The sequence below is a fragment of the Rhinolophus sinicus genome, linkage group LG11, assembly GCF_036562045.2.
Source record: "Rhinolophus sinicus isolate RSC01 linkage group LG11, ASM3656204v1, whole genome shotgun sequence".
Classification (NCBI taxonomy): domain Eukaryota; kingdom Metazoa; phylum Chordata; class Mammalia; order Chiroptera; family Rhinolophidae; genus Rhinolophus; species Rhinolophus sinicus.
In genome coordinates, this window is record NC_133760.1 from 62,226,346 (window position 1) to 62,348,241 (window position 121,896).

Sequence of the window (121,896 nt, forward strand, 5' to 3'; positions counted from 1 at the left end):
GATGATTTCTACTGGAAGGGCCATGCTGAGAGCAGAGTGTGATATATAGGAACGCTCTTTGTTTCCTGGTGAGGCAGGGGGATAACCTGAGGGGAGCTGATTAAAGTAAAGGGATTGGGGAACAGCACAAGAAATGCCCTGGAGCTGAGGAAAGTGGGAGCTGAGAGATGGGAATGGCTTCCAGGGAGGACTCAGAGAAGCGGAGTAAGAGACTGAGGGGCCTCCATCAGCAGGGAGTCAGCAAGCCAATACTGTCAGTGACCGCCGGAAGGGACACTGGCCTCCAGGAGCGCTGTTCCAGCCTGAGTCGGAGAGGGAGAGCTGGCATCTGCGACCAAGATGGGCCAGAGGAAAAAGCTTGGCCTCAGCCTGGGGGGTTGAAGTGTGGCGGACTGCCATGGAGAACAGGAATTCCAGGGCCTGTGAATTAGCCACGATGATGAGATGACTGAAAGTAGGAGGAGATGACAGGGAGTAACTGACGAGGACCTGTCAGTGCCTACATCTGTGCCAAGCTGGAAGAGTGACAAGGGACCGTGTCTGTAATTTACTTCATCTAAGCAACATTTGTTCCCTCGAATCCCTGCAGCTTGCAGTGGGATTTAATTGTGGGCGCAAACTGGGGCTGTGCAGAGGCTAGGAGAGTAGATCAGGGGAACAGGAGGAAACCACAAATTCAGAAGCGGGGTCTACAGAGGGCTCTCTAACACCTTCTTTGTCTTCTGATTGGAGGCAGAGGAGCCCTTTGGTTAATTATCCGAAGTAGGGGATCAGTTATAATTTCCTCTCCGTCTATGAATGTAAGACTCACCAGCAATAGGGCTTGCCTTATGGATGGGTTTTTTTTTTACTCCCCCCCTCAGGGGTGGAAATAATTAATGCTGACTCATGTGATCACAGAGAGACATTTGTAAGGCAATGGGCCAGTGACTTTGACCTTGATGTTTCTCAGCTCAAACCAATTGCCCTAATGCGATAGATTCCCACTTGCCGAGGAGTCCAACTCTGGCTGCTGGTTCAGCAATTAGCATTTTTCCAATTGTCCCCTTGTCTAAGAAGACAGCGCCATCTTGTGTAGAAACACTGACGTTTTCAGGCTATGCCAACTCATTTTTTTTCTTTTAGTTTCCCAGGTATTCTACCAGGCCTGTGCTCTCCTGTTTCATTTCCAGACTTCACAGAGATGTTGCATCATAAGGTGTCCCTGAGTATGTTAAGCCGTTGCCAGGTACAGGAGGCAACACTTAAGATGTACCTTGTCCCTCGAGGATAACCTTCAGCATCGTTTTGGTGGCCTGTTACTTGCCTTCCTCAATGTGGTGCTAATAGTAGCAGGAAATCTGCCTACCTGAAATTCTCCACTCAAAGCGTGTCTGTGAATTAAAGGTTTTCTAAAGCTCCTCCATTCAAGTTTAAAACACCTTGCTGAGCTTTTCTCTGCAAGTGTGTGGGTCAGCCACTATGCTGCTGGGAGCAGTGGGATGGTGGCTAACCAGCTCCCAGGGAGGGGGAGGGTGGTCCTGCTTTGTAGCATCTTCTGGTTTCCCTGCTGCAAATACCTCCATTAAGGCTGATTTCAAGGGGCTGTACGCCATCACTGCTGCTAAGCTGGGGAAAGATGCACACCATTGGCTCCCATCAGCGGATGCAAGCTGGCTCCCGCAAACCCCCAGCTCACAGACCCACATCTTGGGCACATCTGTGAAGAATATCTCCCTCTCATGCTCAGAGGTAAGTACCAGATCAAAAGGGACAGAAGGGCTGATGGAAATGGGCCAGATTTGGGGACCCAAGAGAACCAGGCAACGCCAGGAAGGGGACTGGGGAGCAAAGTTATCTTCTCACCTTTGTACACAGACACAGAGACAGGCTCTGGGATGCTGTGTCCAAGAAGAGTTGATTTTTACCAGAGCAATATGCCATGGAGGTGCTTAAAACAGTGCCTAACATATGGCACATGCTCAGTAAGTTGTTGTGGTTGTTAAGACTGTGACTTTCTGGGATGCACGACGGGCCACATAGCTTGATAAATTTGTTATTTTCTTCAGTTAAGGTCCAAAAGGAATAATTGTATCTTTTTCAGGCTCCAACAGATATACCCTCAGCATCTCTGGAAAGCCCTGAATATTTTCCCTTGAAAGAGGCCAATAGTGAAATTGGCAAACACTCCTTCAACCAGCACAACACTCCTGGGAAAATGGTATTTATTGAGCACCTAATACGTGCCAGACAATTAATACAAGGTCTCAGTTTTCTCTTGCAGCAACTCTGTAAAGGAGTTGCTTTATTCCTTTCATAAATAAGGAAAACGGGGTTCTAAGATGTTAAGACAGTCGTCCAGGGCCATTCTGTGAGACAGTGACAAAACTACTGTGACTCAAATTGGTCTTTGGGGCTCAAAGCCTATCACTCTCTCTATACATCCATGCCATCTTGAATGCGAGAAAGCAGAGCTCAAAGAAAGCATTTTCATCAAGTTGCAAACCCCATTTTACAAATCATCACTGTCCATGTGAATGGGACCCTGGATTTGTGCAGTGCACAGCCTGTGCACCCTTACGTGGCCATGTGTGTATTTCCCTCCCCTCCTTTCTGTTACTTTACCTCAGGGCCATTTTCTCTTCCCTAGGTGACACCAAAGCAGAATCAAAAGTCCTAAGAAAATGCTCAACTTCCACTTACGTGAAAGACAAAGACTTTCTCCTCAAAGACCTGAGGAAGAGGAGAGAAAAGATGGTGGCCACTGAAAACAGGAATGGAGGATGGTCTTGGCTCCATATGGATGAGGAGTACTCCAAATGGAAGAAAGAGGACCCTACTGTCAGAGAGGTCCAGAAAGGAGGATGAGCCTCCCCAGGGGGAAAGTCCCTGCCAAGTTCTCCAGTGAACAACATCTGGACTCTCTGGCTTCTGAAGAAACAGCTGTGGCCACATCTGGGCAGCTGAGGTGTGGGCCAGAGACACATCCAGAGACTTGGGGGCCTGGAGGCTCCAGGGGCCCTGACTACATCAGCCTCTCTCCACCCCTGGAATTTGAAGAAACTGGAAGTTCGTGCTCAGCTTAGCTATATAGAATATGGTACTGTGAAGCCCCCGCAGATATCTGGCTCACACAAGTTTAGACGACAAAAGGAAAAAACACATTCCAGCATGGGCAGATCCAGGGAACACTTCATAGAGCACGTGTTTGACTTAGTATTTGAGCTTTCTGGGCTGAGAGCTTCCCTGGCTGTACTGCACATGCTCAGAGGCCCTTCTCCCCAGTTAGAGGTCACCTTGCCACTTTCCTGTGGAGCAGGTCAGGTGCAAGAGGGAGAGAAAGTCAGATTTCTCCCTGGTTCTTCTGAAAGTGTGGAAGCACCCAGGGAGAAATGTGGGGTAGGGAAGAGAGAAAGATGTTCCCCACCTTAAAAAAAAAAAAAAAAAAAAAAAGTCTGGCTCGGTATGTTTGCCCTCAGTCAAATGTCCTCTACATATTGCACAGGGAGAGAGGACTATTTATTAATATTTTGCCATTTACAAACGATCACACACAAAAAATCCTTATTTAAATTTTGAAGATGCAGGGACACAGAATTTACTCTTATGCTATTGGAGTAATTTTACTCTTTTTGGCAACATCTAAATATAAATGCTTTAAGACACGCCTCTGCCTAAGGCTGATAAAATCGTGTGGCATAACCAGCATTTGATCCATTAACCCAGAAATGCAACTCCAACCAGCCGGCTGATTGCAAGGTTAGCACATGGTTGGCCCACACCAAATGTTTATAGAGGAAGGGAGGGAGTCCTCATGAGCTGAGATAGACAGCAGTCAGGAACTTTGGAACTATGGAAGAAAAGGAAAGGGCTTTTGAAGGCAGGGGGCAGTGTCCTGTAGGAGGAAGGGAGATGCTTGCCCTAAGAGCTCCTGTTAGCCTGCTGAAACTGGAATGAAGGGCTCACATCCAAGCATTCCAGAGGCAACCAAGATCGTCCCAGCTCGCACACAGGATGGGTTTCTTTGGTTTGCTTGTTTGCTTTCCTTTGATTCTGCTGTTCAAAGGAAATAGGGTGTGTTGATGTTTTGGATAAAGAATGTGCTTTCTGGGGGATCTTACGCATCTTGCCATAGGAAGGAAAGGAAACCAGGGGGCAGAAGGAGGCAAGGCACGCGGAATACCTCAGTAGAAGGAAAACATGTGAGATTTTCATCTAGTATAATATAAACATGGATGTGACATTCTGCTGTGATGTGTCTTCCATCTTTCACCCTCTAAACTATGGATAACAAAAACATAACTGGTGTGAAGAATAAATGTTACATGGGGCAGGGCTGAAGGGTGGGTACCAGGGGGTACAGAAAGGAACAAACTACACACATTATCTCATTGAATCCTCACAACAGCCCAAAAGGAACTAGTATCTAAAAAAATAAAAATAAATAAAAAAAACAAAACAGGGTCACGGGGAAAAGTCACATAGCTGGAAACTGTTAGACCCAAGACTTGAGTCCCGGTCAGTGTAATGCCCAAGTCCCTTCACTTCCCACAGCCTCCTAAAAACAATGAAGACTGTGAAAATCACAAAGCTGCATAGCCATTAGCCATGAACAGAAGTTCCTTACCCATCGAACTTAGGCAAAAGGTACTTACTCCTGGAAATCACCAGCTTACTGGAGGTCTCCGTTTTTTAGGTAGATGCCGTATAGGTGAGATATTTTTAGCCAGCTTACTTGTATCAGGCTATTAGGCTATACTCTTTCCAGTATAATAATGGACAGGGTGAGTAACGGGATTTTGTTCTTAAGAAGGTTAAATGCCCACATCTAAGCAGCTGTGGTATGTTGGGATAAGGGAGTTGTTGTGCCTTCTAAGACAGGCCAGAGTTAAGAAATCGGGTTACCGAGGCTGTACAAGTCAACACATGCCCCTGAGCCCAGAAGCTGGAAGAAGTGGGCAGAGTGGCTGGTATTAGACTCTGCTCCTCTATTCCATTTCATTTGACTTGGATTGGTCTTTAATCAGAGTCTGTATTGACGGAAGAAATGCTGAGGCTCTGTCCACACCAGCCTGAAACAACTTGAAGACCAGTCAGCCATTCAATTCTTCTCTTTACAACTGCCAAGGGTCCCTGGTAGTTGCTGAGTTTTTCATTCTTCATCCAAATGTTTGTGTGTCCATATGTTTAGTGCACATAGGTTCCTTTAGAGCCAAACATTTGGATTGCAAAACATTGAGAATATACACATAGTTGACTTTTCATTCAGATATTTGGCATCGTATAAAGACAATTAAGTTTTAATAATAAAGTCCAAGAATGGATAGGGCTGGCCAGTGCTAGGAGGGAACAATGTTTCAGCTAGGTCAGTGTGTATTTTAAGAGCTAGTGAATATTTTTATTGAGCTAAAGTTCTACTTGGTCTGAAGCCCCCCCCATCACAGAGGGCCAAAGGAGGTCCCACCATGTGGCCAGGATGACATCACAGCTGCCAGTGCTGAGCTGAACTCAAATTTTACCCAATGCAGCCAAGAACAGGAAGACCACAGGGCAAGGAAAACTGTGCTCCAAGGAGGTTTTTGAACCAGGCTGGAGAAGTCAAATTCTACTGCCAGAAACAAAGCCAAGGGGTAAGGAAGCAAGAAATAATCAAAGATTAGAAGGAGAAGGAAAGAGGTCCAAGACCATCTCTGAGACTGAGGCTTGTCCAGATCAGCTTCAAGCTAAGTACTCGTTTGAAGGAGCAGGTCTGCTGAGGAGCGTCTTGTAGACCACAGATTTTCTGGGTCTGTTCAGGAATGACTGTCTCGGGGGACTTCCCTGGTCACTAAGTATTACAGTTCACAGCCCTTCCCAGGCAATGCTCTTCAGGCCAGTTTCAGCCTGCCAAGGACAGATGGGTTCCTTTGGTGTCATCCAGGCCAGTGCACAAAACCCCGGACCACGTGGATGGAAAGGGTATAAAGAATGTAAGTCAGCACCCAAGAATGTAACCTCCATTAAGCTGAAAGTCGTGGAGGAGGTACGGAAGGAAATGTAGTCTAAGCTGGAAAAAGCAAGGCTAATAGTTAATACCCTGCACCTCAGGTTCAGACAGGCCAGCATCCAAATCCCAATTCTGCAACTTAGTAAGTGTTTGGGAACAGAGGACTAACTTGTGGAAAATCTCAGGTGCCCCACCTGTGAAGCAAGCATAAAAATGGCACCTGCTCCACTGAGATGTTATGGGGCTTGAAGGGTATGGCGACTGCTAAGGTGTATTGAGTTCTTATAGTGGGCTGAGCATCTTGCAAGTATCATCACTTGCCTGAAAATGGTAAGAATGCAAATGTTTCCTATAATAACCATCCATGTTCTAAAATACTCACACAGGAAATATAAAACATTTTAATCAAGCGACACAAAAGGCAAGTGTTTAAACTCAAGTCACTACTCATGGCCTATTAACAAAACATTTCTTGAGGGGTTTGTAGTCTCGCAGAGAAGACGAGATGAACACAAAAAGAACTGCTAACTACCGTATAAGAGAGTAAGTGTGTGCTGAAATCAAGATATAAAGAGTACGTTAAGAGCAGGGGAAAGGGCTCCTTGCGTCTAGATGAGACAGTGGCATCTCCTGAAGGAGGGGAAAGGAGGGTGTGGCAAACAGTGACAGTGAGCACACCAACAGCCAATCCCACCTCCCTTCCCTCTTGCTCACTTCCCAGCTAAATACTCACTTTCCCAGCCTCCCTTGCAGCTAGAGTAAGGGCAACCACATGATACAATGTTGGACATGAAGCTTTACAGGAAGATTATGGAGGTTTCTGAAAATGGTTTTATTATTTGATAAAAGGGTAATCCATCACTGGCGATACTCTGGCCCTTCTTCTTACCTTAGCAGACACTTTGCAACCATATTGTGACAAGCCAATATACCAAGATGACAGAAAAGAAGGATCAACTGGGTCTTCGGTGACCTGGTTGAGCTGCTGCAGCAGCCCTGAACTGCCCACCTCTTGATTTGTTGTTATGTGAATAACTGAATGTTTTTCTTGTTTAAGTCACTGTTGGTTAGGATTTATGTTACTTGCAGCTAAATGCACTCCTCAGTGAAGCAGAATTGCAGAGGGCAAAAGCACAGAGGTGGGGACACACAGGGCACTGTCAAGGAAAAGTGAATAAGCCTGATTTGTTGGAGCATAAGAAACAGAAGAGGGAACACAGAAAACCAGGCTGGAAATGCAGGCTGGGGCCTTATGCAAAATGGCAAGGATTTTAGATTTGGTGGTAGGGAAAGTAATGAAGTTTTTGCATGGGAGAATGATGTGGTAGGAACTGTACTTCTGGAAGATTAAATTGTGGGTAGTTCAGTTTGGAAGGCAGAGGTGCTACAAGCTAGGAGAGCTGTTGGTTAGCATGCTACTGCAGCCATTCAGGGGAAAGGTGGGGGGTACCTGGCTAGGGTGACCGAAGTGGGAAAGGAGACGATGTTGGTGCAGACTGACTTCCTTTTTAACTTTTCCTCAAATATGGAGAAGTTCAGCTCGCAAAGCACAACTTAAAAGGGCTGTTTTTATGCACTACCTATATTTCACACCGGAAAGTACTCTTAGGACTTAGGACTATAGCTCTTAATATACAAAAATGCTTTAAATTGGGCTGACAACTATGTTCCAGGGTAATTGAAGAGACTTGTTAGGGCCATCGTCTCACAGATGCCTTCACTTGCCATGTATTTCAAATGTATGTGCTGAGGAAAATAAGACGTAGAAAGCACTAGAGACGTGAGGGAACAAAAATACAAATTGTTAGCTCTGATTTTGTGCCAAACACAGTTCTAGAAATGTTTACATACTTTACCTCACGTTTACTGATTTTCAAGACTGGTATTACTCTCTTCCTTTTACAGCTGAGAAAACTAAGGTTTAGAAAAGTTGTGTCCCTTATCCATGTTTATATACCATTAATTGGCAGGCCTGAAACTAGATTTCATACTCAACATACTGGGACAAGCCTCACATCATCTGTTATGGGCTGAATGGTGTCTCCCCAAAATTCCTATGTTGAAGTCCTGACCCCAATACCTCAGAATGTGACTATGTTTGAAGATAAGGCCTTTAGAGAAAAATTAAGGTAAAATGAGGTCAAATGGGTGGGTCCTACTCCAATATGACTGTGTCCTTAGAATAAGAGATTAGGACACAGACAAACACAGAGGGAAGACCATCTAAAGACAGAGGGAGAAGATGAACATCGACAAGGAGAGCGGTCTCAGAAGAAACAACCCTGCTGACGCCTTGATCTCAGACGTCCGGCCTCCAGACTGTGAGCAAACAAATTTCTGTTGTTTAAGCCACCCACTCTGGTACTGTGTTATGTCAGCCTGAGCAACCTAGCACAGCATCTTGGCTTTCTTCCCCAGCCCAGTCACTTTTCCTGCCACCCCTGAAGGCAGGGAGGCCAAAGGACTGGCTCTAGGTGAGGAAGGAGGCAGGACTCAGCATTTTCTGTACTGTCTGCATGTCCCAGTCTTCTTAGAGTAAGGAGAGCCCTACTCTGCTCAAAAGTGCTAGAAATCTCCTCAAAAATTTAAATATAGAATTACCATATGACACAGCAATTCCACCCAAAAGCATTGAAAGCAGGTACTCAAACAAATATTTGTACACAAAGGTTCATAGAAGCATTATTCACCATGGACAAAAGGTGGAAGCAACCCACGTGTCCACCAACAGATGAACAGATAAACAAAATGTGGTATCTCCACACAATGGAATTTTATTCCGCCATAAAAAAGAATGAAGTACTGATACATGTCACAACATGGATGAACTTTGAAAACATTATGTGAACTAAAAGAAAGCAGACACAAAAAGCCATATATTGCATGATTCTGTTTGAAATGTCCAGAAGAGGCCAATCTATAGAAACAGAAAGTGAGTAGTGGTTGCTGGGGACGGAGGAAGTGACTGCCTAATGGGTACAGGGTTTCCTTTTAGAATGATGGAAAAATAGAATGTTCTAGAACTAGAACTAGAATGTTCTAGAATGTTCTAGAACTAGCTAGAGGTGATGATTGCACAACATTGTGAGTGTTCTAAATGCCACTGAATTGTACACATTCAAATGCGCACATTAATTTTATGTCACGTGAACTTAGCCTCAATTTTGCTGTAAGTGCCGGGAGCATAGAGTAGGGAACAGAGGATAAAGAAGACCTACGAAGACGTCTGAGGAAGCAGCAGAGCCGTGAGAAAAGCACTACACCAAGATCGAGAGGACACAACTCTGCTACAACCAGCTGTGTGACCGTGGGTGAGTCACCACCCACGCAGGGCCTCCGTTTTCTCCTCTGTGAAATGGAAAAGGCTCAAACAGCCAGCTCTGAGTTATCACTGTTCAGATGTCAGTCATTGTTGTCGATGTATCGTTAATTTTATGGATATATACATTCTTTTCTAATGACCTTCTCCTAGATGCATCCTGGTTTTTAAATCAGTTCACTAGTTCAGTCATTGCCAACTTCCAAGACGAAAGGCAGTGTCGGAGAGGCCAGAAGGGCCTGCTGTTCTAATAAATATTCTATGTTGAAGAGAGGAGGTGAAAGGCAGAACAGAGCCAACGATTAGTAAGTTGAGGGAACAGATGACAGAGAGGCTTCTGGCCAAGATTGTTAAAGAAACATGCTTTTTGACTTCACCACCCTGCAAAGCTAATAAACAACCCACTGTGCATGATTAAATAGGACACTGTCTGTAAATATGATTTGTGAACTCAAAGGCCACCTACTCCGAGGAAGATCTGATTTGTAACGATGGGAGCATCTAAGAGGCAGGAAGTAGCTGTGAAGCCGATGCCCCACTCCTTCCAGGGAACACCCAAGATGAAAGCCATGGTGGTGATGGGCTGCTTGACTGTTCTCTCCATGACTGCAGTCCAGACTGGAAGGGCTTCAAGCTGTGGGGGGGCCCCCAGGACACAGCCCCAGATTCACCCACAAGGCTGTGATCTCCAGGGCACCGAAGAGCTGTAGTGTTGTGCCCTGTTCCACCTTCTAGAGAACAAAGCACCAGTCTCTCTTCCTGCTTCTCTGGGTGAGGCTGATGGGGGTTAGGGATGGGGTGAGGGGGACGGCTCCAGCTCCAGCTCCCCTGAGGCCGTGACAAGCAATGCTGGCAGCAGCAACGCTGCAGGGCAGGGCAGGCCACACTGGATGGGAGGGTCCGTGGAGGATGAATTCTGCTCCAAAGTGCTCCCCTCCTTGCCTGCCAACAGCTCCCGCGGGAGCTCCCATGCACAGGAAGAAAAACACACAGATTCACCTAAGTGTATCTTCTAGATACCGTGCATTTTGTTGCTGTGTACAGAAGCTTTGCCTTGGCCAGAAACACCCATAAAAGGAAAAAACCCAAGCAATGTGACCTGGGGTCCACACTGCACTCAGCCTTCTCAATGTGCCAACCAACTTCTGTACTGGCAAAAATGACAGGTACATGTCTGTTCCACATTCAGACACTTCTTAGGTTTGGCTGTGTCACCAGCACTTCTGCTGGGCACAGTGAGAGAGTCATAGTAAACAGAAGGTGTGTTCTCTGCCTTCAGGACTTAATTTCTTCATTCATTGATGCATTCACTTATTGAGCCATCTGTCACGTGCCAGGCACTGATGCCAGTAGTTTGAAGTCAACATAGGGAGAAAAAGTGCTCATACCTCAAACAGCTAAAGAGTAATCTCAAACTGACATAACATGTAGGCAAATCATGACAATTACTGATACTCATGAGTTTAGTCATTTGGGTTCACGTTATATATGAATTCAGGCAATCTCAGGCAGCTAGAAGGAGCTAGAGTCACCAGTAAGTCTGATGTCCCTACCCAGGGCCTGTACCAGAATCTCCTGGGGAGCTTCTTAAAAATACAGGTGCCTCACGCCCATCAGGATTGCTGAGGATGTGGAGAAATTGGAATCCTTCTGCACTATTAGTGGGAATATAAAATGGTACGATGACTGTGGAAAACAGTACAGTGGTCCCTCAAAAAAATAAAAATAGAATTATCATCTGACCCAGCAGTTCCTTTTCTGGGTATACACCTAAAAGAATTGAAAGCAGGACCTCAAAGAAATATTTGTACACCTGCGTTCATAGCAGCATTACTCATAATAGCTAAAATGTGAAAGCAATCCAAGTGTCCATGGATAAATGGACAAGTAAAATGTGGTGTATGCATACAATGAAATATTATTCAGCCTTGAAAAGGAAAGATATTCTGCAATATGTTACAATATAGATGAAGCTTGAGGACATTATGCTAAGTGAAATAAGCCTGTCACAAGAAGACAAGTACTTTATAAATCCAGTAATTCTGAGGCACCTAGAGCAGTCAAATTCATAGAGACAGAAAGTAGAATAGTGGTTGCCAGGGGCTGGGGAGAGAAGAGAATGGGGAATTGTGCTTTAATGGGTAGAAAGTTTCGGTTTTGCAAATGAAAAAGTTCTGGAGATTGGGTATATTCACGACAATGTGAATATACTTAACACTACTGAACTGTATGATTAAAAATAGTCAAAATGGTCAAATTTAAATTTTTCAATTTAAAAAATACAGGCTCCTAGGCCCTGGTCCCAGAGATTCAGACGCAGGAATCTGTATTTCTAAAGCTTCATGCGAGTTACTGATTTGCAGCCAGATTTAGAGACCTCCAATCATTCTTATTTTAGAGATGAGGCAGCTACAGTCCGGAGAAGTAAAGTGATTGCCAAAGGTCACCCAGCTCCTTAGTGACTGTACTGGGGAAAGCCTAGGTTGCTGGTTTCTCACCTGGGCAGGACATCTGAGCCATTCACTGAGCCCCAACCCAGCCCCACTGAATCAAGATTTCTGGGGGAAGAGGCCTGAGCAATGGGAACTTGGAAATGCTCCATGACCTCTTAAAATTCTGATATGTGGTCAGAATTGAAAACTCCTGACCAAGTCTTCCAGTTCTTTTCACACTCACACACTAGACACCAGTTTCTGGCTGAGAATCAGAGATTGTACATCTGCTGTTTGAGAGGGCTGCTACCAGAAGAGTTTCCAGCCAGTTTTGGTGGTTTAGCAACCATGGTTCTCACCCTCTTGAAAAATAAAGTGTTTGCAATATCAGAAGACATCACTACTACGTATTTTGGGGTCTAGTACATTGCCTCCTTAATGCAACTGAGACCACAGTACCAAGAGAGATACACAGGGAAGAAAGGGCCAGATGGAACCGCTGTATTCCACTTCACGAGCCTGGCCTGCAAAAGGAAGCCAGAGTTTCATCACGTCTCTAAGCCCTCGGATGCCCAAGTTAGCAAGGAGCCAAGACTTACTTCCAGAACTTCCTTCCAAACAATATTCCACAAAATCCTGGGGTTGCTTATGCACCATCAATGGGATGTGATCCAACCGTGTGAAACTTGAATGCCTCTTTGGGTGATGTGTGTCCTCTGGGGCAGTCTTCTCTAGAATAGGCCAATGTGACTGTCATCAAAAAGACAAGAGACAACAAATGTTGGCAAAGGTGTAGAGAAAAGGCAGCTGGTGCAGCCACCATAGAAAACAGTATGGAGGTTCCTAAAAAAATTAAAACCAGAACTACCTTATAATCCAGTGATTCCTCTTCTGACTATATATCCAGAGGAAATGAAATCAGTCTCTCGAAGAGAATCTGCACCCCCATGTTCGTTGAAGCATTAGTCCCAACAGCCAAGATATGGAAACAACCTAAGTGCCCACCAACAGATAAATGGATAAAGAAGATGTGATACACACACATTGAATATTATTCAACTACAAGAATTTGCTAAGCAATCCTGTATTTGCTATCATTTGAATGAATCTTGAGGACATTATACTAAATGAAATAAGTTCAGACAGAGAAAGACAAATGCTGTATGATTATCATTCACATGTGGCATCTAAAAAAGCCAAACTCAGAGATATAAAGAGTAGAGTGGTGGTTTCCAGGAGGTAGGGATGGGGCAAATGGGAAGATATTGGTCAAAGGGTACAAACTTCCAGTTATGAGATCAACAAGTTCTGGATATATATATATATATATATATATATATATATATATATATGTATAAATTTTAAATATATGAGTTATATATGTGTATATATATATGTGTGTGTGTGTGTGTATACATATATATATATATATATATATGCATACATATATCTCACATCTTCTTTATCCATTCATCTATCAATGGGTGGTTGTTTCCATGTCATGGCTATTGTGAATAATGCTGCAATGAACATGGGGGTGCAGATATCACTTTGAGACAATGATTCTGTTTCCTTTGAATAAATACCCAGAAGTAGAATTGCTGGGTCATATGGTAGCTCTACTTTTAATTTTTGAGTAGCCGCCATACTGTTTTCCATATTGCCTATATTAATTTACATTCCCTCCTAAATTTTCTAAAGAAGGGATTAGAGTCCCAATGCAGTCCCTCCCTGGACACACCTGTGCCCAAACTCTATTACAGGGAATTTGCTTTGCATGTGTATAAGGCATTCCATTAACTTTCCTAGAACAAGATAAAAGTAAGTAGTTAAAGATGTAACAATTGGAAAGGAATAAATAAAACAGCACTATTTATGCATTCTATGATAATATACCAGACAACCCAAGAAAGAGGACAGAAAAACTACCTCAAAAATATGAATATTCAGGGATGGCTGTTTAGCTCAGTTGATTAGAGCGTGGTGCTAATAACACCAAGGTTGCCAGTTTGATCCCCATATGGGCCAATGTGAGCTGAGCCCTCCTTAAAAAAACAACAACAACAACAACATAAAACACAATATTTAGGAAAGTAACAGGCTACAGAATTAAGAAACTATAACCAGTCAGAAGACATAATGGGGAAAAGGCCCCATTTACAATAGGAACCAGAGAGAAGAAAAAGAGAATAAACTTAACCAAAAAAGTTCAAGGCCTGCAGGAAGAAAAACTGTAAACAGTTCTGAAGAAAACAAAAGAAGATTTGAACAAATAGAAAGATATATACTATGTTGTGATATGTCAATATTCTCTAAATAAATTCATAAATTTAACATTATATCGGGTGGTGAACACACAATGGGATTTATAGATGATGTAATACAGAATTGTACACCTGAAATCTATGTAATTTTACTAACAATTGTCACCCCAATAAATTAAAAAAAAAACACATTATATCAACATAAATACCGACAGACTTTTTTTCTGGAGCTAGACAAGGTGATTCTAAAGGCCTTGATAAAAAATACAGTAGGAAAAGCAAGCGCCACGAGTGGTATTTACATGTATTATTAAGCCTCAAAATTTTTAATTGCATGGTACTAGTGTATAAGTAAGAAGACAGGCTAATGTAACAACAGAGAGTCCAGAAATAGTCTCAAATCCATAAAGAAATTTGGTATATAATAAATTTGGGAAATCAGTGGGAAAAACATGGACTTGTAAATAAAAAGTATTATTACAACTGGGTAGTCCATCTGGAAAAAGTTTGTAAGCCATACCTTATGCCATATGCCAGGATAATTTTCAAACAGATCAAAAATTTAAATATAATGACCAAAAAGAAGAAAATCTATCAGAAAATATGGAAGAATTATATATATATATATATATATATATATATATATATATTAGCATTTATAACCTCAGAATCATTTTCTAAAATAATTCAAAATCCAGATGTTATGAAAAAAAGATAACAATTGTTCACTTTGTAAAAAATTGAAACTTCTACATAGATAAAAAGAAACAGCCAAATGAACTATTATGAACAAAGACAAATGACAAATAGAAAAACATTTGCAACTCACGTCCCACATATATAAAAAGCTCTTACGAATTGACAAGTGAAAACATCAGTGGCTCAAAGAAAAATGGGCAAGGATAGCCCACTGAACAGGAAATACAAATGCTCTACCTCACTCTTTATAAAAGATGCAAATTAAAGCCACTGAGACAGTATTTTTCTACTTAAAAAATTGGCAAGAATCTAAATGTTTACTAAGACAGACGCCTGTAGAGGACACAGATCCTCTCATTCATGGCTAGTGGGAGTGTGAACTGATACAATCTGTTTGGAAGCAATTTGGTAATATCTATTAAATCACAAAGGCATGTTCCCTTTGGAACTATTCCACTTCCAGGGATTTATCTGACAGTTATTTTTTTGCACATGCAAAATGAACTACGTACAAAATTATTTATTAAAGCATTATATGCAATAGCAAAATATTGGAACCAACCTAGATGGACGACTACATGAATAAGACACTGATTAAATAAATTATGGTACAGCCACAAAATGGAATACCACACAGTTCTAAAAAGGTATGAGGAACTTCTTAAAGAACTGATATGGGAAGTTCTCCAAGATAAGATATTAAGAGGTAAAAGTAAGGTACAGAATACAGGGAACCCTGTTAGTGGTTTTTTTAAAGTTAGAAGATGAAAGACTATATTCATACTTATTTGTACCTGTTTTAATAATACCTCTTAAAGGATACCCCAAGAAACTAAATACCTGCTAGATACCTGCTAGAGGAATAGAAACTGGGGGGATTGGGGACAGATTTGGAAAGGAGCCATTTTCTGTATCTAGGTATAGTTTTCATTTTTGAACTATGTACATGTATTAGCTTTTTTTTTTTAATGGTAACTGTTTAAAAAGAATATGCTGAACAAGGGAATTAAATGGTATTTCCCTTGCTTCACACCAGTTGTTAAAGCCACTCTTACAAAACATCCTTTCATAAACATAAATTAGGCTGCTCTTTGCATCCTACACAGGAGGCCACTGTGCTGGCATTCCACCTCCCAACCCATGAGTGTCAGCCCCAGAACAAGGGACAGTGAACTGTCATCTCACATACCCTGCTTTGGAGCTCCACTCCAACCATCCTGGATTGATTTTTTAAACAAAACAAAACAAAACAAAACAAAAAAAACAATGCAAAAATAGACAGCCTGGCCCAAGAAAGTCTTTCTTTGGGAAACTAAAGCTTATCTCCCAAACCCTATGGTAAATTTTTAATGAGTTTATGCAAACTCAATACTCATTATGGAGATACAACTAAATAATTTGGAGTTTCTTATTTTAAGATAAAAATTCATATTTTAAGATAAAAATGCCTTTTGGAAAAAAGAACACAAAAGAAAAAAAAAGCCTATATGCCTCTGACCTCTCCCACCAGTTCTCCATAATTTGTAGTTTCAAACATGACGGTGCTGTCCTACATTTCCTTCAGAAGCAAAATTTCATGCTCCACCACTTGCTAGCTTGCCATTGGATGCGTGATGGTTAGTTCTTATGTCTTAGATATCACAGACATAGACAAATTTATGAAGTACTTTCTTTCCGTAAGAACGGTGGCTATATAAGCCCCTGCAGCCACAAACTATCTTGACTTGGGCTGTCACTCTCTGAGGTAAAATGGGGACATGGAGACCCTGTATCACTACCCACTGCTGACTTATCTACTCTCTCAGCTTGTGTGCTAAGCAAGCGCTTGTTTGGAAAGGAGAGTTTTGCTGTCTTTCTGGGTGGCTTAGCTCCTGCTCTAATAGTTCCTGTATTCCAGCCAGGTGTCCCAAGATAGCAGGGACAAAGTAGAGAACTGGGGAGGGGCACGAAGGAAGCAGCACTCCTCCATCTGCGGAATCACCGTCCACCCCCACCCCACTGCACTACTGTCCCTTCTTTGTCTTCCCAAGCCACACTCATTCTTCAAGACAAGTTAGGTGTCACCTCTTCCAAGAAGCCTTCTCTGACTCTCCTCCTGCACTGAGTACCCATCGTTCTTTCTTCATCAATTTCCTGGCCCTATCTTATCAAAACACTAATAATACCCCACTATAATTGTCTTACTCCATGGCTATTTTCTCCTAATCTGTAAGCTCTCTGAAGCCAGGAGCTGTGCTTTATTCATCTGAACCCTCAAAGGCTAAAATGGGTCACCCAGCATACAGTAGGTGCTCAGCAAAGATTTGATAAATGAATGATGAGGTCAAAGAGAGGAAATTTGACCTACCAATGGTTAAGAGCCAGCCGAGTGCAAGCCTTTCCTTCTACCATCAGTTAGAAAATTCAGTAGGAGATGCCCAGCGATAGGAGCTATCCACGCAATTCAATCTCTGGCAGCAAATCTTTAACTGGATCCTTTTAACTTTCCCTGGACACTGGGCATGACCAGTAGGAGAACAATTGAACGAGCATGTTTCCCCATAAAGTACCTGAGTCATAGAAACTGTGCCCACAGGGGTTGAAGGAGCTCAGAAGACAAGGGAGTGTGGTGTTCCCAATGGGGAAGGCCCCAGTGGAAGGCTGAGCCTCAAAGAAAGGAAGTCTAAGACCTGGATTGTTGGAGAAAAGGGGAGAACAGCAGGCAGAGGTAATGGCGGGATGGCTAGGGCAAGCCAACCACAGGGTGGAAGTGAGCGCCTCTCTTTCCCTACCACCTTCCTTCCCCTTTCCCTGCTGCTGGGTTATGAGCTAGAAGGGGAACGTAAAGTTGAGTAATAAAGCCCAAATTATGAGAACGGTAGTCAGAATGCAGGGAGGGAGAAGGAGGAAGAACAATTAGTTCGTGTCAGGGCAGGAGGTATTCGGTGTGATCAAATTCCTACCTGATGAGAACAGGAAGTACACAGTGAGTAACTGCAAAAATAAATCAATAGATAATTTTTTAAAAAGGTTGAACAGGTAAAGCGAGAGCTATCCAAGGAAAAGCAGGTGGAGGTGGCAATAGGAAGCAAATGACATATAATGAAGCCAACCTGACTATCGGCTAATTGATATAAACACAAGTTAAGATCTACAGCTACCCATCAACATACCATGTTTCCCCGAAAATAAGACCGGGTCTTATATTAAGTTTTGCTCTAAAAGATGCTTTAGGGCTTATGTTCAGGGGATGTCCTCCTGAAAAATCATGCTAGGGCTTATTTTCCAGGTTAGGTCTTATTTTCAGGGAAACACAGTAATACAATGACATTATTTGGGGACCTGCTGCACATTTTTCATATTCTAACTCAATGGTTGCTTATATGTTATATGATTTTTAAGTCTGTTGCCTATAAACTCGGAAAAGGTTTAAAGGTTTACGGTTTTTCTGGGCTCACTCTTTTTGAACTCAAAGTGTCACTGACTTTGCCGAACATCAGAAGTACAAGCTCTGAATGAACCGCTCTCAGGCAGCTCTGCCCAGTAATTTGCAGGTGGGCCCATTCTTAGCTTCCAGCTGTCATAGAATGGTGTGTGTTTGTACGTCTCACTTCACCCCACTGATGGGAACTTGGCCTCTGATTGAGTTCGGTTTTTGAATCAGGTGTTCAAACGTCATAGGAATCACATCTTTTCCTACGGAATGAATGTTTCATTGAAGACAAGTGCTTTCAAGTTGCCTTGCTTGGAAGAAAAAAGCAGCCAGGATAGAAACATTTTCTTCCAGAAATACCCTCCCTGTCCCAGACCAAGTTAACATGGGGAGGGAGTCCCTGGAAAGCGTAGGCCCAGGAAGGGTGGGGGTAAGGCGGGGACTATTTTTAGCCCTGATATCACCTCCTGACAGCCACTGGCGTCAGTGGGCATAGGGCCTGCCCATTGGACCGCGTTCCTTAGCCTGAGTTCCAGAAGCTGCTGGCTGATGAATGGTTCTTTTCTGCAGGGAAAAATGCACTGTCCAGATGAATGGTGGGATTGTCTGGGGACTTGCTGGGAAAAGGTTCGGCATATTGCAAAAGAAATCTTGGATCAGCCAGTGAAGAGCTTCGTTTCCAGGCCTGCCCAGGTCCCCACCCTTCACTCTGCCCTCACCTCTCACCTCCTTACTTGTCCTCCTTTGCCTTCTCTTGTCACCAGCCCCCCTCCCCTTCAGTATCCCACCAGACAGTGGCCTCAGCAAGGAAGGAAGAGAGGCAGATGTGGGGAGCCCCTCAGCGGGAAGGAGGGGTACCCACAGCCTACCAGTCACGGGATCCCTGCCCAGATGTGACACTGCCAGAAACTGTCTTGCAGTGGCTACAGACACTGGGTTTCACTTTGGTTGTACCCAAATCCTGGTGTCCCTCTCAGCTTGCACCCTACTGTGTGAAAATGAAAACTAGTGTCACGTCGGTCTGATGTAGATGCAAGCAAGAGAAAATAACACTAGAACCAGGGTGATGGGTTTGAACAAGACTAATTCCACATCAAGTCATCTTATTTGGAATTTAGGAATCCATACATTTTCTTACCTGAAATAGGGCCTGGCTTAACCCCAGAGCCCAGCCGAGGACTGAGAGTAAAGATAGAGACTGTTCACCAGGACCCTCTGGCAGGGTGGTAGAATTCAGACAGCCGGACTGGTCTTCATGGAGTTAGTATTGGAAACTACCCAGGTATATAGCAAGGAACACAGGCGGGCTGTGGTCCCGACTCGGTACCCTCATCTCTCCAAGAAGTAGGTAAGGGTCCTCTTGCCAAAAATGGTAGGCAGCCAGCAGACTGTCCTATAGAATGTGCCTATTATAAGGCTTTTGCCTCAAAACTATCTCAAGCATGTCTGTCTAACCCTGAATGAATCCTCGTTTGGTTTTCTTCATGTTTGTAAACCTACAAATAGAGTCATTAGGTATGTGTTCATTTGTGAATGGGTCCTTTCACTGGCTCCATCACACTGTTTCTGTGGTTCCCCCCCACACCAGGTTAATGCATGAGCTGTCATTTATTTTTCACTGTGTGTAGCACAATTTATATATTCATTTTCTCCTGGGTGGATGTGTATGTTTTTTCCAGTTTTTTGTTATTAGCAACAGTTCTGCTGTGGAAATTCTTTTTTTGGTTGTTGTTTAATGAAAATGCTTCCACCTCTCTCCTAATGCTCATAGGGAAGAATTTCTCTCGGGGGAACAGAGTGGACTTTCTGGGCCATTGTGCTATTGTACATCTTTAGCTTTTTTAGATAATGCCAATTTTTTCCCCCCAAAGTACCACCAGTAGTACTTTGCTCTATATACATGGTATTGTCTGAATTGTTCATTTTTGCCAGTCCAGTGACATAAAACAGTATCTCCTCCTTGTTTTAATTTGCATTCCATGATTAATAATGAAGTTGAGCAGTTTTCATATGTTCTTACCCGTGTTTCCTTTTCTACAATGTTCCTGTTCTTATGTCTTCTCTACCTGTAGATTATGTGGTTTATCGGTTTCTTAGCGGTTTTTCGGAGTTACAGATAATAATCTTGTTTGTTCACATGTACTACAAATGTCTTCTCCCGTTTTGGAGCTTTTATTCTCACTCTTTTTCTGGAGGCGTATAAGAGTTCTTAGTTAAGGGAGCAGAATTATCAGTCTTGCCCTGATACTTGTACTTTTGTTTAAGAAATCCTTCCCTACCCTCAAGTCTTAAAGATGGTCTATGATTTTTCTAAAAGTTTCAAAGTTTTACTTTCTCTCTTTAAGTCGTTATTCAATCCAGACTTGGTTTTTGCACATGGGATGACAGGGCTCCAATTTCATTGATTTTTCCACATGGACAGCTATCGACTACTCTAGCACTCCCCCACTTTTCTGTAAGGCCACTTCTGTTATTTTATCAAGTTTCTAAATATGCTTCGGTCTGTGTCTGGACCCTCTCTGTCTTTTTCCAGTGGTCTTTTTGTATGTCCCTGTGCTAATACCTCACTGACTTAATTATTATTGCTTTATAATGAGGCATGATAGCTTGTAGGGCAAATCCCTCCCCTGTCCTTTTTTCCTTCTAGACTGTGTTGGCTAGTCTTGGACTTTTGCCCTTCCACATAACTATTAGAATCAGCTTGCCAACTTCCATGAAAAACCATGTTGGTATTTTTATTGGAAATGCTTTAAATCTCAAGCTCCAATTTGGAAAAAATGGACATAATTTCCTTATATTTTATTGCTATTGTAAATGATACCTTTATCTAATTAAATTTTCCAATTGTTACTGGTACATAAAAATGCAATTGACTTGTTTATATTGGGTTTATAATTGGCAATCTTGCTAAGCTCTCTTATTAATTCTAACAATTTCCTGTGATTCTATGCAAACAATCATATCATCTATGAAAAATAAGAGTTTTGTTTCTTCCTTTCTAATTCTTATACCTTATAAATCTTTTTTTTTTTTTTCTTTCTGCCTTATTGTACTGGCTAGGAACTGGCAAAAGCAGAAATCCTGTGTTATTTCTTCTTGCTAAAGGATCTTCTTTTGCTATTTCATCATTAAGTGGAGTATTTGCTGTAAGTTATTTTTTATGTATCGATGTCCTTTATAAGGTTCAGAAAACTCCCTTCTTTTCCTGGTTTGCTAAATAAGCGTCTATATCATAAGTTGATGTTGGATTTTATCTAGCAGTTTTTCTGCTTTTATTGAGAGAACGGCATGTGAATTTTCGCATTTGATCTGTGAATGTGGTAAATTATATCAGGCAATTTCAAATGTTGAACCAGTCTTGCATTTCTTGTTTATAAACAACCCTCTTTCCAATTTTGTTATGATTTGTTGTCTCTTTATATACTATTCATTTAGTTTACTAATATTTTCTTTAGGATATTTTGTTCATGAGGAAAATCAGCTTATAATTTTCCTTTCTCATATTGCCCTCATCTGCTTTTGCTATGAAAAGCTTTTACTAGTTTCATAAACTGAACTGGGGAGTGTTTCCTCTTTTTCTATTCTCTGTAAGGTTTGTGCAATATTTTAATAATGTTTCTTAAAGTCTGTTGAAACCTACTTATAAAACTACCAAGGCCTGGCATTTTCCTAATGAGAATATTTTGTACTGCTATTTCAATGTATTTGATTCAATGATTATGGAACTATTTAATTTTTCTTTCACTTTTAAGTCAGTTTTGATAACATATTTCCCATTGATTTGCCCATTTCACCTAAGTTTCTGTGTTATTGGCATAAATTTGCTCATAGTAATCTCTTACCTTTGTAATCTCCACTGTATCTGTTAAATGTTCCCTTTTTTTCCTCCTCATATTGATTATTTCTGTCTTCTCTCTTTATGTCTTTATCAGCCTTGCTGGAAGTTTGTTAATTTAATTAGTCACATCAAAGAACAAACTCTTTGTACTGAGTATCATTTTTTTAATTCTCTATTTTATCCTATATTTGTTTACTACTTCATTAATTTCTTCTCAGATCTTTGTCATTTTATTCATTCTACTTTCTTTAGGCTATTTTAATGGGTTTGTTTTTTTTTACTAACTTCTTAAATTGGAAACTCACTTTTTTTATTTTAGCCATTCTTATTTCATAATATAAGCTTTTCAGGTTATAAAACTCCCTTCAAACACAACCTTAGCTGCATATCATGAATTTAGATACCGTGTTTCCCTGAAAATAAGACCGGGTCTTATACTAAGATTTGCTCCAAAAGATGCATTAGGACTTGTGTTCAGGGGATGTCATCCTGAAAAAATCATGCTAGGGCTTATTTTCTGGTTAGGTCTTATTATCGGGGAAACACAGTATGTGGCATTTTAGTTACATTACTAAAACATTTTATTTTCCACAAGACAGCATATAGCTCCATGATTTATTACAAAATGAATACTCAAGTAACCACCAACTAGGTGAGAAAAAAAAAAAAGAATATTACTTGTGTCCCACAAAACCCCTGAGTGTGCCTTCCTGGTCACTACATTATGCCACCCTCTCCAAAGCTAACCATTATCCTGACTTTTATGGCTATCTTTTCCTGTTTTAATAGTTTTTAACTCCTAAGTGTTTGCCCTTAAACACAAGCTTAGTTTTGAAAAATTTTTTGGTTTCGTTTTTTTGTTTGTAAATGGACTCATACAAAATACATTCTTCTGAATTTGGTTTTGTTCACACAACCTTAGGCTTGTGAGATGCAGCTACATCATTTATAGGTAGTTTATTCACTTTAATTGCTTATAGTTTGCCATTGTATGAACATATATTGATTTATTTAACATTCTACTCTTAATGGATATTTGAGTTGTTTCCAGTTTGGATTCGTTATGAATAATGTTGCTATGAACAATCTTGTAAGTCCCTTAGAGTATGTGTGCTTCCTCTACTTCTGTTAATTATATATCTATTAGTGCATAATTAACTAACTCAAAGGGTATGAAAATCTTCAACATTAGTAAATAGTAACAATTGTTTTCTAAAACAGTTATATCAAATTACACTCCTACCAGCAGTGTAACTACTACTCCACAGTCTTACCAACACTTGGAATTGTCTTTCTTTTCAATTTTGGCCTTTTTGATAGGAATGTAATCATTTCTATTTGCATTTTGCTGGTTATAACGATGTTGAACATCTTTTCATATGTTTATTGGGTAGAAGAGAATACTAACTACTGCTGAAGGAAGAATTAATAAACTGGAAAGTAGATTTGGAGAAATTACCCAGAACCTAGCACAGAGGGAATAAAAATGATGATGACATAAAAAATTAAGTGACATGAATGATAGAGTAAGAATATTTAACATAGAACTACTTGGAATTCAGGGAAAAGATAATATAAATAATAGGAAGGAGTCATATTTGAAGCAATATTAACTGAATTGCTCCAAGAATTGATGAAAAACACAAATCCTCAGAATCAGGAAGCCCCATGAATTCCAAGAAGTTCAAATAAAAAAAAATCCATATTAAGATTCTTATGTCAAAATATAGCATACCAAAGGGCAAAAGAAGATCTTAAAAACAGCCAGAGAGAAAAGAATAATTACCTATCATGGAATAACTATTAGATTAATTTCTGACTTCTCAACAGCAACAAATGAAGCCAGAAGACAGTAGAATAATATTTTCAAAATGCTAATAGTCAACTTATAATGTATATTAAATGATAGTTTCTTTCAGGAACACAGATGAAATAAACATATTTCAGACCAACAAAAACTGAGAAAAATTACTAACAAGCAGACCTTCCCTAAAGCAAAAGACCAGCCCATTGGATTCAGAGGAACAAAAAAGGAAGACAGGGAACACCTTTCAGGTGTCACACCAAGCCTCCTTCCCTTTTCCTAAGAACTGAAAATATAATTTCCAAAAAGTTAAAAACACAACTCTCGTACAAATACAAAATAAACATATGTTAAGAACTGTCCAACTTATTTATGAGGAAATCAACTGGCCAAAGGAGCTGATTCAAAGCAGGAGTATAAGATGAAGGATTATAGAGTCATTAAAGAAAGAAGATGTTGGAATAAGATTGCTAGGTTAAGTACAAAACAAGTTAATGTGCTATGGCCAATAAAACTATAACCTTTAATCATATTTTCCATCAGCTAGAAATCCTTTTAATATCTACTAGAGAAACATCTATAAATTATCCTGCTGCTTCACAGAGTGTGGGCCTTTAATCAGTAGTAGAAAGTGAGTCCAATATAGGTATGTTCCCTAGGTAATTAAAGAACCCTTCTTTACACAATGCTCAAGTATGACATTGAAAGGACATGCTGTTCTTTTGTCTCAGATTTGAGATAATTTTTAACAGAACAAATCCCCACATAATGAAATGAAAGATGGCAGCATTGTTGGTGACACGCAGATATGGCCATAGCCAAGGTCGAAAGTGACCCAACCTAGCCTACTCATCTTCTCTGCTATTGGGAATTGGGACATCCTCGAGGCTCCCACTGGAACTAAGGAGCAAAGTCTGCCATTTTGTGGCAACCATGTTTGTCCATGCTCATACCAAAGAAGTAAAAGCTGGTCTACAGAGAAAAAGAATCATAGATCAAACAAAGAAGCAACGAGTCCAGGTGACCCCAAATGAGAGGAAAGTGAGGATGAAATAACCAACTAGCTTCTTGATGACTTTCTACCCACTTCCTTGTTCCCGGCCTTCATGAAACTCAGGCTGCAGTTCTTGGCCTTAGGTTCTGTGAGGTAGTCCAGTATTCTTCCAATAAATTCCCTTTTGTATTTAGAGGGAGTTAAGCGAGTTTAAAAAACCCAGAGAATCAAGACAGAGCTATGAGAGACTTTGTTCAATCAATGCAACTCCAAGGCTCTGAGTGCAAGACCCCCTTGATATGCCAGAAGATATCAGTTCTTGTGTGTTTCCTGTTAACCCCAGGTAAGGATACCCTGCTATGCAGTCAAGAGCCACACAGTGGACAGTTAATTAGGACTTTGAGCCAAGAGCTTCCCTGGGCTAAGCCCATGAACTCATTTCCACAACACATGCAATCACATCTTTCCTCTTTCTAGCTTTGTGTTGTTCATTCAGTGAGCTCACAGCCTGTAGTATGTTCTCTGTTGTCTATATTGATATAAACAAAAACACAAGGAAAACTCCGCAGCCCTTTCGTTTGATTTACCAGGTCAATTTGGGGGTCTAATTTTAAAGCTAAAATACCCACATCTCGAATGGGTATTTTCGCTTTTATATTGAAAATTTTTTTTTACATGTTCAAGCTTCCACACAAATACTAGACACTAGGACATCTCTTTAAAGAACCAAAGGAAAAAGGAGAGAGAACCACAGGGTGGCGGGGAAGACAGAGCTGTGATGAATGAATAGGAAGATGGCTGGGGAGGGATCGGTCCATGTGAGAGAGACAAGGAGGGGCCAAGATGACATGAATTGAATCTGATCATCTATGGCAAACATGGGAAAACCAGATATTACCAACTATTTGCCCTGTATAAATCGGTCTGCAATTACTCTGGTGCATGTGACAGCAAATAAGAAACTAGAAAGGGGCTTTCATGAAAAGCTTTCCAGAATGTGTGAAATAACAAAAGGTTGAGTTTTCCATCTCAGCTCTTTTGTGCAATCACATCAAATAGAAACTCAGCAGGCCCGAGGGCCACTGCTGCTTCTAATTACGGCCCCAAGGTAAGGCAGCACGACAGGCGGTATCATCCCAGCAAAACATAAATTCCACCTCTGTCTCTAGCAGCAGCAGGCTGATTTGGGCTCTGTATGCTGTGTTTGTTCTCAGCTTGCATTAAAAGTGGCAGGCTGCACCTGCCTTCCAGACACCCTGCAAGCAAGTTTATTCTAACGCTGGTTCTCTTGTTCAAACAACTCAAAGCATGGCTAACAGATGTTAAGTAGAAGAGAAATGAGAAGCAAAGCAGTTTTCTCCTTTATGTGTATTTGTGTGTGTGTGTGTGTGTGTGTGTGTGTGTGTGTGTGTGTGTGTAGGAAGGGTATTGAATATAAAAGAATTACTACCCTGTTTCCCCGAAAATAAGACCTAGTTGGACAATCAGCTCTAATGCGTCTTTTGGAGTAAAAATTTAATGTGACCCGGTATTATATTATATTATATTATATTATATTATATTATATTATATTATATTACATTACATTACATTACATTACATTATATAAGACCCGGTCTTATAGCAAAATAAGACCGGGTCTTATATTAATTTTTGCTCCAAAAGATGTTCTAGAGCTGATTTCCAGCTAGCTCTTATTTTCAGGGAAACACAGTATTGCTTTCTTTTGCAAAAATGATATCCCATCCAACACATACGTGTCAACTCTGAAAGTTTGGGTTCTGGTCAAGGGCCTTCCTTCAGCCATGTGTCTAAGGAGAGTGATTCTCACACTTTAGTGATCATTAGAGTCACGCAGGAGGCCTTGCTAAAATGCAGATTACCAACCTCACCCCCAGAGTTTCTGATTCAGTAGGTCTGGGGTGGAGTCAAAGAATTAGCATCTCTACCAGGTAGTCCTGATGCTCCCGGTTCAGGAACCACATTCTGAGAATCACTGTTTTAGGACGTAAAGAGAAAGAGAAAAGGTGAAGAATCATCAGTTAGGTAACTTCCGATCCAGCCTGTTGGATGTTTTGAGACACAGCTGGTTGACAAAGAAGAAAGAGCTGGATTTAGATCTGAGCAGGTATGTGAAAGAACAAGCTGAGAGCAGGCAGAAGAGCGTTTTAAAAATGATTTCCAAGTAAGGGACAGTTCGTTAGGAGGAGGCGCCACTGGCCAGAGAGAGTTGGATTCACATTTGCACAGGAGGGGCTGCCCCAGCTTCCTAGGTCACTATCAAGTCCATGAGCAGGGCCCTCCCTCTTCATTTCTTCCCTCTCTTAGAAGCTGTGGGAGCCTGCTCCCCACCTTCCACCCCAGTTATTGCCACCACTCTTTCTCCTCACTGCCCCATAGCATCTCCTCTTGTAGGAAAACCTGGCTGTGGCAGAGAAAGGAGCTTCCTCAGCTTGATTCCTAGTGAAGGAGGGATGAAAGTCAGCACATTTTGGTTTTTGTTGTTTTAGGCCTGAGCTGCAGGACACTGTCTGCCTCCAATCTGTTCTTAGCCAGGCAGCCCTCATGCCCAGTCAATTCTGCCAGAGGTGGGTCATTTTTTCTATTGTGGGGTGTGGGGAAGGGGGTCTGTCTTATAGAGGTTGTCAAATTAATTAAACAAGGAGGAATTTAGATTGAGGTGTCTCTAATGCCATGGCAGCCTGTGCAAGAAAACCAAAACCTAAGCTTGTAAATAAGTCAAGGTTATGAAATCAAAACACTAAGGACAACCAATCACAAACAGCCAGCTGGTCTGTAAGCCAATCAATTTAGTTCCTTTCTTTGCTTCTGCACCTTCTCTATAGAAGCCTTTCCCCTGGCTCCTGTCAGCAGAATGCTGCTATTAACTACTTCCTATTTTTGTGCTGTCCCATTCAAATGAATTTTTGTGCAAATAAACTCATAAAAATGTTAATAGCCTTGAGTTTCTCTTTTAACAAGGGAAACAGGAATACAGCATTCATTTTTCCGTATGGATTTTCCTTCCTCGCTGACCCCACCTCCCCACTGGCTCTCAGTGAGCTAGTTTAGGCTGTAGTAATGAAACAGCCGTGGCTCCTGGTCTCAACTACACACAGTATGAGTCGTGGGCAGGACCAGCTCTATACTTCTCAAGGTCCAGTGTCAAATGAAAATGCAGAGTCCTTTGTTCCAGGACTACTAAGAATTTCAAGATGGCAACAGCACAGCATTAAATGAAGCATGGGCTCCCCTACGTATGGGGCCGTGAGGAACCACACTGGTCGTAGGTCCCTGGGACTGGACCTAGTCATGGGATTATCTACAGGAGCCTTAGCATTCAGACAGGAAGCTGTGAGCTGTCCCTACTCTGGGATGCTGCCCCACTGGCCTGGAGGGAGCCTCTCCATTGTAGGCTCTGTGGAAGGAAAGAAAGGGAAGTGACGTCGGAAGAACAGGAAATGCAGTTTCTGACCTCAGAGACTCTCCGGGGCCTGGGGGAGGCAGACAGACACCAATCACTGAAGAACGGATTCTTTGAACAACTTTACAGGACGGGATGATGTGGCTGACCATCCATGCATCTAACTCTGCTTGCTGGCACTTTTCCAGCAAGGTTATCCAGGAAAGGTAAACAGAGGAGACCCGTGACGTTCGAGGACAAGAAAAGTGAAATTGAATAAAGAGGCCCAGGCACCTTCTGTTTGATCACAGAAGTTTCTGTCAGTTTCTGGAGATCTCAGAATTATGTGCAAGTCAGAAAGTAAACTACCTGATCTCCAGGTCTCTCCCAGCCCTATGCATATGTGTCCACCCCAATTTACAGCAAAGTTCCCAGGTATCGGCTACATAACAAACTATCCTGAAACTCAGTGGCTTAAAACAACTACCAGTGTTTTAAATCTCACAATTTTGTGGGTTAGGAATTCAGACAGGGCTCAGCCATTAGATTTTTCTGTTCTACATGGTCTCAACGAAGGAGGACCCAAGGCAGCGTCACTCACATGTCTTACACCGTCACGGTGGTGCCTGGAAGGCTGAGCTCAGTGGGAACTGTCCTCTGGGACACCTATATGTGACCTTTCAAGGCTTGGGAATGCATGATAGTGAATTCTCACATAGTAGCTCCCATGAGCCTCAGGGAGCTCTGAGCTCCCAGAGGGTAGGTATTCCAAAGAGTCCAGCAGGGAATTTCAAGTCCAGCCATGGAAACCCCAGAATGTCACTTCTGCTGCCTTCTACTGGTCAAGAAAATCACTAACGCAAGCCCAGATTCAAGTAGAAGAAAATTGGACTCAACCTCTCAATGGGAAGAACAGAAAACAATTTATGGTCATTATTGATAATTATGCATGTGGTTCATACAAGAGACAAAATAGGGAATTCCAATCAGCATATCCACAGTCAAAGAAAAAGCCTAGACTCAACGTTAAAATACTAGGGAACGAATGTACGTTTAATGGTTTTAAATAAAATGTTTAAGCGATACAGGCACTATTTTTATATTGATTTCTCAACACTTTTTTCTTTATTTTGACCAATTGTTTGGGGTAAGAATCTCTCTATTGTAAGTTAAAAAACATTCAAGAATTTAGATTCATGACCATTCCTTATTTGTCTTTAAGGATTCAAAGCACAGCATGTGTTTGCTGATTCAGTGCAAAAACAAAAACAAAAAACTGGGTGCTCACTCTTTTTGGCCCCAGGACTTCCTGCTACAGCCTCTGCGGTTTGTATTGTGAAGTTCTGATTCCTAGAGCTAAATTGTCTTTTTTACCTCTCCTCTCCACGGTCACCTTGGCCAAACCTGCCATTTTCTCAGCCCCATTTCTCTCAAAGATGGAGACTCTATCCTCTGACTGCTTCTAACTTAAGCTGGGTAATGCTCCTCCATCCAGAAAACTAATGTTTTCCTTACTCTGATTTTGAAATGCCCACCATCCACTAACCACTCTCATGAAATCATTATTACTCGGCACCCGCCAGCTTCACTAATGATCCAACCCCAAGTACCATCACACCCTCAGTTCCTACAGACCCTATCAATGGCCCATCAAACCCATCCCCTCAGAGTCGTCTCATCCTTTGTTGCCATGGTAACCCTCATCTCTGGTAACCATCCTCTTCTACACACTTATCCTCATGCCTAGGGTGACTTCTCCAATAGTCTCTGGCAAAATAGTACCTACACTTTCAGACTGTCCTTCCCCTTGAACCTTTTTCCATTAACCTCATCCATGGCTGTCTTTGCCTCAGTGTTCCGTCCGCCTCCTCTCCATGCCACCTCTGTCCCTGTAGCCAACGAATCACAGGGGAACTGCTTCTAGCTTGTCACCCATATGTGTCTGTCGTTCCTCACTAAAATGCAAACTCTTTGCGAGCAGAGACCATGGTTTATGCATGCATTTTTGTTTTTGTTTTTTCTCACATGGTATAGACCACAGGAGTGGATTTCACAACCCATGCTCTAAAGATGTGTCTTGAAAAATTAAATGTCTAAAATATATATATTAATTGTGCCAGGCACTGGACGAAGCCCTTTATGTTATTTAATTATCATCCTATATTACCTCCTCTCACGTCAATTTTAACAAAATGCAACCAAAGGGAAAGAATTTGGATGTCCCCACATAGTTCATTATAATAGGATTTGGCGTCTGGTACAAGCACAGCTCAGAAAGCCAAATAAAGGCATGAACATCGTCAGGTGGGGTCAGTGGCAATGAGCTCCTGGCAGGTGAGCTTGAGTTGCATTCGGAGGGACATGGCTCTGACTCCAGGCCGAGAATGGAACAGATAAGCCTTAGCGATGGAAACCAGCCATGTGTGAGTGAGGGACAAGAAGTAAGTTTCCTGCTCTAGAAAAGAGGAACTGGGTAGGAGTTGTGAGGAATGAAGTTGTGGAAGTGATGGGCGGATCCAAAATCCCACACCCTCAAAACAGTCAGACTTTCATTGTTTTACTATATATTTTTACAAATACTGGAACCAGGGACAAAAGGAACAAGCCACAGAAACTCGTTCTTGGCTTGTGTCAAGCGACAGAGCCCCGCACCATGATCTGAAAGTCTGTTTGCTATTGAACGGGGGATTCAGAGACACAAAGGCACTGGCGTGTCTAGTGGGCTCACTGGCTCTGATGCCAAGCGGGAAGGTTGGGAGTATTTGCCAGCAGTCTGCTCTGGTACACTCTGTCCCTGCCCAAATCTACTGTAGTAATTAGCTTTGCTCATTAGTTTCAAGCAAATAATCTCCTTGTCACAGCTGGGATCCTTTATCAGAACAGTGGACATGAGGGTTTGCAGAAGCAAACGACTTTTTTCCCCTGGAATTCCCAGAGATCTGAATGAGGCAAGGAAACTTCCAAAGTTGACTAAAATGTCTAAGGAATAGCTCCACCTAAAAGGGAGAAGAGTCAGGTATTAAAAATACGAAAAACAACAACAACAAAGAAAAAAGAAAAAGTTTTGGAATGAACATTGATCTCTTTTTTAACTCAGTTTAATGGTTTAGATCAACAAGCACACACAGTAGCTGCTACGTACCAGGAAATGTAGCCCCTGCCCTGGAGGGGTGTCCAGTCCAGGGAGAGACTGACCAGTAAACTGGTAATAAATGCACTAATAGCACCGATGCACTGTGATAGCAGAATGTACAGGGGGAGGGCACCCTAACCCAGCCTGAGTCTTTAGGAAGACTTCCTGGTGACGTGACTCCAGCACTGATTTAAGATGAGAAGGAGCTGCCAGGAGCATCAACGCAAGGTTTGTGGGGTGAGGAGGGGATTCAGAGGCTTTTAAGATAATTTACAAAGTACCTGTTCTCATTCTTTCATCCCTTGAACTCCCATCATTAAGCCCATTTTGAAGGAGAAAGTGAGAAGAGAGACTTGGCTGCCTGAGGGGTTGGGGTTGGGGGACAGTGCTGGCAAGGTGAGGCAGGACCCCCGCCAGCTTCAGGGAGTACCCCGTGGAGGCAGAACATCCTGTCCCTGACCCTTTAAGCTCTGCCAGGGGCACCTGCAGTGCCCTTAGTGCCAGGGGGCATCATCATTGCCAGGAAGGGTGCCAGCCTGCTTATTTATTGTTTCAAGGCCTGACTGGGCCAGAGCTCAACACCCAATCCCCTTCTCCCTCCACAGTGAACCTCACTGTGGAATTTAACCCAGGGCTGCCCAATAGAGGAAAGGTGACAAGGGTAAGTAGAAGGCAAAGGGGATATGTTTTCTCTTAGATTGACTGGAAATCATAAGGTGGGGAGAAAAATGAGGCAAAGATGTAAATAATTGCGTGGTGGCTAAGAGCGTGGACTTTGGAATTAGACAGTACTGGGTTTAAGTCCCAGCCCTGCTACTTCCTAGCTGTACGAATATGTTCCCTGGGCTCCCTGCCCCTCAGTGTTCTCATCTAGAAAGTGGGTGCAATAACAGTATTACCCCAATGGGCCATTGTGAGAATTAGATGCAGTAATATGTGTAAACACTTCATGTAGTGTATGGCACACAGTAACTACGTGATATATATTAGCCATTGTATTTCCCTGTCCAATCAACGCACAGGATGCCTGAATCCAGCAAGAGTGTCGCCTGATTCATCTAGACAGTTGCCTTTGTTTGATCATTTTGAAGATAACCAATGATTTTTTTTTTACACAAATACTGTTTGTTTTTTTAACCAGAAATTGAAAAGATGCTTTCTAGTAGCAAAGAAGAGTTCCCGGGAAAGATCAAAACTAGAACTAACACAGGTTCTCACGTCCTTTGGGGCAGAAGGGGTTTATTTAACGGGACTTTGCCTTATGGCTGCCCAGCCCCTGCTCATGGGCACATTTACTGATGTGTGATGTCTCAGAATGGACAGTCCCTTTGAACAGCCTACCTGGGCCACAGCATCCTGAGTCCTGAAGTAGAAATGAAAGGACCATTGCTGTTTGTTCATTTGGACTAATTCATGTCACTTTTACTTTGATTAGCAGCTACTACGTTCAAGGCATTGCTTTAGAAATCACTGTCTTACCCAGGGACAATGAATGGGCTGTCCCTTGATTACAAAATCGACTCTTCGTCCACAGTCGTGATCACAATTGGCAAACTTACAGCTTTGTAACAGCTCAGCGTTTGAAGCCCACGTTCACAGCCACGACCTCCCTGGAAGCAGGCAATCGAGGATTTTTACCCGTCGTAGAGTCTGTGAGAGTTTAAGTACCTGTACAGCACCATTTGACGACACAAAGCAGGCAGGCGACCAGAGCTGGCCTCCTGATTCCAAAGCGCTTCTTGTTACTAAATCAGGCGACTTTTGTCACAAGGAGAGGACACGCTGCATGCACATTCTTTATCCTTTGAAACCTAGAGGACACGCTTCTAGGACAGTTGGCTCGCGTCAGGGTATGATTTCACGTCCTGGAGCTGGAACCCCTAACCTTTATTTATGCCATGATCCAGTCATCCAAAGAGAGAATTTTGCAACTGGCTTGACCACAGTCCAAATTCTTCTGTTATCTGAATTAGAAATATTCAGTCCGTTGGCCAACACTGAGCGGAGGAAACCTCTGGGGCTCGTAGGCCATCTAAGGGAAAACGACGGCAGGACCCACTCTCTGGAAAACCGCACGTACTGCTCCAAGTAGTCCAAGCTTTCTGACCTCCAGGCCACATACTGTATCTTTTCTCAGGCTTTAATGTTCAGAAATAAAACGAAACTGAACTGACAGTGGCATAAGAATTCTTTGTGTAGGGGGATCAAGGGTTGTGGCCACTGCCCTCTTGTAAAGTAGGTTTTGGGTAGAGGGCTCAGAGGGAAAAAGAGGTCATCCTGTGCCCACAGAATCTACTGAGGTCAATGCACTCAACTGGACCTCTCAGTGTACATCGTCCCCTCCCAAATAGAGGGGAAGCCATAGGTGGGTCCTAGACAGGGTCACGTATCTGTGGGGGCACATGAAACATTCAACCACTCATTATGGCAGAAGGCACTGGAAACCACAACAGAATGTTGAACTTTTCTTCAGGTGGCAAAAAGACAGGCCCAAGATGCCAGGACTATCTTAAATATATTCTCCTGATTTTCTTCCGGGGCACTGCCATTTACTGAACACTGACTATAAGCCCCTTGCCCTCCTCAACCGAGGTCAGACAACTAAGTTCGCGATCTCATCCTAGCAAAAGTGCTACATCCCTCAATGATGAATATCACCAGGGTCACCTTCGACGTACTCGCCTTGGGAAGCTAGGCACGGATGCAACAAGTTCGTGAACTTAATTGTTGACCTCGTATGTTGTCTATATTCCGATGACACGCTTGACCTCTAAGTCAGCCTGCACTGACAATTCTGGACTTGCTGTCCCACAAAAAAAAGAAACCCCTAAAGGTTCAAGCCACTGTCCTGGGTTTTGTCTTCCCTGCAGCCTATTCCATTTCCCCAGCCAGAGCCATGCCCTTCTCTATGAAGGGCATTCCCCCAGCATAGAGCCTCGCTTCTCTGTGCTGTCATTTGTCTCCCAGCATTTGGGAGGAGGGGACAGGAGGACTGCGCAGACGTGATGGGCTCCCACTGACCCAGGAGAACAACACAGGAACGCAGATGCCCTGACCTCAGCAATGCCCAACCCAAAATTATGCGGAAAGTTGGGGACATTTCCGCTCAGGGGAGCCCCAGCAGAGGTGGTGGTGAGTGAGAATTTCCTGTCCTAGGATTCAATAACCCCAAGACCCTGCTCTCAGCCAAATGTGGAGTTAGAAAGACTCTAAAGACAATTCATTCTAAAGGGAGAATGGCTTGATTTATGGTGTTTCTCAGGAATGTGTGTGTGTGTTTAAAGAGAAGGTCATTGACCTGAAGACTGAAGGCAGATCTTTGGACATTCTGACAGGTGGTGGGGACTTACTTTGCAGCAAGGGGCTGTACCACGTAGAGCGTCCACTCCCCTATGTGGTAGATTCTCCCTCCCCCTGTGCCCAATGGGGTCAGCCCTAGGTCACTGCTTTCCTTCTGAAATCAGAATCTCCTCATCCAGCTGCTGGGAAGAGAGAACAAAGCTGCCAGCTGATTATTATTCGAGAACAAAGCAGACCATTTATTTTCGCAGGTTCAGAGCCATTTATCTCCCCAGGACACACGCTGCAGTGTGTGCTCGCTTCCTTCAGTCCTCACATCCTTAAAGAGTGTGTTGTTCCTCTTGCGGAAGCAAGACAAAAGGGAACTGGAGAAAGAAATGTGTCGCGGCAATGACCTACTGAAGCTTCGCTCTCCTTCCTTTGCTGCCTGGACTTCTCAAAGGCATCACGATTTCCTGTCTCTTCTAGAAACCACAGGCGGGTGAGGGAAGGTAGGAGAGAGGAGAACTTGGGTGGCAAGCCCCACTTGAAATCGAGGCAGCCCAATGCCCTCAACACAACTATCCTCATCAAGGATTTGGGCTTCTTTGCTGCTGAGAATCTTAAGAAAGGATTGTCAGCTAAAACACAGGAAGTCGAGTTAGATTTGAATTTCAGATGAACAGGGAATTTTTTACTATATAAATATAGTCCATGCAATATTTGAGACATACGTAAAAAAGGCGTTCGTTCTTCATCTGAAATTTAAACGGAACTGAGCGTCCTGTATTTTATGTGCTAAACCTGACAATCCGATGATATCATCTCTCCCTCTCCCCCATCTCCTGTACCTTCCCCCACAGCCGGCTCTGGACACAACACGGTCCTGGACTGGTCCCCTGACCAGCAGATTCCCTTTGCTGAAAATGAGGATGTATGGGGGCACACACCAGAAGCATGTAGGATGGTGTAGGTCCATGTTCAATGTTGAACAGCGTGAGAGAGAAGTCTCATGGAGTGACAATCCATGTCTGGCTGCTTCATACTTGCTTGCCTAAGGTCATGATGAACCCCTAAACAACAAGTGAACACGGTCTGTGCTCTCAGAGAAGACAGGGACCATTTCTCCAAAGGAGAAAGTGAAATGTATAAGGGAGGCCTCCCGCTTGCATACATCAATATCCCCATTCCTCATCTGCAACTTGGGGGGTTAGGCTGGATCCTTAAGCCTTTCCTGTTCTAAAGTCTGTGACTCTGGGCACCCCTGGCTCATGGGAAAGTTCAGAATCTCCCTCCTTGTGGTGCTGTCCAGACTGACCCAAATCCCAGAGCACCCAGGGGGCCAGCTCCTGTTCGTAATGGAGCTCCCAGAAGCAAACTGCTTCCCAACTCTTCCTGAAGCACCTGATACTTCTCCACTTTCCGAGCCCCCCCCTCCCATCCCGAATATGGGTCCTGTTTGGAAGTCCTTACTTGGGTTGGGACTGCAAGCCTTCTGGCTTTCCCACTGGTCCTGGTTTGTCTCCTACTTCCCCAAGAGTAACCAGTCAATCATAAACACCAGTCATTACCCCTGATGAAGCGTCACCTACCCAAACGTAGGCTGGAAAGCAATTGCATGAATTCTAACGCCATGAGGACCAGACATAAGGGCTTTATGGGCGAGTCTTTGATGCACCTCAGCAGTTTGGCAAAATCCACTTTTAAAGTCATATTAACCCAGTCCTTCTTCTAAGACATCATTCTTCCCTCTCACCTCCATAGCTTTATTACCTTTTTTGTCCTTATATCTGTTTTAACTGTGTTCTCTTTCACCATTTACGTTCAAGTCATGTCGTCCATTTGAATTAATTGACCAGTAAAGTCCTTAGAAAAGTCAGTCCTTTTTTTCTTTTTTAACTAATTCCCCTTTAAGATCTATCTAACCAATAGCTTATATTTCCTCTCTCAGTCTCTTCCTTTTTTTTTTCTGCCCAAAGCAAACCATAAAATATAAAGTTCCAGTGAATTTCAAGATTCACTGGAACTTACATTTTGTGAATTTCTGTGCACGGTCTTCTGAAAACACTCTGCTTTTCCTTTTCCTTTTTTTCTTACAAAAGAGAACTCTACCCTCTCAAGCATTTTATTGTTTGGAAAATAGACACAGAAGAGTTTAGTCATTTGCCCAAAGACAACACTGGTGAAAATTTCTGGGATTAAGAAAAACAATAAGACAGGATTTTGTGGTAGAGCTTTTTCCTTCTATATTTCACTGATAACTTTCCCAGTGTCAGAATTTTATAACTCTATAACTAGCGTCTTCCTATAGCTCTCATGGCTGCTAATGGCTGTATTTGGGGGCTATTTTTTTTTTAAACAATGAGACTCTCCAAGCTTAACATACCAGAATTCTGGCTTTATCCTCGGTGACTAAAATCCCTTCAGTACAGTATCTATTTCTATTGTTTGGTAAAAATGACAAGCATGAGAAAAGAAGCTCAAGGAAAATACTGGGGCCTTGACAGTGGATGGCAAAGCAGATTGTGGACAGAAAAGGGGGTTCTATGGAAAGTAACCTCACAAAGTGATCTGATCATAAATTCCTAACTGGGCAGGTCATGGTGGGGAGTCACCGCCCAGGCATCTAACTTCCTTAGCAAGAGGTTTGTCTTTGCCTTAAGCAGCCCTGTCCATTGTTCTTGAGCATCTAGGAGAAGACACCTATGAAATGCCCCCTTTCAGACCCCACCTTCTAAAGCCTGACCACCCTCAGGAGAGCACAGAATCTTAACTGTGCCGTAATCTGATCCCGCCTTGCTTTCTCTCACCTTCCTATAATTTTCCTTACATTTTCTCCTTCATTCCAAATACATAAAAGAAACTGCAAACTGTTCTTCTCCAAAGCACTTTTCTCAGTCTGTTCAGATCTTGATTCCAGGGGTATCCTCTGTTGGACTCAAATAAATTTTTATAAAAATTCCCTACAGGTTTGGATGTTCTTACATCAACAAACGAACTGGAGGCCCCCACTTCCCTCAGCTAGAAGGTCATGTGAGTCATTCTCCTGCCTCTCCTCCAGACCATACCAGGCTGATGTTTAATATAATACTATATATCCAGTGAATGAAACTTTACATTTCAGGGTCTCCCAGGGAGTTGGTTCGTTCATTCATTCATTTGTTCATTCACTCATTCATTCATTCACTCATGCAACCATTTATTGCATCTCTCTCAAGCCGGGTAAGATACAGGAAACATAAAGGTGAATAGGAACCTGTCTGTGAGCTCAAAGAATTTACAGAGCGATGCGTGAGACAGATCTACAAATAATAACAGCATCACAATGCACCTGTATGTGTTAAACTGAAAGAACTGACTATTGCAATGGTTCTCAACCCTGGGAAAAATTGTCCTCAAGAAACTTTTAGCAATGTCTGGGGTCATTTTTGGTTGTCACAAGTGGGATGAGGGGTGCTACTGGCACCTAGTGGTTAGAGGCCAGGAATACCGCTAAACATCCTACAATGCATAGGACCGGATCCCACAAGACATTACCAGGATAATTCTGAATTATCCGTATAATTTTGAAATGATCCTAAAGGTGAACAGAGCCGCGGCTGAGAAACCCTGGTCTAGTAGGACAAATATCATGTGGTCAGTTCTATCTGGTTGGCTGCGGAATTTGTGTCCATGTAGCTACTAGTGTTCTTGACTGCCATTCATTGGCTTTTACCGCTAAGCAAGTTACTTCACCCTCTAGGCTTAAGTGTTCTGATCTATAAAATAAAATTGGAGTCCCTGACCTCCAAATACCCTCCTGTCTAAGAATCCATGGCCTTGTAAGGCCAATATTTGTGCTGCCACTGAACCCTGCTCCTGAAAGGAGATCTTTAGCCAAGGACGACTTACTCCAGCTCCAGGTCAAGGGCAGCTGGTCTCCTGCACTGATCCTGACAGGTCTAAGTCAGGGAGGGTAGAATGTGACGTCTGCCCAACGACCTCCAGTTAGGGTGTCTCCTCATCTTCAGAGCATAAGCTTTCCCACCAGCAAGGAAGAGCCTGCCTCCCTGTGTCAGAAGGAAAGGTGGAGTAAATGGAGCAAGATGGAAAATTACCCAGATGCTGCTCTAGTGACAGGATCCAAACTTTTCTCCCTTTTGGGGGTTCTGAGGTACTGAAGGAGTAGGAGAGACTCTGCTCAGGACCAGCTCTGTGACCTAGGGTTGGCCAGGGCTAGGAAGGGGTTCCTATCTCTCTATGTGTCTTTGGAACTGCCTCAAGGAAGACTTCTGTCATTTGTCCCCCTGAGGGGGAATTAGACATGGATTCTTGGCTACATATTTTAAGCACTGGGGCTTGGTGTGAGTCAAGTACCCTCAGTTTCTCTCTCTCTTCCCCCCCCCCACCCCCATCTTTCTGTCCCTCTCTCTGTGGTTTCAAGTTCATTCACCAAACAGAAAGAGCTTTCCAGAGCCAAGGCCTGGAGGACAAAAGCAGCTGTGGAGCACAGGGGAGGCAAAGCCCCAGGAGGATGGAAAGACACTCCCGTCTGGGCCTAAACATAAGGTCTTTTCAACACTCCTGCGGTGCTGGCTATAGCCAGAAAGGCAGGAGAAAGCGAGCCAGGGCAGGGCCGGCACTGGCAGCTATGTTTATTTCTGTGTTACTGGCTCACTGTACCGGCAGAAGAGCAGCAAGGTCTGTCATTGGAGTCTTTGTGTCCTCTCCACGGCTAGACCAGTGCCATGCGACGTGGCAGATTCTGTGTGCAGTGAACAAATGAGTGCTCCTCTTTTCTTTTTTAATAGAAGAAAAACTGAAATTCACAGACATTAAGTAGCATGCCCAAGTTGCTTCAAGTTCTAGGCAAGGGGACTTCGCTTAGTGTGGCTTACTAGTAACTTTGAGCTTATCAACAATGTTCCTAAGTCAGTTCACCACATAGTTCCCATTCTTTATGTGTTCTATATGTGTTCATTGTTTGGGTTTTGGTTTGGGTTTTTTTTCCCCCCGGTATAATTTACATTCAGGTAAATGTGCAAACTTTAAGTGTATATCTCAGTGACATACACTCACGTATGCACACGCACACAGCAAGCACCAGGGTCAAAAGATAAAACATTGCCGTCATTCCAGAAAGTTCTCTCATGCTCTGTTCTAGTCAATAGCCATCCCACCACACTTGTTTTTACTTCTATCACCATATTGTAGATTTGCCTATTCTTCAACTTCATGCCAACTTCATACTGTGTTGTTCAATATGTTTTTTAGGTTCATCCATGAGGTGTCGATAATTTGTCCCTTTTTATTGTTGGATAGTACTCCATTATGTGAACGAAGCACATTTTGACTATCTTTTCTCCTATTGATGGATATTTACATTTTTTTCAGTTTGGGGCATTATGTTTGAGTTTTTCATTAGTCTCATGTGCCTATTTTAATTTTTTATTTGAACAACAACAAAAAGCCAAAATGGAGTCACTTTTGCTAAGCCACATCACCAACACAAAAGTTAATACCTAACCTAATCGCAGTTTCAGCTTCTCCCAGGAATGGAATATTACACCAATCAGTCTGGAATTTCCTGATCAACTTGTGAGGTAATCTGCCTGAGAAGACCCTTGCGATCCCCTAAGAGAAGGTGTCCTTCCACTCTTTTAACTTCTCAGTCCCCCTCTCTTTCTTCCTATAAAAACCTTCCATTTTGTACAACCTCTTGGAGCACCCATCTAGTTGACAGATGATGGGATGCCGCCCAATTCATGAATCGCTGAATAAAGCCAATTAGATCTTCACATTTCTTTGGTTGAATTTTGTTCTTTAACAATTCAAGCTTTAACGAAAGTCACCCTGTAGCATCATGAGGTAGAAAGAGGGACTAGATGATCTCGAAGGTCCTTTCCGCCACGACCTCCTCTAACCAACCTCATCTCTAAGAGCTGATTTCCAGCACCTACTTCCATGGCATTACGACAGCGTTTTCCCTGAACTGCAGAGCCCAGTCCCGTAAACAGAGATGTGGCTCCTGCACCCACGAGTTTGCTGACAAAGGCTAGAGATCTTGTTCAAGTAGAAGAAACACCCATGGCTCTTCACTAGATGACATCTGTTCTTGAAGGAAAGATGTTCTACCCACTGGAAGCCACTTGAAAGAAGCCAGTGGAAATGATGGGACATACATATAATAGATGTATCTACTTCAGCCAATTTTTCCGTCCTCCACAAGACACAAAAGTGGTTTCTCCCTTGAGATAAGTGGGGAAGAATAAGGTCCACAGTGGGACTGTTACCCGGTCTCCAATACACTTTCATCAGACGGAGTCTACAAAACTCTAAATGAATTCCTACCACTCATTCTTATTTGTTCTTGCATTTTATTGAACCCTCGCTCTAAGGGATACGTATGTTTTGTGAGTCTCATTGCAGTGCACAAACTCCATCATAAAGTCAGGCATTCATTTAACTAGAGAATGGATCTTTTATACTCCTGGGCATGCAAAGAAAAGATTGGGAACAACCCTTTAGAGGAAACACATTTAAAAAAAAAAAAAAAAACTTTGCCTTAAGATTTATTCAATAAATATTATTGAACCAGAAAGGCTTGAACTCTTCATGGTCTGAATTATGACATTGTGCTACCTGACATCCATCGTGGGGACAAACCAATGAAGTCCTCCCCTCCTCAGCGGAACCCTGGGGTGGAATATATACCGTGACTGGGCGGTGGGAGAAACACATATTTCATCCCGTTCCTGCCAGTCTTCTCTCATCTCTCCTAGCTCGGCCCTTGGTCTCTCTTTTCCTCCACACCTCTCTTATTCTCTTCCTTTTCCTAATTGGTTCCATCTCTCTACTGATCTCCACTCTTTATATGTTCACAGGAAAAAGGAAGAGGTCAGCCAGAAATAGATGTCACTTCTGTAAAGCAAATAGTCTTTCCTCAAGCCATTCAGATTCCTATATCCCCCTTGTAGGAACTGTTTGTCCCTCAGATCACGCCACATATACCCCAGGAATACGTCATCTGCACCAGCTGACCTCATGCACCACTGTTATTCCACTGCCTTGAAATCACGCTACACCTCTCCCACCTCCCACCCACTTTGCTTGTCCAAGATGGGGAGTGAAACTATTCTCTGGGATCTAATGAGCAGGTGGAGGTCCATGAGCTCTCGTGTCTGTCTCATCCTCACAAGAGGCAGGGGTGGTGCTTCTCTGTTTCTCGACTCCTTCTTGTTCCTTTCCCTAAGCTGGTCTCACTCACCCTTTTCTTAAAATGACAACACCATGTAAAATCAGCTTCTGACAGTCTCATCCCACCCCAGTCAGCCCATCCCAGCCCCTGGCCCGCACTAGTTCTGATGGCACCAGTCAAAAAACAAAGGCATTTTTCTAATCTCTCCCCACCCTCCACCCACCTCTTATTCTTTCAAGAACAAATTCTTTCCCCCCAGCACTTCTAAATTAAGAGGAAAAGAAAAACAAAGAGTTGCTTCCATGTTGAAAGCTGATGAAAATAAACTCGTTGTCAGGCTGTCAGTTATTTATCAAAATCTGATTCAGAAATGAACTAGTCCTGGACTGAGTTCGGATTTTAAGGACAAACCTAAAAGAGCTTCGGAGGTATTTTTTTGAAAATGCACCAGAAGCGGCCAGGAGGTGAATTTGCTAAGCTGTGGTTATTGGCATTGGGATTGCAAAGGCAGGAAATTCTGTGCATAACTAGCTTGTGTTCCCGAAGCCTGCTGGGAGCAGGAACCTCCAACCCATCCCTGGATATTTCTCCTGGGTTCCCAGCCCAGCCACCCACTGGCTCTGAGCAGAACTACTGACTGTAAGTTACAGCTTCAAGTATATATTCACATCTTTCCATCGAATCCCTCCTAGGCAAGAGTTCAGGGGAGGTGATGAGATCTAACTGGCAGAGACACCAACCATTTCTTCCATAAAGTTTTAGCAATGCCTTCTCCTTCTCTGGAATCTGGCCAAAGAGTAGCCAAGACGCCCACCCCAGAGAACTTTTCATTCTCAGAAACTCCTTCTGGAATCACCCCACCACCACCACCTCCCCCTCTCTAATGCCTACTCCCACCTCCCCTCACCACACACACACACACACAGTGTATCTGTCAGGGTCGGCTTAACTGCTATAACAAACATCCCCAACATCTCAGTGGATTGACATACTGACGGGCATTTTTCTCTCACATGTAATATCTGCTGCACTTATCAAATATTGCCTCGATTGTGAGTTTTTTCCTAGATATATATCTTGCCTTCCAGATCATAATTCTTTGACGAACTGAGACTAATATTTTTTTTATGTAACTGAGATGGCCCTCTTTACAGTTCCTAGTATAAATAGCACATTTCAACCACATCCCAGAGTTGACAGTAGCTGAAAATTCAGTCCATATTTTCCAAGACCCCAACTCCATTCCCTTTAAATATCCAAAGACATCTGAGTCCTTATTAGTATGTGGGTAGGGGACGGGGGAGAAAATGCAAAGAAAATCAGAAGTCATGGGAAGGGGCAAATCTTATTGAGTCCTCTCTAGCTGTGCCCACAGCAGGGCAGGGTGGTAGCTGAAGTAAAGTTACACTTCCCTGGGTTTGTAGTCGAGATAGGGAAAGTACCCCCCAGAAGCCACAACAGGGATCCCTCCAGGCTATGCTCAGTCCAGAAAAGTAAACAAAAGGCCCGAGCTCTTCCCCCAAGGATCCTTTCAGCTACTTTCCAGGGTGAGCCAACCCCAGAAGAATTGGACCAAGATGGGCTCCAGAAGCACCCCCTTCTCTCCTGCCTGTCACATGGATTGATCAGATAGCTAGCTAGCTAGCTATGAGTACCTGTCTCAAACTTCCTGCTAACTTCACTTTAGGGATTTAGTTGCCCACCCCTGCAACTGGCCCTGGTTAGAGATTGCTGCTCCGTTAGCTAGAATGAAGACAACATGGAGGAAAGCCATGGTCTATGCTATGCTTCATGAGTGACAAACAAACCTTTATTATTGTTGTAAGCCATTGAAACTTTGGGCTTATTTGTCAAAGCAGCATAACCTTGCAACTCCTGACCAATAAAGTGAATATCCAGCCCTTCCCTCCCAGAATACCTTGGGACTCTTTGTGCAAATCAGACAATGACTTCCCCCCCAGAGCTTTTCGTACCAAAAGAGGCCTGTCAAAGCAATTATTTTGCAACTTTTCTCCAGGTCTTCCGCCTGCCTTTTATCTACTTAGTAAATGAGGAGTCTCCTCATCTGCCCTGAGGTGTCCATCTAGTTCTGTGTCTGCAGAAATGGGCAGCTCTTTTTGCTAAAGAAGGAAAAACTAGCAACCCCCTCAGAGGGGAGTGCCACCACTTGTGTTTTCCCTACAGTGGCTTGCACATGGACTCCTGAGAATGTTTGTTGTCTGAAGACAACTGGAATAATTCTGAGAGGCATGCGTAGTATCATAAGTAAAGTCTGAAAGCCTGTGGGATAGATGGGACCAACTAAAATTTATTCCATTAAATCTCTATATGGGCTATATGTCTCTGTTTCAGCAACCAACAAGGCGGGGGTGGGGCAGAGACGGACCTAGAAGCAAGGGTGTAATTGGTTATTTTTTATCTGAGAAATACGAAGATCCCAGGCTCGACATGTCAAGCAAAAATGCAGTTGCTTTTGCTCTCTGGCCTCTAGACAAGGCACCTGCCTTTGGAATGGAGCGTATATAGCCTTTGGGTCTACACAGAGCCAAGCAGCTGAACTGATCGCGCTGCAGATGTTTTAGTGACATGTAAATCCAGTTCCAGAGGTTTTGCCAGCGCAGCCTGGCCCGGATGGTATTTCCACTAGAAGAGAGATCTGGCCCATTGTGTTCACTTGGCCCATCAATTGGTGGGCCTACCCTTCACTCCCCCAAATTACTGCTCTGGCTAGCAGAGCTGGCAACAACAGGTGTTGAAGTCTCACATCGACACGGGCTGCATTGTCGGGCCGAATGTTCTTTTCCCTCTGTGCACAGTGGACCTCCACGTTGCAGGAGGGCAGCCTGGCCTGGCCTGGCACAAGTGTGCATGAGCTACTGAGTCATTTATGTTGGCAACCCTTGAGGGCCGATGACTCTTCTGCTTTGCAGGCTGGCACTTCTTAATTACAGCTGTGTTTCGGTTGTCATACCAAACTACCTCACTTATAGTCTTAAAATAGAATCCAGCCTAAAGGTGCTGGCTGCACAAAGAGGGAGTCTTCACAAGACTCAGAACCTGGGGGCTGAGCCAGAGGGCAGGGTTTAAAGCTAGACACAAAAGTCCTAATTGTTAAGAAAGAAAGAAGAGAGAGAGAGAGAGAGAAGAAAAAACCGTGACTCCTCCCTTCTCTTCTCAGGATGGAAACTAAACAGTGCCACAACAAAATTGTCTCCAAATTAGCAACCTGAATTAACTTGGAGTTCTGTCTCCATCACACTCCCATTCATCCCTTCATTCATTCAACATGGTACTTACTTACTGGATAGGGATCTACCCTGCTTGCCCTCCAGATCGGGGGGACCCTGGGTCACTCTACCGTGGACCTAGGAGGCTGACTTCTACAGACCACATCATCAAGTTCCCTTGCCCTCTGGCTACCAGGTCTGGGCTAATGGGAGGCAGGGGATAGATATTAGAAAGTGGGAAAGGAGAAAAATGAAGGCATTTATTCCCGTTTCCTCCCTGCTGGGGCCACAGTCCACAGAGTTGCGTTCTTCCACCTGGTGCACAGCTCCTGGCAGGTGTCCCCTCTACTATAGATCATTGCAAACAATTCATTTCCTATCCTTGTCTTTTTTTTTGTCCTGGAGTGGTGGATTGCTTTCCTAGGGCTGCTGTAACCATGTATCGCAGACTGGGTGGCTTAAAGCAACAGCAATGTATTGTCTCATAGTTCTGGAGGCCAGAAATCCAAAATCAAGGTGTTGGTAATGCCATGCTCGCACTGAAACACTTAGGGGAGAGTCCTTCCTTGCCTCTCTTAGCGTCTGGTAGTTGCCAACAATCACTGGTGTTCTTTGGCTTAGAGGTGCATCACCCCAATTTCCATCTCCAGCATCACACAGCTATCTTCTCCCTGTGTGTCTCTGTGTCACCCCTTCTCTTCTTATAAGGGCACCCTAATGACATCTTAACTTGATTACATCTGCAAAGACCCTATTTCCTCATAAGATCACTTCACAGGAACAGGGACGGGGGTGGTTATCCCTTCAAAATAGCTTCCTGAGAAACAAATTTTAATCCATAACAGGTATTAGCAGCCTCCCACCATGGCTTGTCCCCGGATTGGTCCCTTCACCCTTCACTCCTTTATAAACAGTCCCTTCATTAGACTCTTTTCAATGCCTTGTTAGAATGTGCCACCTGTTTCCTCCCAGGACCTTGACCGAGAGCTCAACTGCCTGACTGCCTTGCTGGTGGAGAACCCACAAGTACCAGAAGGTGCTTGGGATACAAGGGTGAGCAAAAACTAGCACAATCCCTGTCTTCATAGGGCTTACAGTCTACAGTTTAACAGGCTTAATCAAAACATCACAAAGTAAAATTGTAATTGGGATGAGATGCAAAAGACAGGTTCATAGACCCATGAACGTGCTTAACTGGGGAAATCACTCCAGTCAGTGAAACCAGGAAAGGCTTCCCAGGAGAGGGACACTGGAACCAGAAAGTGAAGGGTGACTGGAATCAACCCGCTAAAGAAGGGATCTGAAGGCCCAGAAGAGTTATGTCACAGTGTCCATATCTCCCTCCAATGGGGAACCTATTGTCATTCCTATCCCAATCCATTCACAAGTGACTCTTCTCTCCAAAAAGAATTTACACTGCCGCCCCATCAGAGAACCCAGATACAGAGGAGAGCGCTCCAATTAGAGAGCAAGACACCTCCAGGCTGCAGATAAAGGGCAGCAACACGTCACAGGGCATGGCAGGAGGCAGGCGCTATAGAAACCACGTAACAGCGACGCCCAGCGCACACCGAAGCCTTAATACTTCCAACACTGAAATCACAGCGTGTATGAAACCAGCGCCTCCAACTTCTGTGCTGAGTCTCAGCCGGGGACACCCCAGAACTTCCTGTTTGCTCTCTCTCCCACTCTCAGCTCCTTCTCCAAGAAATCAGTGTGTGCTTCTGATGTTACCTCTTCAATCTTTCTCAAACCCATGCCCTCCTCTCCTTCACTGCTAGCGCCTGCCCTGATTCAGGTCCTAACTTAGCATCTTTCCCCAGATCTTTGCATCTCCTCCCTCCTTGATTGGTCTCTGCCCTGTCAAATCCGCCCTCAATAGTCCAGCCCCGAGAGAGCCAACCACCTCCCTCTCCCCCCAGCAGTGACCCTCCACGACTCCTTATTCCTAGCAGGGTATGGTCCAAGTGTGGCATATGAGGCTCTCCAGACCTGGCCCCGCCTCCCTTACTGCCTGGCTCAGCCTTGATCTTCCCACAAGGCCAAACCACTTTCATTTCCTCATGTACATCAAGTTGTCTCGCCCCTTGGTGTCATTTTTCAGGTTGTCCCATCCCTCAGCATACTTTCTCCCACAGTCTAATTAAATCCATCTCATCCCTGAAAACTTAGTTCAGGTGTGAACACCTCCAAGAAGCCTTCCCTGATACCCCACCTCTCTCATTTCCTACCATAAAAGCCTCCATCATTAACTCTAGCATCACGCGTTCTAAATATCTGAGGTGTCTATTCCCCCCGCTCCAATGAAGATTCTATATGGCAGGGACAGGTGTTGTTTAGCTTAGTATACCTATTGCCTGGCACAGAGAAGATTCTCAAAACTAGAAGAATGAGCAAAGGATAAACAAATGGGTACTGATTACACCACTTCTGGGCTGGACCCCCAGGATAAACAGAATCTTCCCTACCCCCCGCACCTATTACTATTAATATTATGTGGGGAGAGCCCAGGACTCCCTCTGTGGCATCAGGTTTCCAGTGTGGAGAAGTGGCTTTATTGGTGTTCTATTTTCATCTCAGTCTCTGCTGGGCTATATATGGAAGGGTTTACCATTTAGTAATTTATCCCTTCTAAGTTTCAGGTTGCCACACATAAAATGGACTCTGTTATAGCATCTACCGAACAAAATTGCTGTGAAAATTGAAATAAAATAAGGTGAGAACTCAGTAAATTGTAGATGGGAGTAAACTGGAAAATGATTGGTACTGACAAGAGATATACAGGTAGATGCAGTGGGAGTTCAGAGGTAAAAATGAATTTGAAAACTGTTGCCTTAAGTAGCACCCCGCCCCCCAAGTATTCGTTAGATAATTAATAGATCTGGGAAGCTCCACAGTTGTGGTTTTACTGCCATCTGTTACAGAAGGCAGTGTTTTCCATTTGCTTACCAGTCTCAACCAGAGTCTGCAGAATTGCAGCAAGAACAAGAAAAATATGGAGAGAGGAAAGGAAAAAAAAAAAAAAAATCAGTGCTCCAGGCCAGGGTTTCCCAAGACCTCAATTAGGCTTCTTGAGAAACTGCAGACATTTGCCTGTAGCTGCCAAGTTGCAGTGGTGGGAGAAAAGGCCTGGTTTATCATCTTATGAAATGAAATTGGTTACAAAACATATTTGCTCCCAGCCCAAATCCAGAAGCTAATCCTCATCCCAGTCTAGTACTTAGTAGGTGACAGTTTGGAGATCTGAGTCTCCAGATGAAAAAGTCCAAGACTGGAGGCTACAATTGTGATTTCTGGCCCTGGTTTCCCCGTGGCCAGACAAGTCTTGTCCATCTTACCCCTCAGCTCCTTTCTCACTCACAGGAGTGTTGGCAAAAACAGGGGGTGGGGGGAGCAGCAGGAGCCTTCTCAGCTTCAGCAACAAACGACAACTTTTCAGTGGGCAACGACAGGGTACCCAGTCACATGTTCGGTCCTTTGGGCAACTTGTACAGATGTTACAAAGTCCACTGCACAGCAAAAGAAACCATCAACAGAACAAAAAGGCAGTCTACAGAACAGAAGAACATATTTGCAAATCATATCTGATAAGGCATGAATATCCAAAATATATAAAGATCTCATACAACTCAATAGCAAACACACAAACAATCTGATTTAACACAAACAATCTGGGCCAAGAAACTGAACAGATATTTTTCTAAGGAAGGACATACAAATGGCCAACAGGTACAGGAAAAGATGCTCCACGTCACTAATCATCAGTGAAATGAAAATCAAAACCACCATGAAATCCCACCTCACACCTGTGAGAATGAGTGTCATAACAAAGACAAGCGATCACAAGTGATGAAGACGTGAGGAAAAGGGAACCCTTGTGCACAATTGGTGGGACTATAAATTGGTGCAGCCACTATGGAAAACAGTATGGAGGTGCTGCCAAAAGGTTAAAAACAGAGCTATCACATTACCCACAGTTCCACTTCTGGGTATTTATCCAAAGGAATCAGAATCCCTATCCTGAAGAGACACCTGCAACCCCATGTTCATTGCAGCAGTGTTCACAGTAGCCATAGAAACAACCTAAGTGTCCACCAACAGATGAAAGGACAAAGAAAATGTGATGTATACATACACGCATACACACGCTGGAATATTATTCAACCATGAAAAAGGAAATCTTGTCATTTGCCACAACATGGATGGAGCTTGAGGACATTATGTTAAGGGAAATAAGTCAGACAGAGAAAGACAAATACCGTATGATCTCACTTTCATGCAGAATCAAAAAAAAAAACCAAAAAAAAAAAACCTCATAGGAACAGAGAACAGATTGATGTTCGTGATATAAAATAAGCCCTACCGTATTTCCCCAAAAATAAGACCGGGTCTTATATTAATTTTTACTCCAAAAGAAGCATTAGGGCTTCTTTTATGGTTAGGCCTTATTTTCGGGGAAACACAGTAGTAAGTGGCAGAGCCAGGATACAAAGACAGGCAGTCTGGGTCCAGAGCCTCACCTGCTAGTCCTGCGCTGCCCAGCACAGTAGCCACTGGCCCCATGTGGCTATTGAGTACCCCAAATGTGTCTGGTCTGAATTGAGATGTGCTGTGAGTGTGAAATATACATTGGATTTCAAAGACTTATTATTTAAAAAAACAGAAAATACCTCATTAATACTTACATTGATTGTGTGTAGAAATAATATTTTGGATATATTGGGTTAAGTAAAATATATTATTACAATTAATTTACCTATTTCTTTTTACTTTTTTAAACGTGGTTACTAGAAAATTTTTAATTACCTTGTGACATTATAGTCCTGTTGGAAAGGGCTGTTCTATACGAACTTCACAGCTTGAAATCAATTAATACAAATAAAGCACTGAGCACAGTGCTTGGAACAAATTAACATCCACCAGCTATTACTGATACTCTTGAGATTAATCGTTTTCGAATGTTATAGTCAAGTTTGGGGGGGGGGGTTCTTTTTTTCAAGCAACTGCTTATAACAGATAAAAGAGTTCTGATTGAAGCAGAGGACTTGCTAAGGTCACCTCTCAGTGGCCCATTTACCCTGGGTAACACCCCCACATGGTTAAACCATCCTTAAATGTCCTTCAAGCTTTAGCACGACACATCTGTAATTTCAGAGAAGGTAAGGAAGTAGTATTGGACAAGATGAAGGTGTCTAAAGCAGCGCTTTTAAAACAACGTGGATCTTAAATGTGCTCCCCACGAATGAGAATTGGTAATTATGTGACGTGACGGAGGGGTTAGCTAACACTGCGGTGATCATACTGCAATATATAAGTGCATCAAATCAACACATTTTACACCTTAAACTTGCACAATGTTATATGTCAATTATACCACAATAAGAAAGAATTAATTGATTAACTAAATACCAAAAAAAAAAAAATTATCACAGACAAACACTACCATTTTGCTTGGGAGAATCAAAGTGGTTTCATCCCAGGTCTAGACACAGTCTAGAAAGCAGGGTCTCATATGTGAATGGGGGCGAGGGTCACCTATGGGTCCCCGGGTCATCACCTGCATATATTATACCTACACACTATGGCACGTCTCTAATTCTGATTTTCACAACCTGCCAACTCCCCATCCCTACAGCCCCTGGGGACGGTTCTAGAACTGGCCGTAGGCACCCATGATATTGCTAGGTCTAGCTTCAGGGAGGACACTCAGCTCAGACATGACAAGGATTCTGCTGTCCTGCAGGCAACTTGGGGCTCCATCAGCCCGGCGTCTGCAAGGCAAGCCTCCCAGTTCCTCTTGCAGCCCTCGCCCTGGCTCTGGTATGTGTGTGTGGACAGGGAGAGCAGCCAGCGCTTCGTCGGGCTCTCTAACAAGTTCCACGAGTCTGTTTGTTAAAGAAAAATTCCAGTGGGTGCATCCAACACATGGAACTCAAGTACAGAAATTATATTTATCCGCCCCACTGCCAAGGCGATCACATGCCCCGTGAGTCACTCCAGATGTGCTCAAAAACAGTCTTCCTGTGGAAGCCCAGTGCCCCAATCCCAGAGAGAGTCAGAATAAGAGGTCCCAACTCCCGTCCCCCCAGGAGGCAGCCTCTGCCTCCATCTTCTGAGGCGGGCGTCGACATTTGTTCTTGTGAAAAGGGAAGGTGGTAAGAACTGTACCGTCTCCCTGGGAGGACCGTACGGGCATCCCTGTAGCTCCTGAGGACCCACTGGGTGCTTCTCACCTTTGTGGAGGAAAAGATGTGTTGGAAGACGTTGCTGCTTCTGCTGTTGTGTTACGATGCTCAGGCTACTGTGTCCCACAGGTGGAGCAGGGGTGAGTTGCTTTTTATTTGTTTGTTTGATGCTCATCATTCTTCTTTAAGTACCATTAGGAATTTGGGGGTGGGGGAGTGTAGAGGGGAGAAGGAAATTAGAAGCCCCATATTCTCCTCCTAGCTGGTCTCTGCCAATCGCTTTATGCCTCTTGACACATTAGAAGGTGCTAGAAGGTGGGGGGGAAAATGACACTGAAAAGAAATCAAAGCCACTGAGGGGACTTGGTCAAGATGGGGAGCAGAGACAGCACCCTTCTCTGACGTGCCAGAAGTCTCTTTGCTTCATACCATGTGGACAGACTCCCTTGAGTTTCCCCCAACCCCAGGCGGCTGCAGCTGGACAGGGTGTGTGGAGAGCAGGGGCCCAGGTCTGACTTTCACTCGCTGGGGCTGTGGATGCAAGGATGTTACCTGGGGAACCTGACAAGAGGCTCTGGGCCCGCACTGCCCAGGATGGGGTCTCAACGCTGCGGCCTGATCAGCAGTGGACACAACCTTCCAGCTGGTACAGCTGGCCCGGTGGCGGGAGACGAAGGGTAATCCTTCAGCATCTTCGTGTCTGCCTGCCTGCCTGCCTGTGGCTCCCACCGGCTGGCCAGTCCACCTCCAATAGGAAGGGGCCCAGCATGGTGTTGTCCCTCATGGCTGATGTCCTTTCCCTCGGGATGTAACTCCCCACAACCAGAATGTCATCTTTTCTCTCTGCCCTGGGACTGGCTCCAGGTGGCAGACCCTGACAGCACGTTCAGCCAGAGTTTATCACTGTTAGGAAGTGAGGGACCAATAGCGCGGACCACTCCGTGCCAATCTGAACTGAAATCCTCCCGCCTGCCGCCTGAAGTCAACTGAGGTCTCTCTCCCAGAAAAAACTGGAAAAATAAGTCAGGCTTGTAGGTGTTTCTAGAGATCCAAAATAGGAAGGAGACTGGCATGGAAGCATAAGGATGAGCCTCCTGGTTCTCGAGGAGAGTGTCGGGAAAGGAAGGAACAGCCAAGTGGGAACAGAGCGTGCAGAGCATATAGATCTGAATGGGGGGGGGGGGGAGGGCTAAAGCCACTGCGCTTACTTGGGTTTTCTCTGCTCATTTTAAAGCCTGATTAGAGACTTGTTAGTTCTCCTAGTTGAGCTGTGAAATGATTGTTGCCCAGGGGCAAATAGTATTTTCCTTTATTTCTGGTAAGACCATTACACACACACACACACACACACACACACACACACACACACACCCCTCCCTGCTCATCACGTGCACAAACTTTGGGGGTAACACTTGGAATCAGAGAGCAAAGAGATATTGGAGTTATGGTCTACCACTTACCCCTGTGTGACACCGGGGGTACTTAACTTGCCTACAAAAAAGAGATGGTCATATCCACTCTTTCTAATGCACAGGCCATTAGAGAGCCAAATGAGATGGTCTGCTTTGTAACAAGGCTTGTAACCATCAGATAAAAACCAGCTACCCTGCAAGGAGCTCAGAGATTTGTTTCTGTCTCCATCCAGCTAGCTGTGTGATCTCTGGCAAGTCTGAGCAAGTCACAGACAGGTAACATACTAAGAGGAACAAAACTTACCTTCACTGTGTTGTTGTGAGAGTCAGATTCAAAAATGTAAATAAAATGCTTTGTAAATGATGAAGTACTCTATACATGTTAGCGTCTTAAAAATGAAAAAAAAAAATTCATTAAAGAAAAGCTTGACACTCTCAACAGAGGGTTCCAGAGCAGCACCCTGGAAGCAGCTTCTCGGGCCCCCACACCATCCTCACTTGGGAAGATCTGCCCACAATTACAATCTAAATAAAGACCCAAAGCCAACACAGCTGAAAGAGACCAGGCTGAGGCAGCAACGTTAAGCGCTAGATTAGTCCTTCACGTCAGTGTTCGGTCAACAAATGATATGGAGTCCTTCCAACCATCATCAAAACTCTTCCACATAGTTTTTTTCATTTTTGACATTTTTTTTCTGATTATACAAAGAATACATGATTGTCATCTTTTTATTTTTAAGACGGAATGGGAGTCACACCCAAATTTAAAAAAGAAAAATTTCCAAATGTACTTACTGTTCCTTTCACCTTCACCGTTACCTACTCCCAACCCCACCCTAAATCCAGGCCTAATTTCGAAGAATTCCCTTTGGAAACAGTCTGAGGGTGACTACCCCTTCCTCCACCACATACGCCAGCCCCAGCCCCCACCCTCCACCCCCCACTCTGCCCGCCCAAGTGTGGAAATGTAGAAATAAACCCAAAGGGAATACACCCCGCTGTAGGACATCCCTTTTCCTACCGGTCCCGCTCGCAGCCTCTCTGTAAGAAGCGCTGTCTAGGATTCTGCCCTGGGAGGTAGCTTTCCACACCAGGATCACTGCTCCAGCCCCACCAACCTGGTTAAGACCAAATGACTCACCTGTGGTTAGCATGGCCCGCAGGGAACAGGACACAGCTGGCCCAAATCCATGCCCACCCCTGCTCCTGCCAGAGCAACCCTTGAGCGGGCTGGGGGGAATAGATTAGCCAGTCTTTTCAAAAATATCTATGTATTAATTACTATATAAATACCTATGTTTTTGTTAAATACATATAAATCATTTCTTTTTAAAGCCGTTTAATAGGGGAGGATAGCCCTTCAGTTACATGGTGGAATTTATGTCATTTTCAGGGGTCCGTCTGAGTGTTGTGTGTGTTTTCAGTCCTGAGTGTTCCATAAAGGCCTATAGTCAGTGTTCAGTGAGTGTGACAGACTAACTGGTGTAGCATGGCGGAGGACACCATGTGGAACCACCTCGCTCACTCCATGAGGCAGGTGCTACATATTCTGACCACTTCCAGGTAAGAAAACTGCAGGTAGGGAGGAAGTTCATGTACCCCAGGTCACGCAGCCAGCAGCAAGGAGAGAGCTGGATTTCGATGGCCCCCATCCCCAGAGTGGTATCAGAGTCCCGCTGTCATTCATGCCTTCCAGGGGCTCCTGTGCTCCCAGCAGCCCCGAGCTCCCCCTGGGTGGTGGGACATTTTGGCCAAGGGGAGCTGACACATAGCAGCCGTTTCAGAAGCACTCCCTTTGGACCCCAGCGCTCCGGGCCAAGCTCCTGGCTTGCTCACAATATCACAGTGTTTCTTGAAGGGCTGGCCCAGGAACAAAACAGTAAATGACATCAGTAGGATCTGGCAAAAGATCTTTTATAAATGAGAGCTTTTCCTTTCCACACCCACTGGTGTTTCCATAGAGTTGCTTCAACTGATTCATTAAAAATATGGTTGCATTTGGGCTGGACATGGTCTGCAGTTGGGATCCTTTCCAACAAGCTCTTTGGGAGAAATGCTGTGCACAGCTCAGTGAAAACCATGGTTTACCTTAATACAGCTCTGTCATAGTGACCGTATTGGGGGATGGGAGGGAAGAAGAGATTTTTATCCCAGATTATAAAAAGCCAAAGAGAAGCTCAGGCTCAAAGTGAAAATGGGCTTCTCTGTGTAGGGAGACTTCTGCCTATATGTCTGGGCAAGAAAGCTTGGAGGGGTGAAGACTTGGGGGGCACAGGGGCCAACCTTGACTGAGATGATGAAAAAGCAGCTTCTCCCAAGCCAGAACTCCTTGTAGATGAAGGGAGAGCACGATGGAGACAGGAAACAACATCTGCTTTCTGATAATTCACCGGGACCTGTAACCTCAAATAAGTTCTAGAATCAGTCTGTCAGAAAGAGAAGGAATTAGTGAAGTACTCTGTTAGAAAAGAATGGAGTTTAGTGATAAACATAGTTAAAGTTTATCTCTTTAACTATGGGCAGGATGCTAAGCATTGGGAATACAGCAGTAAACAAAAGGGACATCCCATGCCTCGTAAAGCTAACATTCTAGTGAGGGGAAGTGGACAACAAACACATATAGAAATAAAACATCTGGATTGTTGGATGGCAATAATATTGGGACAGGTTAGAGGGTAGCAAGGATTATAATTTTAAATACGGCAGTCAGGGAGGGCCTCCCTGAGGAGGTGACTAAAGACCTGAAGCAAACGTGCGAGTGAGCAATGCAGTTTCTGGGAGAGAGTATTGCAGGCAGAAGGAACAGAAGCGCAAAGGCCTATGGCAGGAGCACGCCTGGGGTGCTCGAAGAGCAGCGAGGAGGCGTGTGGCTGGAGCAGCCATGAGCCAGGGGAGAGCAGCAGATGAGTTCAGAGACATAGTGAGAAGTCAAGTCATGCAGCACCGAGGGCCCATTTGAAAATCTGGCTTTTACTCTGCGTGAGATGGAAAGCCATCGAGGATTATGGGTTGAGGAGGGACATCACCTGACCTATGTTCGCACAGAATCGCTTTAGGTGCTGTGTTAAGAACAGAAGGAGGATGCAAGCCAGGGATGGGAGCAGAGACCCCAGTAGGACAGGTGACGAGGGCTTGGGCCAGGGGACTAGCAGGGATGAGACAAGAAGCAGCCAGGTTCAGGATCGATTTTGAAGGTAGTGCCAACAAGACGTGCTGATGAGTGGGATGTGAGGGAAAAAGTCAAGCGTGACTCTGAGGTCTTTGGCCTGAACCACTGAGAGAGATGGGAAGACGGCAGACAAAGCAGGAAATGTGTGCGTAGCTGCATGTGTGTTGGGGGTTGGGGATCAGGAGAGATAACTGCTACCCATCTGAAAGGAGATTCCTGTAAGGCGATTAGATATATAAAAGTCTGACCTGAAAATATAAAGTTGAAAGTCAGTAGGGAAGTGAGGGCAGCTGAATAGAGAGAGCCCAGGATGAGAGCCGGACTCTGCAATCTGAAGAGTGAGGAGAGAAGGAAGAGCAGCCAGCCAGGAGGGATTGTTTTTAAAACAGAAGAAGTAACACGTTTTCACGCTGACAGGAGAGATCCAGTAGAAAAGTAAAAATGAAGGCTGCAGGAGAGAAAGGGGGAGAGGTGAGCATTATTTTTACTGGAGGCCACGCACACGTGGGAAAGGCAGCTCGAGACAGGACGAAGGACACAGTAATAGAAGTCGGTGCATTTGGGCAAGAGGCAGGAAACTGGTTAAAGGAGGAAGGAGAAAGTGTGAAACCGAGTAGGAGGCATCAGGAAATAGGGGTAATGTTTGGGCAGCATGGAAGGGCCCATGTGAGAATAACAATCGGAATTGGGTGACCACTTAACATGACAGTTGTATGTTCCTCCAGCCACGTTCAGGTGCACCAATGCAGGTGTGGAACAGGTAAGGAGATGGATAGTGGTTTTGCCAAGTGATTGCAAAGGAACAAAGAGGGACCAAAGGAGGTGAGGATATGCACGAGACAGTGACCATAGACTTGTAGTCATTTGAACTTGCATGTCACATTATAAGTGAAAGGTAGAGAATTTTTTAAAAAACTACGCGTGATTCATTTAAGAGTATGTTCTGTACCATATGCATTCACAGCTCACACCATCACCCTTCCTGTAGTTATTCAAAATTGAGGAACACCCAGTCTTTGGGCAGATGTGCCCACAAAAGGATAGCACTACTCACCCTATCCCCTATGGTGAGATTGGGTTCTGGAGCCTAGGAGATTCAGATTTTAATTTCAATCCTATAACAGGCAACTTGAGTGGCAGAGGGCAAGTTCCTTCACCTCCAAGTCTCTTCATCTCTGCGTCGGGATGTGAATATTTACCTGACAAGGGGCATACAGAAAGCACAAAGCACGATGACAGGCATGCACTGGGCTCATGAGCTGTTGTCATGTCTGAGCTCCGCATTTAAACAGCTGTGGTCTGAGGTCCATATATGTCTCTCGACAGAAAACATGGGAACATGCTGTAACACATGATTCCTGTGTCTCTGGATCCAATGTCTGGACTGACTCAGTGCATGTGGCATGACCTTTAGCAAGTGAATCATTTTGTTCTATGCTGGTCAGTCCAATGAATCATAAATCCTCCAGTTCTCCAGAAGGCTCATCGGTCTAGGAAGTGGAGGAGGGGAGAGACCCCCAATTCCCCTGCTCCGAGGCCAGCAGGCCTTCACGCAGGGAGACATGGGAGTCTCTGGTGTTCCCTGGTCATGCTGAGTGGTCCTCGTGGGCACATTCACATCTTGAAGAAATAGCTGGAGAGTGGGCTGGGTGTGTAGCGTTGAGTGGAGAAGAAAGAAACAAATTGGCCCAGTTGTACAGCAAAAAATGACACCATCCGTGATTTTGGACAAAACTGCCCGGTAGCTTCTTGCCTGAGGCTCAGTGCCCAGGTGGCACCTAGGAGGGCACGGGGTCTCTGGTCTCCCCAACCCACTCCCCTCTCCCTCCTCCCTCAGAGAAGCTGCCTTTGCTAATGGCCCACCAGCCGGGAGCATTCAGGTCTCCCTCCTACGAGACATGCAAAGACGACACTGCCCAAAGCAGTGTACCAGTCACTAACAGTGAGAAGGAAGCCAAACGTAAAATGACCTCCATAAATTAGGGAGATGAGATGGAAGGGAAAGGAAGATAGACCAGCAGAGCACAAATGCAAGAGTCCCCAGGGATGTTTTGTCTTGTTGTTGCTTTTTTTAATACCTGGTTTATTTTTGAAAACATTCCAAACTATATATATTGAACCTGCACTCAGAGCCCAGCTTTATGCAGACCTCGAGGTAAAGCAGAGGAAGCATGAAGCCCATTTGCTTCCTCCAGCAGCTGGCCATCACCGGCAAGATGTGAAATGTGGAGTGGATACAGAAAGCATAAGGAGATAGGGAAGGAAAAACAGCGTCTGGTGGGGTCATGGGGAAAGGTTTCCTGGGAGAACTGGGCTATTTCTCTCATCAAGAGAGAGCAAGTCTAGTTTATAGCTTTACACACATACCTCTTGTTGCTGGTCAACTCTTGTTTCAGCTATTTGCATTTCTGGCAGGGCCCAGACTTCTCCTTTATGGACAAAAACATGTGGAGTGACTGCACGGTTAACTTTTTACTCAAATGTTCTGACATGGAGCAGACATAACTTACCTCTCACCCACCATCTGCAGCATCTCCCACAGAGATGAGTTTATGCTCTCCAGGCCTCAGCCCTTTCCTAGGGAGTCAGACCTGGGCAGCCGCTGAGATGTCCGGCCCAGAGCTGGCTGCACTTGAACAGCCCAAGGGCGCATAAAGGCCCCTGCCTGACCCGCTGTCAAGTAGCTACAGTAATGTGAGGGGTACCTGCAGAAGATAGGGGCAGTGGGGTTCGGGGTGGGACAAGGGAGGGGTCCATCTTTCTGATTCCTGTTCTCCTCACACATACTTTCGGAAGCAATCATCGGTCCCCTAGCCTAGAGGCTGAAGCTATTGCTAACAATCTTCCCCAAACTGTTATAGTTTTTAAAAGCTATGAGAACAAGGGCTATTGGAAACAATAATGTTTCTATTATTAAACTCAGCTTTGATTCAGGAAGCATTTCCCTCCTAACTCTGTGAGACTAGGGGTCCACCTGGGTGAGCATGTTACAGGAGTGTTGCTGTTCACAGGGGACAGGTGAGTGAAGAAAGTGCAGGTCTAACTGAGAAATTTCCCTCCCGGGAGGCAGCCACCTGACATCTGAGGTGAAGGCAGCAGAAAGGGTTCGTGCCCAGGATATTCGTCCCCACCGAGCCCCTTCACCTGCGGGAGTGCTCATTTCTTTTATGGAACAAAACCTTTAATTTCACAATAAGAGAGAAATTCTGGAAGAAGAAGTAAAGAAGTAAACTTACTCTCAGATTGCATCCTGAGAAGGGGGTTCGTCCACCTTTCATGGTAGGAGAAAGAAACAGGTCACATCTTGGTCTAGGACCAGTTCTGGTCTTGACGTCATCTTCCACTGAGGACAAAGCATAGTCCTCTGTGTGTCTCTCCTCGTTTGCCTTGGTCTCTTCAGATGACCCTGGAAGGCCGAGATGGGAGTGTGCTTTGCATTGTGGCACCATCTGCTTGGCTGTGGAGCTGGATAGCCCAATGGTGATCAACCTTGCCTGCCCCTTACAATCACCTGGGAGCTCTACATGCCTACATGCACCCCAGAGATGCCCGTGAACTGGCCTGGGAGGTGGCCTTGGGCACTTGGGTTTTTTAAATCTCCCAAGTGATTTCTCATGTACAGTCAAGGTGGAGAGCCCCTGGGCTAACCTGCAAGTGGCCACGCAGCCAAGGCAGCACCTTGTCAAACAGCCTCAGGTCAAGCACCCTCTGATTCTCAACGTTGGCTGCCATTAGAAGCATCTAGAAAGCTTTTGAAAATCTGACTGTCCCAGTCGCACCCTAGTTCAATTAAATCAGAACCTCTGGAGCTGGAACCCAGGCCTCAGTGTTATTGAAAGCCCCTGGGGTGATTCTCATGTGCAGTCGAGGTTGCAAACCCACAGAGCTCCACCTGAAACTAAAGGCAGAGGCAATCAGTGAACAGAGGCAAAGGCCTTCTCGAGCCCTAAAATCTACGATTCTGGGGGAAATTGGCATTTTTCCAGTAAAGAGAACAAATTCTGCTAAAATGCTGGGCTAGGAAATACTGCTCTGGATTCATAGGCACCTTGTGGGGAAGCAGAGCTGCTCACTCCGCTAGCCCGCCAAGGCCTCCTTCAGCACGTGGAGTTGGTCAGCCAACACCTGGAAGCCTGCCAGGCTCTGCTGGGGGTGCAGAAACCTAAACCATATTTATCCTAGCCCCTGAGGAACTTGTGGTATAGATAATAAATGAGTACAGAGAAAGCAACATTATAGCAACACTCCGCCCAACCAGCTCCTTCCAGGAAGTGGGAGATCCCGACCAGTGAGCTTTTCAGCAAATGTCTTTATGTTGAAGGTGTTTCATTTTTATCAGGTTGGATAGAAAGCCTTCTAAAATGCTTCTGCAGTTCCCTGCCTTCTTTCACACTGGACATCGCTGGAGCCTTTCTTGACCGCCCCAGGGCACCATGACCAAGAAGCAGAGCTGTGGTGTATGGTTATGCAAATTTTGCATAGCACAACTCCAGGGGGCACTCCTTACCTCAAAATCTCCTGGATTTTCAGTTAGTTGCCCAGTGTTCTGGGAGATCACAATCCAGTGTCTTCAAGAAGCTGTGCCTTTTTCTATCATCGGGCAGCAGGCCCGCCACCCATTTCTGCACAGTGCCTTGGTTCACGGAGGGGCTGCGTGGGTGGGCGGCACTTTCTGCTCCCAACCTGATACGAGCCTGGAGAACTGCCATCTGTGATTATTCCTACGTCCTATCCTATAGTGTCTTCTCCTTTACTTGCCCTCAGTCAGGTCCTAATTCTTGCTACCTCCTTTACCAGAAGCAGTCCATCCGTCTTCCTCCAGAGACCATTTCTCAATGCACCAGGGAGGAACAGCATTAACAAGTCATTGACTTTGTCCCAAATGCATTTCTAAGTCAGCCAGCCCTTGGGGGAAGCCCTGAGCTTGGCTCCACACACACCCTAGAGCCACACATCGTGGTCCTTTACTTTGCCACCTGCGGCCCGATTCTCAGCAGCTACATTCCGAAGGGCTGGGGCATAGCCAGAAGTCTGATCCTCTGATTAAAAGGGTTGTCAATAAATATAAGCCAGGATTTTATACTGATAAAGTGCTGAAATGGGCAGTACTAGTAGGGAACCATATTACCAGGGAACTAACTCGCTTGTTGCGTACATTTCCCCACCACCAAAAAAGAAAAAAACTTTCTGGGATGATTCTTATGTGCAGCCAGGTTTGAAATCACTGGTCTGAAACAGTCCCATCTGACATGCCTGGGAGCTCTCTGGGGCACACCAGAGCTGTCTGTCACCTCTCCTGCTTTATGTCTACCACCACTTTGAGTTCACTCTCTTTCAAGACTGGCTGGCTAACCCAACGCTACCAGAGGGAGAAGGTCAGAGTGAGCACAGACCCTCGAGCTCACTGTTTTGTTTCTTGCAGCCGTCCTCTTCCCTGCTGCCCATCGGCCGAAGAGGTCCTCATCAATGCCCTTGAATCCCGTCCTGCAGAGCTCCCTGGAGGAAGTAGAACTGCTCTATGAGGTAGGCAGAGGTGAGAGTGGTCAATTTACATCACCCCTAAGGCACTGTAACTTTCTGTTTTTTGAAGAAGTGACCTAAGCCCCTGAAAATGAGTGGCCTCTGCTGCCATGGGGACTGGCGGAGACTAGTGTGTGGAGGTCATTGAATCCTGCCCATCCCAAAGTAGAGTATCCCTCGTCTCTCCTTTCCTTTCCCACATGCCATAATGATGGCATTAGGAGTTAAGCGGAGGCAAAATTAGAGATTTAGGTTTGGTTCCCAGGTGCCACTCCCAGCACCCAAGCAGCAGAGTGGGCAGTAATCTCAAGCAAAGTCTTTGAGGCAAAACGAGTCAGTAGTGTTCAGGCAATGCCAAGCCTGAACGGCTGCTGGGTGGAGCCGTGTCTCCAATAACCACATACTGTGACAGTCCAGTTTCTGACTGCCCCAAAGGCTCTCTTCCTCTGCCTCTCACATCTCTGACACTCAGACCCCACTTCTCCTCCAAACCACAGGTAAATTTCCCAAGGCCAGCTTGGTTTGTTTCAGTGGTGAAATCCCAGGTTTAAGATCTGAGCATTAGTTCCGGTTCGGCCACCCATCAGCTACATGACCTTGCATAAGCCACCCGTCTCTCTGGGCCTGAATCTTCTCAACTAGGAAATGAGGGACTACAATGATCTCGAAAATTCCCCTCCTGCTTGACATGGCCTCTGACATCCTCCATGTTCTAAGACTGTCTGGCTAAGAAAGAGACAGCCTGCTGCAGCCAAGCAGTTGAACCAGGGGGCAGATTTCAAATCCTGCTTCTGGGAACACACTGGAAAATGCACAGTTTTTGCCAAATCTCGAACATGCAAGTCATATGAACAGATCTGTTTTAGAAAAAATAGCAGACAGTAGCCTGGAGATGGATTACAGTTGGGAGAAGTTGGAGACAGAGAGAAGAGTGAGAACCCTGAGTCCAAGAGATATTTATTAGGTTCCTGGCCCTGAGCAGAGAGTGCAAGTGGCAGGCCCACCCCTTCTCTTAAAGAACCAGTGAAAAATGAAGACAAATCTCTGTATCCCACTTAATTACAGTACAATTCTCGGCATCCTTCAATCCCCAGCTTCTGACTTAAAGTTATCCAAAATAGTCAGTTCATGCTTTCGATCGTTGGTGGGTGGGAGGGAGAAAGGGACGGAGGGGTTGGATGGGAGGGAGAAAGAGACGGAGGGGTTGACCCAGCACACTAGGAACAATAAGTAGTAATTAAATAGTGGCTTTGTACCAGGCACAGTGTCAAATGATGTCCATATTTGTCTTATTTACTTCTCACAATATCCCAGTGCTGTATTTCTGTTACAAGTCATTTCACGGAGGAGGAAAAGAAGGCTCGGAGAAGTAACTAACCCATCCAGGGTGACACCGTTAGTGGGGAACTGGGAACTGGAACCCAGGTCTCTTGGATTCCAACGTTCTTTCCGCAGCCTCCTCCCTAAATGGATGCGCGTTGACAATAAAAACAGTGGTGTCCTCAACAATGCCCAAATGCTTCATGTCTCCCTCCCTCTCGCGTTTCTCACCAGTTCCTGCTAGCTGAACTTGAGATCAGCCCGGACCTAGAGATCTCCATCAAGGATGAGGAACTCGCCTCCTTGCGGAAGGCTTCGGACTTCCGCGCCGTCTGCAATGCCATCATCCCCAAGCGCGTCCCTGACATCCGCAGGCTGAGCGCCACCCTCTCCAGCCATCCTGGCGTCCTCAAGAAAGAGGACTTTGAAAGGACAGCGCTCACCCTGGCCTACGCAGCCTACCGCACAGCCCTGTCCCAAGGGCATCAGAAGGACATCTGGGCCCAGTCCCTCCGTAGCCTCTTCCAGGCCCTGAGGCGTGACTTGACGCGGTCCTCAGGCTCCAGAGTGTCTCCCTGAGAGACGCCCGCACCAGCAGGGCCCAGCACACACACTAATCCAGAAATTCTTCATTTTCAGAGACCAGCAGCAAAACATGTGCCACCCACTCAGAGTAGCAGAGATAATTAAGCCCGATGCTCTTTGCCCCTTGTAGCTTCCTGACAAGCACACCTGACTCATGTCATACATAATGTGATGTAGGGCTGGAAGAAAGGGCTGGAGTGGTCATTCAAGATGACTCCAGAGGCCGAACGGGTTGCCTGGTGACATGCAGAGTCTAAGATACGCTTCAACACTGAGTGACTGCCACAGATACCCAAGAGTGAGGACAGAACTGGAGGAGACATCATAGAGGTTTGAGCATGGTGGGAAGATGGGGGACAGATTTCTTGGGTTCTAAGCGATCAGGGTACGGGGTTGAATGAACATCTTTCTGAAGGTTCTGTAGTAAGAAAGAAGCTAGAGCTACAGCCAAATAAACACAGTGTTAGCCAAGGATATACTTCTCAACGTTTCCAAACGTCGCTGAGAAGAATCAGTTAGAAAATCAGTAATTTGATAACCTATATGTCTTGACTCTTCTTATCTGAAGGCCGGTCTAAAACAGAGAAGAAACGTGAAGGGGGGCGGGGGGCACAGAAATGCTACAAAAGTCATGCCTGTCTTTTGAGCAGAGAAAGCAAGTAATGCAGAAAGGGCCACCTTAATGAAGAGGTGGTACCAACAGCCATGCCTTTCTATCCTAACACTAAAATTATGCAGCCGCAGCAGAGAATGAAGTGCTCCAAATAAAATCCTAAATGATTTTCAGGTGACAGATTTTTTGACCCTTTCAAATGCCAAGTTTTCATTTTAGCAGCATTGATTTGATATATTTTGAAATTATACATACGAAATGCCGGAAGCTTTTATTTTGCGTCTTTGAAACATTCTAATGAAGGAGGTGGAAAGCATAATCTCTAAGATGCCTGGACTTCTGAAATTTCCACAATCATTTCCCTAACTGTAAGGTATTACAGGGAGGACACCTGGACCTAAGGGGGCTGCTGGCCTATTTGTACCAACACTGGAGAGTCCATGGCTTTGCTAATTGTGTATCTGGTGTGAGTTTTTCTGCTGCCTTCCTCACAGTCGGGCTATAAGAGGTGCATTTCCTTTGTGACCGATATCACTTGCCTTTTATATTTTGTTCTTTCTTAGCTGCCATCGCCTAAAAAAACAAGATAGCTGGGCTTGTTATAATTCTATGTTAAATAAGCGTTAATAGGTGAAACACCTGGGTTCTAATAAAGATCCCTCTCACCAGTCAGAGGTCTCTCTGGCTTCTCCTAGGTTTGCAGCTGGGTCCTGAAGCCAGGGTAGCAATGAATGGGTGAGGATGCATTGGGGCTAAATTTGATTCTGAAATGAGTTTTTAACAGTTGTCATTCGATGATGACAAAAGCGGGTCTGGATTTCTGTAAAATCTTTGTACAACTGAGCTTTGCCTAGCGGGAAGAGAAAAATTGAGCTTTGCATTCTAATGTTCTCAGGCTCAGAAGTTGAATAACTCACTCTTTTTCATTCTTATTCCCTGATTATACTGTTCCTTTACCTCCCTCAAATGCAGACTGACATATGCTTTTTTGTTCAATTTTTGTCTTTCTAATACTACGTGTTCTCGTCGACATGGTCACTTTGCTCGTCGTTGGGGTTTCTGCTGCTCTATCTTTGGGTCTGATTCAAATTATCTTTGCATCCATTTGACATTTGCTCGCTCTATCTCTGCCAGCCCGCATTCATTCTCTGACGCACACTGGCTTTCGGTCTCCTTTGGGTATCACTGTCTGACTAAAACAAAGGTCGGTGTACAGGCAGGGTGGGGATTGCCCAGAAGGCAGATTAGCCTCACAATCTAGCTTCACTCTCTGTACTTTCCCTTGATGTGGGTTGGGGAGGGGGGTCAGCAGAGGCCTCAGTCCCCACCACTCTACAATAAATACCCTGGCCATCAGAGTCTTGCATCACACCCTGTGATTCCACCCCATCAGAAAGAATCTCAGAGCTTCCCTTCAGTCACCAGCTGGGAAGACCCACCCTGGTAATTCCTGCTTCCCAGGTCATCTTACACATGGCTGCTCCCAGGAGCAGGACATCCGTGGTGGAAGGGTGGCTCCCAGACCAGTGACAGCAATGGTCATTCATTCACCCTGCAACAAAAAATTAAAGGCACTGTACTTTTGTGCTCATAAATCAGGGCACATGTATGTGGCAATATATGACTGAAAAAAACAAAAACAAGAAAGGCATGACCTCTTTTAAAGACAAATAAAAATTTTATTTTCAGTAACTAGATACTTAAAACACTATTTTAGTCTGAGTATAAATTGCTTACCCACAAAAAGTTTTATAACAATGGCTTCATTTACATGCAAAATCAAATATTATGCTCATGACTGACACCCAAAAGCCTGACTCTTTGCCCAATGAACAGGAAAGTAAAAAGACTGGACAGAAACAGAATCTTCCATTTTGCCTCATTAATACCACCACACTGTACATACCGCAATCACAACCAAGTCACATTTTATCATATTTACTCATAAACAGAATAAATTTGGGGTGTGACATTTGTAGTGGAAACTTGCCTGTGACTAATGGAACCATTTCTGCCATTTCTATACTGCTGGGAAATATGAGGATCTATAAATTCTGGAAGTTTCCTCTAGAGTTGGCATCCTCACAGCTACCTCTGATGTCACTCAAGAGACATTGAAAAACATCTCTGTGCTGAAACTTTCATTGCTCTGTCATCTCACCTTGAATCCAGCTAAGAGTAGCACATACTGGTAAATCAATCAGAAAGTATTCCCACGGGTAAACTGGTCTAAAATCAAATGCTTGTTAAATGACTTTCTATGGTACCCCTTACTCTCCTAGCCCATTTTAATGTCTTACTTTTTGTGTGTGTGGTAAAAAAGCACAACATGAATTTACCCTCTGAACTATTTTTAAGTGGACAGTACAATACTGTTGACCATACGCACATCATTCTGTGTTCAGATCTCTTTTCATCTTGCAAAAATCGTAGCTATGGAACAACTCCTTTTTTTCCTCTCCCCCAGCCCCTGGCAACTGCCATCCACTTTCTGTTTCTAAGAGTTTGACTACTTTAGATACCTCATATAAGTGGTATTTGTCTTACATTTCTTAAGCCTTGTATTCTGGAAAATGTTTTCCTCATCTGAAAAAAATGGATAGAATACTAAAGAAGAACTACTGGTCTTAATGTGTCATTCACCTTCCCTAATTTTATTTAACAAATATTCACTAATGGTGTAATAAATATGACATGATGGAGTTACTAGGCTCAGTGGAATCTTTGTTATCTCAGATTTTCTCACCAAGGAATTTTGAAGTGGTTCATGGATTTAACATAACGTTGATTTCCACAGTTATTTATTATTTATCCAGTCTTTTAATATTTGCCACCAAAACGTTGTACGTGCAGTATTATTCATGCTGAGTTTCAAAATCATCACAAAAATAAGGCCTGAATGTAGTAAATACAACAGCCAGCTTTTAACATGCATTTAAAGAGATAAGTCATCATAGCCCATCCTATGATGGCATGATAATTTCTAAGGGGACCTAGGATGCCCACGGCTGCACCTGCCTTAGAAGTCAAGAAGAACTGGTTTTCTAGAGTCCCTTCTCCAATTACTTTACATTTACCCTGGGGATCATTTCCAACTGGTATAGCTGTAGACCTTGGAACGCCATTCCTTGCATTCCGTAAATTCAAGAGACCCTGGGTTTCATAACCCTTGACTCTCCTCAGCCTCTCTCAGATCAAGGCAATGTTGCTGAAGACCACCACTTATGGAACATTTGGGGTTGTCTTTCTTTCTTTTCTTCCTTACCCCAAATCCACATGGCCTTTCTGAGAAAGGCTAACAGCGTCTCTCTATCTATAAGCCGCAGAAAGTTGAGTCCAGCTGCTGGCAAGGGCCTGTCCCTGAACTTGTCAGTTTCTTCCTTGCCTTCCCACCTCCTGCTTGCAGCCCAGCCAAAGGAAGCCTTCTGCTTCTTTTTTGGTAAAAAGCTTCTGAGAGAAGCATTTGAGCACCTACTCCAGCCAGAAAGACCACGGACGCCTGGGCTCCAAAGACCTCTGAAATGATACTGGCATCTAGACTTTTCCAGGGAGGCACAGCTGTCCTTCCAATTCTCCCTACAAAGGTCTGTGGTCTTTCTTACAAGCTGACACCTTCTGCTGACTCAGACGCTTTATCAAATGCTCTTTGCCACCAGGAAAGTTGGAAAGGTTTAATACTGTACACTCTGGGGCAAATTTCTCCAGAATTAACATTTTGTTTTCTCCCTGCCACCAGACCCATCATCTTCCCAAGGGCTAGGGCCCTCCCAGAGAAAGCTCTGTGTCCTACAATCTGCAACGTTAAAACTGTGCTTGGGGAAGTGGATTATGTTTACAATGATGGTCATCACTCCAGCCCCTAGAATGTTTGAAAAACAAAAATAAGCTTTGCAAGTTGCCTAAGTTCTGCAGAATCAGCAGGCCCCTGCTGGGACCAATCAAGAAGTGCCTTTGGAAGAGATACTGACTCATTCTTTCCAACGTGCTGATTGGCTGTGAGGGATGGGCGGGGCTACTGCCTGTGTCTGGCTTCCCATAGGTGAATGAAAGTTAAGGTGGGCCTCCAGCTAGATTTTGTCCCGTGACAAGTAGGAATGTCTTGGGGACTTTTTTTTTTCTGCTCCGGAGGCCCAGGCTCAAGGCAAATTATAAGTGGGAAATCAATTTGAAGGAAAGAAATTTGAACTAAGTTAAGGTGCCACGTCCTGGGAGAGAAGCCCAGGCCTATCTGAAGCCTGCATCCTCCGCTGACAAACTCAGGGGGGCTTGATTTAAGGAAGGGGGGGGTACTAGATTTTGTTTTTAAGCGAAGGGGGTTACAGTGAGTACAGGTAGGAAGTGCAACTGGTACTACTACCCAAAACAGGCCATCAGAGAAAGAAAAAATGATGGAGGGCAAAATGTACTCTCGGTATTTTTAATTTTGTAAAGCCTTTTAATGACTTCTTCAAGGCCAAACACCTGCAGCAGAGGTGTAATTCTGATTGATTAAGGGGGCTTTTGGTAAGCCCTAGAATGAAATTACTCTATTACTAATCCAGCAAAGAGGGAACCCACTATGCCCCGGTTTACCATCCTTTGCCAGTTCCTTTCTGCTGGGCATAAAACCATGCTCACCAATCCCACCTAAAACAGGAGACAAGGAGCCCGGCGTTTTGTGCAAGCAGGGGCTGTAACTGCCCTCCTGTTCTGCCCCAAGACGAAACAGGACTCTTGGCAGCCGAGGGAGGCGTAAGAAGTCTTTCTGGACCCAGTGGAGCATCGTGAGGAGCTAAGGCATTTATTGGGCCGACCAAGCGGGCTCCGAGGGGGTCGAGAGCGCACAGAGGTCCAGGATGGGCTTGCTGAAGGGCCTCCTCCGAGCAAGGAAACTGCTGCTGGTCATCTCGGTGCCGCTCCTGCTGCTGCCTCTGCCCATGCTCCACTCCAGCAGCGTGAGTACTGGCCTGTCCCCTCCTGGGGCCGGTGGGTCAGGTGGGAGGTCAAGGAGGGGTGGTGGCTGGAGGGAAAGGGCTGCTTGTGCAGTTCCTCTGTGCTTTTCTGTGCATTTGAAGAAATGGAAGTGTTTTCCTGGAGGATGCTAAAGTACTTTCTTCCTAAAAACTGCCCTTTTCATCCCTCTATCTCATTCCCGGTGTCCCATCCAATGCCCCCCATCCAGGAGTGAGGTTAGAGGAGAGGCCGCTGAGCTGCCTGATGTGTGTTCCACAAATCAGTGGCCAGCCTTCCCTAGCAGCAGGGATGGGCCCATGGGCCCATAAGAAGAAGGACACCCAGCCTCCCGTAGTTGTCAGGGCTCAACATGTGACCATCTGTCTGTGAGAGCAAGTGGAGATGCAGGAAGGCCTCCCTTTGATGACAATGAGGAGAAGATGGGGAAGGGAGGAGACTGGGGACGCAGGACTGGGGTGGGGTGAAGTGGGGTGTGGCCCGGAGGGGCCTCTCCTGCACCTCAGTGGGAGAGCCACGGGCTCTGATAACCAGGATTTGAACGTTCATCTCCAAAGTTCCCTCTGAACTTTGAACTGAAAACAGAGTTCAGCATCTCGGCTTGCCCTGGTCCCCAGCATAACGCCCTTTATTTGTATCCTCTGTGTTCTTGAAGGAGAGACAGCAAATGACATGATAGAAAAAGAAGCAAGAGCCCTTAACTCTAGACCATGACCTAATTTTTGACCGGGTTTGTGTGAGCAGAGAAGCCCCAGGTTTTGCTCTATACTCATCTTGCTTCTCACACCATCACTTGCCTCCCTTCCCTCCTTGCTCTCTCCTCTCGCTCTCTCCCCTCCTCCCTCTCCTCCTCCTGCTGCTCCTCCTCCTCCTCCTCCTCCTCCGCCTTTTCCTTCTCCTCCCCTCAGCGGCTTTAACCTCCCCCCGCCCCACTACCCTTGAGACTTGAGGAAAAATAAACTACGGGAGGTTGATGGCGTTGGTGGGCGGGGAAGAGTGCCTTCCACCCATGGCCCTGAGTAACTTGGTAACCAAGATTAAATTGTAACGTTACATAGAGGGGATTAGGATGCTGCTTCTTAAAAACAAACTGGCTTCGATCTTTAGTAAAATAAACACCCCCAGAGCGCCAAGGAGACTGATTAAAACCGTGCTGGGATTAGCAGACAGTGATTACTGCTGACAGATTTCTTGGCCTGTACACTACTCAATTTTCTGCTTTATCCAAATGAGCTGATTTTTTTTCATGTGTGTTTTTTTTTTTTTTTTCTTCTCAACACTAGATGGATTTCAGGGAATGCTAACGGAAGACTCACTGCCCTCTTCTCCATGGCAGTATCAGGCACTCCCTGTGACCTCCTAAATTAGCCCCATCCTTGGGGACCCTGACTCTAGAATGCAGTGTTCCCCACATTTCATTTGGGGACCCTGTCTTTGAGCTTCTTAGTTACCAATGGCTAGTGAGAAGTAGCCACAAAAAGGAAAAAACAATTAGTGAAATTGGCAAAATAATCTATACATTTGAGGGGAAAGGGATGTGGTGGGGGGAAAAGAGGAGAGGGACGGAAGGACAGGGTGCCTATACTCTTGTTTGCTTCTGTCAATCATTTTTGAAGAGATTTTTAAAGCTGGACCTACAAAGACCAAAAAGTAATGCCCTATCTTGACCTAGCCCCTTCTTTCAGGCTGAGTTCCACCTTAGGACAGGGTTTCTCAAGAGCCAAACTAGTGACACTTGGGGCCAGATAATTATTTGTGGTGGGGGCAGGGCTGTCCCATGTATTGTTGGATGTTTAGCAGCATCCCATTAGGTGCCAGTAGCACACATTGTCCCTGCCCACCCCCCAATGGTGACAGCCAGCAATGCTTTCAGATATTATCAAAAATCTCCTGGGGGGCAAAATTGTCCCCAGTTGAGAACCAGTGCCTTAAGAATATAGAAATACGGTACCTCAGAGCTTTCCAGTCAGTGCACATGGGTTAGTGGCGGGCAGATATCTTGACCCCCATATCTCTTGGGACAGCTAGATAAAGCTTGGGTGGCTGATGCCCTCAGAACTGGACGGACGCAGCCTGTTTGCCACCTGCCCCAGCGTGCCCTGCAAAGATGAGTTCTCTGTGTGTCACAGTGTCAACAAAAGCCCTGCTCTTCTTCCTCTATGGTGATGTAAATCGGTGCCCGCTGTAGGCAGAAACCAACCCGTAGGATGGCTCTCCCCATTCCTCCACCTTGCTTCAAATCTTTAGATTCTGATATTTAATCCTGAAGATTCCTAAATGGACTTGTCTGCTCTGGGCTGGAGCTGAGAGAAGTAACCTGGGCAGAAGCTCCTGGCCTCCAGTTCTGATGGTTCTTCAAAGTGACAGGCTACATTTTGGGAAGGGTTAGAATGACCCTTTTTCCTGCCCAGTGCTTTAAAACTAGGGGCCCAGACTCAGCTTACCATATTACAGAAGAAAAGCGTACAAGAGGGCGTGTCCATAGCTAAGTCCTGCTTCAGTGTCGCCGGGGGGATAAAAATTACACCCAACTCCCAAGGTAAATTTCAAAAAGGCTTCCCGGTCATTTATGACAGCAGGGTCACAGACCACAAGCCCCTTTCAGTGAAGTTTGGATGGGATATCACTGGGGTGGCTGAACTCCATGGAAAAGGAGAGCAGAGGCATGCAGCTATTATCGTGTTTCCCCGAAAATAAGACCTAACCGGAAAATAAGCCCTAGCATGATTTTTCAGGATGACATCCCCTGAATATAAGCCCTAATGTGTCTTTTGGAGCAAACAGCTTAATATAAGGCCCAATCTTATTTTCGGGGGAACACGGCAGTAGCAGTCAGGAAACTTCTGATATGGGGAAACACTACTTTTGAACACTCTCCCTTATTTGTAAACAGGAGCAGAAAAACAATTGACAACACTGTCCCTGAAAGGCACTGTCTGAACACTTACCAGCCCCTACACACCAGCTGAGCAGTGGCAGTGATAAGGGGCCTGGGATTCTCAGAATATTTTCTCCAGTAGATAAGAGACCTGTAGGCCAGCAGAGGGGCCCAATTCACTTCAATCAATATTGACTGACTGACTGATTGATTGATTGATTGAGCTACCCCCAACACTAGCCAGATGTGGGGACACAAGACTTCTGCAATCAAACTTCGTAGAATATTTTGGGGTGTCTAAACATAAGCTTGCCTGTTGAATTTTGAGAAGGTCGAGAAGTGGCAAAAGGAAGTTTATGTAAATTCCACAAGTGAACTGAGTGAGAAATATATGGAAAGACCCTCTGATGGTATAGTCTTTTGGTCTTTTTTCTGCTCTAAGGAAAGTCCAGATAACAATGATGGTAGATTATCCTGTTCTCAATACTGATGGATGAACGTGGCTTGGTGACTTCCTCCAGTAACCTATTCTAATTCTTAACAACAGTTACAATAAAAAAGTTGACTTTGGATTACCCAAATTCTCCTAATTCAAACCAAAATGGTGCCTGGTACAGGGAAAGTTTTTGTGTCTCATTCTCAGTCTGTCTCCATGTCTCCTCTCCCTTAACTAGTGGCCTTGTAATGACCAGGACAAGAAAGACTGAAGGTTCTCAGGAAGGAGTAAGCACTTCTCAGTAAGGGACAGATATTCTGTCCCCTTTATCTTCAACTGGAGTTACGACCTGCCATTCTGTCTCTTTCCCAGAAAATAGATGGGAATAAGTGGGCTAAAGAGCTTTGAACTCCTTTAGGTAGTTTTATTTCCACAACAAAGGGTGTATTTCTCTAAATTGCATTCTTTTCCAAGTGGAACCTTTTTATTTTTCCACGATTGATTCTGTTGTCTTATCAGCACTTTCAAAAAATTTTAACTTCTCTCTGATCTTTTGGCCCCCAGAGGAATTCTCAGTGGGAGCTACAGTCAACAATGGCTGGGGCCGGTTCCCACTTCTCAAGCCCTGAGCCTGTAACCCACATCAGGAAAGAGCAGGTCCCATCCAGCCAAGCAGGGTTAATCACTCCCGATGCCCCTCCCTGATCATGGCGGCCCTTTGTAATTTTTGTGCAAGAGTGTCAGGACACATGTTCTGAACCCAGGGGAGAGATAAACAGAACGAGATTTGTCAGGTTTCTTGATCACCAGCCAGCCTCAGGGCAGGTCAGACCTGAGCCCAGATGGTTTAGAACTATGTATAAATTGAGGAACCCACAGCCAGCTTGGATCTTCTATACAGCAACCCTCTGAGCCCATTATTAAGGCCCTTGGATGGCGACCTCTCCCTAAAGTAAGCCAGTGACTTTTCTCAACACCATGAAATCAGCGCCATGCCAGGCAACTGACATTCCTGGAAGCCAACGTGAAGGAGGGCTGATTTTGTATAAGAATGCTGTACTAATTTGTTCTTTGCACCCAGGGGTTGTGCCACCAGCAAAGGGAGTGTGCTGGGGAAACCACTGGTACATTTCCAGGCCTTCCCTCCAGTTGGCAGCACTCTTTATCCCCTTCGTCAGAAGATGCTTCCATGTGCATTCCACCAAGAGGTGGAATGGAGTCCCAGACCAATGAGAGCCAGACACTGCTTAGGGCACTGGTTCTCCACCAGGGACCATTTCCCCCCAAAGGGACATCTGGCGATGTCTAGAGACTTCTTTGGTTGTCACAGTTAGGGAGGTGAAACTGACATCAATGGGTAGAGGCCAGAGATGCTGCTAACATCTTACAATGCACAGGACGGCCCCCATAGCAAGGAATTAGCCAGCGCCCAATGGGCCCATCTCAGCGCACCTGTGAACAAATTACACAGATCGATCCCTACCTTTATCTACCCCCAAGATCCTCTAGTGTGCCATCAACTTGACACCAAAATATCCTGGCCCAGTCCGAGTTAAAGCTGGGAACTCTGCCTTTAGTACAGTATATGATCGTGGCTCTGAACACGGCGGTTAGATTTGGTCCCCACTCTTCAGTGTCAGGAACCAGCCGAGCTGTGATGTCCTAACAGTCCCATGGCCACCCTGCTGCAAACCACTGCAAACCACATGCCACGCATCTGTTCGTCCAAGGAGCAGCCATGACGTCCCACACCCATGGATGGGTCCCACACATATCCACCACACTCCCTGGCCAGGCGCGGCCTTGTACCTGCCAAGACTGGGTCCCAGTGCCCATGTCTGAGTCCGGGGGCCGCTGCCGCTGCCCTGGGCCTCATCTGGTTCTCAGTGGCAGTGGCTGTCCTGTGACTAACTGCCCTCTTCCCTCCCTTTCCAGGAGGCTGCGTGTGCATACGTGCTGATCGTGACTGCTGTGTACTGGGTGTCTGAGGCGGTGCCTCTCGGAGCTGCAGCCCTGGTGCCCGCCTTCCTCTACCCATTCTTCGGAGTCCTCCGATCCAGCGAGGTCAGACCCCTTATGGCCCAGCCCCCTACTCGGGTCCCTGCCAGGCCAGTGACAGAGGGCTCCAGGTGAAGGGAGATGCGCAAGGCACTTGAGGACAAGGCTTTGTCACCCTCCGGAAAACCACTTAGCACCAAGCCTTTGCACGGGCTGTTCCGGACCCCGAGTTCCTCTCCTTCCACCCATGACCCGTCTCCCTCAAACTGCCCCTTTCAGGAGTTTGCGAGGGTAGCATGACCATGAGGAGATAGGAAGATTGTCTGGTAAAGCGTTAGGCATTGTTATCGCTGGGGCCGGAGACAAAAAGCAATGGGAGAACCAGAGGGCAAGTTTGATCATTTGAGGTGAAAAATCCTTTCCCATCGGTCCGATAAGCTACTGATGATATTTAGCAATTGGGTTACAGGGAGCAGCGTGGGCCAAGCCTGCTGCACTCAGATGTGAAGGAAATGCTGTTAAAATAGAGGGCATGGGGCATTGCTCTTTGTGAGCTAGTTAACTTTGCAGACAGAGAAAACACCTCTTCCACAACCACCGGCCGGCCCCCTGCACCAGCGTGTGCCATGGCTCACCGGGAAAAGCTAGGCTGGCATCAGCAGGAGCCCCTATTCCAGATGCATCATCTGCTTGTCACCCCCCAAACCCACCGTGTGCTTGCCCAGCCCCTTCCCATGACTCAGGCTGTTCTTCCACCTTGGAAAGTTCTCTCCAACTCCTTCAACCTTTAAAATCCAACCCAGTTACCCTCTGCAGTGAAGTCTCTCCAAAGACCTTGGCTAAAAGTGTTGTTTCCTTCCCTTGGATCCTATCTGATGTCTTCTTTAAATGGTACATGAGCTACACCAGATACAAACTTTCAACAGACATGTCCTTTCTCCACCAAGACCCAGGCCCTCTAGGATGTAAGAAGTCCATGGCAGGTGTGTGCGCAGGTCATCGTGTTAGCCCTTAGTTAGCGTTTCTTGATTGCAATGTTTCTTGATGGTGTATCAATAGTGTACTTTCCATATGAAGGTACGCATGGGAATAAGGTCAGTGTGACTCGAGGACTCTGGCTTTTGTCCCTCATGTTGTTCACTCAACATTCAGAAAGCGATTTTCTGAGTTCTGTATCTACCATGTGCAACATAGGATGTAATAGGGACCCTGAGGGTGACAAACATGAAACACATAAAGTCTGTCCTCTTGAATCTCACAGCTGAGGCTTCTGAGTTTCCCATTGTGGGCTAGATGTGTGCCTATAAGTGGTTCCTTTTTATAGTGACCTATTGGTCAGCAGGTATTGTGAGTCTGCTACGTGCAAAGCTTAGACTGCCTTCTCTCTGTGGAACTCAGGTCCTGAAATCATAAAAATGACTCCTGACCTTGAGAAGTTTCTATTCCACTAGATAGAAAAAAACAGAAGACCCTCAGTTTCTGGCATTGCGGAGGATTTACGCAACTCCCCATGAGGGAGTGTTCTAGATAAATGAGATTTACCCTGTCAAGTGTCCAAACTTTACATTGATCACTTTTTGATTCAAGTCTTTCTAAAAGGCTTTCTAATTTCCCTGGTCTTTATGTTCAACAGAAGTTGCCGAACATAAATTAACTTTTTCTTTGGAGCCTACAGAGTTTGGGGGGAAAAAAAAATCTCAATCAGAGGAGCGAATGTGGGCTGGATGATAGCACAGTTGAGTAACTTGAGTGCTGGTTAAACAGCTGAACCTAAAGAAACTTGAGTAACACATTGACATCGGACTGGAGACAGAGCTCAGATGAAAACATAAACGGCATGCTTTCAGGTTTGCAGAGGACTCAAAGAGGCATGGGCTAGCTAATGTATGGTGACAGAATCAGTGTTCACAGGGTGAGACAATGAACTAAAGCTGACAAAAATAAAGTGTAATAAGGATAAATGTTAGCAGTCCGTGTGAAAAAGACCCTTGGCTTTTAGTTGAGTACAAACTCAGCACGAGTCATCTACCAGCTCACTGTGGCTGCCAACATTTCGAGCATTTATTATTTAACAGGCGCTATGGGAGTTCCTTTACATGTACTATACCATTTAATCCTCTATAAAGTGGCTGTTGTTTTTACCTTCCATTTACAGAGAAGGGAACTGAAGTTCAGAGAGGTTAAGTAACTTATTGGAGGTCACGCAGCTAGTAAGTCGTAGAACTTGAACCCAGGACAGTATGATCCCAGAATCTGTGCTCCTAACCACTGGTATATGTACTGAAATCTGCTGAATTAATAAACAAATGTGTCCAGAGCATCAGGTTCTGCGTAGGGAGCTCATTCAGGGGTGGGTAGCCAAGATACCAGAAAGCGAGAACTAGAATGTCAGTTACATGAGGAATGAAGAGAAAACTCAAAAAGGGTGTCATTTCTGGCTTCTACAGGTCAACACACCAGGCTCACAGGTCAAAGCTGAACCCAAGAGTCAAAGCGCCATAAGGGAGATTCCCTCTCAGAATGAGGGAAGATTGTAAGGGGCTGCCATGTGTGGTCCTGGTAGCCCATCCCCGGAAGTACAATCCAGACGACCCTGTCAGGGATGCTGGATGTCGGCTCTTGGAAGAGGGGTTGAAATCTCAGGGCCCTTTGACTTCAGGATTCTATGATTTTCTTGTGGGCACCCAGCCAGGTCTTCACTCCACTGGTATTCAGACCCCAGTCGTGTATTTTAAATTTGTTTTGTTTTGTTTTGTCACCATTGTGATTCTCACTACTATCCTTGTATCGGCTTCTAAAGTCCTCTAAGCCCTTCTAGTGTGTTGCCATATCCTGGGACAGTCAGTCTAGCTAAGATTTACCGTTTATAGGAGAGGGGCATAGACGTGGGGGCAAAGGGGTTCTCTGAGGGGAGTCAACAGCCTGGTTTGAATGCTGGGGCCTGGTATACCTCCAGGATGCCCAGGGTCAGGAACTCTTCCCGGGGTGATTACCTCTGCTCTCACTAGCACACACACACACACACACACACACACATACATACTCTGCTGTCTCTGGGGTCCTGCACTGCAGGTCCCTGGCAAGTCTTCTTCAGATTCCAGTTCCTTCCAGGTCAAGAGAGGCAGTGAGGCAGCTCCGGCTGCGATAACAAAACAGCCACTGCAGCCAAGTGACACTTGAGACTGATGTCATGAATCTGCCTCCCTGTTTGTTCCTGATCTTTCTGACCCACTGGATTCCTCTGACTTTCTCTGTTTGTTTAAACCTAGGGGAATTTCATATACCACTCTCTACTCTGCCCTTTTGGCCTCTACTCACCATGGAGGCTGACCCGCCCCTGCATACAGGCCTGGGGGGGTGTAGGCCGAGCATCTGGGCCTGGCCACCTGCCGGAACCCAGGCTTCCCATGACCCACAGCCAGCCAGACACTGCCCAGAGCTGAGCTCCATACCCACACCTTACTTGGGGACTGGAACAGGAACCTACAGCTCTCACAGCCTTTTGAAGACAAGCAGTGTTTCTGAGAGAAGACCTATTCCCTAAGAATGAACCAAACCTTTGTCCCTGGGCTCAAAGCCCAACCCGGTTTCTCCCACTGGGACAGTTCATGCAGTCCCAGAGAAACTGGGGGCACTTTATGTCAGCATTTCCAGCTATGCAGGACCTGAGCCAACTTCTGGGCCAGGTCAGCACCCATCTGGGCTCTCTGCTTTAGACTCCCCTAGGGTAGGGTTTGCAAAAGGTGTTTTTTAAAGCAACAAAACCTTTTCTTTAAACCAAATCTTAGGAGACTCAATACATGCAACTGATGGAAGAGGGAGTCCTACTCCAGTTGGGGGTGGGGACCCAGAGCCCTGGCTGTTAGGGCCCTTCTCACAGGATCCCCTGAATTTTCAGAGGCAGTGAGTGTGGTTTGAAAGCCTCTGCCATTATATCAGGTGGTTTAGGTGACTAGGAGGAATCCACATTCACTTACCCAGCAGAAGCAGCATTTCTGCCCCGAGGGAAAGGCTGAGAGCCAGACACACTAGATGTGGCTGCATGGCTGGGGAACTGGCTGGAATGGTGTACTGTCGGACTCCAGCTCTGATGGGGAACCAGTCCAGACATCCCCTCCTGGGGTCTACAGGATTTCACTGCAAAATTGTTCAGATGAACCAAAAAAGCCTCAAAAGAGGCCCATTGCCAGAGGCCACCACTGGTCTCTTGACGGGTTGTGACATTACTGCCATTTGAAGAGGCTGACTCACAGCTGACTAGCAAAGAGCCTGGGTCAGAGGTCAGCTGCAGGGTGCTGATTGGTCGCCTTCCTGAGGGGCCCCAGCCAGTGCCACCAAATGCCTGCATCAGGAGAACAGACACAGTCAGACCCACATATCCTACTGGTCCCTGGCTGCCTCCACCATGAGCAAGTACAGTGGCCGTGCAGAAAGGGTCAGGATCCAAGCTGGGAGTTGGGCTGCACTGAGTTTGAATCCGCTTTGTCACTAACCAGTCTTGAGCAAGTTGTGTAACCTCTCTAACCTGCCATTTACTCATTTGAAAACTGAGAGTAATAGAAACTCCTACCTCCTGGGGAGTGGTGAGGATTTTAGACTATTCTGAGTGAGGTGGTACCTATCAGAGCACCCGGTTTATGGGCCTGAGGACTGGTTGATCGGTCACCGTCTTCCCTTGATGGGAATGGCAGGGAAGGAGATGCACATTCTTACTGAGAAAACACTGAGCTGAGGTTAACAGCCAGATTTCCATTTTCCTCAAACTTCTAGGAATAGAGCCGCATCTCCCCTCTGCCCTCTCCCCTAAAAACAAACAAAAAAAACCAACCAAAAATAACTTTTTTACAAACTAAAAACCGAATATATCTAGAGAGCAGTAAATAATTCTGTGTCTAAAAGCTCATCGCTAACAGATGTCACAGGCAATTCACTAACAACGAACTGGAGAGTTAACAGACTACATCATCAGCATTTAGGTCCTTGGGCCTCTCGGTCCAGGCTGGGGCAGAAAGCTGTTGCGATACATTCACCCTTCACTTAAGGAAATTTGGAGGAATCTTAGCCTTTTAGGTCCACCTTCCTCCTTGTTATTTCACTTCTTTCTCTTATTCCCTCATTCGATCACGCTGGCACACCTGATACCTAATCCTCAGTTTCACCGTGAAGCTTTCTGTCTTTTCTTACTTTCCTTAATGATCGTGATAACATTGATTAAGGACTTCCTATGTGCTGAGCACTGTTCTATAATAAGAGCCCACATGCATGATCTTACTGAAGGCCTGAGTCATGATGGATTAAATGAGCTACGTGTCATCACTGCCACCACCAAAAAGGTTGGAGGGACGAGTCACAAGTGTTCAGTAGATTGTCCAACAGCGTACAGCTCACGTGGCCAATCCGACATGCAGCCAACAAAGCAACCACTCAAATCCGGGCAGTCTGAAGTCCAGAACCCATGCTCCAAACCGCTATACTCTGCTCCACCTTTGCAAAAGCAGTCTCCTTGAGCCCATCTCTTCTAAAACACAGTGCAGAGACACCGCTGCTCTCGAAGCCCAGTGATTTGGCAAACAGAAAACCACACAGCAGAAAAGCAGGAAGGCAATACAACCGCCAATGCGAGTGTCACAAAACCCATGCCGTGCATTCTACTCGTGGGAGGAGCACGCATTTTAAAATCTATTTTCTTTCTGTAGCTAATCCTAACAAGCTTTGTTATCAAGTTTCCCAACTCACAGAATATTCGTCTTGGAAATTAGATAGTGGGGGGAAAGAATGCTTATGGCAAGAGTGAGTACAAAACACATTTTAGAAAATAATTAAGATCACCCTCAAGAATCCAGGAACTCTGGTGTTGCCTGAGGGGTTCTGAGTAACCAAAGTTTTATTGTAAAAGAAAATGGGCTAGACAGTTAACAACAACCACCTTTGCACGGGATTTTGATTTATAAAAGCAAAAAGGCAGCCTTGTGCCTGGGCCCACTCTGTGTGCTAATAGCCTCAGGACCACTTAGTAACAGGAAGTACCTCCAGAAATCCTGGCTGTCAGCGTGGTGGCCATGCTAGCTGGTTTGCATATGTCATTTAATCTTTATAACAGCTTTACAAATGATAGGGACTCACATTATCATCATTCATTTATAGATGAGCAAAATGAAGCCCACCGAGGTGGAATAACTTGCCCAGGGTCACACAGCCAAGCTCTGCGTGCCCTCATTCTTCACAACTTGACTGCATGACCTCGTAATCACAAACGACACCCAGGCTCCCTGCCCAAGCACATGGCATTGCTTACAAGGGGGCAGGGAGGGCACTGGAATAGACCTGAGCCCACCAAACACCAAATAAGAAAACAGCACAGAGGCAATATGCCGCTAAAGCTGGTCCTGGGCCCATGTACTTAGGGTCAGTGTCAGGACTTCCCTCCTTGGTAGACAGAGGAAATTAAAACACCAATTCTACCACAAAGCTGTCTCCTCGATATTCTGGGAAGGGAAGGGTGCAGTCAGAAAGGTCCTAGGACCACAGTTTAGCTGTAGCCCTCAGGCATCCCAGAGGTGCTTCCACCTCCCGCTAGGGGGCAGCATCTCCACCCTTGGGCAGGGCCCAGAGGTACAAGCCCAGCAGAGCAGGGGGCCATCTCTGCACCGGGGAGCTGGGGTTGAGGACCAGAACTGGATTAACCAGAAGCAGAGGGCTCTTCCTCCAGGAAATGGTCACCGAGAGGGCAGATGTGCCTTCTACACAAACCTCATCAACCAGACAACGAAGTCACTGTGAGACAAGATAAGGGGGAAACGGAGCAGACTGTCTTTGACCTTTACATAACCAAAGTGCTACGTGCGGAGTTTAAAAAATCAAATACTGAAAAGCTCGCAGTGAAAAACTAGCAGTCTCCTTCCCCGCCCCTCCCCAAGTTCCACCTACCCCCACCCAGAGTCAGTAACTTTTAAATGTGTTAATGATTCTTCTAGTATGAAGCTCCACTTTCCTATATGTATTCTGATTTTAATTCTTCAGTTAGCACTTTTAGACATTATTAGTTGACTCCCTATTATAGCAGATGAGAACACCCCCCTTCATCCTCCCGAGATAAGGCATATCACAATTTTGTTACTTTAATAATCAAGTGTAACAGTGTGATTATGTAAATATGGTTTACTTAAACACTATATATTTCACATTTCCTTTTCTGTTCAATCTTTATTTTTCTTGCAGATAAAAATGTTCTTGTTCTTCTTACTTTAAGAGGGTTTTTAAATGAGAAGTTAAACTTTCTTTTTATATCTTTTCCTCTTGATTTCTCTCATGGTTCCATTGTGGGGAACAATTCTCACGTCTGTGACAAATATCTATTGAGCATCTACTTTTGTGTATTTTTCTACTAGGTGTTAAGAGATAGAGAAAGAAACATGATAGAGAAACAAACGTGGTGCTTGGCCTTTTGCAGCCTAAAATTTAGTTGAGAAACAAGAGAGGTTCACTAAAAAAAAAAAAAAAAAAAAGCAGTGCAAGCATGAGGCAACAATTCCAGCTTTGCCCTACGTGCTCTCTGAGGTGTGGAATTAATGATGCCTGCAGGGAATGTTCTGGAATCAGAGGCTAGAGTCACAAGGAAGGTTTTCTGGAGGACACCAGGCCTGAACTGGGCTTTGAAGTCTGATCAGTCTGTACAAGCAGAGATGAGAAGGGAATGTTGCAATTGAGGGAGGAAATCAGTGACGAGTTGGTCCATGGACCCCAAGTATATGAAATATGTTTTTAACAGACCTAAGTCTCAATTTCCTCATCATTAAAAAGTGAGAAGTTGATAACTGGTACTGTGGTTGTGTAAGAGAAAACCCCTATTCTTAGGTAACATACACTGAACTGTTTAGGGGTAAAGGGCCAAATGTATGTAACTTATTCTCAAATGGTTCAGAAAAAAAATATGTAGACAGACAGGTAGTGTACGGGTGTTCCTCATACTATTATCATTTTTGGAACTCTTTGGAACTTTGGGTCATTTGGAGTTATTTAAATTGAAATAAATATTTTTTTAAGGTTTAAAGCTAGTGATAAAGATACCCTCAAGAACTCTATCCTAAGGAAATAATCACATTTATGTAAGGTTAACAATTTAAGCAGAAAATTATTCTTTGCTCTATTTGTAGTAGCAAAAACAAAAACAAAACACCTAAAAACCTAAATATTCAACAAAAAGAAAAGGCCAAATAAGTTTTATAGTACATTATGCTGCCATTAACGTATTTTTGCAATAAATTTAAGTCTCATAAGAAAATTATTAGGGTTTGATGTAAATTGAAAAACAAAAGCAGGATATAAAACTGTACATACTGTATAAATCCAATTATGACATTAAAAAGTTGAAGAAAATATACCATAGTATTAACACTAGTAGGATTAAGGGGAATTTTATCTTTAAATTTCTATATTTTGAAGTTTTCCATCATGATCATGTATTGATTTTCTAATAAAAAAATGAACATAATTTCCCGAAAAGCTAAAGAAAAATGAGATTTGGGGACAAACCCAGGGTTATTTGGATAATTTTTAAGGATTAAGATAAAATTACAAGTATGTTTATTCTTTGAATTCATATCATAACTAAATAAGTGTTTTTATACCTTTAAAAAAATGGAGAATATCTCTACCTTATGGGGTTATTGGCAGGATTAAAAGAAATATCTTTGTAAAGTTCTTAGTATAGGGCCCACCCAAGGTAGTATGCATGTGTGTATATATATATATATAAATTTAAAAAATACGTATATTTTAAATAGATATAAAACAGTTGGCTATTTTAATAGCCCTCATCTCCCTGCTTCTTGTTGGCCCAGCCTGTGGTTGAAAATGAGTTTTACGGTGCGGGGATGGTGGGGGGGAGGCTGGCCCGCGCTCCCCGCTGGGGCTGGGCCCCGGGTGGGCAGCGGGTGACCGCACTGGCCTCCCGCAGGTGGCAGCCGAGTACTTCAAGAACACCACGCTGCTGTTGGTGGGCGTCATCTGCGTGGCGGCTGCCGTGGAGAAGTGGAACCTGCATAAGCGCATCGCTCTGCGCATGGTCATAATGGCCGGAGCCAAGCCAGGCATGTAAGTCGCACGTGGAGCCTCCAGCCGGTAGTGCCTGCCCCCAGCTCCCAGAGGGCCAAAGGGGCACGTCCACTTCAGGTTGTTTTCCTACCAATGACGATGGGATGGGCCACGCAGCTCCCACCTTTCCCTCCAGCGAAAGGGCCTATGACCATGGGATAGAGTTGAGTGTGTGATTCTGGTGTCACTTATTGTCACAGTCCAAATAATTTAGCTGAGCAACCTAGGCTGCAAGGGCAGCAGGTTATAAAATATAAGGGACTCATCAGGTAAAAACAAGATGGACCAACATAAATTGTTTAGGAGACCTGAAGTTTTCCTCCCATCCACCTTGAGTTTTTGTTGTCACTGGTTCAGATCACGGACCTGTGAGACGGGTCGCGTTTGACCCGGTGTCTGCAGTGCCCTCAGTGGCTTCCCCTTTTCCTCTCTGCTGTCAAGAAGGCCAGTGAGAGATTCACGGCCCTGGGGAATGTGAAAGGAAAGCAGGATTGACAGTTTGGGGTTAACCTCACCCCTGCTCCACTGGATAACCCTGCCCTTATCTTCCCGTTGGAGAAGCCTTCTCCCCTCCTTCTAGTTTACCACTTTCTTGCTATATGTTATGTAAGCTGCCCTGACTCCTCTGGGCGTCAAATAGGGTCTACACAATCATATGGGATTGGTTTTCAACATTAGTCATTACAGGAATACAGGTTTTGCTTAAATGCATGCTCCTGTCTCCCACTTAACTGCAGCTCAATTCAGCGTAATTCACCCCTCATTCGTAATAATCTCGTACCCCACACACAACCTCCTAGGCACATAGTGGCATTTCCTCGCATCATGTTGGGACTCTGAAGCTCTTTAAAACCTCTTGTACTAACCTCAAGAATTTATATCCCATTGTGTTTCCACTCATCTCTATTTATCTCATTCCCCCACAAGCGTCCACCCCCTGTGGTGCTCTCTGTCCTAGCGTGTGGGGGGCAGGCAAACTCGTGTCACTGTAGCCTAAACAAACACACCATCAGGACTTTGGCCTACCGAGACATCGGCCACATGTCAGATGTGTGGTCCCCAACTGTGCAGTGATCCCACCTAAAGTAATAAACACGGAAGGCTTATCTTCTGGAAATGAGAACCATGTCTGTACAAACACACACAGCACGTTTCAAAGTCAAGGAGAAATAGCTGGAGAGTTACCGTGGTTAGTGTTTTCCTCTGAGCATTGGCTCTTTAAGTTACCAGCGGAGAAAGTGCACACCATGGTGTGGACACTTCCGTGACTTCAGGGGCTGTACTTTCAGCAGGTTGACAGTGGGACAGTGGGTAGAATTGTGAGCTCCACCATTGGTCTCTGTCTGGTCACTAATATAATAACTACTGTGACAGGGCTGCAAAGCAAGGAATGTCATGGTACTCAAGAAGTGCTGGCTGCCAGGGCAAAACCAGAATTCCTTTATACACACAAAACACACATTGTCACCAAGTTAGTCTGCAGAGACGAGCGATCACTAAATCCATGCCCCCTGACTCCACTCCCAGAGCTGTTTTTTGCTTAAAGGCTTCCTTCTGGCTAAGGCCACTAGTGCATGAAGTGTGATTCATTCACTCAACAAATATTTATTGACTGTTTCCTCTGTGCCAGCCATGGGAGTGCAGCGCTGAATGTATGACAGACATACAACCCCAGTTTTCTGGGTAAACAGCCCCGGTTTGCTAGGCCAGGACCATCGGATTGGGCGGAGCACCCGCCACCCCCACCCCACCCGCAGGACCCCTGGGAGGGCAGCGTCTAGGCCTGGGAGATGGCCCTGCTGTCGGCGCTCTGCCCAGCCCTGCCTGCCTTCCAGGCTGCTGCTGTGCTTCATGTGCTGCACCACGCTGCTGTCCATGTGGCTCTCCAACACGTCCACCACCGCCATGGTGATGCCCATCGTGGAGGCCGTGCTGCAGGAGCTGATCAGCGCCGAGGAGGAGCAGCTCGTGGCCAGCAGCGCCGGCACCGAAGATGCCGAGCCCATCAGTACAGTTTGCTGGAGTTTCTCTACCCTTTGCCCCGCTGCCCTCCTCTTGTGACACTGCCCAGCTGGGTGCCTGCCCCCACGACCCCTCACCTGTGTGCCTCCCCTCCATCCCCTACTAGCCCTTGTCGCTCTTCCCCCCACTGCCAGCTCTTCCTTCTTCCCCCACTTAGAGCAGCCACCCCTGCTCCCTTCTCCCAAATGGTCAAGGCTCAGGGCCACCCTCAGGTCCACCATGCCTTGCGGGGAGGCGAGAGGGCAGGGAGTCGTCAGGCACCAGCCTCCAGCAGGAGCCTTTATGCCCTATGTCCCCTCACAGCCCTGAGCCCCTGAGCCCGAGCCCTGCCCTACAGGGGCAGGTCCAGCCTCCACCTCTCACTTCCTGCTTTCCTTTGCTGCTGTAGGTCTTGAGGTCAACAACAGCCAACCTTCTCTGGAACTCATCTTTGTCAGTGAAGAGTGAGTATGACGGCTTTCCTCCCAGACAGCCTGTCTAGGTCCGTTCCCAGGCCAGGAAAGCTGGGACCTGGGCCCAAAAACAGCTCTTTTAGACGTATAAGCCATGCTCACATCTTGCCACACCACCACCTCCCCAAACCCCGATTTCCTCTCCAGACCCAGGAACCACTTGCCAAGATCTTGAGGGTAACCCCTTAACCATAGGGGCTGGCGTGATGAGGGAAGAGAGAAAAAGACCACACTGAATCTGAGGCAGTGTGTGGACTGCCTGTATATCTGCCAACTAGAATTCCATCTAAATCAACGTCCCTCTTAGGAGAATAATACATTTAATCCATTAATGGAAAAACACTCACATAATAGATGTCACTGGAGATTCTTAGATAATCACAGAATGTTATTAGGTATGGTCTTACTAGATCGGGTCTTGTGAGATATGGAAAAAAAAAAACTAGATGACAGGTCGGAGCTTAAAGGACAGTTGTTGAGAGAGCCATTTGATGATGAAAAGATGCTAGAAAAGGAGAAGTCTCCGACACTCATGTGAGTGGAGATCCACTAACAGATCATTTCTGTTGGCAATTCGATAGCAAAATGTGGTCTGCAAGGTATTCCTTGGGTATGACACTTTAAAAATTACATTTGTACTAGAGCTCAGTTTTGCAATTTGCTCTTTTCATAAAAAAATGGAGCCCTCCCGTTGAGCGAAATGAGCATATGCAATGGGACAGACACAGAAGGCTGCCATCAGGAAACGGCTTTCGTTTCCTCCCACCACTGTCTTCCATCACAGCACATTGGATTTCCCTCCCCGGCCCTTGATGAGCGCTCAGACAAGTCCCACGGGTCTGCTGGTTCCTGTCAGACATTAGAACGATCTCACTTTCAGACATTCAGCAGCCGAGTCCAGTCCCACAACAAAACTTCAATCTCATCTAGAGCTTCTCCCCACCTCCTCTCAGGCTCATGCCCACCTCCCTTCTGCCCAGGTCTGCAGAGCAAAAGGCAAAAGCAAACGGGAGAGAGTTGACCCCTGTCTCACTCTTCCTCCACCACCCTCTTCTTCTTTGTCCTCCCCCAATTCACTCTGCTGCCCTGACTTGTCCAGGGTGAGGGCAGAGGCTATAAGCTTCATCTTTGAAGGGGCCAAAAGGGTCTAGGGCTGCAAGCCTTGCCGATCGGGGCATCCCCTTGAGGCTGCCTCTGCATAGCCCTGGGCCTGATGGCGGTGAGGCACTTGGACGACCGCTCCTGCCCGCTCCCTGGTTCTGTGCTCTGGTGGTTCACCCCACCCCCACCCCAGTGCCTTGGTGCCGGGGTTGCTTCTGCCTCTGGGGCAGGCCCTTTTCAAGGTGGCTGTAGCCCAGCTGCCTGACAAGTCTCTTGAACTCTGAAAGCACAGGCTGCCCCCATGGCAGGGGGTCTTTCTCCTCACTCTGGCCTCTCTGGCAGGGCCCACTGGCCTTTGTTCTTTTCCAGACAAAAATATGTGTCCCCAAACTCCAAAGAGAAAGCTCAAGTTGTCCCTAGAACTCTCTCAGCACTGGTGGGAGCCAGCGCTGCTGGCAGTGAGGACGACCAGCGCCACCTCCCATGCTTGTGAGGGGTTCTTTGCCGGCCATCCTCACCCAGCTTGGGACAGGGGAGGGGAAACATTGTGCCACTCTACTCCTTGCAGGCTAATGACGCTCTCCAAAGAATGCTTCCCTCTGAACCCCCACTGACTCCTTAGCCTTCCCTGGTGATGAGTGAGAACCACAGGACCCCAAGCCCTACATGTGGGTCCAACACCCCTCATTTGTCTTCTCAGTGGGTGAGCTTACGCACCCACTGTCCTCAGAACTAAGACCAACCAGAAACAGCCACTGAATACTCAGTTTGCCCGCAATGCTGACAGTTCAATTCTCACCTTCCTCTCTACTCAAGGCAAAGGCTGGGGACTGACAGATACGGGGGAGACTCAGTATGCACATTTGGCTGCCATGCCATCCCCCACCCTCGAGGGGCAGGTACTGACCAGAAACCTCCTCCATGTTCTTGTTCTCACTCGCCTCTCACCTTGTGGAATCGGCCTTCCCTGCTCCTATCACCTCAGAGAAGCATTTCACACCTTTCTCCTTCTAGATAGTGACCTCCAGAGTCAGCCAGTGAGCAGGGGTCTGAGGCCCAGGCAGGCGGAGATGGGGTCCTATCTGGCACCACCACTGAGCGCCCCACAGCTCTCAGGAAGCAATGCCCTGTCTCTGCCTAGTGTCCTATGCTTCGTGCACCACGGACCTGTTATGAGGCTACACAGCGCCGTAAGGGTTAAAGTCCCTATGTGAGTGCCAGGCACCTAATAAGCACTCGTGTTAGCGACTATTAGGAGTATCGGTTCTGCTTCAAAGGAAATGCTCTGCATCCCCACCAATCCTGACAGCATCTCTGGAAGGTCTGGAAGACAGGGGTGAGGTTAGGTTTCTCGGAAAAACCGGAGTCTAGAGGGGTCCCTGAAACCAGTCACCGATGTGTGGGGGTAGTTCCCATCTCCTGACATCTGGGCCACTGCTGACTTTCCTGCTTCCTTCACTTTGTTCCAGCACCACGACTACAGACTCCACTTCTCTGATGCAGAACAAGGTATGGCGTTGGGTTTTTCTTGTGCTCTGAGATACAGTGGTACCTCGGTTTTCTAATGTAATCCGTTCCAGAAGACTGTTCGAGTTCTGAGATGTTCGAAAACCGAGGCACGGTTTCCCCATAGAAAGCAATGCAAAATGGATGAATCCATTTCAGACCTTTAAAATCAACCCCTAAAACTGCAAATTTAGCATGAATTTTACTATCTAATGATACCATAGATCCATAAAATTTACAGCGTTCAAAAACCGAAATGTTTGTCAATGGAGACATTTGAATACTGAGGTACCACTGTACTTGAAAGTCCCTCAGGGTAACTCAGTGACAGAGATGCCTGACAGCTTGTCCTAGAGCCCCGTGGCCTCCACTGAGAGCTAAGAGGTGGTCACTGGGCCTGAACGGGCTCCTGGCGAGGGTCATGTAGCCCCAAAGCCCAGCCCTGAGCACTGGGCAAAGCCCCCTAAGGTCCCGGTTGACCTTTCCAACAGAAATAATACTCAGCCGTCCAGCTTATCCTGGGTCTCAGATTCATCCTTAGAATTTCTTTCAGGGGCATTCCATTTACAAAAATCTTATTCCAAGAAGGGACACATTTACCTGCACGCTGCTCCCTGGCCAACCCCTCCCCTGAAGCTGGCTTTACATCTCTTCGTACCTCAGTACAAACTGCGGGTTTTATTGTGGTGCAATTTCTGTTTTCATTTTGTGTTAAAGAACAATGAAGGATTCTTCATTAGCTGATGAAGTTCCAGAAAGCCGAGCTCTCCTATAAAGACAGCGCCATATTCCGTCCACATTCAAAAGCCTCTTCATATGAGGAGTTTGATACCAGGCGGATGGGACCGTGTGAGATGGAGGCAGGCACGGGGGATGGCTGCCCACTGTGGATGCCCTCCCTGGGTCCTGGTCTCCAGTCCCCTCTTTGCTGAGGCATGAGGTGCCTCTGGGATGGTGAGATGGCACTTATCAAGACCCACCCCACATCCTCTTCCTGACAGCACGATGGTCTTTGTCCCCACAGAACCTGAATGGCGTGTCCACAGTCACCAAACCCGTCAAAACAGCAAAGCACCAGAGCAAGAAGCAGCCCCCATCCCAGGTAATTAAATTGCATCTCCTGACCCTGTTTCCTACATGAAATGCCTTGAGCTTCCCTAGGGAAACTGGTCTTGAAGTTGTGAGGGCGTCAGGCTAGTGAGCTGTCACCGGGCCCTCATTATCCACATGCAGGTCTGGTCCTGTGTGTGCCCCGCGTGTTAGGATACAACACCTAATTCTCTGTTGACTCGGCAAGTCGTTCTGCCATCTGAGCCCCCGTTTCTTCAAGTACAAAGCTGAGGATTGCTCTAGATCAGAGGTGTTCAAAGTATGCCTCAAAGGTGCTTCAGGGACACTGCAAATATTTTATTTGAAGATCCTGAGATTTTAAGGCAACTGCTTGTCTCTGAGAATGGGACGTTCCTGGCACTGTACCACTGAGACAAAATGCAGAAGTAAAATAGATGTGGACGCTGGTGTAAAACCACAGCTGTCACTTATCACCCGTGATGTACCGTTTTGTGTTCGTCAAAATGATCTCAATTACTTAACACCCATCGTCATCATACATGTCGCCATTTATTAAACACTTATGATGTCCCTTTTCCCCATGGCTGTCCTGTGATCTGGCCTGCTGACTTCTGCACTAGGCCGCTCCGAGTCTCATGAAGACTCCCTGAGGGGTTGCCAGGCCTGCAGGGCAAAGGGCACATGCTTCTTTACTTTATACTTGAGACCAGAGGATAGTAACCTCAGACCCTGATGGCCATCATCTGGACCAAGCAGGGCCTGAGAGGACCACAGCAAGGCTGAGGCTTATAGGCAAGGAGGTGGGGGGAAGTGGGGAGGAAACACCAACAGGCAAAAAGGAAAAGTGAGTGAGGAAGGAAGGAAGGAGAGCGTCACATATTTCAACCCTCCGCCCAATGAAAGCTGGATTCCTTCTGTCATCCAAGGCTTATTTTTTTTTTTTTAGTCATGGCCCAGTTGGGATTGTCCTTCTAACTCCACATAGGACAACCATCTTCTATTTGTTATTCAGACACAAAGTGGAGAACAACCACTTTTACTGGAGTTCAAGGAAATGACAGAACGTGCTGTTAATAACAACCTTAACAGCCACAAAAATAATAGCTTACCATTCATGAAATGCCAAGAAGTATTCTAAGTGCTACATATGTATGCTCGTATGTATTACTTCATCTTCTCTTCACAACAATCTGGCAGAGAAAGTAGGATTTTCCCCATTTTACAGAAGACCCTGCAATTCGGAGGGGCCGCCCAAGTTGGGAAATGGTAGAACTGGCATTGGGATTTGTCTCTCTGACACCCTTCCCCCTGCACCCTGTTGCCCGTTTTTTACGCTTTATGTGCCGGACAACCCGAGCGGGGTTGGAGAGACCCAGTGATTTTCCTTTGGTAGGAAAAGCCACCAGTCCTGAGCCCGGGCGCCAAGACCCAGGGAGTCAACAGGAAGTACAAGTCCCAGCACGACCAGATGATCTGCAAGGGCCTCTCTCTGAGCATATCCTACGCAGCTACCATCGGGGGCCTGACCACCATCATCGGCACCTCTACCAGCCTCATCTTCCTGGAGCATTTCAACAAGTGAGTCATTCACTCGGTCAACACATGCTTACGAACCATCCACTCCACGTCAGGCACGGGGCTGAGGGCTAAGGATACAGCAGAAAATGGGGCCAGGACAGCTTCTGTACCGAGAGGGAAAAGAGACAGTCAGCTCATTGCCGTTGACTGTGATGTGTCGGGCAGGATTCTGCTGGGAGAGCCCCCTGGGGGAGGTCACTCAGTCTCAATGCCTCCCCAGAGAGGCGATGAGGGACATAGGCCTGAAGTATGAGTGGGACTAAACTGGATGCAGGGAGATTTTCCAGACAAAGAAAACAGTGTGTCGGAGGGTTCAGAGCAAGAGAGCAGAGCACATGAGAGAAGATGAAAGAGGGCAGAAGGGGGCCCGGGAGGTGGACAAGAGACCATGACAGGCCTCGCAGGCCCTCTAAGGAACTTGTACTTCACCCCAAAGGCCGTGAGGAACCTTTGAAGAAGTTTAGGCAGGAAGGGAGATGATCAGATTTATAGTTTTGAAAACTCATTTTGGATGTTAGAAATGCAGAATGGACTGGAGAAAGCGGCAGCAGGAAGACAGTTTAGGACGCTGGTGCACATGCCCAGGGGAGAGCTGATGGCGGCCTGCAGGGAAGTGGATGTGGGGAGGAGAAATGGTCAGACTTGAGAGATATTAAGAGGTAGACTTGACAGGCCTTGGAAGGACTAGAAAGAAGGTAAAGCCAAATCTAATTGTCAGGCTTGTGGCTTCTGCAGCCGGGGAAACAGAGTTGCCCTGGACCTAAATGAGGGGACCGATGAGGACATGGTGACGTAGAGATTGCAATGTCCAGTTAAGAAACAGAGACCTGAACGTCACGAGAAATTTTAGGCAAAAGGCATAGACGTGGCTAGATTTGCAGTGGCCTGCAGAGCTGTCTTCATGGACATGCAATGTGTGCGGTCACCCAGGGCCACCAAGCTTGCCTGATGCTCTGCTGTCACCAACCTGAAATTTTTAAGAATTTTTGAACAAGAGGCCCCACATTTGCACGGGGCCCCACAAATGAGATGGTAGTCGGTTCTAGTCGTGTGCATATAAACTGAAGTCATAAGAGTGAAGGGGATTACTCGGGACAACACACAGAGTAAGTAGAGCAGGGGGCATACATAGTAAGTTCAGGCATTTAAAGCAGACCACAAAAGAGAGAATAAAACAGGAAAGACAGGAAAGAGAAAAATCTAGTGTCATTCTACCCAAGGAAGAAAGAGATTCGAGGGGGAAGGAGTGGTCCAGAGTGTTTATAGTTGCTTGAATGATCAAGCAAAATAAGGCCAAAACTGTATCCATTCGATTTGGTGACATGGAGGTTACAGGTGACCTAGGCAAGAGCAGTTTGGTTGAGTGATGGGAAAGAAGCCAAATTTCAGTGAGTTGAAGAGTAAGATGGAGGTGAGGAAAGGGAGAGTTGGCTGTGAAGGGAGGAGAGATATGGGTAATAACGGGAGATAATAGGGAGAGTCAAGTAGGGGTTTTAGGATGGAGGTCATTTAGATGCCGATAGGGACGATCCAGATGAGAGGATCATTAAAGACTTGGGGGGGGGGGGTGACTGATAGAGTGATGTCACTGGGAAAACAAGAAGGAATGGGATCCAGAGCAGAGCGAAGAAATTAAGCATGGACAAGAGGAGACACACAGCTTTCGTTTTAGTGGGAAAGAGAAAAAGGAAAGAAAAAGGGAGGAGGAAGAAGGGAGAAGTAAGGGCATAGGAGTTTAAGACTCCATTCCCCAGGGTCTGAGTTTCATGGACTCAGAAGGGCCCAAGGGTAAAGGAACACAGGCATTATCTAGACTAGCCATGGCTTACACAGGGTGCAGCCTCGCTCCCCAGGACACCCCCCTCTGTTCCTGGGCTGCAAGTGAGTCCCAGCTCTGCCCGATGCTGAATGAGGACTCCTCTGGGCAACCTCCCTAGCACCCTACGACGGCAGATGAAAGACCTGCAGAGTCCAAGTCTTGGTTTTCCTATGCGCACAGTTAACACCTGGAACCTTCATGAGATGCTAGAGGCTGAAGTTTTCTGGAACTGATGCCCCGTGTCCCCCAAAGCCCACATTCCTTCAGGGACTTTATAAACAAAGTACACCAGACTGCCCTTTCATTCTCTGCTGTCTTGAAAACCACATGCGTACACTTATCAGAATCTTTATGGAAAGTAAGAGCAAACAACTCCTGAGTGATTCTCCTGCAGGCAAAGCATATACACTTCCGTGAGATCAATTCTGGTTGCCAGATGCCTTTTTCAGCTTACTTCGTAATTCCTGGCTGGGCTCTGTACGGTTGCAACTGTCAAATAAGTGAGCACGAGATACATGTTTTACCATATTGTTATTATCTCTACGTTAGCTCGGCTATGTCTTTTTAAGGAGCATTTAGCTTATCACGTCCAAAATAGCACATGGAAATCCACCTTTTCTAATCCCTGACCTGGTTCTTCCCCCTACAGCCAGTATCCAGCCGCAGACGTGGTCAACTTTGGCACCTGGTTCCTGTTCAGCTTTCCCATCTCCCTCATCATGCTGGTGGTCAGCTGGTTTTGGATGCACTGGTTGTTCCTGGGCTGCAAGTGAGTCCCAGGGCCCTGCCAGCAAGGCAGAGGCTCTCCTGTCCAGCCAAGGTCACGGCACAAGCCCTGGAGGGTGCCGCTTGAGGGGAGCTGCTGAGTAAACACAGAGGATGCCCCCGGGACGGGATGGCGAGTCAGGCATTGTCTGTTGTAGATGCTCTGAACATACATGAGCTCTGCCCTTCACTGTCAGCTCTGCAACGAAATGTTCTTAATTCCCACCACTGGCTAGACGAACCGTCCGATTTACAAAGTCCGAACTGAAGAGTACGCCGTGTACTAAATTTGCTCTCAAAGCATATGGAGTAATTTCAATTAACTTCTAAAAAATATGGTTCCAAGTAGGAGTTGCTTAGCCTTCATTTTATAGACACGAGTGATTTATACTTAGAAGTTGTGGGAAATAGGCTCATTTCCCTCAACATGACAAGTTGGACATTCCTCTTGCAATATTATTTCTAACATTAATCTACTTAGCAAACCTTTTCTTCACAACCAGTAATCTACTCAAAACTGGATGCACTTCAAGCACATGACGGGAAGATATATGTAAAGTGTTGCTATTAGTCCATAGAACCCGATGCTCCCATTGGTCAAGGAATGTTCTCTGAGCTGACTTATTATTATTGTTATTATTATTATTATTATTACTCAGAGACTGTTGTCAAATCAATGAGGGCTGCGTATTTCTATTCCTCCAGTGTTGCAAATAGAAAACCAACACACACTTTCACCCTACACAAGCCTTGCCTCTAGACAAACATAGACCACACACACGTGTGTGTGTACAACACACAAATATATAAACATCTGCACACATATGCCACATCAGTCTCAATTATGTAAAGACAAGTATGTAGAAACAACGCCACATAAATACACCTGCCCAAGTCCACAAGACATCGCTTCACACGGATACACCATGTGCATGACCCAAAAGCCTTGGGGAGAAGGCTGATGAGACGCTGTGTAACTTGGCAAATAAAAGTCATATGACAGGTGGGGTTGGAGGGCCAGGGTGCTAAGGGGCGAGGAGAAAAGTCATCAGAGCAAGCCAGTAGGTTAGTATGTGCTTCATACTTGACCTCTGGGCCTCAGAAGTGTGTTTCCTTCATTCTTTCGCTCATTCTCCCTTCTCAGTTTTAAAGAGACGTGCTCTCTGAGCAAGAAGAATAAGACCAAAAGGGAAGAGTTGTCAGAGAAGAGGATCCGAGAGGAATACGAAAAGCTGGGAGCCATTAGGTAAGAATCAGCCACTCGCCTTCTCTCCTTCTCCAGGAGAGAAAGCGAGCACAGAAGCACCTTGCTCTTGACGGTCCCTTGAGCTGGGGGAATTGTCCACAACCCTGAACCCGAGCGTTTAGAGATGCTAATGAATGCCAGAGTCTGGCCACGATTCCAGGTGGTCACCTTTCCCCTTCACCATATTGAGTCCAAGGTAGAACCGTGGCATAGAGGGTGGAGGACCAAGAACAACTCAGGACAGCACAGCCACCCTGCTGGCTGAAGTCTCTCAAGTCAGGATTCCCCACATTGCTCAGAACGGGCCACCGCAGGTCCAGGGGCCCCTTGTAGGGAACTGGGCACTTTGTACTATATTTAGAGCATCGGGCAGCATCAAATACAGACTTGAAGACATAGGGTCTGCGAGTTCACTCACCAACTCGCAGCCATTTCTATCAGCTTTCTCACAGCCACCCAGCGCCCTATTTTGTGCTCTGTCTCCTTTTATGGCAATTGGCATATACAACTTTGGGTGAAAGGATTCAGGTTTAAGCTGTAGTCTTAATTTATAAAAGGAATATATGCTTATTGTAGAACACTTAGAAAATGCAGGAAAATATACAGTAAAAATTGACTTGTAGTCCTAGCATCCCAGTGTTAACTGTTAACAACTGTTACCATGTATTTCTCCTTCCAGGCCTTTCTGGTGCAAATTATATGTTTTTTTGGTAAAATTCAATCCACACTGAACAGTTTCACACCTTGCCTTTTCTCACTCAGCATTAGTTATGTTCCCAGGTCATTAACTCTGCCGTTAGCAGCACGATTATTAGGTGCATCTCATTTTAACATATGCTGAAATGTACTCAATGTCATGGGATACCACTGGATATGTAGGTTGTTTCCATTTCTTTTAATATTTAATTTTTTAATAGATAGTTTCTGTTTGCGTTTCTGGTTATTTGCTTAGATAAAAGGACCAAATGTAAGGCTTCTGAGATATATCATCAAATTGCCTCAAGAAAGTTGTAGCAATTTCTACTCCCACCAGCACTGTTCGAGGGGCCCATTTCACTGCATTCTCCTTGCAGGCTGTATTTTAACTTTTTTATAAAATGTGTGATGCTGTGCTCTCTTTCCCTTCCCACCTACATTTCTCTAGTAAACATGGCTAACATTTTCTGGCACGATAGTGAAAAAGCTAACAGAAATTTTCCAGTTCCTGGAGCCGGTCTTTCTGTTTGATTTTATAGCTACCCTGAAATGGTGACTGGATTTTTTTTCATCCTGATGACCGTGCTGTGGTTCACCCGGGAGCCTGGCTTTGTTCCCGGCTGGGATTCTTTCTTTGAAAAGTAAGTGATACTGTTTTCTCCTTAAGAACAAACCCCTCACGTAAACTTTTCTGGCACTTTCCAATGGCATCCCCTCTTAGACTTTCAGGGACAGGGAGCCAGGAAAACACTTTGTTCCCATGAAAGTCCCCTCTTTTTAGGAAAGCTGCAGTGTGCAGTCAGGAAGAAAACAGTCAGGAAGAGTCCGAGTCAGGGGGTGGGATCCAGGGCTGCCACTTATCCCGCCCTGTCACCTTGGTCTTGTTACTTAAGCTCCTGGAACCTCAGCCATGGCATAGATGGTTATGAGAGTTGACAGAGCAAATGTCCATAAAGTAAAATGCCAACAGTGAAGAGACTGCAGCCAGTAGGTGGCTGAGGTGTAGGGGGAGACGCAAACATGGGCTCCGGTCCCTGCGTCTTCCCCTGAGGGTCATGGCCACAGCCCTCCAACTCGCCCAGCACAGCTTCTCATTTGAGAAAAGACACACATGGAGGTGTGAGCCTCACAGGAAAGAGGGCCCATCCGTTTCTGTTCTCTTTCTTCTACGCAACTCTTTGTCACTTCTTCTAGGCCTCGCCCCAATCCACGGGCCTATAAATTCACACTAGAGCATCCACCCTAGCCAGGCCCTGCCTCCACACAATAACCACTGCCCATTACACCCACCGCTGGATCGGATGGCAAAACTGGCAAGGAAGGTTGCCGTGGCCTCGAGTCTAAAACGAGGCCTTGTGTTCAGACGATCCCGAGACATTGTGTTCCCCGGGGTCCCTGAGCCGCCTCCTCCAGCCTGCTTGTCTCTTCGCTAGGAAAGGTTACCGTACCGACGCCACCGTCTCCGTCTTCCTTGGCTTCCTCCTCTTCCTGATTCCAGCGAAGAAGCCTTGCTTCGGGAAAAAGAAGGATGGTGAGAGGAGTTCAAGGGGAGAAGTGGGGCTGGCTGCAGTGCAATTACACCCAAGTCAGCATTTTCAGGAGGAGCCTGACCAAGGCTCAAAATAGCAGAGCGGCCTCCCGAATCAGCCGGTTCCTCAGCTGGGCCCCTAGCTCCACAAATCCCTCCCATTATGGCTCACCTGGCCCTCCCTCCCTGTCCACCTGAGATCCAGGGGAGGACAAGGAGCCCTCGCTGGGGATGGAGCCCATCATCACGTGGAAGGACTTCCAGAAGACCATGCCCTGGGAGATTGTCATTCTGGTGGGAGGAGGCTACGCGCTGGCTTCCGGCAGCAAGGTAACCCTTGAATTCTGTTCTCATTGGCTCAGGTCTTTTCCCAGCTACTTTACCTAACAGAGTCATTATGGTTCTGGGTGGGACGATTCCAAGGAGCTGAGGGAGAGGTGAATGTTCACCCAAGTCCCTGGGAAGGGAAGCAGTACCGCCAGGAACAGTACCCTGCCCTCTCTGAGCTTCCAAGGGAACAGTTACAGGTCAGCTGGGCCACAGAGCAGGGCACAAGGGCATTCATACCTCCTTCACGGGCCCACCCTGCCACAGGCAGAAGGTTTATTAGAGCTGTAGCCATCTTTTTCCACAGATTTGAGACTGGCGATAGGAGATGTGCCTATAAAGGCCCAGAGACGCCCCAAAGGACACACAGCAAATTCTCCCTCAGTCAGTCCATGTGCATATACTGAGCCCTTTCGGAGAATCTATGCTCAAGCTGATATAAATGGTCCCTGACTGGGAGGACTTGGGATGCGCTCTTTTAAAGGGAGCTGATGGGAAATAGTTGAATTTCCTGAAATGCCAGCCCTTCCTGCAATAGAAAACGATCCTAGGAACGAATCAGGTTACGGTTCACTCTGTTTCTCCCTCCACTCTCTGTACACATTAAGCCATTCTAACCTGGGCTCCCTTTTCCCCCCCATTCACTGGGGGACAATGCTCTCTGCATCACTAACAACGTCACAGAGCCCTACACGTGGAAGGAACCTTGGAGGACAGGGTCCCATCTTCTACCCAGTGTGAGAGCTCCCTCCGTGACACCCTGGGCTTGAACACCTCCAGTGACAGGCCACTCCCTGAGCAGGGGACAAAGAAGACTTGTTCTCTACTTTCAGCTCAGGTCTTTTCTTCTGTATGTCTCCCACTGACAGTGCTAACTCTATTCTCTGGAAAACTCTCCAAGGTAATAACTACTGACATAATCAAAAGTTATTAATTCCCTTAGATCATCTTTTTTCCCAACAAAACTCCTTAGTGCCTGTAACCATTCCTCATAGAAGTAGTGCCCCCTTACCAGGCAGGCTAGTTCTTTCCTCAGGACTCACTAGTTTGCCCTGGGCCTTATTCGAACACGGTCCGTAGGCGGTCAGAGCAGAGCAGTTATATCACCCAAGCCCCATCTCTCACGTCTGATCCAAGCACCATCCTGTATTTTTACGGAAGCTTTTACAAGGCTTTACTGGCTCTCATATCAATACGGATATTGCAATTGCAGTCATTGAAAACCCTTCATTCTTTTCATTGTTAGCCACTGTTAAGCCTCAAGTCCTTCATCCAGTCTTGTATACAGGCTTTCAGTATTTCTAATTCCAAGTTCAGGATATCATATTTAACTTGATTGAATTTCAGTTGTTAGTTTTGGCCTTGAAGCCTAGCCTGGCAAGATCTTTTTCTTTTCAACCAAAATTGTGCACGTATGACAGATAGTTGACATTTCTGTAAAACCCTGACTCTACTCATTCTAATAATACAATTCAGGTATAATGTATGTGATTCCTACTGAGTTTGAAATAATTTCAGTCTTGACAGCAGTGAGGAAAAACCAACGTAAAATGTTTTCATACCAAGAGTTGAAGAAATTAAGACTTCCTTTGTTGTGTTTTCCTAACTTTGCAGTCTGATTTATCAGTTTATCTCAAATTATAGTATAAAATCGTTCTGGAGAAACAATAATTGCCATTCAATTATTTCACTTTACTTACAAGGGCTATTTGGGTAACATGATAAATCAAACTCCATTTCTTGATAAAATGTAGTGTTTCCACTCGGCTAACTGGTTTCCCTCCCATCTTTGTCTGCTGAGCAAGGTTTAATGTGTTACAAGAGATAACAATTACAGAGTTCCCACAGGCCTCAAAGCTCTGCACCAACCATTAAATGATGTAGTCCCCACATACTGGATTTGCGACTCTCAGTCAGTTGAGAAAAAAACAAGAAGTGCTCCAAGGTAAAAACGGCTACAAACAGAGAATGCTGAAGTCATCGGTATTCAGTGTCTATGAGCTCGCCATGAGGTGGCCAGCGTGCTGTGGAGATCAAATGAGCTTTTGGTGAAGTTGGAGGAGAAAAAGTAGCCACTGCCAATGTAGCGAGGCTGTCTTTAATAGTGAAACATGAGTAGGGCTTACAGCTTGAGGAATCATAAAATGCCACACCTTGCTGTCTGCCCAACTCCCCATTTCTGGATTGCATTTGCAGTCTCTAGGGTAAGTAGGAAAAAATCACAGCACGTCAACCATAGATGGGAGAGGAACAGGGACGTGGGGAGGGAGGGAGATTTCATAGGCAACCTGGGGTTTTTAGCACAAAAACTAAATGGTGACCTTAATTTGGGGGGGAGCAGGGGGAGAGCCCTCACCATTGGCAGATGAACAGCTTCCAAAGGAATGAATTCTTTCAACTGGGAATATTCATTTACTGGAGTGGATACGGTTCAAGAGTGGCAATATGCCTCATATCCTGTGTTGTCAGAAAGCACTGGCACATCACAGAGCCTGATGTCAGCCACCATGGAACTTGAACCTACAAGGGCTGCGTTGCCACTGAATGACGGTGCTCACAGGCCTGCATGGAGATAGACTCGGAATCCCCCTCCTTACTTACTCATATAGGACGTCTTCCGTCCGGCCCCGCCCGCTGCAAAACACAGGGAAGGTTACTATCCATAGATGTTGACAGTTGTTTTCCCTTTCTCAGGGGTGATAAAAGAAATAGATTTCAAAGGCAAAATTAAGGATTGCACTTGGCAGTCTGTGGATCAGCTGCCTAGAGGGAGAGTGTCAGAGGCTGGGGAAAGAGTAATGCGGTGGCAGTTGAGGAGCTGATGGCCCCACGATCTTCATCCCCTCCCGAAGCCAACATGGCCTCACAGCAAAGCCCGACAAAGGCCATGGCACTTAGGGTGGGTGGCTCTCCACTCCCCGTGACAGCGACTGATCAGGGAACCCTAAGACCGAATGCTGTCCTATCATAAAAAAGGAATTTTCTGGGCTAGAAAAAAGATCAAGTCACAAAATCAAGATTGCTGCTGGGTCCGGTCTGCCTGGAACTAGGCAGGCAAATTAGAGGACTCCTGCCTGGTGGTTCCTCCCAGCCTCCCCGTGTTCCCGACCTCCTGGACTCTAAGCTCCAGTGAAACGCTTTTCCTGCTTTCTTCTGACTGTCCCCGTGTCGGCCTGCAGAGCTCCGGCCTCTCCACGTGGATTGGGCACCAGATGCTGACCCTAAGTAGCCTCCCGCCGTGGGCCATCACCCTGCTGGCATGCATCCTCGTGTCCATTGTCACGGAGTTTGTGAGCAACCCAGCCACCATCACCATCTTCCTGCCCATCCTGTGCAGCCTGGTGAGTACAGCAGGGTTCCCAGACGGGCTGCCCCGGGGCGCGCAGTGACAGGCCTGGGCCAGGGAGCCGCTGCCATGGCTGTACTCTCTTCTCGGGTCATTTTCACTGATTGGTATCCATACCACAGTTTAAAAAAAAATAACTTTTTCAAATAACAATTGACAGTAGAGAAATTAATAAACCATAGCAAGGGTTCTAGGAAACCTTTTCCAAAAGACTAGGATTTGTTTAGGGGCAGCCCTGAATGGAAACAAGATTGAACAAAATAACCTTAAAACTGTAGGATTCCAATTCCCCACCACCATCATCTATTTTCTCTCCTGAGATAAGACCTAATACCAGGGGCCAGAGAAGTAACTACAGAAAATGGAGGCAAAATGCTCCCAGGAGTACACTCGGCTGCAAGGGCCAAGACCACAGCTCTAACTGCCATCACTTCCACCCAATTTCAGTGTCCAGAAGGTTCTGAGATTGGGGAGTAAGGCCAGCCTCTTACCACGACCTCACAACAATGTTATTAATGGGACAAGGAAGGGGCAGCTGCCAGATCTTAGCCTGGCTCAGCAGCCCCTAAGGTACTGCACCACACACCGTGTGCATCCCGAGATGGAACCTGTGACGTCAGGCTCTTCCCCATCTCCAAGGAAACAGTACCCTCCCGCTTCCTAACCCTGGATGCCCCGACCCCTCGCTTTGCTCCTTCAGAAGCCTCCGTCCAGCCCCTCCCTTCCTCGTGTGTGACAGGGGCGTGGGTGTGCCCTTAGCTAAAACTCAGCCACACTGAGGGTTCAATCCATGGAAAGCGAGTGTCTCACTTAGAGAAAAGCCCCTTAATTCTGCACCCCCAGGGTGAGGGATCTCTACTTCAACCAAAGCAGCTTATTCGTGAGATCAGTGCTTAAAGACAGACTTTCTCAGCTGAAGAAGAAAATGTGAAAGCCACTTCCTTAGAACATCACCCCCAGGTGTACCTCGGAGCCCGTTTGCACAGGCAGTAAGTGGCACGCGCACCTTCGGCTTGGCCAGCAGGGTGTGCCCTTGAGGCTAGTGATTTCACGAGCACTGGCACGAGGTGTCCGGCCAAGGCCAGCCAACAGGAAGCCATCATTTAAAGCACCCTGGTGACGCTGCGCACAGGAAATGCAAGTCTAACGTCAACGCTCGTGTTTCTATGCATTTTCTCTCTCTCTCCCTCTCGTTCTAGTCGGAAACGCTGCACATCAACCCACTCTACACCCTCATCCCGGTCACCATGTGCATCTCCTTTGCAGTGATGCTGCCTGTGGGCAACCCCCCCAACGCCATCGTCTTTAGCTACGGGCACTGCCAGATCAAAGACATGGTGAGTCCGGGGTGCCCGCCCTGCCAGGCCCGGGTGCCGGGCTGACTGGCTCCACCCACAGCCGCCTCCTAAAGCTGGTTATTGTGGAGCAGCTGTCCCGGGACTGTCATCCCGCAGTCAGCTGTGGTGGAGAGAGTGGTACTAGTGAAAACGTGTGGGCTTGGTCCCTGAGGACCAAGAACAGTAACAATGTGCCCCGCAACCCATCTGGGAGAAAGTGGGGACGTGGAACAGGGGCCGGTTCCAGAAGGCATGAGCCTGCAGTCTTTGCTTCACTTTCTTCATCGGACCAGTGGGGCTAGTTATTCAAAAAGCTGCTGGTTTGTTCCTAGAAGGTGAAGGATGAGAAACTGTATGAACCTAAGGTAAAAGGTTATTTCGAGAGAAGAGGATCCTTCTGTGGAACTCTCCCCCAAGCAAGAAACCCTGAAGCAACAATGGCAAAATGAAGCATCCGCAGCTCATTTCTTAGTTCTCAGCTGGGCGCACCAAGATGGCTTTGCGGAGACGTCTTGCTGCTGATTGTCATGCTGGGCATACCCACCTTGCCCTCCTCCGTGTATACTCACTGCTCCGCTTCTTAATACCCAGGGTTGATGGGGGCTGGGGCAAGGATGAAAAAAACAAATTCCTGGGGCCTGACTGTCTGAAACGGGGCCCATTCACCCTTGCTGAGAGTCTCAAAAATTTTTCCACTCGAGTCCAAACTCATTCTCAGCAGCCCTGTAAGTATCACGCGGAGGAAAGGAAAGCGAGCTTCCAGCTGGTGGCAGGGCCGTGTCTCACACTGAGCTCTGCCCCAATTCTTCTGTCCCCCGCCTCCCACCCCGCGTCCTCTGCCGTGCGCCCCCACCATTCTACCCTGGAATGAAATGACCAGAGGCAGTAATTTTCAAAGGCACCAGGTGACAAGGAGTGAGCCAGGCCTGGGTTCTATTCCGTTTCGGCACTGACTCGAGACTTCAGTTTCCTTACCTGCTAAACAAGGAGGTTCAGACGAGATGCTCTACCGGGTCCCTTTCAGCTCTAATCCACTCAATCTAGCTCCTGTAGAGCCTGCCCCTTGCCTGCTAGGAAACATGGGCAGTTTTCCACTCCCAAACGGCCCGGGTGGCCAGGGTGACTAATGTGTCCAGGGTTTAGGCCACAAAGCAGAGACTCATCTAGTTATTTGCTTGGAACAATTTCGTAGCCTTCATTTTTCTTTGCAACTTTCCCAACTTAATGCCAGCGAGTGGACTTGTGGTGGCCACACGCTGTGTGCTTGGTTACACCCTGGTAGGATGCCTGCTACCCTTACTGTACACTTTCCCACCTGGCCCTGGCTCTGCCATCCATCATCCCCGCTCACCTGTGAGCGTCAGTGCCGTGGCAGAAAAGGAAGGGGTCAGACTCATTAAGGTGCCATTCCCTCAGAAGGAAGCAGCAAAGCTAGCACGCCTGTGTCACATTCCCATGGCAGGGCTACGCAGAGGCAGCCAAACTATTTCCCCAGGTGAACCCAAGATACACACCTTCCATGACTGTTCTTTGAAAGAAGAAAAGAGGTAACAGTGGCAAAGGCTTCATAGAATACAGCCCCTCCTATGAAACCCCACACGTGTCAGCACCCTGAGGGCTCTGAGAAGTTCCTGCCCCACAGAGACAGGCAACTGGGTTTAATGCATTTCCCTATCATGTAGCTGCAGGGCCCTTTTCAGCGTAACTCTTAATGTTCAAATCTCTGGCGTTGAGTACATACCTTCTAGGTCTAGGCCTCCCCTTGCCATCGAGTGCACAAGGAAAGAGGATTTTAATGGCACTCTCCCAGCCCCAAGTCCTCCCTGCCTTTCCCATCCTTCCAGTCCTGTCCCACCTTATGGGGCAACACTAAAGCACCCCAAGCAGTGACTGGAACCAATCAGGGCCAAGTGGATGGGCTGTGACGGGGTCAGGGTGGGGCATGGATGGGGAGCACTCGGCTCTGTCTGCTGCCCACACCCAGTGACTAGGCTGCTCTGCTCTGTCCTGCAGGTGAAAGCTGGCCTAGGGGTCAACATCATTGGCCTGGTCATTGTGATGGTGGCCATCAATACATGGGGCGTTAGCCTCTTCCACCTGGACACTTTCCCAGCCTGGGCTGAGGTCAGTAACATCACCGATCAGGCCTAACGCCGCTGGGCAAATGGCCCAGCCAGAGGCGTGGTCGGCACCCAGCAGAACCTGACCAACAGGCGAGGAAACCACCAGGAGCACACAGCCCCCACCAGAACATTCCGCCATCTACCACCTCAAGTGAGCGGCAGGAGGCCTCCAACCACCAAACACACAAGCTTGGATGTCAGTGTCTTCTTCTCGGCCCTCCTTCCTTAGCACCAGAGCTCAAGAAAAACTGACCCCTTCTGACTTCCTTGTATCCAGTCCCTCCAGTCCTTTCTGAAGACAGGAAGAGAAGCGAGCCTTAGATGCCCCTCAAGAGGCTAAGACTCACACACTTACTAGCCTCACTAGGCTTGACGTCATTCTTATTTTTTAAATCCCTTTTTAGGAGCTAAAGGAGAAATCCAAATCCTCTTATCTATGCAAAGTGACAGCGAAACCAGTGGCATCTCCTCTTCTGGAGGAAAATCTCACCCAGAACTTGAGACCTGACATAATTAGCTGCTTTCTCTTCAGCGTTTCTATCCTAAGTTCTCGCCACAAAAAAGCAATTCTTTGTGGCAGTCGCTTTTAGCACAGTCTGATTCCCTTTTAAGCATCTCTCTTCAGTGGCTTCTCTGTACCTTGGCACCACATTCCTGTAAAGAAACAGTGCTCCCCTTTCGAAAAGAGCTGATGCTGTTCTCGCTGTCAAGGGAAAAGGAAGCAGAGAAAGAAGACACGCTGATTAGCGTCTCCCTCCACTCATCACTACCCATCAGTTTCATCGTGTTGGGTCAGTGCTGAGAGAGAAAAACTTGTCATACCCGTCTTATGCAGGCCAGACTAAGGCTATAACTAAGACCACATCACTATTAATGATATTTGACTGGCTTTCTTCTGGGTGGAAGGAGTGGTCTGTTCCTGAGAAGACACACACGTACAGAAAGGACCAAACACATCAGTCACTTGCTACAAGTAGATGAGCTCTTTCAGGGGAGAGGACATGTCTTATGTCTCTTAACGTCCCCAGCAACTTATACACTATAGTAAACTGTAACTGCTCAATAAATGTTTTCCTTGAGAAAAATCACTTTGGAAATCAAGGCCACCACCTTCTTCCTCCTGCAAACCATGCCATTTTCTCCATGACAGACGCCCCTGCTGTCTGACGGGACAGCTCCCTCATCCTCCAGTTTCCTGGTATCACATATGTCTGATTTCCACCACTAGTTACTTGCTTATGGCAAAAGGAGTATCCCATAATTATTACATTGTTTTCATTGACTTTAAGTTACTACTGTTAGTATGTGCTGTTTTCCCACAATAATTTATCAATGAAGTCACGCCCTTGGTTTATCAAAGATCTGTGAATTGTAAAATTTCTTTTGTGCCAATCAATACTTGCACGCTCTGATCACTGCATGTGACTGACCAGGTTTAACCAGTAATATTACCGCTTCTGCCCTGTCCATTAGCTGAGGTCAAATTATTTGACCACTTACAAAAGTGACGAGCTAATGAACCCAAATAAAATACCGGTATTAGGTACACTGCAGCTGGTTTAACCGAGCCAGCATCTCAACAGTTGTTTTGCTTTAAAATGTTCAGAAGAGTCAGGGTGTCTGCTGCTATTGTCAGCCTAGCCAAGTCGTCGAATGACTGACCCATCACAGAACTGAGACATTCAGCCCGTAAGTCAGACAGTAAGACAAAGGCACAGATAACCGATAAGATTCCAGGAGTATAAATAACTATAAAGAGAAAGAAAAGGTGACTTAGAATTAAGTGGACTTAGAAGTACTGGCCACTGTTCAGCTATTCGAGAACCTGACTCGTTCCTACGAGGAAAGCAGTACAACTCTCCACAGCAGCTGCTGCCAGGGGCTCCCAGGGGCGAACGCACTGGACTAGCCAATCTAGAAAGAGTGCTCATTCAGCCTGGTCTGACCGTTCTAAAGAATAGCACTGTTCTCTCCCCACCCAGAGATTGAAGCCAAACAAGACTGCTCGTTTTCCAGAGACAGGAAATGTCAGATATGACTAACAATTCCTTATGTCATCTAAAACTACCCAGTGTTGGACAATATCTAATAACTCTCCTTAGTCTTGTGTCTTGCAAATACCTTAAAATTTGATTTTTATCTTCTATCACACTACATGGATGGAAAAGCTGTACGTGACCATCTTATACCAGCTCACTTGACAGATGACAAAACTAAGAAACAAAGACACTACAGTTGCATCTTATTCTCAAGTCAGTTATGTATCAAATTTGCTTAGTCCCAGTTGCCTTTGAAATTCCTTTAAGTCTCCCATGAAGTACATGGTATACAATCCTTTACATTAGCATTTACATGGCACAAAGACTCTAGTGCCAGCTTTTAATAAATAAAAAAATAGCTACTTTTCCCCCCAATGTCAGACTAAGTCCCTGTTTCTTCACTGGTACCAAATAAGGTGGGTGGCTTCACAGTTAGGGCTCATGTTTGACAAAGTATCTAAACACTAGAACCACTCTCAGTATTGCAAGTTGTTCAAACCTTTACAACCCACAGGGAACGGAGACCCCTGAGTTCACGGGTAGCTCACTCTGGGGCTGCCCTCACCGAATGGACACCAAGCACAACTGCCCGCACTATTTTCATGGCACCTTTTCCTTGCCCCAGTCCTGTGCGACTGCACCTGTGAGATGATGTAACCACATGGTACCTTTCCTAAGCTCTCAGCACAGAGGCAATGGTTCAGGCAGGCCTAGGACTCGGGGCTTGCACTGCTCCACCCCCGTCCCCGTTCCACAAAACCCCACTATCTGTTCTCTCTGTTCCAGTGCCTTGTAAAACATGCCATCCATTAGGTCTTCAGTACATGAATCAATATGTTGCACCCAGATTTAGGAAAGATATAAACTAACCATTTGAAAATCTGAGTGTCTCAAAATATTTTCCCTTCACCACCCTGTTCCTTTCCACAAGGCCCTAATAGTCAGGAGGGAAAAAAGGACTCATTCATCTTGCAAAGTCCAAGATGGCAAGTTTAAGAAAAGCCTCATTTGCTCCAGGACAGTATACAGTATTCCTTCAGGAGGAGTAACAGAAAAAGCATTAAACACGGAGACCTCAGCAGAAAAACAAACACTCCATTGTGTCCAGGGAGTGAACTGCTTAGAGGAAATGAGAACATTATGCATGTTATACGTAAGTTCTAGGAACCCATATGCACAGACAACTAGAAAAACCACACACAGTCACTTTCTCTATAGTCACACAAATGAAAACTGTGTGAATGAGTTAGGAAAACAATGAAATAAAGTTGTTCCTTTAAATCAGAAGCTGGTAACTGCTTAACAGCATAAAACAAAGTCAGAAGGAAAGTCTAAGGACATCAACTGGTAACTAAAATACATAAAGTAACAAACTACAGCCTGTTTTGATGATTTTAAATAAGATGGTTTTGGTTTTTTCTCTCCTTGTTTGAGAAGGTTATAGTTTAAGGATAAGCTTTTCAAGTTCAATGTGTTTATTAGGTTCCCAACATCAATCCTGAAGTCTTATTTTTCACATATGAATAACCTTCAGCAGTATTTTGAGTAACCTTTCTTTTATTCAAGTATGGCGGTAAGTTTTCTTAAATCACGTCAACAGAAGTTTTCAAACATTTTTTAAAAGAAAGGTACGTCTTGCGGTGATTCTTCCCATCCCTCCATTGGTTTGTGAGGGGAGGGTCCCTACGAAACTCACAGGGAAAGGAACTCTCAGTGGCATGATGACAATCGCTGCAACCCCCATCCACAACTACCCCCTAAAACTGCTGGTTCTGGGTTCCTTCTGCATCTCAGTGAAGATCTTGCCTGGGAACTCCGGGCCCCTTACCACTGCTGCAAGAACCTAAAACAAGTGACCAGTGCCCACTAAGGCAGGTAGCAGTGTACCAGGCAAAGGTGACGGAGAATGGATTGGATGGCTCCTCTCATAGACATGATTCGATAGTGAGGTTAAGTGTCACTCCTGAGGAAACCCTCAGGCCACATGAACTTTGTTTACAAGGTATGATACAGAAAGACCTGATCTCCTAACACCTCAGTGACCTTCTTCCCCCAAGGAGCCACTGGGAGACCACACACAAATAACAATGCTACCATGACGGGTAACAAGGGAAACCTAAGCTTGTAGCATTTTGAACACCCTCAAGGGGGGTAAACCTTTCTCCTTCAGGGTGGTATCCTTCTGTTACTAACAATTCAGTCATTTAAGATCAAATCTCGTGAGCCAGGTTGCATGATAAAAGTAGACACTGTAGATTTTCATCAACAACCAAGAGAGTGACCACAGAATAATTACACATTTTGCAAGGTTCATAAACTGGTTCCAAAAGTGACTGCAGAGAAACACAAGTATTCTCATCAAAAGCAGCATGTTTGGACTGAGATCTACTATTTATTGGGCAAATTTGCAAAGCACTTTTCAACACATCACATACATTATGTCAATTATTTCTCATGGGAGCCCTATGAGGTAGGCATTGCGTCCAGCTCTTAGACAATACAGCAGTTTCAGAAAAATAAGCCATCGGCCTATGATCACACCGCTAGGGAGATGCCGAACCATAATCTGATGCTAACTTGTCCCACACACCAGGATAAACCGACAGGGACAAAACTCTCCATGTGTGAGAGATCCATGCTTTCAAAGAGAAGCAGAATCACTTCATTTTATAATCACATGTAGTATTAGTGTCATCGCTGTCTGACAAAAGGTGTCTCTAAATAATTCTTCCAGTTTCCTGATTCTGCTCAAGTCTTCAGAAATGGCATTCTCAGTGAAGCTGCCCAAGCTCTCTGAAACAAAACATGCAATGAAATGGGACTTCCCCTATAATTAGTGCAAATTACACTTTGGAAACTTTAGTTTACAGCTATACCTTGCAGAGACACATCCAATAACATTAGGTTCAAGGATATCACTATAACAGCAGGAGACAGGAAACATCAGGAACTCATTAAGTAAATTACGGTGTATTCATTCAGTAGAATCTTATGCAGCCAAAAAAGGAAAAAGTTTCCTTGCTCCTTACATACCTTTTTCCATTAAAAAAAAAAAAAAAAAAAAAAAAGACCGGGGCCAACTCTGTATAATTTGTTATCGTTTGTGTAAAAACACCTTGCACATGTTTATTTAGCACAGAATCTTTCTCAAAAGTCTACAGTAAACTGCTGACAGTGCCTGCCTCCAGAAAGATGAACTCAGAGCTAGGGGTAGGAGAGGCCCTTTGTTCTAAATCACTTTTGTATCTTGACCCATGGGACAAGTGATGTATTCAAACATTTTTGTTTAATTTTAGAAAATGGACTACTGATTATACATTTGACAAATTACAGCAGTAATTTCTAATTGCAGAAGAAAAACAAAACGTTTTCTTTGGAGAACCACTATAAAGTTGTAAGGTACATTTTTTTAACATAAAAAGGCATAAAATTTCATTTATAGACTATTTGTCATTTACCCATCATGTAATGTCAAATGTACCTGTAATCCCTTAAAATAAGTATGATTCTTTTCAGGTAAAAGCCACATTAAATACATCATTAAGGAAACACAAGCATACTAAACTCTGAATTCTACTGAGGACAAAGGCCATTATTTTATGTGTTTAATTCTCCAGCTCCTGACGGGGTTCTCAGAATAGTTTCTCAGTTAATGAGCAGCAAATTGATTTGTTGTTTAAATTGGCAACTATGGAGTTATATATGTCAGTTATACTGACAACAGTGTAAAACAAAAGGATAATTCACCAAAAACTGGCTTCTAGATTTTAATTTTAATTACCTTGAAACAACATAATTTGATACCAAATGTTTAAACACCCATTATAATTGCTAAACTGAAATCAGCATTATTTATATCTGATCAGCTATACAAAACTCATCGGTTTGTCTTTTGAAAAAAGGCAGTAAGAAATCCCAAAGAATAAGGGAGAGACGGCTAATTAAAGGTCATGTTTACTAATCTAGCACCATAATTCCAGTCTTAGGACCTCTCAAGCGGCTGGAAGGAGGAAGGGAAGAGGGGAGGATGTTAGAAAAGTCAGAACAGTTCTTAACTTGTGGCCCCATTTGCGCTCTAAGGCAACGCAGGTCTGAGACTGGACAGAAACACAAGAGCTTTTGGTTGGGATGGTAAAGGAGGCCCCGAGCAGAGCAGACTCAGCATACGGGTATCCTGGAGGCAGTGCTGGAGGTGGACTCATGAGCTAGGGGGTTTCTTCTTAGCATCCAAGTCTTTTTTAATGTCTTCAAGTTTTTTAGCCAGGTTTGGTATCTTTAAAGAGAAAAGAGATGATTATCATATTGCATCTAGCGAATCAATATTCTTTTACTTCTCTTCCTCCACAGATAAATGGTGGTTGTACAAGTTTTTATTTTCCTCTGAAAGAGACCTGCTAAATAGTGGCGTTTCTTAGCCTCGTAACTGCGTTAAGAAGGATCTCAGAAGTTGTAAGTTAAATGCTCCCTCCCTGAAAGCAAGACCCCGACTTCGACTTTTTTATACACCCACTTAGCCCCTCAATTCAGTGCCAAGCAGAAGTTGTCCATATAAACAATAAATGGGATATAAGTTAACAAAGCCCCTGCCTAGGAAACCGTATGACTCAAGTGACAGTGGGAATTCCCTTTGTCACAGTAAAAGCTTTACTACAAAAGTTAGTATCATGGTTCCCGTTCTTGTCTCTTTAAAACAAGCATTACCTTTCCAGAATCCCATTGATGGTTTTCTGCTTCCTCATCTCTAAAGTGAGGCTAATAAAACTCCCCACTTCACAAAACTGTCCTCCTTGAATGTGCTAGACCACCCACAAGATTCTCAGTCACCTCTTCTAATGGGCAGGAGGACTGAGAAGATTACCCAATTAATCTTTAAATTCTCACTTATCACATGATTTGCCACAGAAATGTAAGAATATAACACAACTCTGGGCTAACACAGCCCAGGATCACCGTAAGACCATCTAAAGTGGTGGGATTTTGCCCTCTTGTGGTGATAAGAAGGACAGGTGCTTCTGTGACTGCCATTACTCTTTTTTCAAACAATGGAAAATATCTCTACAAAATTCAGTCCTTTTCCCTCAGATCTATGGACCCCTTCTAAGCTGGAAGGCATAGCTTACATCAACCAAGACCAGTCACTACAATCAGTTACAAGGAATCACGGAGGACGTGGATACGGTCACTTACGTCATAATTCTGAGCCAGATACATTCCAACCAGGTTGCCAAAAGTAAATCCAAGCTGAAAGAATAGAACAGGAAGAGTTATACTGAGTTCTGTGCCATCTGACACCAAACCAGACTACACAGATACTATTCTCCTATGGAGCTCGGGATAGTTAGAAGACCGCAGGGTCCAGTCTAGGGCTGGACAGTGCACAGTGTGAAATTCACAGCTTGCTTCTATAAATAGATAAATAAACAAATAGAACTATCCCCCCAAAAGGTTAAAGAGAATACCAAAAGAATAAATGGTAGCATTGAACAAATCTACCCTAAATTATCCTTGTCCCCTCACAACCCCCATGAATACCTGACTGTAAGTTCTAGAAACCCAAGCCAAACTTCTGATTTTTATTGTTACAAGCTGCAATTATTTTTCTTTCTTTGGTTATGAGCATTGTTCTTCCTTGCGACATCAAATAAAAAGAATTCAATTTTAAAGTGTTCAGTGAAATCACAGGATCTTAGATAATGAAGGAACTTTCACAGTTCCATCTCTTCATAGTTCAAGAACGTGAGACCCAGGAGAGTGAAGTGACTTGCCAGTCATTCACAACGAGGAACACAGGACAAATCAGATACAGACACACGCTCCAAAACTAAAATCTATGATGACAAGAGGAAATTATGACAAGCACCCAGAGAGCATATGGCTTGGCACTCTGCCATGGGCGGAGTCTAACAAGCAAGACACTTAAGACCTGCAGGGAACACAGGGCCCCTGACCAGCTCTTACTCAGTGATAAGAGAGGCACACATTTTAGAGAACTATGTTCATCCCACTGGTGACTATTCTCCCAAACAAAACTGTTGCACGAAAATTTAAAGCACTCCTTTCACGCCAAGAAAGCCAACACTCATTAAGCTTTGCCTTTTAATGGGGATCCCTGGGATTAAAATTCCCTGGGATTTTCTTCCCCAATAATTGATAATCTCCAACTGGACACCTAATTTCATAAATTCAAACTGGCATCTGACTTTTTTCATCATTTTCTTTAATCAGTGTTGTGCCTCTTCAATACACAGCAGAGGTTAATGCAGAAACACAAAGTGTGGCCGTCATACGTGGAGGGGTCTAACCGTGTCTTCCTGTTGGAAATGCATATGGGGAATAGACCACAGCTGGGTCTTTCCTACGCTTTAAGCTAATGAAGCTTTAAACACCAAAAGCACAATTTAAATTGGTTTGTTGTTAAAAATTGAAAAGCATAAAAGAGGCTATCTAATCTCTAATCATAGACCACTTTCTGATCATTTGATTGATCAGATACATCTTGTGAAATAGTATTTTATACTACTCAAAGTGGCACTATAAAGCAAAATGACTTTTTTTTCACTCCTATAGGTTGAAACCAGGTAGACAGAGGTTTTCTAAATCCAGAAAGGGTATTAAGTTTGCTTAAAAGAAATCAACTGAGAATTGTTATCTCTAACACCAAAAAAACCCAAAAAACATGCTGTTGAAAAATTTCAAGAAAAATAAACTAGAGTTTTGAGTCTACCATTATCTAACTGGGTATCTATAGGAAAGACACTTAACCTCTTAGGAGGTTTGCTGGAATTTCCTGATTTATAAAAACATTACACTAACAAAAGTTCCTTCCAGCTACAACATTCTAGGATTCCTGGTCCTTACCATGGTATCTCAAAATAAATAGGGTATATCTAATGTGGCTGCATTTTGGCAACTTCAAACATCAAGGTGCATAAAAATATGGCAGTTATTTTAAAACACAAAACAAAACAAAAACCATGGGTTTCTAGACAAGTCATATCCAATTCCCGTTTCAGACTACTGCCAGGTCTACCAATGGGTACTGTGAAATTAAGTACACAACATAAGATAAATGTTGCACATTGTTGGGAAAAATGCATGAAGTGCGAAAAGCATTTATATGTTGTTCATGGAATGCGCCATAGGCAAGTTCAGACAGAAAGAAATTAAATATCTCAGAAAGTAAAATCTAAATCTGGGGAACGGTGCCTCATTAGTCTGAGAAGTTAGCCTGGAGCCAGACTGATGGTCTTGAATGACGCTGAAACCTCCCTGCAGGCCAAGAATGCTTAACTTCTTCCAGGCCAAGACCTGGAAGCCTCATCAGCAGTCCATTCAGATGGCTGGATGCTATCCCCATGTCCCTCTCCATAGCACATAGGTCCCCCCATAGTATTCCCTGGAGAGAAGGTGGCAAGCAAATGTGAATGAATTGTTTTTCTTCTTAAAAGTCAATGAAGGCAATGGAATAAAATGGAGGGTCCAGGAATAAGCCTTTACATTCATGGTCAAGTGATTTTTCCACAAGGGCTCTAAGACATTCAATAGGGAAAGACTGTTCTACATTCACTTTCATGGCAATAAGCCAGAGTGAATACTACCTGCCAGATCTGAAATATGATTCATCAAATCACATTTTCAAAAAGTACACACCCGAACCCATGTTATGACAGAGAATCTGAACCGTCTTATATTTACTGACAAGGGCTTAAGAAATCTAAAAATAATCTCATTTAATTTACAAATGTAGCCACAACTAGCATTCAAAAGGATATCTAAGAAAGTTTTATGGTCTCAGGTGAGAAAAGCTACACACTGACATGAAAACCAAAAGTACACATTACCTAACATTAATAAGAGAAATACTCATAATTTTATTTCTCAATTTTACTTTCAGCTACAGAAGCTGTCAGAAGAGGAGGCAGGAAAAAAAATTGACCCCTTTTTGTGTCTGTCTTCAACCACTTCAGATTTGGTGTGGAGAACATTACCAGATGTGTTTAACAACTGCTTCAAGTAATAATAAAACCCACATTCTGTACATTAAAACAAAAATCTGCTGAGGATATAATCTACGAAGTCTGACAATTAAGTTCGCAAACTTGCCACTGTGCGCTGACGTTGGCAGCACTGTATAAACAGCTCGGTGAGGGTTTATATTAACCTTGGGATATCAGTGTCTCACAGCTGTGTTTCTGTGGACGTGTGGCAGTGTCTTACTGAGTGGCGTTCATTATTATTGTTGCGTGTTTTTGTGTGCCATTGAGGGAATGGCTGAGCTTGGATAAGAGCAATGAACAAACACAAAATTCCTTGTTAAGCTTGGCAAGAGTGGAAGTGAAATCAGGGACATGCTAGTCCAAGTTTATGGGGATAATGCCATGAAGAAAACGGCAGTGCACAAATGGATTAAACCTTTTTCGGAGAGGAGGGAACGTGTCACTGATAAAGGGAGGTCAGGGCAGCCAGTAATGAGCAGAACTGATGAAAACATTGCAAAAATTTGTTGCACTGTGTGTCATAATTGTCGGCTGACTGTGAGAAGCATAGCAGATCAAGTAAACATTGAGAAACAGTTAAGAAAATCTTAACTGAAAATCTTGGCGTGAGAAAAGTGTGCAAAAATAGTTCTGAAGCAGCTCACCGATGAACAAAAGCAAAGAAGAATCGAAGTTTGCCAAGACCATTTGGAGACACAAGATGATGTTCTGGGCCGTGTTATCACTGGTGATGAAACATGGGTGTACCAATATGACCCTGAAACAAAGCGTCACAGTGCACAATGGGAGTCAGCCAATTCTCCATGACCAGAAAAGTTCCGTCAGTCCAAATCAAGAGTCAAAACTATGTTGCTAACCTTTTCTGATATCAGAGGGCTTATTCATTATGAATTTGTACCAACTGGACAAACAGTTAACCAACTTTATTATTTGGAAGTGCTGAAAAGGCTGCGTGAAAAAGTTAGATGAAAACTACCTGAACTTTTCGCCAACAATTCATTGCTCCTGCATCACGACAATGCACCAGCTCACACCGCACTGTCTGTGAGGGAGTTTTTAGCCAGTAAACAAAGAACTGTATTGGAACACCCTCCCTACTCACCTGGTCTGGCCCCCCAATGACTTCTTTCTTTACCAGAAGATCAAGGAAATATTGAAAGGAAGGCATTTTGATGACATTCAGGACATTAAGGGTAATACGACGACAGCTCTGATGGCCATTCCAGGAAAAGTTCAAAAATTGGTTTGAAGGGTGAACTAGGCACTGGCATTGGTGCATAGCTTCCCAAGGGGAGTACTTTGAAGGTGAGTATTGTGATATTCAGCAATGAGGTATGCAGCACGTTTTCTAGGATGAGTTCGCAAACTTAATTGTCAGACCTCGTATATCCTCTCTTCTACCACCACAGAGAAGCACATTTTTTAAGATGTAAGCTAGGTTTTATATTCAATAATTTTCCTTTGAGAATGAAGAGAGAAAAAAAACCTCTTAATTCTTTACTGAACCAAAAAATTAAATAAGGACATTCATGAAAAAGTTAGCCAGTAACACTCCAGAATGAGGTACGCCAGGTAGAACTGGTTTGCCTGTTTTCAAAGCTGATTCAATTATTCAAATACCTTATGAATATCTGAGAGTGATAATCAGGCAAAAGAGGGATATCTAATTAAATCAATGAAGTCAATCACAGAATATTAACTAAGTGCCATGTCCTTGAGAAATCAAAGTATAAGGTATGTAGCTTCCTCCCATGGAATTTATGATCTACTCTAGAAAGACAAGACTAAAATACGAGAAAGTGCAGTCAACAAAACACAGCACGTCATCAAAAATGATGGTCTGAATGGGCCGCACAGTTTAAGTGCTTTATGTTACAAAGCTAATGTAATTCATATTGACATAAAGGAGAAAAATCATATGATCACCAGATAGGGAAAGAGCATGATAAAAGTCAAGAGCCAAATCACAATAAAAACTCTTAAACTAGAAATAGAAGAGAATTTCCGTAACCTGTTTAGAAAATATCAGAAACACAAACATTATACTAAAACCTGAGAAGATTTTTACTGAATCTACATAAATCTAGAGTAGATCATAATCAAAGGTAGAATATCCACTCTCACTACTTCTACCGGAAATCCTAGCTTGGAGGGGCGGAGGGGAGTAAAAACTGGAAAGAACACAAACTTATTTTTGCCTTCACAGTATTGTCTCCCCTGATTGACTTCCAAGTGAATCTACAGACAAACTTCTGGCGCTAACTGATAGGAAAGATTGTTAAATACAAAATCAATACAACAAAATAATTTGCATTTCTATACATCAGCAACAACTAACTTGAAAATGTAATTTTGAAAAGGAAGCCACTCACAGTAACAAAAAGTACCTAGAAATAAATATAACAAACAGGGGGCAAGACTATTACTTAGAAGATTAAAAAAAAGAAAAAATGATGAAAGACATGTACAACCTAAATAAATGGGGAGATGATAACAGTGTGAAGATTTCAGGACTTTAAAGTCATCAGGAAGGCTCTGGAAACAAGATGGGAGCTGGTCCATTACAAGAGTTGGGAAGGCAAAAAGGAGGATTTAAAAAAAAACGTGGCAAGATATGAAGGCAAGAAGGTCCACAGGTTGGTATGGATCAGAGCAATTAGCCTAGTCAATTGAAAACAGAGGATGTATGTTTGAAGGGCAGTGAGAAAGCAAAATGGGGCTAGATTAGCAAATCTTGCAAATCAAGTAGAAGTGATTACGATTTGACGTGGAAGGACCCAGGGACCGCTGAGAGTTTCTGAGTGTGTGAATAAGGCCAATTCTGGATGATCACTTTGGCAGCTGCAAGAGAGGGCAGAACCAAAGGCACTGGGGGAGACATACACAGAACGAAAGGCAACCTTGCTTTTTTCTATGGCTCATCAGACCATATCAGGAGTGGCATGTTTTAAAAAGAATTCAAAAACTAGGATATTCAGAGAGGGGTAACCAGCAGGAACCGGAAATCATTAAGAATGGGGGGGAAGAAACAGAGATGTTTAGCCTAAAGAAGAGACTGGTGGAGTGGGGGATAGAGAGAAGTACCAAGACAATGCTCTTCAAATACGTAAAGGGTTGTCACATGGACTGGAACTGCTCTTTAACATCAAGGAGTAGAACTGGGTAAAGAGACAGAGCAAAACTGAAAGCGATGACCTGAGACCAGTGAACCTGTGGTACCTGGAGGTGACCCAACGTAAGCGGGATGCCCTTAGTAGCGGAGACTAAAGCCTCAACACGTTGGCTGGACAAGAGAACCTAAAATAACACTTCCAACCCAAAACTGACACTTCCACACCAGCGAGGCCAGTGTAGCTCGTCCAAGGGTGGAGTAAAATAGACCTGCTCTGCGAACTTGGCAGTGGGAACACAGACACCTTTCACAAGGTGAGCAATGGAAGACTCGATGGCTTGTAACAACAGCTACCTTGCTAAGTGCTTGCCGTATGCAAGGCAGCCTTCTAACTTCTTTTCATGAGTTACCTCAGGCTCTTCCCAACCTTATAAAGCAGGTACAATTACTGCCCAGGTGATGTGGAGGAAACTGAGGCACAGCAGTTCCGTAACGTGCCCAAGATTATATAGTGCATAAATATATGTACCAGACATAGCTAAACGGCATGGAGAATGAAGGAGAGAAATAGATAAAAGATTAGGTCAATATTTCAAATTTCTGAAAGGCAGGACTGTGGAGCAAAGAAAGAGGCTGGGTGTGGGGCATGCGTTGCAGGGTGGGGAAGAGGTAATGAGTCCAGACGTGTTGCGTCTGAGATCCTGGATATGACAAGAGATGCCCAGTCGGCAGCTGACGACAGGGAACTGGAACTTAGAGAAAAGGATTCAAGGTAGTTTTGGAAGATGTCAGTGAAGAGGGGGACCTGCCAAGGGTGGGGTGGAGAGAAGAGCAGAGAGTCAAGGACTGAGCCTGGAGAAACACCCAGTAACCAGAAGGGAAAAGTAGCTGGTACAAACAGAGGAGATTAGATAGGGCCGCTTCCCAACTGGTGCACCGAGACACTGATCCCCCGGGCCTTGGAGGGCCAGCACCACAGCCGGTCACCTTCACTCTGTGCAGGTTCTTCCATAAAAATAAATCCGTGAGTTGTAATGGGAAAGAATGTCGGGACGGACTGAGACGGTGGGATCCACGAGCCAAAGGAGGAGGGACTGAAGAGGAGACGACTAAGAGTACCAAGCGCTGCCACTTTAAGAGGTAAGAAGGCAACACAACCACAGGCAGCGTACACAAAGCCTCCAGCAGTGTCAGGGGAGGCCTCCCTTTAAAAGCTCCACAAGTTTCCTTACAACAACTGTAGCTCAACCATATACCACAATTAAGAAGCCACTGCGCTGAAAGGAAGGGGGAAAGCAGCAGCGGGACACAGGGACAAGTTTTCAAGATTGCGATGACGGGCAAATATTTCAACCCAAGGAGGAATGAACAATTTATAAGCAACTCGATCCGGCGCTGTGGCTTTCAAATAGTGTTCCAGGAACACTGTAGGAAACATGCTGGAGAGTTCCAAATGTGTGATGACAGTGCACGTTTAACCCATGATGGTTCCATCACTGCCAAAACTCTTCCCTTCACCTACGCTTCTGAGGGTCAACTAATCTCCATTTCTGAGAAGGAACGAAATCAGAATTACTGATACCGTGTAGAAGAGAAATGGAACAATATCTGGGTCCTTTCGAGGGGTCCCGCTTTAAGTACTTTAACGTATAGACTCATTTTTTCATCCTCACAACAAAACCATGAGGTACGTCCCATTGTCAGAATGTGGGAACTGAAGCAAAGAGAATGTACATAACCTGCCCATGTTCCCACAGCTGAAAAATGATGACTAGGGTGCAAACCCAGCAGTCTGACCTCATAAACACTAGGGCATGAAGGCTGGTCACAGGTTAAAAGCTGGAGATCTTAGGGATCGTCTCCTTCAAACCCACTGTTTTAGCAAAGAAACGGCTAAAAGCAAAGAGAAAGACTTGCCCAAGTCCGTAGAGTTAGCAAATCACTGGACAGAGTTAGAATCAAGGCAAAAAGTGATACCATCCCGTTCTTTCAACAGGCGCAGTGAGGAGGTGGGAGAACAGGGAGAGCAAGAGAATATCCATGTTCCAGTCACTTCTGAGCTCGGAATTTCATGAATGGTTCCAAGCAGCTCTTCTTAAATGCCAAGAATTCTGAATTCTCGAATCAGCCACATCCATGTTTATCCACAGCAAAACTTTATTCCAGAACCAAATACACTCTGTCTGCAAAAGCACTTACCAAGTTAAGTATAATTGAATGATGGCCTCCCACTTTACCAATGAGCTACAGCAGGAGACAGATGCTCAATTCTATCACCTTATATATACTTTGGGGCAAACTGATACTGTTTTCAAACTGAGTGTTCCCTACAACGAAGGCACAGTCATTATTTCTGTGACTCCTAACCGAACACCACGTTAGAAAATTAAAAGTCAATGACCATCTCGAAGAGGACAGAGGGGGCGTTTTCCCCCCAGTCTCTTCGAGAAAGAATCTAACATTTGAGAAAACATCTCATCCCGACCAGATCTCCACTGACCACCTGGAGGACGTTAGAATACCTGCCTCTTCCCACAGTAAAGCATCCAGTTTTGATGGCACAGCAACGTGAAAGAAAGACCTTCACTGGGAAATGTGACTGGCAAGACCTCCCGACACCTCCACCAGGGAATCTGAAATACACTGAGCTGTGCCACAAAACCGGTTTTTAACCGAAATCAAGAGCCTTGAGAATTTGTTGACTCATGGTAACACCCATTTTGCCCCCCACAATGAGCATTTTGGGAAAAGTACGTGTAAACCAGGGTCTGTCTCACGCCAGCAGCCAGCCATCCTCAAAGTCTGGAAGCTACGAAAGGTCTGACGAGGGCTCCTGAGCCTCCAACCCTGACTCTGCGTTTCTGGGCCTCGCGAGGTGGCTCATTTATAGAGTTTATTCCTGGCCGTCCCCGCCCTCCTACGTTCTCAGAAGCGCCAACCAGCCGGGCTCTAAGTCAGGGGATGGGGTAGTGTCCGTGTCGGGGCAGGAGAGGGGACGGTGACGAAGTCATGAAGGACCCAAACGCTTTCACGCGAGGTTTACACAAGGGACGCAGGGCACGACACGCAGTCGGCAGCTCTGAAAATGCATCCTCTGGCGGACTCCTCCAAGTTTTAGGGACTTGAACGGCTGCAGAAAAATACTGGGAACGGGTCTGCGCGAGGCAGGAACCAAACCCCGCAGCCCACCCCGAAAGGCTGAGGGCAGGCACGGGGGCTGCGGGGCCCCCGACCCAGGACGGCACGGCGGGGTCCGGAGGCTCCGGCGGCCCCGAGCCCAGCCCCCGGCCCGCTTCTCCGTAGCTCCACTCACCAGGAACTGGATCATGATGTCGGCGAGGGAGCGAAGGGCGGTAGATGCTCCTTGGGCCGTTCCTACCCAGCCTCCCCAGGCGCGAGGGGCAGCACCCGCCGTCGGCTTCCGGGTCACGCCCCGCCCCGCCCCGCCCCGCCCTCCTCGTCTCCGCCGGAAGCCTCTAGCGGCGTCCGGCTCCCCCTGGCGGAGCGCCCTGGAATTACCACCTGAATTGCTTAGGTAGTTAAGAGGGAGGCCTTTGGAGTCTGGCCCAGCTGGGTCAAATTCATGACTGCCTTGTGCTTCCTGGCAGCCATGAACAAGCTACTTAACCGCTCTGAAGTTCGCTTTCCTTCTCTGTAAATGGGGCTAACAGCAGCTCCCTTGTTGAATTGTTGCAGGGATCAAATGAGACAACGTGAGGGATCAATAATTGCTTGTCATGTGCGCGTCCTGGCTCCACACACAGCTAGGCCCTCATACTGTGGGCCACCACCTGCTCCTGGTCGTCACATCCCTTGACAACCTCCATCAACGCACATACTTGCAAAGCCAGACACCCTTTCTCTTTACACTCAGCCTTCTGAACTCACCCTTACCTGCTGTAGTGAGTAGAACTGTGGTTCCAAATAATAATACCCAAATCATATGAGCTAAACCCTATGGGATCTTTATTATAAAGATCAAATGGACAACGAGGGAGCACAGGAAAGCTATCAGGAATTTAAGCAGCATTTTCTCTTCATTTCTGCTTTTTTTCTCCGTGTGCCTGCTTCATTGTTCTCTTTGCCATCCAGTTTTTCTTCTGATTTCCAGAATATGACCACTGTAACTTACTCATTAAATGATGTAACCAGTAGAAAGATTGGACCCCTCTTTCCTCACTATTTTTAAATAGCTAGGAAAGGAATGCTGATTAGTCAAGTGGTGTCAGATGCCCCGCTATCAATTACAACCAGAAGGGGCGGGGTCTCTTTGAATTAAAATGCCTGCCAAGAGGGAGGACGTCTCGCTGGTAGATGGTTATAATACATTCTACTTTCCAACATGTCTAGATGAAAACTTGACTCAGTCAAGTGTTGACCAGTGCTTCTCAAACTTTAATGTGCACTCAGATCACCTAGGGATCTTGCTGAACGGCGGGTTCCGATTCAGTATATCTGAGTTGGGGCCTGCCATTATCCATTTCTATTAAGCTTCCAACTGATGCAATTACTGGTGGTCTGTGGAGCACACCTTAAGTTGCAAGATGCCGGACTGTGTGCTCCACGAGGGTGAGGACTTCATCTATTCGATTCACAACGTCATCCCCAGTGCCCAGCAGGTGCCTGGCACAGCCTCTGAACACTAAATATTTATTGAAGTTCCTTGAATAAAACCTTATTCCCTTTCTTACAGATAAAGCCATGAATGAAGCCTGGCTGTTCCGCT

At 45.3% G+C, this 121,896-nt stretch overlaps 3 protein-coding genes and 1 long non-coding RNA gene across 13 annotated transcripts; 2 read left to right on the forward strand and 2 right to left on the reverse strand.

Annotated features, from left to right (window-relative positions):
• The first annotated feature begins 50,904 nt into the window (after nt 1-50,904).
• Nucleotides 50,905-63,921, forward strand: FAM180A (family with sequence similarity 180 member A). The gene is made up of 3 exons (XM_019750668.2): nt 50,905-51,271; nt 61,135-61,235; nt 62,787-63,921. Exons 1-3 carry the CDS (start codon nt 51,196-51,198, stop codon nt 63,129-63,131), a joined length of 522 nt encoding a protein of 173 aa, XP_019606227.1. The 5' UTR covers nt 50,905-51,195; the 3' UTR covers nt 63,132-63,921.
• LOC109457634 (uncharacterized) lies at nt 53,543-65,335 on the reverse strand. Of its 9 annotated transcripts, none has more exons than XR_012490359.1 (5): nt 65,190-65,314; nt 58,949-61,208; nt 58,080-58,417; nt 54,827-57,357; nt 53,543-54,403 (listed from the first exon to the last, which is right to left on the reverse strand). It is a non-coding gene; the product is annotated as an uncharacterized LOC109457634 (long non-coding RNA). The 9 variants fall into 9 exon arrangements; XR_012490360.1 differs by lacking the exon at nt 53,543-54,403 and having other exon boundaries at nt 54,443-57,357; nt 58,949-60,414; nt 61,118-61,208; nt 65,222-65,335; XR_012490358.1 differs by lacking the exon at nt 53,543-54,403 and having other exon boundaries at nt 54,443-57,357; nt 58,949-60,414; nt 61,118-61,208.
• A 2,495-nt stretch (nt 65,336-67,830) lies between these two features.
• On the forward strand, nt 67,831-105,110 carry SLC13A4 (solute carrier family 13 member 4). 2 transcript variants are annotated; one of them, XM_019750649.2, is made up of 16 exons: nt 67,831-68,684; nt 73,950-74,078; nt 82,969-83,105; nt 84,941-85,113; nt 85,516-85,570; nt 88,150-88,189; nt 89,211-89,288; nt 90,651-90,835; nt 93,304-93,423; nt 94,564-94,665; nt 95,901-96,002; nt 96,795-96,892; nt 97,089-97,219; nt 100,396-100,557; nt 101,762-101,899; nt 103,913-105,110. In XM_019750649.2, the coding sequence occupies exons 1-16, from the start codon at nt 68,586-68,588 to the stop codon at nt 104,048-104,050; spliced, it is 1,887 nt and encodes a 628-aa protein (XP_019606208.2). In that variant the 5' UTR covers nt 67,831-68,585; the 3' UTR covers nt 104,051-105,110. The 2 variants fall into 2 exon arrangements, with proteins under 2 accessions (XP_019606208.2, XP_019606216.2); XM_019750657.2 differs by having other exon boundaries at nt 97,095-97,219.
• Nucleotides 105,111-108,433: 3,323 nt separating this feature from the next.
• Nucleotides 108,434-121,644, reverse strand: STMP1 (short transmembrane mitochondrial protein 1). The gene is made up of 4 exons (XM_019750689.2): nt 121,586-121,644; nt 120,484-120,679; nt 111,249-111,302; nt 108,434-110,334 (listed from the first exon to the last, which is right to left on the reverse strand). The coding sequence occupies exons 1-4, from the start codon at nt 121,642-121,644 to the stop codon at nt 110,260-110,262; spliced, it is 384 nt and encodes a 127-aa protein (XP_019606248.2). The 3' UTR covers nt 108,434-110,259.
• Between the last annotated feature and the right edge of the window lie 252 nt (nt 121,645-121,896).

What these genes read in the sequence shown, in the direction of transcription:
- FAM180A (XM_019750668.2), top strand. Translation starts at nt 51,196, where the DNA reads ATGTGTTGGAAGACGTTGCTGCTTCTGCTGTTGTGTTACGATGCTCAG. An exon ending in GTCCCACAGGTGGAGCAGGG is followed by an intron (nt 51,272 to 61,134) that starts GTGAGTTGCTTT and finishes TGTTTCTTGCAG; the next exon opens with CCGTCCTCTTCCCTGCTGCC. An exon ending in AAGTAGAACTGCTCTATGAG is followed by an intron (nt 61,236 to 62,786) that starts GTAGGCAGAGGT and finishes GTTTCTCACCAG; the next exon opens with TTCCTGCTAGCTGAACTTGA.
- SLC13A4 (XM_019750649.2), top strand. Translation starts at nt 68,586, where the DNA reads ATGGGCTTGCTGAAGGGCCTCCTCCGAGCAAGGAAACTGCTGCTGGTC. An exon ending in TGGTTGTTCCTGGGCTGCAA is followed by an intron (nt 93,424 to 94,563) that starts GTGAGTCCCAGG and finishes CTCCCTTCTCAG; the next exon opens with TTTTAAAGAGACGTGCTCTC. An exon ending in ACTGCCAGATCAAAGACATG is followed by an intron (nt 101,900 to 103,912) that starts GTGAGTCCGGGG and finishes TCTGTCCTGCAG; the next exon opens with GTGAAAGCTGGCCTAGGGGT.
- STMP1 (XM_019750689.2), bottom strand. Translation starts at nt 121,644, where the DNA reads ATGGCAGGCCCCAACTCAGATATACTGAATCGGAACCCGCCGTTCAGC. An exon ending in CCGTTCAGCAAGATCCCTAG is followed by an intron (nt 120,680 to 121,585) that starts GTGATCTGAGTG and finishes TGGTAATTCCAG; the next exon opens with GGCGCTCCGCCAGGGGGAGC. An exon ending in ACATCATGATCCAGTTCCTG is followed by an intron (nt 111,303 to 120,483) that starts GTGAGTGGAGCT and finishes CTATTCTTTCAG; the next exon opens with CTTGGATTTACTTTTGGCAA.